The sequence below is a fragment of the Onychostruthus taczanowskii genome, unplaced genomic scaffold, assembly GCF_017590055.1.
Source record: "Onychostruthus taczanowskii isolate IOZ18803 unplaced genomic scaffold, ASM1759005v1 scaffold33, whole genome shotgun sequence".
In the NCBI taxonomy this organism is placed as follows: domain Eukaryota; kingdom Metazoa; phylum Chordata; class Aves; order Passeriformes; family Passeridae; genus Onychostruthus; species Onychostruthus taczanowskii.
The window spans coordinates 2,913,073-3,026,312 of NW_024500683.1; the positions used below are offsets into that span (position 1 = coordinate 2,913,073).

At 39.0% G+C, this 113,240-nt stretch overlaps 2 protein-coding genes across 4 annotated transcripts; one reads left to right on the forward strand and one right to left on the reverse strand.

Annotated features, from left to right (window-relative positions):
• Positions 1–327: 327 nt before the first annotated feature.
• On the forward strand, positions 328–19,533 carry B3GAT2 (beta-1,3-glucuronyltransferase 2). The gene is made up of 4 exons (XM_041410684.1): positions 328–867; positions 11,931–12,075; positions 18,478–18,626; positions 18,706–19,533. Exons 1-4 carry the CDS (start codon positions 328–330, stop codon positions 18,790–18,792), a joined length of 921 nt encoding a protein of 306 aa, XP_041266618.1. The 3' UTR covers positions 18,793–19,533.
• On the reverse strand, positions 19,264–110,313 carry SMAP1 (small ArfGAP 1). Of its 3 annotated transcripts, none has more exons than XM_041410682.1 (11): positions 110,113–110,313; positions 83,435–83,568; positions 82,682–82,767; positions 79,641–79,716; positions 67,731–67,805; positions 63,568–63,648; positions 41,647–41,725; positions 32,158–32,285; positions 23,520–23,688; positions 22,554–22,885; positions 19,264–20,240 (listed from the first exon to the last, which is right to left on the reverse strand). In XM_041410682.1, exons 1-11 carry the CDS (start codon positions 110,228–110,230, stop codon positions 20,106–20,108), a joined length of 1,413 nt encoding a protein of 470 aa, XP_041266616.1. In that variant the 5' UTR covers positions 110,231–110,313; the 3' UTR covers positions 19,264–20,105. The 3 variants fall into 3 exon arrangements, with proteins under 3 accessions (XP_041266616.1, XP_041266615.1, XP_041266617.1); XM_041410681.1 differs by having other exon boundaries at positions 41,647–41,731; XM_041410683.1 differs by lacking the exon at positions 67,731–67,805 and having other exon boundaries at positions 41,647–41,731.
• Between the last annotated feature and the right edge of the window lie 2,927 nt (positions 110,314–113,240).

Below are 113,240 nucleotides of genomic sequence, written 5' to 3' on the forward strand. Positions count from 1 at the left end.
TGAGCCGCCCGGGGAAGCGGAGGAGAAGGAGCGTCTCCCCAGAGCCCCCCGCCGAGCCCCGGTCCGGCGATGCCGAGAGCGAAGCGGGAGGAGGAAGAGGAGGAGGAGGAAGGGCGGCCGCTCGCGGAATAGAGGAGCGGCGGGAGCGGGGCCGGCAGCTGCCCCGAGGGGCTGCCGCAAGCACCGCGGGGCTCCCCGTCCCACCCCGCCGGCGGCCCCCGCGCCCGCGGGAGGGAGGGCGCGGAGCAGCGCGGTGGGGCAGCCCCGCCGCGCCCGTCTATGGGGCGGCGCTGAGCGGCGGCGCGGCGGGAGGGCGCCGGGGGCAGCATGAAGTCCCTGCTCTTCAGCCGCTTCCTCCTGCTGCTGCCCTGGGTGCTCATCGTCATCATCGTGCTGGACATCGACAGCAGCCGGGCGCCGCTGCCCGCGCTGTCCCCCCGCGGCGGGGCCGAGGGCGGTAGCGGCGGGGCGCGGCCGCCCGCCCCGCGACGGCGGCCCGAGGCCGCGCTGCCCACCATCTATGCCATCACGCCCACCTACAGCCGCCCGGTGCAGAAGGCCGAGCTCACCCGCCTGGCCAACACCTTCCGGCAGGTGTCGCGGCTCCACTGGATCCTGGTGGAGGACGCGGCGGCGCGCAGCGAGCTGGTGACCCGCTTCGTGGCGGGCGCCGGGCTGCCCTGCACGCACCTGCACGTCCCCACGCCGCGCCGCTACAAGCGCCCGGGGCTGCCCCGCGCCACCGAGCAGCGCAACGCCGGCCTGGCCTGGCTGCGGCAGCGGCACCAGCACCTGCCGCCCCCGCAGCCCGGGGTGCTCTTCTTCGCCGACGATGACAACACCTACAGCCTGGAGCTGTTCCAGGAGGTGCGTGCGGGACAGGGGGTTGCGCTCGGCAGCCACGCTCCACCGCTCCCCGCAGCCGCCCGCCGCGTCCCCATCCCCGCTCCCCGCCTCTCCCCGCCTCCCCTCTGGCTCCTGCCGTTCCCCCTCCTCAGGCTCCCGCGCCGGGCTGTTCCCATCCCCGCTTTCAGGCGAACTCGGTGTCCCTTAACCAAAAACTCCGGGCACGGGGGAGTCGAGCCCTCTCCCCGCCCGAAGAGCTTGCAGTGCCCGTGCCTCACCCGGGCTCCCCGGGGCTGCCTCTGTGTGACCACCGCTCTCATGATTTTAACTTTCTTGTCCGTCCTCTCCGTACTCCCCCAACTTTTTACTGCTATTTTCTCATTTTGCTGCCGAGCGAGGCAAGTTTAAGGTTTATATAAGGGATCCTGTGTTTTTGTCAAAACTGGGTTGAAAAGTGCTCCTTGGTTTATTTTTTTCAGGCTGCATCCCTCTCCCTGTAGGGCAAACTCACATCAGGACTCGCCATCCTTCAGTTTTTACCTTGGCGCTAATGAATTAAGCCAGAGCCGGCTTCTTCACGTGGAGTTGCCTTTCTGAAGCCTTTCGCTCTTAAGAGCAGCAAATCGCTTGTGTAACGACTGAACGCCCTTTCAGGAGTCTCTTTTGTGAAGGAACCTGTTTTTGTCTTCATTGCCTCCCCTTGGTGAAGGGCTTTGTTTCATTTTGGTGGGAACTGGCAAACGCTCGGGGCAGACGATATCCAGCTTGCTTTCTGGGCTCCCCCTGGCAGGAAGGAGGGTGTTTAATAAGTGGACATAAAACAGTAGAAGAAAGGTCTTCTGTGACAGCTAGGAGAGTAACCTTGGCGGGGAAGTGAGGGAGGGAAGCAGGAAAGTAAGTTGGCAGCAGAGGACTCGAGGCGTGCTGCGGTCTGTGCGCGGTGCCGGGGACAGAGCCGTGGTTCGGGTGAGCCCCCCTCCCCTGCCGCTGGCTGCCGAGCTGCGCCTTCCTCGCGTGATCCACAGTGAGCTAAAGTGAACGTGATGCACAGAGCGCATGCAATCCCGTAGGGAAAGCCGGTTTAGAAATGCTTAGGTTCGCTTGTGTTTAGGTTCATAATGCATCCCTTTCCATTTCCAGTGTGTGGGCAGGTGCAGGCATCCCCATTCAACAGGGATGCCCTATTTCTTTTGCCCACTTGGCATTCAGCATTGAAGCTGCTAATTTAAGGACCTTTGCCTCGAGGCTAAACCTTTGTTGCAATTGATTTTTTTTTAAAATTCTCATAGCTGTGCTCAGTGCAATATAATGCAGAGTAATTTCACATACCCATCTTTGATGTTATGGGAATGCTCACGTGTATTTGTAGAAATAAGGTTAATTTGACTGAATCTTAGGGAGTCTGTTAATAGAAACAGAAAATGCACTTTGGCACAAGGAGAAATGTGAGACAAAAGATATTTGGCAAATATTGACTGTTTGCGGGTTTTTTGGTTTGGTTTTTTTTGGTTTTTTTTTTTTGTTTGTTTTTTTTTGTTTTTTTTGTTGTTGAGTACCAACGTTAGGGACAAGCTGAAGGAACAGTATTAGCTGGTGTTCCTCTTGATTGCTCCATAGCTATTGAAAAGGAGTCTGGTCACATTTATTTTTTTAAAATTTCTATCATTATTCTACTAGTTGCTGTGAATTATGAAACAGAAAGGTACAAATTACCTCTCTAATTTTCTAGGAAATGCAGGAAAATGAAGGGATAAAGCTGTCTGAAGGGTTAACCTTGAGAATTGCAAGCACAACAGGCAACCTGTGTTTCCTCTTGCTAACAAGGATTGTAACCTCCAGCATGAACTTCTGCAACCCTAAGGCTTCCCTTTCCCCTGGGCTGAGCTGCTGGGAAAGAGCTGTTTGTTCTGAGCCTGGTGTTCCCAGGCAGACACACATGCATGAATGAGTTTTCCCTGAGAAATGGGGAGCTGGGAATGCTCAGTTACAGGAGCAGAGAAGGAGCCTTTGCTTCAGCTGCCGCTGTGAGTTCCTGTGACTGTTTTGGGGTCACTGAGGAGCTGCTGGCAGGGTCTCTGGGAGGCCCTGGTGTAACTCGGGGAATGCCTTGCCGACCTGGCAAAGTCCACTGGCAGGCTTTGCCAACGGGATGCGTCTTTACGTGTGGGAGGTTACATTTAGAGTGAGCCAGGAGCCTGATTTTGCAGTCGAGGCACTGCTGGAGGGCTGGTTGCTTCTTGACTTGGTAAAAGAAAATCTATGTATTCATGGATTCTGGCTTGACAGCCCTGTGGTAAATCCTGATCTCCCCTTCAGGAATTGATTGATTTATGAATGTAAATTATACTTGTCTTCTCCAAGCATGAAGAGAACAGCTTCAGAATGCATTGTTTGCAGATGAAATCTGGTAGTAATTGCTGTTATAAAAATGGTGGTAACTATACCTGAGAGGGAGTTTTTTCAGTTTGTTGCCCTGCCAGGAACAATCCTCCAGACCAGCAGTTGCTTTCCCTAAGGAGGTCTGATAAACTGTAGTCTGCTCGCTAGGAGGGAGTAGTTTAAATGTAGACGAGACAGGAGCCCTGAACTCTCATCCAAGCAGCATCCTGTGCTGGCTGTGTCACTTCCAGCAGGTCACTGCTGGGCACAGGGCTGTGCAGCCCCCGGTGCCAGCAGCACATCGCAGGGCTGCCCTCTTTGTGATGGCTTGCTGCTGAGCCAAGGCTGGCTCCAGGGCAGCAGTGGGGCCTCGAGGAGATGGGAAGCAAGGCTGGTGAGGACTGAAAAGCCAGCGTGAGAGGAACATTTGAGTTAGGAAAATGTTTTCTCAGAGGTCAAACAAGCAGGACTGCGGAGCAGAAGGCGAGCAAGGGAACTGCACATTGTCAAGGACTGGGGTTTAAGGAAGCTCTTTTGCTGTGGGTTTCCTTGGTGTCCTTACAGGAGATGGAGCCTTTTAACAAAGCAAGATCAGCAAAGGCTTTCCTGTGAGCTGTAGTGCATAAACCATGAGGCCACGATCAAAAAGGAACATGCTTTGACATGGAATGCCATGGGATACTTCTGAGAGCTTTTGATGAAGAAATTCTAATCTCTGCCCAAAGTGCTTCTGCCTGGTGCTTACAGGAATGAGTACTTTATATTTGATGTGGAGTGAGCTGGGCCCAGTAGACCTAAGCTAAGTGTGTTTAATGGAAATCAGGAAAAAAACCCAGCTTACAGTAGTCTGGAAAAATGTCACCTTCTGTAGTAAATCTGGAACTCTTGGCTGCTGTTTATAATTATCTTTTTTCCTAAGACCTATGATGGCATGTGGGTGGATAGGCCAGTTTTTGACTGGTGAAACTATATCCTCAAAATTGAACTGGGCAGGGTCCAAACAGTTTTAGTTGTCCTTTCTAGAATAAGGTGGAGAGCCTGGTTTGTCCTTCTGCTGCTACAGCATTGGGTCAGTTTAGCATTTCGTTAGGAAAGGTTCACCTTCAATGGAAAGGCTGCAGGGAAGGAACCAACCTGTTCAGTGATTGTGAAATTCTTTAGAGTACTAAAAGGGATGCAGCAATGATGAAGAAATATTTCCAGGAGTAGAGGCGTGGCTTTTAAGTTATTCCCAACTCTTTCTGCTTGAGAGTGTAGTGGTGGTCAAGTGAAAAATCATGCTTTTACTTTAATGCCTGTGGTTGTGGCATATTTTATTTTGTCATTTATTATTTTGGGATTGAAACCTCAGAAATAATTTATGTATTTTCTGTTCAGGTATGATCTGTTCATTTGGAGGTTTTCTTGTGCATCTCTCCATCAAAAACAAGTCTGCTTTCTGAAAATCCTGTTATGTTAAAAGTCAGCCTGCATTCATAAAAAAGCCACTGAGAGGCCTGAAATTCCAACTGTTATATTTAAGATGTTTTACAAATGTTTCTACATGACTCACCATAGCTTCTATTTTTTACCACACGCTGTTCATTTTGGAGTGATTCTTATAGTTTCTGGTGCATTTGTGCTTCATCTTATTCCTGAATGCAAGTTATTGTAATATTGTGACTGATGCCTAGCAACTGCTGATTTCACATTTTAAACTTCCAGAGGAAAAAAACCTTAGATAATACTGGCATTCCACCTTCACAGAGAGATTTTGAAAACAGGATTAACCTAAGCACTGGAAACTGAAGATAGACAGCTGAGTTCCACTTCCCTTAACTCTTCACAGAATTCCTGTGTTTCTATGTCTCAGGCATTTTCTCTGCATTTTCCATATGTTGAGTAGCTGGCCAAAGGCCATCACTTCCATGGTCCATGTTTGGATATGTGTGCAAATTGGAGGAATTAGTGTTGGAGATCCACTCTGCTGTTGATTGTGCAGTCTGCCCTGAACCTTCCAAGGTGAGGGGTGAGCAGCATGAGGAGTACAAGAAGAGGAGTAAAGGTCTTCAGTATCTGTCTGAAAGTGAGCTTGCTGCATTCAAAAACACATTGAGTTTTAGAGATTCCTGCCTAGGCTATTTCTGACACTTTTGCTTGTGTTTTGTTCAGACACCTAAACTGAGGTATATTTGAAATTAAAATGCTCATAGCTAAAGCCATTCCCTGCCACCCCCACCCTCCTGGTCATCAAGGGCCAGAATTTCTTGGCAGTGTTTGCTGGGTGCCCAGAGCAGGCAAGTGTGGCGCGTTCCACTGTCTTGTGTGAGTGCAAGGAGAGGATGTGCAGGCTGGGTCTCCTTAGAGAAATCCTCACTCTAAGGTGTGATGTGGATACAGCCTTGCAGTGTGGAATTCAGAATAGATCACAGCCCTAATTGTTATTTCTAAGGGGTAAAGAAACCCGACCCAAACTTCAGCAGCTCAGCAGTTATTTTAGTCCTATTGCCCACTGAGCTGTGGACCAGAATTCAGTTTGCTGTAGCTGTTGCCTGTACAAGAGTGCCCTGAATGTGATGGCAGAGTTGAAGCTGGAAAGGAGGTATGAGAGGACAGAGCTCATCCTGCTCTCCCCAAGCTGAGGTACTCTTTACAGGTAGCTCAAGATTCAAAGAGCCACAGATTCAGACTGAAAGAACTTTTTTGTGTCCCTGCCCTTCCCTCTCAAAAGGTATGTATGAAGGTGGCAGATATTCTAATGGATTTTAACAGCCATTTCAGTAGCCTAAAAAAATAATTGCTTGTTATTAAAAATAGAACAGAAATACTTGCAGGCATTGCATGTCACACAGGCTTCAGTTTTCCTGTGATCATCTTTATAAAATATTTTGAGGAGAACTGAAAAAAATGCATTACAGAAGAGGTGAATATTTACTATTTATTCCAGCTTTGACTAGGGAAGAGTTAGTGTTCCTTCAATAACACTTACATAACTGTCCTAATTTTTATACACTGTATTAAGCTAACTTCTGTGTATTTTTTAATGGATACATTTGTGCAAAAGATTTAAAAGCAGTATAAGTGAATCTCTTTATCTTTGAAAACATGAAAATCTTTTGTTTTATCTCTTGGAGCTGTTTGGAAAAATCAGATTTTTATAATAGTCTTAAAAATAACATTCAGTAGTCTAGGCAGAATTAAATGTTAGCTGGCAGTCATTAGTTATTTTTTTCAGAATAAAAAGTGATGCAAATATGAATTAGCAGTGCATTAAATACCTTTCTAGTATATAAATGATTTAGGAGTACATGACAGATTTTAAATGCACACTGACATTTTTCTTCCACATAGACATGTAATACCTATGCTAAAGAGGCTGGATTAGAAAAGACTGGCAGAGAATGAAATAGCTTAAAAATGAGAGGAAACGGTGACAAAAAGAAGAAAAAAGGGCTGTTTGAAACAGTTTTTTGCTTGGTTACAAAGTACCAAGTACTCTCTGTTTCTGCACTGGCAGCAGCAGTTTTACCTGTGAAACTGATACTGTCGCTGTGAAATTAATTACACGGGGTCAGCAGCTCTTCAGAGGGGCCGTGAGCACAACCCAGTAGAATGACAGGGAGGATGAATGAGGCAACCAGTAAATAGAAGGGCTCAGAAGTAAAATGAGTAGCAAACGTTTTGGAAGTTGTCCCAGTCCAGAAATTGGCTGCAAACTGCTTTAGTTAAATTTGGTACAGTTTTCTTCTGCAGGGAAGCAATATTGACATTTGTGCCCAAAGATGCTGGTATAATTTAGAAACATTAGTCATGTACCTTATATATAAAATGTTGCTGGAGAAAAGGGGGAATTAAACTATCCTCCCTCTGCAATGTAGATTGTGTACAAAACAGCAGAGGAGGTTTAAAGCTGATGCTTGGAAAAAAGGCTTTCTAGCAGGGAGGATGGTGAAGCAGATCACCTGTGAGAGCTGCAGAGGGGGCTGCATCAAGGAATGACAATTCTTTGATTTGTAGATCCCTTCTACAAATGGAGAATACCTTTCACAGTCAAATTTGCCAACAACAAACTTGCCTTTTGGAGTTGCTAACCCCTAAGCATTGCAGTCCCTGAACCACAAAAGCCTCTGGCACAGGTTTTCTGTGCCTGGGTACCTCCTTTGAAATGATGGTAAATGGGGGCAGGAGCTCTGTCCAAAGCCTCAGTAAACAGGCACAGCATCAGGCTGAGCTGTTTGGCTGAGCCGTAGGGCTCTCACATAAGTTTGGAATGAAGAAGAATTTGTCTTTAAATGGCCTATGGGTAGTGCAGAGAACTCTGTGAGAACTGACAGGGAACCTGGCTGTGCTTATGCTTTCACCCATAACATTTTGTCCTGAGGAATTGTTGTAGTGAAGGAGCTCTAGATCCTGTCTTTGGTAGGAATGAACTGGAATTTTGCATAGAAATCTGTTGGAGTATCACTGGGATGAGCAGGGGTGTGGGGTAGGATGGTGAGCATGGATGTGAAGCTGTAGCCTGACCAGGACAGATCACAAATCACACAGGGGTTGAAATGACAGGCGGAAAAATCTTACGAGGCGTGGCAGCAGGTTTGCCCTTGCAGAGGGCTTTGAATCCCAAACAGAAACACATTGACATCATGCTGCAGAAACAGCAGGATTGCTGTTCCAGTCTGGAAGTATTTTCACTGTAGGAAGTACAGCCATGCTTCCTTTTCTCTGTCATTTGCCTTCATTCCCCTTGGGCTTTTATATTTTGTTACTGGCTTGGTATCTTCCCTATCCATCAGTCCAGCACATCCCATTAAGCAGCTTTTCTTGATTGACTAATGAGATGCTAAATTTAGCAATGCTTTTATCACTGTCTTTTATTGCTCAGCTCCATTTCCTGCATTTCACTGCTATTCTTCAGTGATTATTTTGCTTTTATTGTATTTACTGTTGTATGCCCACCACCTCACTGGCATTTATTTGGTCAGTTGTTACTCATCTCTCCTGTCATTTCCTTGCCCACTCCTTCCCAGTTCTCCTCCCCCTCCTACTTCATTCAGGTTTGCTCTACCATCTTCCCCACCCAGTACATAACTCTACTTCTATGTCCAAGACCCCCTTTCAAAAAGTAAATGGAGGACAAAAGCACTTCTACCTTAAGAGAGCTGTCCAAGCCAGGCAGGATGAATCCTGCCAGTGGGCTCCCATCTCTGCTCGTTAACCACACAAGTCTAACTAGGACAGAGCAGATGCTTGACTTGCAGAGAGTGAAGTGTAAGTAAGATGAATACCATTCATGTAAGCTACCAGGACTTTAAATGCTGAGTGTTAACACAGCTTGTGCTACTGCTGTCATTACAATGACAGATAGAACAGTCATTTAGGAAGCTGTTTGTAAGTCCTAGGATTTTTGGCAGTTGTTTAACCCACGGCACTGAAGTTATTCAGATTTAACACATTTTTGAATCACTTTTTTGTGTCCTGATGATTAGCAGCATAAAATTCCAGGTGGAAGCTGGGCTTTTAATCCAAATAATAGCTTTTTCCCCATCATACATAAATACAGCCTTCACATATCAGTATGTTAACTGCAGTAATGCTATTCTCAGAAGATTAAAAGAAATATTCCTACTTTCATCTGCCTAGCATATCCCAAGGCTGTGAGGTATTTCAGAATTACCATAAGAACTAGTCTAGATGTGCTCTTTCAGTTTTACTTAAAGGAATTGCTGTATTTTTGACACCTGCTTATTTCATTCTTCAAAAACATAACCTGCAAGAATAAAGTCACACAAGGACAGAAGTAGGAACTCTGTAAGGGGTAACTTGCATCTGACATGTGGTGGCTTTACTGACATAACTCATAGACAGGGATTGACCCCAGATTATTAGTTCAAAACTTCTTGGGTCATTTAATGCTGGTTTTACGAGGTCAGTGAGATACTCTCCATTGGCAAGGTTTTCCAAAACACTGTGTATCACAGAGTATTAATGTAAATCCATCTGGTTCTGCCAGCATAGATGCTGAGGCCGCTATTGACCCAATTCAGAAGTGCTGTGTAACCTGGCTCATTTTGCAGTATAGCTGCCCAAACCTTTACTGTGCACACAGGCAGGGCATGGGTGCACTTTGCTCTGGCCACTCTCTTGCAGTCAGAGTATGCCTGCCCTTGTCTTCTGGCATTTTGAGTTTAGGTACAGACAGTGGGCACAGGATGGCCAAAGTACTGCAATTCTGAACACTAATAATTTGTTCAGGCATTCACACCCTCCAGGAAGTATTAATGGCACCATGTGTGTTTATCCTGTGGTATTCACTGGTGTAGCACAGTTGGGTGAATGTAGCTTGATGGTGCTGTGTAGACATGCCCAACAGGATGATTCCTTGTGTCCATGTCTGGTATGTTTGGATGTTAACATAAACATGCTGTTAGCAACATAAGCAAAAGAGACATGTCATTAAAACCAGGGCTAAAAGATCTTCATGAGAAGGTTTGGCCAATGTCCACACCCAAACAGCTAATTGCTAACTCTGCATTTCCTACAGGGAGGAGTGAGAGAGATTGGAAACCTAAACTTAAGCAGGGAGAACAGTTACAGGTAAATACATTTATCAACAACCTTAGATTCATGGCAGCCTCTCACTGGCAATTAAGCAGGCAGTGGCTTGGAGACAATCTTCACCACAAGAATTCCCTATATTGCCAGCTGAATACATACCCTGCTCTTATGCACTATGGGCTGCTGCTACTGAGCGAGGTGTTCCAGCTTGCTGCAACAGTTATTAGGGTGGAAGAGAGGAATTTTTGATAAACAAATTAGAAGATACACAAATAATTGGAGGGAGAGAAGGTGCATGTCTCTCTTCTGTGTGTGCCTGCATTTTTGTGGATTTTTAGATATGTATTTTATACTTTATGTGAAAGTTCTAAGAATCTGCTAATGCTTCTAGCTTAGAAATGTGAACCACGCTGACGTGATGTCTTTGTTTTTTTCTGGTGTGACTCCTGTGAGTCTTGATGATATGCATGATAAATCTTTCACCTTGGCAGAGAGAGAGGGAAGTGTTTAATATTTAACCAAGGTTGTCTTTTACTTCAGCATCCATCGATAGGGGACTGCAGTTACAAATATGTAAAACTGTGTTTGTTTTTGCTGGGAAGAGTGCTTGGAAGGAAAAAGGGATAACCTTTCCCAAAGGAATAAGTTTCAATTACAAAAGACAAAATTTTTTTTTAGAATAGATGAAATGAAACCACATTACACTGAAGGAGTTTAATACTCATTTAAATAGAACCACATTTAAAGCACAGTGTTAAAACAGTGGCTTTTGAACCCGTGTGGTTAAGTTGTGCAAGTCGCTGTGTCGGTGCACTCACTTGCACAAGTTCTCACGCCAGACTGGCTGATTTTCCCATGGGGAGCAGTGTGTCAAGATTTGTGTTTTCTCCTGTTTACTAGAGAAAACGGAGCACTGAACCAGCTACCTGAAGTCACTGCATCAGACTCATAATCTTTACAGTTAGAAAAGACCTCCAAGATGCAGTCCAGCCTTTGCCTGAATACCACATCAATTAAACCATAGCACTAAGTGCCATATCCAGTTTATTGAACACTTCCAGGGATGGTCACATCATCACTTCTCTGGGCAGCCCATTCCAGTGCCTGACAACCCTTCCAGTGAAGAATTTTTTTCCTGATGCCAACCTGAACCTTCTCTTGCACAGCCTGAGGCTTTTCCTAATGTTACCAGGGAGAAGAGGCTGACCCCCAGCTGGCTGCACCCTGCTTTCAGACAGCTGTAGAGTGATAAGGTCCCCCCGAGCCTGCTTTCCTCCAGGCAAGCACCCCCAGCTGCCTCAGCTGCTCCTTATAGGACTCACTTTCTAGACCCTTCCCCAGGTTTGCTGCCCTTCTCTGGACATGCCCCAGCGCTTCAATGCCCTTCTTGAAGTGACTCCCAGTCATGGACACTTCTTGCTACAGTCATTTTTTCATACCTATGGCTTCTTCTATGCTAGATTAGGATCACACTTCCAGTTTTGCATTTAGTTAATTATCATCACTGGGAAAAAGTGTTGCTGGTGATAATAAGCATCCTGCCTGGCCTGCTTTTTGTCCTTCTCAGAAATTTAGCAGAGCTTTTAAAGGGAAAATACAGAAGTTAAAAAGACAGCCTTAGCAATCTTTTTTCATGAATCCTTAATAGATCTGAGCTGCACCTCAGGTCTGCTGCAGGTAGGAAAGAGTTGTGTGTCATAATTTCCTCTATTCAATGCATTTTTAACAAGTCCCAAACTAATTGTACTTGTCCTAGTGAAGAGTGTATTAATCATTATTATTCTATTTTCTCTCACTAGGTTTCTACAGTATCTCAGCTACAGACATAAGCCCACTGGCAGAATGCTGCAGTCTTGCAGATAAAAAAGATCTACTATGCCTTTGAAAACCCAAACAAACAAGAACAAAACCCCCTGTTTTTTTCACAGCTTTAAAAACTCTTGGTATAAAAGATACCATGAATAGGGTATTTAAAGTAGAATTGAGATGCCTATGGCCTAGAGAGCTGGAGATTTCACAGAAAATGAGTGGGCGCACACAGCCCTTGGGCCGCAGTGTGTAAGCTAGAATTGCTTTTGAATTCCCGGTCTCGATGATTGATGCGGGTTTGCAGCAGCAGTGCCAGGAAAGCCGCAGGGAGCCGGCAGTGACGCTGTGCCTGCCTCTTGCAGATGCGGACGACGCGCAAGGTGTCCGTGTGGCCCGTGGGGCTGGTGGGAGGCCGGCGCTACGAGCGGCCCGTGGTGGAGAACGGCAAAGTGGTCGGCTGGTACACGGGCTGGAGAGCTGACAGGCCCTTCGCTATCGACATGGCAGGTGAGGCTCACTTGTGACACACAAATGTTTCCATTTCTTCATTTAAGCAGCTTCTTAAACTTCTGAAGCGCTGGCAGAGTGTGCAGCCCTTTGGCACTAACTGTCCTGGAAGTCTAAGCTTGTACATCTTGTCTAATTAATTTGCTGCTTGGTGGTATCTGAACTTACTTTAATTTGTTTTTATTTTTATGTGACAACTTGGCTTTCATGTTGTATGAATTGTCTGTCTGAAACAAGTTAATTGTAAATTAATTCATCCTAGCAATTCTTGCAAGGAGTCCCTGCCTGTCATTTTGTCATCAATCTAAACCAGGCAGCATAAATGCAGACCTTCTTAGACCTCATGTTGTAAAACGCTACTTTATCATGAAATTATTCATGTTGCATTGAATATTTGGAATGACAGTGATAACTGTAGATGGATAGTTTGAAACACTGGGCTTAGGGGAAAAATCACTGACAGCTGTTGCCTGGTAGATGAAGGCAAAAAAGCTTCAAAATGAATCTAATCAATCATCTGCAGTGAAGTTTGCACACCACACAGCTCTGTCTTGCTGACAGTCCATGCTTAGACAATCTTTTGTATACATTCACAACTGCCACATGAATCACCACTGTGCACAGGTCCAATTTCTGATACAGCAGAAGCTGGTTTCCCAGCAAATGACATGGTATTTGCACTTAGACATCTTCTGTACTCAGGAGGGAAAGGGCAAGAATAGGGTAGAAATAGCCACCTTTTGGTTGTTTTTTTTATTTTTTTTAAACCTGATACCCCAATGTTTTGAGAGAGAGAAAAGGTCAGTGTACAGTTTTTTCTCATCTTAACAGAGTACTGTTATATTAATTTAAATTATTGATAAAAATATGTACAGTATTTACAGCCCAACTGGTTTAAAAGAGTAAATATAGGAGGACTAATGGTTGCTATCACTTCAAAGACAAAAAGGTTATCCCTGAACCTTTTTCTGCAATTCTGGTGAATTTTTCTGCACTGTAGAGGCATTTCAAGTCAATAGTATGATCTGCCATAAAAATAAGTGTTTGGGTGTTCACATAAAGGCATTCCTCAGGGGTGAAGCAGGTATTCAATGCCCAAAACCATGCAGTGCTTCAGGGACTGCAGCTGTGCAGCTGAACAGTCCCTGTGGATTTGCAGATACATACTGACACTGGAGTCCAGAAGGGATTACTGATGGCACTATAAAGGTGAGGCCGTGGTCCGTAATTCATCAGCAGCAGGCAGAAAGCCATTACACAACATTGGCCAAGGGACTCTAACCCAGACATGAAGATGGAAAGTTCTTAAGTTGTTTACCTTGCAGATGCTGGCTAAATCACTGGTATGAGGGAAAAGCAGGTCCATTAGGAGCATTCCCTGCTTGTACTTTGACCGAAGTCATGTAAGGGAGGGTCATATAGACAAAAAAACCCCCAAAACTTACAGGAAGTTATTGCACAACCAGAAACAAAGAGTTACTATTTTGCAACAGAACTTTTCTTCGTCTTCAAAAAATACTGAAGAAATTTAATTTCATTTTTAATTTCAGCAAGGAGAGAAATGGATGCAGTGTAGACTGCTAAAAAATGATGTGAAATTTGCATCTTCATCTTCCCCTCAGGAATACAGTGTCAGGGCACAAACAGAACAGAACTGCAAGTCCAGAACTCCATAGGTGTCTGAGCAGGTGCAGGCTACAGGATGCATTCAACACACAATTTCCTACCCTTGCCCTTCTCTCCTGACTTCCCAACACACCTCCAGGGACTTGCTACCAAACCTAAGTCCAGGCTGGACAGACCATTGTTGGCATTTTTCCATAAACAAGGAACTTAGGTTATACCAAATGCTGCACATAGGGAAGATCAAGGATCTCTGTTAAAATACTGCCATGCAAACAGGATAGGTGCATACAGTAATACTGATATGGAGATGCATCAGCTGCCTACAGTTACACTTCTGTGCTCGTGTCCAAATGCACTGGTAAGGAGGCTCCCTTTGGTTTAGTGAACAATCTTTCACAGTGATTATCAAAAGAATTTGATCATGAGGCTGGGTATGAACAGCCTTAAAAGGTTTGGCATCACCAATTTAACTTGTGGGTGTTCAGAAGAAGCACATCCTTGACTTTAAGCAAATAAAATTCTTATTCTGGACAGCAAAATACAAGGCTAAATTCAGGGCCTGCTGATTTCATTGGGCTCAGCTCAATGACCCTAGCTGGCCAACCTCCTCAGATTCTTTGAAACACACTTGCTCATGGCAATCACATTAGGTCAGTTCATTAAACATTGGTTATTTATTTTGAGAAATTTGTGGCTGACAGTGCTATTCTCCAATGCTAAACTGGATTCAGAAAGCAAAGTAGCTGTTTCCTGTGTTGCTTCTTGCCTGGCAACCAACACACCACACAAATTAGTTCTGGTATTTCCAAAATTCTGCTTCAGTTTTTAATTGAGGTGGGTTCTAGAGTTTGACAGACTTGCTTACCCTTGGGGAAGAAAAGTGAGAGAGAAGGTGGAAAGGAAAAACTGTGTTACTTAGTATGGATCTGAATTCAAGTCTTCTATTTAAATGTTGTTTTACTTCTGGCCTGTTCCTTACTGCCAGATTTTGGATCAGTCAAGAAAAACGTCAGACTGTGATTCTCCTAATGTGAACGTTGTTCAAGAAGGCAGATGCTTGCTTTGCATTAGCATTCCAGGAGCTACTTCAGTCATAGAGATTAACATGTGACTGTAAATCAGTGAGCCAGCAGATTTTGGACTTCAGGTCCAGAGCTCATCCACTGTGCCCTAGGCACCTCTGGCTAGGACCTGAGCAACCACCTTTTTCATTGTATTTTCTTAAAATTTTGCTATAGTCATGAGATCTTCAGTACATCTCATATTTCTTAGGATTCCCTGAGGAAAATGCCAGTCTATTCATGGCACTGCAAACCATGGCATATTTTGACTGAAATAGCTACTGCTGGAAGTCACAAACAAAAAAATTTTAAGTGGTATGGCAGCCAGCACTCAAAACTCCCCACCAAAACACAACACCAATCTTCCTTCCCATCCAAGGATAAATACTGTTTCAAACATTGGGCTTATAATCAAGTGCCTCTTTCATGGTGAATTAATGTCAGCAGATGCCTTTGATCCTAACTACAAAACCTCCTGGTTAGACATTTCTGCCTTATTGCAAGCCAAAAAGTACACCACAGGGAGAACAGAACTTGAAAGCTGCAGAGCCCAAGCCAAAGGTGGAATCTTGATCTATGTGGAAACCAGGACATCTGTTCCAACATCAGCACTGAGCATTAGCATTTATACACTCCAGAAATGATAAACACTCAAGATTCCAGCTTGCCTTTAGCTACTATCCTACCTAGAACATCCAGGAAGCAATGGCATTAACCATGGCAACAAAATTTTTAAACCCTGGCTCAAGTTTAACTGGATGAAGAAAAATAGTTCTGCCTTTTAACAGAAGCCATTGGTTTAACACAAGTCAAGGTGTGAATTAACAGAAACAGCTTACACTGAAAGAAGAACAGATGTAGTATCTGCTATGTCTCCCAGGTATCATGTCCTCCAACAAATTAATTCCTATCTAGGTGGCTCTTCAGCCAATTAGATTTAATTTATAACCTTACATTAAACACCAAAAAAAACCTCCTAAACACCTCTTCACACTCCAGCTATGAAATTGTCTTGTGGCATTTCATGTGAAGTTAAGCCCAGTATGACCTTGCAGGAATAATGATTAAGTAAAATAACTGTATGCATGTAAGCACTGTTCAGTTATGCTACAATGGAGACAGTAATCCGAGATAAATCCCTGTTTAGTGATAGATTTCAAAACAACACTGTCTTTTCATCTATTAGCCCAGGATCATTATCTACTGAGAGAAATAATTAGTGCCAGTCTGGTCAAAACTTGAGCTGTCTCTTTTATTTCTGACACCAAACTCCAAAATGACACATATGATTAAGTCAAAGTTATCACTAGAAAGTGGTTTTCTCTCAAATCCATCTTACAAAATGTCATAAATGTGAAAATAAAGCCATTATAAAGCAGAGCTGAAGAACTAGAGAGCCAGGAGATAAGTCTCCTTGAATTATTTCATCTCTTTAAGATGCTGCTTTTTGCGTTTTTTTCGGATTCTTTTAACAAACAAAGACTGAATGGACCCTGACCAAGGGAACAAACCTCAGGCCAGTCAGTGCAGAGTAGCCCACATTCTTGCCACCTGCAACACTCACTTTATAATTTAACTTTTACTTGATGGCACCAATAGTTTTCACAACACCCTCAAATGACAATTTGCAATAACATCCACCCTCAGAAGGAGGGTGTAGGAGAAATCCACCCTCAGAACTCAATGCAATTTTCTCAATAGAGGAGCAAGCCTTGCAACAAGAGAAATTATGAGAAATTAATGTATGGATAAGTATAGGCTATGGGTCCAGGGAGCCACACTGACACTGCAAAGATAAACAGCAGAAATTTGTGTTTCTTCTGCTTAGAGTGAGATTATTTCTGTGCACTAAAATCTAGGACACTAATTGTGGTGTTTACTTCATTTTCTACTTTATGCATGGGCAGCTTGAATCTTAAATATATTTACAAAGAAAGAGCAGCTCACACAGCTGATCAGGGTTCCAAAAATGCCTTCCCATGCAAAAGAACTTTTTTTTTTTTTTGGTACCCAAAATTATTAAAACCCAGTTGCATCCAAAATTTATAGTTTGTTTTATGCAAGGAAAAAAGGCCAACAAAACCTTACCAAAACCACTAAAGTGAAGCAGACCGTTTTGTTCATCAGGACTAAGTCTCTGCTCCCCTTTCAAGGTGCAGCAAGCTGGCTGTACATACTGTAGCTGAGGGAGTTTAAGCTCTCACCCTCAGCTCTTCCCAGATGATTACATTTGGCTACCAAGAGCCCACCTTGTGCTCCCTCATGGCCAGGCTACAAGGAGTGAGAAGCAAGACTGCACTGCAGGGTGTGGGTAAGCCCTGTCCATGCAGACACCTATTCTGTACCCGAGGCAGGACAGGATGTATAAAGATACATCAAAGATAAGTGTATAAATGTTTTCTGTGTGCATCAGTGAACTGGACCTGTTTACACCCAAGCCATAGACTTCAGGGTTCAAATTCTTACTGAAAACAAAAGAAACTTCCTGGTGTCTTCTTCCTACAAGCAAGACCATGATGAAGTGGTTTCAGTGTGCCTTTCTTTACATGTGATATAGTAATTACCTCCTTACATTTTCCTCTTCAAAAGGCTCCTGTACAAGTCACAGATACTTTCAAGGAAAATACAGCAGCAAGACATTTCTACTAAAAGAGGGTTACATTAAGCTATAGAAAGTTATACTCAATTTTAAACTGATAAAATTTTAATAGTGGCCTTAGAATTAAATGTTCTTAGACTTTTCCAGAACTGATGTCGAAACTGTTACTATTTGTGTCATAAAGGGACAGCTGGAACCACTCTGAACTGATGAAGAAAGGATTTCTTTGGTAGGCTTGGCACTCACACAAAAGGAGTTAGTTACAAATGTAATTTTTCTTTAAAGTCTATCAGTCAAGTTTTTGAGTCATAGTTAAAGAAGCATACATATGACTGAGCACTGCTGAAGGAAAATGGGAGAGTTCTGTAAAATAATGACAAATTAGAGATTCATGGGAGCTTCTTCACAGAGGGTGAGTTTGTTCAAACCAGTGATTTCTCAGCTTGTAGTCTCCCTTCAAGGAACCTGATGCATGTCAGTAGAAAAAAGCATTGCAGAGAGGTGTGTACACTGAATAAATCCTTTGAGCTGTGTTGTGCTAGGCTCAGACCAGCTGAGACTGCCTGGCAGACTTCTGGTGCTGAAGTCATTCCCAAGGCAGAACATTAGTATGACTTGTCTTTCCTCAACAAGGCTGTTAAAAATCTGCAGGCTAAAGCTATCTAAGTATCACAGTTGTAACATGTTTTAACCTTTCTTCTCGACTCTCATCTTGAAGTGTAGAATGGTTTGTACAGTATACATTTCATACATTTTATTTTATTTATAACTGAGTTTTATTTCTTAATTAAAAGTAGAAAGGAAGAATAAACCAAGATTTTAGCAATACCTGACTTTTCAGACAAGAAAGCATGTATTATCTACATGATGGGAAATTAAGATTTAACATGTTGAAGGAGTGGTGCAATTAAAAAAATCTCATAGTACATTAAGGGCAAATCAAAACAAAACAATACATTGTAGGATGTACAACCCTACCAAATACTGTCTATTCACATAATCAAATTTACACACTTAAAAAAAAAAAAACATTGGAGATTTCTAGGCATAACTGCACAAAATGTACAGCCTAAAGGTTTCTCTCAACCTTTTTTCCTGTCTCTCTCTCTCTCCAAGGATTTGCTGTGAGTCTTCAAGTGATCCTGTCGCATCCCAAAGCCGTATTCAAGCGTCGTGGTTCTCAACCAGGAATGCAAGAATCTGATTTTCTGAAACAGATAACAACAGTGGAGGAGCTGGAGCCAAAAGCAAACAACTGCACAAAGGTACCGATTGCCACACTTTGTGAAAAGCCTTCGTGTCATCTCCGTGGATGACTTTACTGACACCCACGGTATTTTCTAGGTTCTCGTATGGCACACCCGAACAGAGAAAGTGAATCTAGCTAACGAGCCAAAGTACCACCTGGACACAGTCAACATTGAGGTATGACAATGAGGGGGGGACAGTCCCACGCAAGAGCAGGACAGTGGACGCACCAGCGTGTGTTCCGGTTCGGACAGCTAAAGTCATCAGCTTCTGCCTGACACCTGACAGACTGCTGTGGAAACAAAAGGAAGCTTTCAGAGACTCTAATAAGCAAATCAAGTGGGTGTGCTTTGTTCTAACTTGTCTGCATGCATTTCTGAACTCTCAGCTTAATAAACTGACACTTACCTTTGTTTTAATGCTGTTTCCACATAGATAAACATGGCTGCAATGGAGTATTTTCAAAATCATTATTTATGTATATATTTTTTGTATTTATCCAGCTTAATGGTGTAATTATAAACTGATTTTAACTCACAAACTGTTGGTCTAAATATCTGTATAAATGGATACTCCAAACTGAACATGTTTTACTTCATTAAAAGTACCAAACAGGTCATACAATAATGAAATAAAAAACCCACAATCATTTACGGATTTATCCTTTTAATATAGGGAAATAACATTTTATCATTACGAGGCACCATAAAATGTAAACACAATCACTGTCATAAACCTGGATCTCTCTGCAAGACAAAATATATCTGTTCACACTGAGTTACCTTGAATGCATGTTGTGCTGTCAGTTCTCTTTTAACACTGTGCGCCTGCCTCCTGAGCCAGGTCAGAGACTTTACCACAGGAAATTCAAATGCATCAAATGCTCATCTTTAGAAGAATAAACTATTGATTTGTAGAATTACAGTAACATCCAGGTTTATCTTTCTTTTAATAACCACATTCCCTGTTATGCACACCATAACAACATCACAGTGAAATGTATGATGAAACAAAATTTGTTTGATACACTAGAAAACATTGCTCAGTGATACATTTACATTCTATTTATATATGATTAAACATTTGTTCATACAGTACCTTCTACAGGATTACTGGGTAATTTTGGGGGGTTGGGGTTCATATTTTTGGATATTACTAACATGATAGCTACATCCCTTATATGCAAACATTTGATCTAGAATTTTGAGGGAAAAAAAAATCAGTATGTGGTTAAGCAGCTTCTTAATACGGTCTATGAAATCATATGCATTGTATGAAAATGCTTCCAATGATGTATAAATATATTTGATCTGCTTTTCACTACATCAAATTTAAATCAATATAGACCACAACACGGTCAGTCAGTTATATTCTTAATCTGAACAGCTGGGGAAAAAAAAAAGAATATATATGTACATGGAAGGAACAGCAAAAGTAAATGTATTTGAACAAGGAATGTTAGGTGGCTGTTCTGGGAAAGATTTCTATTGCAACTTTCATTTCCACAGTTGTGTGCTGAGAGTCTGGCCAGAGGAGCTTCCAGTCCATCCTGCGGCTGTGTTGGGGGGCTGGCCAAAGCCCATCACGTTGCTGGAACTGCTGAGGTTCATTCCAGCCATTTGCTGATTCATCTGCAAAGCACACACACACACATGAGCCTGGTTAGCGCTGGCACTGAAACACAGCATGCTGCTAGCCAAAAGCAGTCCTGCCAACCAGCCACCCAGTTACAAGTACATTTCCTTAAAAATATTTCTCATTAAATAAAAATATTGACTCTATTTAAGTTTCTAAGCTTTTTCTCATAATACCAGCTTTTCTGGAGCCCTTCAACCACCAACATACACCAGTTGATGGGCTGCAGCACTTGGTGTATGTGTCACATGAGAACTGACAGCATGTGAAGGAGGTGGCCAGTGTGGCTGGTTGGTGAAAGTTTGCTTTCACAATTTCAAAGCTAACAAACAAAATTGTAGTAACTGTGATAAAGAAACAGCAAAGCCAGTAATGTAGTCTTGTCTGCACTTGCAGCTCCAGATTTTTTTCCCAGCAACATTTCTTTGGAGACTTCATAATCTTGACTACATCAGTTTTTACAGAAATTGTCTATTTAGGTGACAATCAACAAAGAATGAGGTGAATTTATAAACTTGAGTATTATCCAACCATCCTTGCTAAAGAATCTACCCCAAATGCTGTAATTCCTTAAAAAAAAAAAAAAGTAAAATAATCCATATGAAAGCAAATTCACATGAATTTAACATCTAGCTAAAAGTGGGAAAGAATTCAAAATTCAGCACATTCACTTCAGAGCTGCTGCAAAATGATTTGTAGTCTTTACAAATATCTAGTCACTGTAATTTTAAATGCTCAATGTCAAAATGAGTTTAGGAGCAAAAGAGCATTTGGAGCAATTAATAATCAGAGCCAATGAATAGAGATATTGGATAAGTAACATTTGATTCAAACTAAAGGCAGCACTAGGTAAAAGTCAGAGTTTATTTAAACATGAGTGAACAATACCAGATTGCAAAATGAAACTGAAACACTGGTAAAAAATTCCAGTAAATTGCAAACTAGCATTTCAGGGTAAAATTAAGTTCTGTATGCTTTCACACAGAACTGTGTATCTGCAGAAAACAAGCCACCACTGAACCTGGAAATATAAAAAAAGGCTGATAAAAACATGCTTTACCCAGTGGTTCATCTCTTCTGGAATAGAATTCTTAAGCAGCAGACTATATAAAACATGTTACTCTGGTAAAGCAAGCTCTCCCCCTTTCAATTAGTCAGAGTTTAGATCAGAGTTCTGCAGACTGTGGAATGTCATCATACTGACAACATCTGATGTGCAAGGGGTACAGGAACATGTGAAGAACTTGTTCAAGGAGCCAAGTTTTAACATGTAATTGATAAGAGGCAAGATTTTAATTTCAAAGCTGATATGAGTCTTTTTAAAGCTAGCTACCTATGGAAAGACTGCCACCAGCATATCTGCAGATTTTTTTGATCTGATATTTTGAAATTTTCACCTTTAAGAATTACTTTTCAAAGCAGAATGACAGCATGTATTTTCAAACAGGAGCTGTTTTATCCATGTAGGCAATGCTGTTTACCTTCATTAATGTTCACACCGTAAAATGGAGCAGAACAGTAAAAATTCATATCATCCAATTTAAGTCAGTCACTAAGGTTCTCTTCCTGCATTACTAAGTAAGAAGTATGGATTTATTATATTGTTATCATAATACAAACAATAGTATGAAAAAAATAGTTGCTATCATCCACGCTGAACCCCAAGGGAATAATTTGAGTCTGATCCCTCTGCCTCACCCTGCCCTAATAAATGCTCAAATACTTGATTTCAAGATGTTTCCTTGGAAAATGTACAAATACAGTACTACACGTACATTAAACCTTCTAGAGAATCTTTGAAACATGTTTAAAACATAGGATGGAAATGCTACAGATAAATAACAGATGCACCTAAGCAAATTATCTACAGGAAAACGTTAAGAGCAGAAAGCACTTCGCATTCCACCAAAATTTATCCTGAAATCTGTGAATGAAAGTATTTATTGTTAATGGCTATCCTTGAGAAGTTAAAATTTTGCTTTTAGTTATAAGGCTGTGTTTCATTTCCAAATTTTGTAACTCTATCTGAGATAAGCTTTTTACTTGGCTGGCTCTGATGACAGGATGAGAAGAGCTATGGAAACTGAGAACTGAGTTTGGTCTACCTTGGCAAAATTATTCTGTGCTTTCATAGTAGTTATCTTTCATTGAACTATTCACTGGTTTGTTAACATGTGCCTCTGAGCAGTTCACAGTCCAGTAGTCTTTAACTCGGCTACACTTAACATTCCTCCTACAGCCACACATTTTGTATTTGAAAAGCATCATTCTTCCTAAATCACTCTTGTCTGGGAATGGCCAGTCTTTACCTGAGAGAGGTTCCATTGAGCTTGTTGGTTTTGTTGCAATCCATACTTATTTTGTGGTGGTGTGACCATCTGTCCCACCATTCCCCCTTGAGGTCCAACGACAGTTTGAGGAAGTCCCATCACACCAGTTGGTGCAGTACCAGTAAATCCATTGGGCACTCCCACTCCTACCATCATGCCTGTGCTTTGTCCCATGACTGGTACTGATTGTCCCATCATGTTTCCCATCATCCCAGTTGCTGCTGGCACAGGAACTCCCATGGCTGGAAAGCCTTGAAAGTGAGTTGATGGTTGTGTGGTAAATGGCATAGAAGACGAGCCCATGAACATACCTGTACCAGAGAAGGGAAGATTTCAGCAGAAGTGTCTCGTGATTTTCCACCCCCATCCCACAAGTCAGAAGTGCACCAAAATAATTGTAAGGATAACTCTGTCCATCTATATGTCAGTGTTGCCAACTTAGCTTCTGGTAAAAGCAAAAAATTACTTTGAAACTCTCAAAGGAAAAGCACTCACCGCGAGCTAAATTGCCAGGAAAGTCTGGCATCCCTGCGATGAACCAGAATCTTTCAGTTGCTGTATTGGAGCTCTTTGTGTTCACAAACACAGCTAAACCAAAGCTCTGACAGTTCTGCAGAGATCCTGACAGACTGCTGCCTGCACACTGGAGACTCAGACCCTCACTGATTAATTGCATGGCAGAATCCAACTTCACAAATCTTTCAGTAAATTGTACACTTGATAACTTGAACAGCTATAAATAAATTAAAATCACATATATGTTTTTCTTTAGCATCCATATTACATTTCAGTAGTTTTTCTCAGTTTTATAAAAGCTGAAAATAAAAACCTTCATTTGAATATATTTAGCAGGTACCCAACCTTAGCTTTATACTTGTAGGAGGTAACTTTTCTAGATAAAAGATTAAAATAGGACTGCACAGAAACCTTCACAACATTATTTACCCGGAGCGTTTTGCTGCTGCATTGTTCCTGTGCCATACAGTGATAAAATGGAGTCTTTGGAGAGTTGTTTCTTTGCTGACTCTTCGGATTTTGTTGTTTGCTCAGTAAATAGATCAAGATCCCCGGCTGCTCCAGACAAGGTGGCAGCTGCTGGTTTAGTGGAAGTGCTCTGGGAAATAAAAGACAAGACAGACTACTGAAAGAAACTAGCAAAAGATGATGTTAAATATTTGCTGTACAGCCTTGCCCCTCAACTTAATAAAACCTCATTAACTGACAAAAACTTAATTTAAGTGAATGGGAATTTAAAAATATGTGGTATGACTAAAGACAGAAAAAAGCAGTACAGGCAATATGGAAAGACCTTCAGACCAGATGGAGGTTACAAAACAAAGAAAACTAAATCTTCAGCCAGCTTCAGGGTGTACACATACAGATTATTCATTTCTGTTGCTTCTACATTTTTCATCAGTGAGAAGCATAAATCAAGAGCTGGAGTTAGATTATGAAAAATAATTAGGAAATCAATAAGGAGATTAAAATTCACATCTCATTAATCCTCTCATGCGCAGAATAGATTAGAGAAGAGCTAAAACAAAAGATTAAGTGCTTTGAAATGTATCTTTGGAGAAAAGGCAAAATTTCGGTTATCTACTTCAAGTAATAAAATTTCTAAAATACATTGTTCATAATTGGCTTAGAGCTCTGTAAGCACGTTTCACTTATTGAGAATGCATAATTATCTGAAACTTACTGCAATCTACAAATGAAAACCTAAAATACAGGCAGGCTGTCAGGCTTTGTACTGCTCTTGCAACAGAATGTTTTGTAAGCAAATTACATCCAGTCTCTCAGTGCTGTTATGTTGCTGTTCATACTCATACTCCATATGGGGGCTTTCTAGGGGAACCAGGCAATACATAGGTTCTTGTTATATTTCTTAAAATACACAACTCATCCTGATACCAGTGGGAACTTCTAGTGCAAATCAACTGCATGCACAATGAAAAAGAGCCAGGACTGCAAATAATACTTAAACTATGGCCCTATTTAGTCGAGCTAAGTGATCCCCAACTGCTTAGCATATACCTACTGCACCCACAGCTTGCATGAGTTTCAACTCTTCTCCATACTAAAGGAAAATCTTCCTTGGAATACCACTGTCAATGAACTCAACATGCAACCACATCTGTTTATTGAGATCCCATACCCATGTTTAGCAGACAGACAAAGGGCATAACAAAATACACAGATATAGAACACCCCTATAATCTTCCTTAAAGCAACTATCTCGGATCTGCTGCTTTTGCTGGTGTGCTGCTGACTAAGCCCTGAAAAGTCCACTATGGTCACACTGGATTTGTTACAAACAAAATACAAATATTCAATATGCGGCTTCAAAAAACACATTAAGTTTTTTGACTTCTGAAGTGCTAAAACCTCTAGCATAAGGCAGTGCCATAGATTAGGGAAAAAAAAAATCAAAACAACACAGAACAATTCTGAACAATTCCAGCTAAATTTGCAAGAAACCAGCAAAAGAAAGGACTGCAGATTCACACAGCTGATAGTAAAAAATTTCCAAAACTGCTGTAGAAAGGGAAGAGGAGGAAAAAAAAAGGAGAACTTTCTGGAAAGTGAAAAACCTGCTTATTTATACTACAGCCAATTTGGGCCAAAGTCGATAGGACTAAGTGGGCAACCCAGAGTGGGCTGACAGCACAGCACTACAGAGGGAACCTGTGAAACCTCTCTGGTCAGTGTACAACTAAACAATCCTATTTTTTCTCTATATATTTAAAAAGCTTCTTCCTTCTCACAATAATTTCTGGTTGCAAAGCAAATCAATTTTTATTTAAGTAGGTAGTAGGAAGCCCTATTTGAGACAATTCTTTATCAGTGTGACATAACCAGTCTTTAAAAATACCAGAATCAGATTTAACAACATGTTCAGATAAAAGCCCATCCTGAAGAGCAGTACTTGTTTTCCTGTGCATGTACCCAGGAAGGCCCATTACTGAACTGTTCCCTGGTGACACGCATCTCCTGTGGTGCCTGCCTGGGACAGCCCGTGTGCCACAGCTGTGCCCAGCAGGCTGCAGGGAGGAGGACACAGGAGCACTGCAAATGGGTGAACAGAGGGAGCTTCCCTTTTGCTGCCTGCAGGCAGCAAGGAAGGGATTTGCTTTTCTCTAAAAGGCAGAGCTGGAAGCCTGGAGGTCTGATCATGTTATGTTTACAACCTAAGATTAAATGTTCACTTAATGTCTCTTCATTCGGTTTGGTTTTGGAAGATCCTCAAAGGAGCCAAAGCACCGGACAAGTACTCCCTGAAGTGTTCATCAGCTGAATAAATGGAAGGGAATGCAAAATACATGGCAAGAAAACAGCAGGTGGCATCCAAGGTAAAAAACAACCAACATTGACATGATTTTTGTATCTCTAACATTGTCATGCTGCCCAAGACCTTCATAAAAACACACCTGGCATTCATATAATCATTTTCCTATACACAGTGCTCTTAGAGAGTCATTATGCTAAACCTAAATGCTCATCCGGTGCTTAAGAATCATACTGATAAGCAGTTTCATGATATCAGTGCAACAGAATTTTCCCTACAAATCGAAAGAGAGGTGGCAACAGAGGAAATTAAAGAGGGACAGTGGGACACACGGAGTTGAGAGAAGGACTGCAGGAGAGAAAAAAGCACATGTGCACTTTCCTGCTACTGGCATGTCTCTGGCTCTGGCTGGTATCTAGGAAAGTAGGGATGGCCTGTAGAAAAGCCAGGCCTCTACTCTTTTCTATTTGTATGGTGATAAATAATAGCCCCACACAACATTTTCAATTTCTCCCTGCTGAATGGAAGAGCTATTTGCATAGGGGAAAATACAGCCTAGCACACAATTATTCTTATGTAATCAAGGTACTAAGTACATTATTAAGGTCTTAAATTCTGTATACAATTCTTACCCTTTTTATCTTTGCACTTTAAATGGACTTGATGTTTATTTCAACTCTTCCTGTTTTGATTTTGCATATTTTGTTTTTAGACATCTACCCAGTTCCATTAAAAATAATCAACTCCTATTTCCTGTTAATAACTAATGAGGAAATGAGCACTCAACTATATTCAGTTCACAAAGAAAAACACTAAGAAATCTCATCTGTTCTCTTGCTTTTAGGAATTATCAGCAATATCTGAAAAAGATTAAGATTTCTATCACTTTCTCAGATCATATCCAAGAATATAATTAACCTCACAATAAGATTAAAAATTCAACTTTATTTTTTACTGCATGCCCAGTACTCACAACAAGCAATACATTTCCTTTGCAATCATCCTTGTCTAGGCTTGAAAACATTTATCTTCCCTGCCATCCCATTTCCAACTCCTTCTTCAGATTTCCCTTCTCTAGAACTCAAAATAAATTTTTGTTCCTCTAGACTCTGTTCAGCTGACTCCTTCTGGTTCTGGAGTATGATGTCTGCCCTTTCACTGTGCTCCATCTAAGGCATTTAAAGCACCAAAGAGAGTATAATCACTAATTCATAAATGGTTTGGGTTGGAAGGTATCTTAAAAATCATCAAGTTCCAACCCCTTGACATGAGCAGGTCACCTGTCAGCAGGTCAGGCTACTCAGAGTCCTGTCCAATCTGGCCTTGAACACTGCCAAGGATGGGGGCATCCACAACTTCTCTGGGCAGCCTGTTTCAGAGCCTCACCACCCTAGCAGTGAAGAACTTTTTCCTAATATTTAATGTAAACCTACGCTTTTTCAGTCGGAAGCCATTTTCCCTTGTCCTGTCACTAGAATCCCTAAAAAAGAGTCCCTCCCCATCTTTCCTGTAGTCTACCTTCAAATACTGAAAGGTCACTGTGTCTCCAGAGCCTTCTCCAGGTTGAACAACCCCAACTGTCTCGGCCTCACTTCACAGGACCAGTGCTCTATCCCTCTGAGCATCTTTGTGACGCCCCTCTGCTCCAACAGGTCCATGTCCTTCCTCTGTTGGAGCCCCAGACTGCAAGCAGGGCTCTCATGAGAGTGTAGCAGAGTCAGGGAATCACCTCCCTTGACCTGCTGGTCACGCTTCTCCTGATGCAGCCCAGGATACTGTTGGGTTTTCAAGCTGAAAGTGCTCACTGCCAGCTCAGATCTGCACCCACCAGCCCCCCAAGTCCCTCTGTGCAGGCCTGCTCTCAACTTACTGCCCAGCCTGTAGTCACATTTGGAATTGCTCTAACTCCATTAGAAGAAATGAAACTTTTGCTTTCAGATACCAGAAAATATAGACAGGGGTAAAGCAAACGTAAGCACAAGCTACAAGCATTTCAACTGATTGTATTGGAATAGGACTACACAGCTCTCCAGTCTTGCCTTGTTTAAATAACCCTCATGATAAAGCAAATTTCTGAAACAACACATTTTTTTACATAAAATCTGAGGACTCTGACACATTAATATCACCACAATTCATTAATAAGTTGAAACTTGTCTGCCAATCTATGGCAACCATGCTAGATACACACACTGGACTTCAGGGAAAAATGAGTATTTATGAACATCTCTTTATCTAAAATATGCCACCAAAGTTTTTCAGTTATGAATCATGAAAAACTTACACCATCTCTATGAAAATACACTTTTGTAGCCATTGAACTGATTCTCACCTCCCAATACAGTACAATTCAAATCAGGCCCACACACACACACACACACAAAATCCAAGAAAGTTTAAGCTGACTAGATTTGAGTATCCTGCTTGGAGAAAGACATTTTAAATATTTCACTGAATTAATACTTCCAAACTTAATACCTCACAGTTCTCCCCTTCTCTTCCTCCCTAAAAATTTCACTGAAGAATGAAGATCACACTTTAGCTGGAAGACATACCATACAAAATTTGAAATTAACATCTGGCTAAAACAATTTAGGAGATTGTTTTAAGTACAGCTAAAAATATAGACCTTTGTTGAACCTCAGTTCCTACACAATATTTGGCAACAAACCCTGTTCTAACACCTATAATTTAGCTATGCCCACTTCACATGAAAAAAACTTAATTAAACATATGAAATGTTCTTATTTCCTTTCTGTACCCATAAATAATGTATAATTTATAGCACATGCCTTTTATCTAGTTCTACTGTAGAAGCTGCTTAAGGTAACTCTTCTTAAACCCCCCTGAATTTGCTAATAGACAAAATTCTATAAAGACCCAAATTATTCTGTCACATATTGTTCTTTACCAGTCCTTTACAAATTCAACTGTTTGCATAATAGCACAGAGCTATACAGAATGGTGGAAGAAACATTTTAAATATTTTTGAAAACTGTGATAAAGACACATATCTGAAAGCAGAGTCAAAGTACTCATGATCATCAATGTTCAAGTCACATTTGAAAAAGGAGAAACAAATCCTTTTATTTTCACTTGAAAAACATGTCTTGGCTATGACAATGGACATAAATCCTAAGTTTTGCAGACATCATGAAGTTTCAGTCTCATAATAAAACATTCAAACAGACATTTCTGTGCTCTACAGTGCCATAAAACAGAGTGCATTTAGCATTAAATGCTGCCTTTCAGGTTAAAATGGAGAAGAAAAGCAATCTTGTGAAAACTCAAGGGTCATACAGATCAGTTTGAGGCGCACCAATAAATTCCCTTCTTTTTCAGAAGAAAAGCTCTCAAATCTCACTGTGGCAGCTCAGACACACCTACAATGCAGAACGTAATGGTAACTATCTCAGCGAGAAAGCAAGCCATGCTATTCCATATTTGAACCTCTTCTTCTACTTATTTTTTAAAAATTTCAATAAATTCAGTTAATAGATATTCAAACAAGTTGAAGCTAGGGTTTGATGATGGACTTCTACTTTAAATTTTACAATTTCAACCACAGGAACTGAATGTTAGGGTTACTGAACTGCTGATCTGAGTTCATGCCCGCTTCACGAATAACCACCTCACACAAAATAATTTCACATTATAATCACACCTCTTAATTACTTCAAGAAATTTAAATAGACCAAGTCCTTAAACCCTCCCATAATAAGGCACCCTGCATTCTCCCAACTCTTCTCTGAATCCCATACAACTTTTCTCCATGGTGCAAAGTGAAAGATCTTACAAAATACTTATAGCACTGCCAAATGAGAGGCAACTTCTCCCTAGTCTCAGTTCCCAGACTAGACACCACCATCCTAGTCTTGATAAACCTGAAGAAAAACAGGATAATAATAATAATATTCAGGATAATAAACACCCAGGATAATAATAATATTCTCTTTGCCTCACTTCAGCAAGCAACCCACATAATCACCATCAGAAACCTGTCTTCTGCTACCTACCCGTGTTCCTGTCTCTTATCTGTAGATTACCTGATTACACTACATTTTCTTTGAGATACTGATTAAAAATGGAAGACAAGCAAGAATTAAATCTTGCAATACACCATAAGGATTGTGTGCTTGATAAAAAAATGCTTGCTTAAAGTTCTGTTTGTTCCTCCTGATTACAGCACTCAGAGGAAAGAAAAATGTCACTACAAATCTGGACAGGTTTGTTTACAGCAAGTGAATATATTCATGCTTTCTAGTACATAAACAAGGTGATACTCACCAGATATTGAGAATAGTATAGTCCTTTTTACCACTTTTTAATCAATTTAGTAAGTACCATACTTAGTCTAGAAATTAGCACAAAGATGAACACCATGCTAAAATATTCCTCTCATAAAAAGTCCAGTGACCAAATCTTTATCACAGAAATGCCTTTAAAATGTTATCTATACATACAATTCAGCATGCTTTAGTAGCTACTCCATTATTCAACCCATCACTAGTCATTATCACCTAGGGTATCACCCTTCACTTTGCTTTTTTTCACTCTTAAATATTTAGCCTTCTTTTGGATTTGCAGCATTCTTCAGCTAAGTAATTCTTTAACCAGCAGGTCACATCACATGTCCAAGGAATAGAAACAAAAATAGGCTTTTCTCTTCTTTCTTAGGTTGCTCTTTTCTCCTGGGCACACAGTAACCACATACAGCAGTCATCATTTCCAGCTTCAGAATGGCTGGAAAGGGGGAAAACCAGAATTCAGTGCTACCCATTACATACAATACTACCATTGGCCCATTTATTTTGAGATCTGGTGAAAACTTCACAATTCTAGATTTGAATTTACTCAATCTACACCCAAATGTAATAAATTTAAAACTAAGGGAAGCTAGAAAGGGGTTGCTGCTTCGCACATCTAGCTCTACAGGGATCAGTTTTGACATAAAACATTAGAATAGCAGACAACAAGCACTCAGATATTGCTCTTCCTGGTACTTTGACCAGAGACTTCCATAAGAGAGAAGAAAATCTACACCAACAATTTCCTTTGCAATTTTAGCTAACACATCCAAATGCAAATATACATGTTATTTCCCTCACTGTTTATGGGTAGCTTAACACAGGGCGGGAAGTTTGCGCTATCTGTAGCATTATGTTTAAAAAGAAACATAGTTTCAGTCTCTGAAACTCTCGCTAGCATGTTGTACAAAGTCAGCCCTCAGCAGCAAGCAGGGAAAGGAAGAGTAAAGGATAACAAAATTTGTTGAATAACACGTCTGCTTTAAGGCACACAGAACTCCTTTTCATCATTATCTCTTCCACTGTACATACTATGAAAACTAAAGGATGAAGAGAGTACACATCACACATCCCAGAATCATAAATTCAAGAATACACACAATTCTTTCTGGTTCAGCACAGTGAGACAGAAAGCCCTACACAAAAATAAGCTTCTAAATGACCTTAACAAAATGCCCCAGATGGAGAAGCTACCCCAGCACTACTCCAAAACCTCCCTCTCAGAAGCCAGTCCGGGTACATGTGCATCACCAACACCCTGCTCTTTGAGTCGTATGGCTGCTTTAGGAGAGCTGCAGCTTCAAGCAGTTTCTCTGTGTGTCCCAAAGCCGCCTTTCCAGGCTACAGCAGGCATGGTGATGGTTTGCTGCCAAACCATCATGGTTATAGGAAGGAGCAGGCCAGGTGCAAGAGTTATACTACTCTCAAGTACAAGTTCCAAGACGATACAAAAGACAAATCAGCCCAGGTAGCAATATAAATTTTTCTTGATATCTGTTCTTGATTTTGAGTATGAAACCTCAGACCCCAAATTTTTAGCAGGTCTAAGAGAGAAGCATCTGCTGCAGCCTTTCCTAAATATCAGCGTCACAAAGCAATAAGAGGTCTTAAAAAGGATGACTTGATGCCCAATAACCTGAGAACATAAAGTTATATTCAGCAATACTTATTAAAAAAAGAACAAGACCAAAGAATATAAATGAAAAGAAAACATTACTACCATTACCAGGGTAAGACAGAATCCAATTTAGCTGGATAACCAGAAGGAAAGACCACACCATCTACTTCTATATCCAAGCAGTCTAGAAGCTTGAAGAGGTGAGAAAAATATCAGTGTTACAGTTTAAGCATCTCTCGTCATGAGGTGCTTAAGATGTGTTGAGAAGTGTGCACTCCTTCTGTGAGAATGAACAATTTCTTAAAGGAAAATACCCATGTGCGTGTAAATATTTACACATACATATAACTAAATATGCTTAATAAATTTTACCTGAGCAGGAGGTACTGCAGCTGCTGGTAAAGGATTAGAGATCATTGGGCCAAAGATATCCAGGTCATCATTCAGTGCTGTGACAGCAGCAGTGCCTCCATTTGTAACAGATGCATCAGCTGGACCATCTGAAAAAAGCAACAGAATCACTTTTAAAGTGAAAATTATTAATATCTTAACACCATGAGAATAATTAAAGCTGTTTATTCCCTCCTACCCTGCCTTCATCAAAGATGTGCTCAATTTCTGAGATATTTTTCAGACTGTGGTATTGTTCAGATTTTGTAAAGACCTTTTTCCCAAAGAAGATGGCACATTACTGTCCTTCAGAAAAACACCAAACAAAAAACAACCAATGGCAAAAAACCCACCTAAAACTTCCTTAAGGACAACCACACCAACTTAGCAGTACACACTACTTATTTTTCAGGAGTCTCTGCACACCAACATTTGTAGTAAGAATTCAAATAGATGTCTTACTGAGAAGGTCCAAATTTGGTAGCCATGTATCAGACAAAATGAACTCATCTGTGCTCCAGAATTAAAATTCGCATTTTAGAATCCATGAAGTTATTCTTGATATGCTAATTTACTCAAGGGTACATAAATAAACTTTGCATTAGGTAAAAGGTCAACTCTTCCCCTTCTTCAAAAGTACTTTGCACACCCTTTATTTTATAGCTCCATATAAGCACACCTGCCAGGCACACTGAGCTAATAATCCGTAAGAACCTATGGTTCTCACTCTGAGCCTTGGTGTCTGTAAGCCACTTCAACACATGAACATATTTACTCATCTAGGTGAAAGGGGATGCATGCATGACAAAAAAAGAATTATGCCTTAAAGAGAATTTGCAATAAAATAATTTAAAAGATACAGGGACAAAAATATCACAAAAGTGTTTTTAAGGAACAGAGCAACCATCTTTTCATTTCAAGCTGCTCAAGAAAATGACATAAGAATTGTCTAATAAATTTATAGCTAAGCACATAACAAGTGGGTTGCCATTACACAGAGTTTGACAAATACAAACGTGACTCTAGATTCTGCTGAACTTTATAATGACTGAATAGTCCTAAGAGCAAGTTTAAGAAAGCTTATATAGGCAATAGAAGAAGTTAAGTCTAAAATTAATCAATCTCAGTGCAGAAGTCAGACTTCTCTAGCAGAACAAACTAGCTGAATTAAGTCAAAACTTTCTCTGCAAAAGAAACACTGCCATGACTGGCATAGCTGTTTACACATCACAGGAGGGTCAGTATTCCAAAAACCCTAAAATACAGTATGCTGAAAACAGTACACTGCTACTAACATCATAAGACTGCATTCTGAAACAATCCACTCAGAAGAACATTACCCACGGATGCTGTGCTGGTTTTGGCTGGGATAGAGTTAATGTTTCTTTCAGTAGCCAGTATGGAGCTCTGATTCAGATTTGTGCTGGACACAGTTGATAACACAGGGATGTTTTCATTATTGACAAGGAGTGCTTGCACAGTGTCAAAGACTTTTCTACTCCCCACCCCACCAATGAGGAGGCTGGGAGAGCACAAGGAATTGTGAGGGGACACAGCCAGGACAGTGACACCAATTACCAAAGGGATATTCCATACCCAACACACGATGCCAACACATGCTCAGTAAATAAAGCAGTGGCAAGAAGGAGGTGGAGGAGGAGGAGGAGGAAGACCTTTGGAGTGATAACATTTGTCTTCCCAAGTCACTGTTACACGTGGTGGAGCCCCAATTCCCTGGGGATATCTGAACACCTGCCTGCGCATGAAAGTGGTGGATGAATTCCTAGTTTAGCTTTGCTTACATGCATAGCTTTTACTTTATCTGTTAAATTATTTTTTCTTAACCAGCAGATTTTCTCACTTTTACCCTCCTGATTCTCTTCCCCATCCCATGTGGGGAGTGAGCAAGTGGCTGTGTGGGGCTTAGTTGCCAACTGGGGTCAAACCATGACAGGTGCCTTCTCATGTCTGTCTGCCTTTGATGAAGGTGAAGTGGCCATGGGAATGAACTGACACTACTAGATCTTCTATGCTGAGTAAAAAGTGAGTGGCTTGAGGAATGTGAAGTAGCCACCTCAGTCAGTTTTATTACTCTTCTGTGATTTGACTTTGCTGGAGGACTGGTGTTGCACTGGTTCTGAAAAGCAAAGTTATAAACTCAGCTACGATTATGATAGAGCTATTTACACCTTAATGCAAAGGTCTCTTCTTTCCCTTATTTCTGATGAATGGAAGCCAGCGGACAGCAAAACGACCATACGTAGAATCTGCTGCACCATTTGATGCATATTAGTGCTGTGAGATGTGTGCAAATAAAAGTACTGGTCATTTAAGCATAAGCTTATTTTGAGGTCATTCTGCAGACTGACAGTTCCAAAAACATCTCCCCAAAGGTTCACTGTTTCAGATAAATTTAGGAATGAACAAGTGCATAATTTTCAAGCAAAAGGACTGTCAGGAATTAATAATTTAATGTTCTCATTTTCTCAGTCAGGCACATGTACTACAAAAAAAAAACCAAAAAAACCAAACTTTCTTGTCATATTCCAAAGCAGTTTAGATTTCCTGAATGTAAGGGCATTTAACATAGGAGACTGAAAATTTAAACGCAATCATTTACTGAAACAAGCACTTCACATATTTAGAACAGTCATGACAGAACTCATTTGCAAAAATATAGTATTTTTCAAGTGTTTAACATGCTGCTTATAAACTAATATTATGAAAACTCAGATTTTTGCTAGATTTGTCCGTAAGGATGTTATTTGGTAATGCCTTTCATCTCTTACTGAATAAATACCTCTCTGTCTCTACTGGTGCAGAAACCAGGTATTTTGAATTACTGTTTACAACACTGTTTTAAGCCCGTATGAATAGCATTAATAGATGATCCTGTTTTACTGATTTCTCAAAAGGTAATAGTTTGGAGCATTTATGTCTATTAAAAAGAGACTCCAAAAACCTTACCCCTTCCCTACTGAAAGAACTAAGTTTCAGAATGCAGAAGAAAACCTAACAGTGCTTTTACTCCATTTATTACTTGTAGCAATATTAGTGTTTCCATTTAAATATATTTGCATGCAGGCACATACAGTCTTGTTTTCAACACAGTAGTCACAGTTCTTATACAGAGATTATGGATAGTGTCAACTTCAACACACTAGGTCATGGATTAGGATGTATTTCCTCCTTTTCCTTCTCATTTTAAAATATTTCTGTAATATAAGAAAGATACTTCAGCAGAGTCCTCAGTTTTAATTTATTCTAAGTATATCACTATTCATTCAACATGTGCCACCTATCATTAAAACCCGATCAGAAGAGGTGGTGTGTACATGATAGAAGGAAACACAGCTGTAGCCTTTCCAGGGAACAGGTAAACATCAGACTAAGTTACATGGGCCTGTCTGAGTATTTTGAGACATGTATAGCTTCAGCCATCACAGGATTACTTTGAAGCAATTAGCTTTTGAGAAACAGTTCTTCCATCACTTTTCTGGAGAACACATCCATAGCTAGGAATGAAATGCTAGATGTATTAAAAACCACTGCAATGAGAGCAAATGCAAAGCAGGGCTTCCATGCTCAGTCAGAGAAGGGAATGTGAAGAGTCAATAGATGCTGTTCTTCACCCTTGCGCTTAGGTGTGGTTCCAAAACTTCTCTTCTTACAGTTTATGACAATATTACACATAATATACGACTGCTGTCTGCCACACTGTAACAGCAGATGATGCTTCTGACTTCAGATTAGTAAATCTTGTTTCAGTTTGATAGCAGAGACAGGAACTGTTTACCAGGATGTACTCAATAACACAGTGAAGGGTTCCAGTGAAGTTACCTTTACAGTTCTTTTTCTGTATAGATTTTATTAATCCCTGACATGATAATTTCCAATTCAGTGCTGCCTTCTGTTATTCATATGCATCATAGCTTTCATAAACATCATCAATCCTTGGTATTTTATCTGCACTGATAGTGAGAAAGACCAGCAGAAAGGCTTCAAACGGACAGCAGAAGAGGAAACAGCAAAAAAACAGATCTGGTCTTAAACTCTAGATTTCTGAAACTCATTTTTTATGGACCAAACTGTTTACAAGAACTTTGTTACTACGCAGCCACGTATTTTTATATATACAATCATTTAGGACAGCCATAGCAAGACTTTCAATAAAGAGAATATGCATATGATCATTTTTTACACTAAATTACTAGATAGGCAGAACTGAGAGAAATAGGTCAATAGTTCCAATAAAAATCCAGGGCAAAGATTCAAATAAGGTCTGTCTGGCCAAAATTATTGCAGAATTATTTAATGCATTAGTAAGTAAATTTTATTTACTGCTAAAACCTTTGCAGAAGGGAGAAAGCATTCACAGCATTTCTATATAATACTTCTGTAAATAAAATGTAGAAAGCCAGAAAGTTAGTAATGCCTCAAGTGGTTGTAAATGTTTTCCTTTTGGTAGATATATTGCTTACCTAAGCATAAGCTGAACATTGCAACAATACTATAAATGTTAACATATTTACAAGCTCAAGAAGTGGGTCCATACAAACCTCATGAGGTTCAGCCAGACCAAGTGCAAGGTTCTGCACCAGGTCAGGGCAATCCATGCTATAAATACAGGCCTGAGGATGAATGGATTGAGAACAGCCCTGCAGAGCAGGGCCTATGGATCCTGGAGGATGAAAATCTGGACATGAAGAGGCAATGTGCACTTGCAGCCCAGAAACTCAACTGTATTCTGGGCTGCATCCAAAGCAGCACGGCCAACAGGTTGAGGGAAGGGATTCTACTTCTCCACTCTGGTGAGACCCCACCTGGAGTGCTGCATCCAGCTCAGGGGTCCCTAGCACAGGATAGACATGGACCTGGTGCAGCAGGTCCAGAGAAAGGCCATGAGGGTGATCAGAGGAATTTCTCCTGTAAGGAAAGTCTGAGATAGTTGGGGCTGTTCAGCCTGGATAAGGGAAGGCTCCAGGGAGACCTTACTGCAGCCTTCCAGTACCTGAAGACCTACAGGAAAGATCAGGACAGACTTTTTATTAGAGTTGGTAGTGATACAACAAGGGGTAATGGTTCTAAACTAAAACAGGATACATTCAGACTAGATATAACAAAGAGATTTTTCACAATGAGGATCGTGAAAGGTTGCCCTGAAAGGCAGTAGCTACCTCTTCCCTACAAACATTCAAGGCTGGGTTGGACGGGGCTCTGAGTAACCTGATCTAGTTGAAGATGTCCCTACTTATGGCAGGGGGGTTGGACTAGATGCCCTTTAAAGGTCCCTTCCAACCCAAACTATTCTAGGAGTCTATGATCTATATGTGCATATATGATATTTATGTATTTACAAATCTATCTTTACTATTTCTTAAATGCAACTTTCTGACTTAGGACCAACCATGCTGCTTCGGTACTTACCCAACAGTCCTGACAAAAGTACATTTCTCAGTTATGCAACAGTGAGCTACATTTCATATCACTATTAACTTCTCAAAACTTCAGAGAACTCTTTCAGAGAATATTTCCCATGCAGAAGCAGACAAGCAGCTTTTAGTATATCATATTTTACCTCCAACCATGCCGGATGAATGCTCCACACATCAAATTCAGTAAATGCCATAATAAATCTGTTTTCTTCTAGTTATTCATTGTAACTACAGTGGTTAATCCAGAATATGAAATTGTTTATTTTTTGAAGGGCACATCTAAACATGGCAAACGATGCAGAATACATAAAATGCACTTTTCTTCTTTCTGGTAATTCTGTAAGGTAATATAATTTAAAACCACTATTTTTTCCTTTTTTTTTCCCCTCTATGTCAAAGTAATTTCTATGTGGCATACCTTGGCAAACACAATGATCAAAAACTGCCTGTGTAACATTCGAATATTCCATGGACATTTGTACATAGCTATCATGATATTTTTAACAAAATATTAAGAAATCATTTACATCAATCTGCCAGGAGACATCTACCTTGTAAGTAAAAAATAAGTTAAAAAAAAAAACAAAAACAAAAAAAGAGCACAGAGCACAAGGTTAACACTGGAGAGATGAAAATACAGCACCACCAACCATATAAGTGCTGAAGAACTGTGGTTTACGCACTGTGACTTTCAAACCAAAGACTGTTTGCCATAATTACCCTATTAAAAATTCATTTTATAACGTCCTGTATTATTGATTTTAGTGTCAATTTTAGATCTCCACATTTTCAACAGGGCATTCTTCCAGCATGGGTAACATCCAAATAATTGCAGAGATGACTAAAAAAGCAGCTTCAGGCTTGGTCTACAGAAACAGGCTGTTATTTCCCACTGCTTGGGAAGAGAGGGAAGGAATCTGGGGTTGCACAGCAAAACCACTGACACTGCTGCCCATAGAGAGCATAACAATATTTAGCTTGTTCATGTCCATTTTACCACCTTTCTGTATGAGGAGTTCTGAACTAAAATCTTTTCTGAATCAGAAAGCCAAAACCCATGAATGTTGTTGCATCATCAAAAAGTGAGTATCTAAACAGCATCTTAATACCAAACCCCTGATGAGGAAATCAAGGGAACCACATAGATCTATTTGAAAGGGCTCAGAACAAACACAAATGTGACACTACAGTCACTGAGAATACTGTGCCTCTTCTCCTATTACTAGATTTAAAGGTACAATTCCCCAAGGCATATTTTCTTGAAAATTTTGCAATTCATAAAGAAAAGTGAAAGAGAGTTCCCTTTTAGAAAACTGCCCAGATACAATTTTCATAGGATAAATCCTATCTAAGGAAGTTTACCTTCTGATGAGGTCACTACTGAGTGACCAACCAACTGAGACAATAAGAACAATGACCCAGAGACTAACACCATAGCCAAAGCCAGCAGTGAGGGAGGCAAAGTATTTTCTTGAGTAAGAAAATACTTTGCCAAGAAGCTGGGCTGTTTTGAAAGCCAAAATTATTCTAGCATGAATTCTGATCCATTAAGATTACTTAACCTGCTAATCACAAGTGATTTTGAGCTGCCTTACTAAAAGCTAGTACTATTCTCCACTTGTAGAAATGAAGTCCTAAGAGAATGAATCCTCATTAGAAAAATGTCTGCTCAGTAAGAAGAACAAGCTAAGCAATCACATCCATTTTAATATTATTTGATATGACATATCAAACATTTTAATCAGCAGCACATCACTGCAGCAAAAGAGATGAGTGAAATTTTGGGATGTAACCACAGGGGTGCTACTTCTGAGGCAAAGATGCAATCATCCCATTCGACTCAGCACTTCCCAGGCTTCACCTGGAGTCTGTGTCCAATTCTGGCTCCCAGAATTCAAGACAGACACAGACTGGAAAGTGTCCAAAAGAGAGGCATGAAGATGGCCAAAGGGCTGCAAGACCTGCTCTGTGAGGAAAGACTGAAGGGGCCAGTCTTTTCTCCCTGGAGAAAGGAAGGCTCAGGAAGACTCTCACCCCAGCATGCCAGTACTTGAAGGGCAGCTATGAGGAGGACACAGCTCTCTTTTCTCAACACATGGAGCCACACAGGGAAGACAGGGGGCAACAGGTACAAGTTTTCAATGTAAGAAAGATATTTTTTACCATGAGATCAATTACTAGAACAACTCCACATGTGACAGAGCTCCCATCACTGGAGGTGTGCAGGCTGTGTGCCCAGATAGGATGCTAGATAGACAGGATGCTGGATAATCTCTACACTCCCCTTCCCATGGACTCCTTGGACCAGAAGGCCACTTGAAGTCCCTTCCAACCTAGACTATTCTATGGTTCTATGACATACTGGGTTGATGTGACCTCTCTTTTAATACTATCTGAAGTCTTCTATTGCAGGTGCTAATTAAAAGACAACTCTTCAAATGAAATATGCAGGACTCCTCTCATTAACAAATATCTCATTTGCAGCTCAGTGGATTCGTGGATTCCAAGTGCTACTGGCTTATTACACTGCTTTTCAATTTGTTATTTAAAAGATCTTTAAGCATTCCCTCCTCTAAAATTATGGAGGTTTAACATACATATTATAAACTTTGCCCTTTTTATATCTCACTGAAGAAAGGAAGCTGTTGAACACCAATTATAATACTATTTTCATTGCACATTACATCTCAAGTTAGCCAATGTAATCTGAGTTCATTACTGTATCGTAAAACAGTGTTACCAAGATACTTTTCAAATCATGACCAACAGAATACAGAAGCCTAGCAATCTCAAAACCACATATTGATTAAATTTTAGGTTTTAATTAGGTTGTTGGTCTGCTAAAGGAAAATAAAGGAGAATCAGCTTTCCATCAGGTCTAAATTACTTTTTTTTTTTTTTTTAATAGGCTCATTCTACATTCATTCTACGGTGTTAATTAAGATTTGTATGCCTATAGTAGCAATTACTTGGAATGAGATATGGACAACTTACAGATAACCCATGCAAAAATGGTACTTTACAGTTAGCTCAATGCCAGAGGGAAAAAAACCCACGCATTTTGGATGAGAATGTGATTATTAAAGCAGAGAAAACACTTATGTTTTGCACATTATTCATACCTTGAAACAAAAAATTTTAAGAAAACCAAACCACTTTTCTACAAAGTGAAGTTTTTAGAACTGCATTTAAAAGACATATTAGCCTCTTCCAATATAATGTAGAAATAATGTAGAAAATTAAGAGTAACTATTACATGAATAGAAAGTGAATACTCTTAATATCCATTCACAACTTGTAGATTTTCCTAACATTGAATTTCAAAAGGAAATAAAAATACTGTAATATTTTATTCTTCCATTTACATTTTAAGATTCCATCAAGTGGAAAAAACACTTTTAGAGCAACACGAGATAAATGAAAGACATATTTTATGAGAATGACCTATACACAACAGCATAGGCAGACAGTGTCAATCAAATTATTTTACTGGAAACTACTTTATTTACAGGACAAACCCATAGATACCTGCCAGTCAGAAAACACAAAGGTGGATTAGATAAAAATGAATGATGGTTGTAGTCAGTACAGAACACTGAAATGCCCACTATATTAAGTTTTACAAGGTATTAGTCAGCTGCAGTCTGACAGTTTACCATTCTTTTAACTAATACAGGAAATGTATGATATAATGTCTTTTACAGATACATGAATCAGATGACCTCAGCATTTTCATTAAAAAGTACACTTGTACCATAAACAATGAAATACTACAATCCACAAGGCCTTTGAAGATCACTTTGATAACTTCCCCTTCCCACAGGATCTCATTACTCTCCCTAGCAAAACATAAGTACTGATATACCCACATCCCAATGGCATTTTCTGTTATAGTTTTAAATTCATGCATGCAATCTTATGGTTTTCAAATTAATCTTTCAGTAACCACAGTATAAAAAACAAAAAGTATACCTATGAAAATATAAAATTGCATATCTATGTTTGATTTAAAACCAAGCAATTATGTATTGCTTACCAAGTCCTAAAAGGTCAATAGTGGGTTCTGATGACTTTTTTGGACTTGCTTTAGCTTCTGATTGCTGATCCTCTTTCTTCTGTGGCTTGTAAGGGAAAAAAAAATAAACACAAATAACATGTCTGAAAAGATTCAGTGCTTAAAAAATTTTCATTAAGACACTGCTTCAGTATCAGAAGTAAAAGTCCTTTTCCATATTTGTTTATCATAATGAATTTGATTTGCAATGAAGTATGTGGCAGCTATGGTCAAACTGGCACATGACTGTAAAAAATTATTGTTCACCGGTATATACTAAATTTTAAAATAAATGTAAGTTTGAGGATAGTTTAAAATAAATTGAATTCTTAAATTGAACCACTGCATATCATTCAATAGGCAAAAAGCTGTCTGTAATTTATCAACTCATTTCAACAACCAAATTATACCGTTCTGCAGCATAAAGAGTGAAAAAATAAAGTTTTTAAAAGCTTCAATTTACAAACTAGAATCATACTAATGATATCAGTTCGCCTTTCTGTAAAGAACATCTGCAGAATGTGTAGAATTTTGAGATGCTGAGCACTGATGCACACAACCTGAGTTCATGACCTTTCCCTTTATAAACCTGAATACTAATAACAGCATTCTTCTCCTTCTGAAAAGGGAATTTCTAGTTTTCTCTTGCCCAGAGACTTCAAAATGTATGATGGTATTGATGTGAAATTTGATTATGAAAATTACTTAATAAATCTGTTTATAGTTCTTCTCACACCAGTATCAGGCTGATCCCCTGAATCCATCAAAACATCAATTTCTAAAATGAAGATGAAGTGGTTAATAGTAGTGACATGACAAATGCATTTCTTCATGTGCATTTAATGTGCCTTTCTCCATACTTATCACAAAAACCTGAAGTGGACTGGTTGATCAATGAGTACAGCCTTTAACTAGAAGACACTACCCAATAACAGTGGCAGGACACTGTCAGGCTGGGCACTGGGCAGACACTGACAGAACCTGCTTCACTCACACCTTTATCACATACATAACGTGGCTTTCACAGGGTCACTGAGGCTCCTTAGGTTGCAGAAGTCACTGCATCTTAGTGTTTAGCATTAGGGAAGCTTTAAAGTTCAACACAATTCTATAAAGATCTGTTTTAGGTACTCCTCTACTTTCTCTCCTGCCAAAGAGGGCTAAAGAGTGCAGAGCTTGGTGTTTGTAAAGAGCAGCGAGTAAACTCAAGAGTATTCAAAGGCAGCCCAAGTGGTGAACAGAGAACCCTGTTACACTACAGACACTCCTCTTGCATGAGCAAATCCCCACTGAAAACCCTCAGCAAAGAGCCACAATTAACCAAAGTCCACTCCTGAAGGTGCCACAAACAGGTATCATCACACATAATCTGACCCTTGCTAATCTCTCAGAAATACTTGCTCCCTCTTGCCAAAAATCCTTAGTTTGACTTTACATATCTTGCTCAAGATCCAGCTATTTGGGAAATAGCCTGATAAAAAAACAGTCCATGAATTCCCTGATTCTATTGTGTATTTTAACTTTCAACACCGTGTTTACAATCTGGAGCATAGCACACCAATTCCAAACACAAAAAAAGTATAGTTTTTGAAAGTAAACCATGACAACATATCAAGAATTTTTTAAAAGTGACAATTCAAAATGAAGTTTTCTACAACTGACCATATCTCAGTAAATATGCCATAAACCAACAAAATTATTATTATTATTATAAACACTAATCAGAATTAAGTAAGTACTTCAGAACAGAATGTGCCATAACACCTCGAACATTTGAGTTTTCTCTGTAAGAAATACTATGGGTCACAGAAGTTGTAAAAAGAAGCATTTCTGACATGCTCCTTTATTTCATGAAACTGGAAATAGCTTAAAAGTTATGAATATAGAATGATTTCTTTCAACTGAAAAGAAAACCCGTTAGAATTATATTAAATACGCAAATTTTCATTACACTGTATTAGATTTCTGATAACTACCTAAAACCACAAGTTTGAAATAATGTAAAGCTTGACAGGTCAGTTTGAATGCAAACTTTTCACAGAAGTCAAACACTTGTGCATACATCAATAAGAACTGAATAGAAAGAGTTCAAATAGCACTTTCTTTTATTTGGTACTTGCTACTGTGGCAATATAATCTCATTATCTAAACTAAAATTTTAAAAATATGGGAGGAATAATCTGCTTAGATCCTCTGTTTTGTCAAATAAATGTTTTCAGTACATATTAAATGCATATTTCTGTTTCATCACTCTCCAAATAAGAAAGACAATGGAGATACAAGGTATAAAAATATGAATTTCTACAAAAATATGATCCCTTAAAATGCCCTTTTCCAACATCATAACTATTATTTCTTGATCAAAAGTTTCTGTCCCATTTTGCTCCCCTTGCCAGATTTTAAGGTTAAGATTTTAAGGTTTAGATTTTAAGGTTATTTCATAGTTAATTACCTTAAGAAAAGCTGCAAAAATTATGTTCAAGGTCATCAGTATATCAAATATTTCTAGCCATTAATACTGTATTCATTTCCTTAGTGAAGATTTTCTCCTTAAAACACTATTCAACATCTTTGCAGCTACACAGTTTTCACCAACATTCTAACCTTCAGTCTGAAAAATGAAAAAACACATTAGTCACCTAACATTTACCAATAATTCATCTGTATAACAGCAGACACACAAAGCAATACTCAGCAGCTACCTGGAACAAAAGATCTTCCTCTTTAATTATACCTGCAAAATTATTTTGTTCCCCCATTCTCTCACCATAACAAGCACCATTTCCTGGAATTTCTTATCTTCCTGTCTGAGATTTCAATCAATTCTGTAATTCGGTATGCCTTTATTTCTGTTTAAGATGCTTCATGGCACATAGGAGGGCTCCTGTACAAATTCAGAAGACATTTGTTTGGTGCTTAAGGTCTGCCATGATTCACAGATAGACAGGGACTTCTCTAAAGTCACCTGCACTTAGGCATAAACCAGGCAATGCACCAGCGGGAGGAGTTAGAACAAGAAACTTGCATGCACACAATTATTTTTATGAATACCTCAATGACCCTCACTATCATGCTGCTTTTGAGTCTTGTTCTCTGTTCAGTCCCATAGATTCTGCACTGTGGTCCACCTGAAGTAGATGTAACAAAAAGCAACGGCTTCCTTCAGTGCTCTCTAGCAGAGATCATGCCGTATTTCAGGGTTGAGGAGAGAACCTCAAGAGGTCTCTTCCAGCCCATATAATTCTGGCATAAACAAGGTATTGAAACTTTGGACAAGAACAAAAAGGAAGCCACACTGGAGTCAATAGAAAATTTTACTACAATCATAAAGTGAAATGTGATGTTTAATTTCTTTTTAGCAGTTTTGCCCCAATAGGACTCATTCATGACTAGGCTTTATGTAGAGAGTGGCCTTTCAAGATGTTAAGTACTGCACTCATTGAGCACAGAAGTGTGCAACATGAAAAAAACCTGCATAACGAGGCAGTGACATTTCTTAAACTTACTGTTTAATTTAGTGTTGTAATATCTAAAAAATACCATATTTTGTAGAGATGCAAGGTAGCATGACAAATACTTGGGACTCTTGCTGCACTAAGATTCATCTCAGTTTCTATTACCAGTCTCCTTGAATCCCACAGCAATTATTTTTAAGTATTGACACCAGTACTAGATAACCTATTCCTTGTTGTGCCCTTTGGAATAAGACCACATTAAAAACAGGAGACTAAGCAGCATTAAGTAAACTAAAAATAGCATTAAGAATCTAATATGAAAAAGGCAAGTAGAAGGAACAGGTACACAATTTTGTGCATTTATTTTCAAGTGGAGCCTTCAAGGGTACTGGGGCTACTATTTTTTTATGACATCCAAGATTGTCTTAGTAATATATGAGGATTTAGTGAATGAAGTACATGGTTATAGCAATTTCTAGATATATTTACTTCAGGTCATGAATTAACAGCTTCTCATTCAAAATCATTTTTATGCTGCTAGTACATTTTTCTGAAATACTGTCCTTGCAAACAGCAGAACATCAATACATCTTTGATATGCAGGTCTTACATGGCCATTTTTCAGAGTTGTCACTAATGGCCACTATATTACCCTTCAGAGTTCTTCTCATGTTGGAGACCTACTGAAAGCAAGCAATGTTTACTGCCTTCAATTATTCTGAGATTATTGAAAACCATTTGTTTGCAAATATCACTGAAAGAAGCTGAAGCCAGAACAAGCTTCAAGAGAGTTGATTCTTTTACATCCTCCACATGATCAGCATGACTTGGAATTTTTTACCTAAAAAACTTGAGTCCTTGTTATGAAAATAGCCACAAAAACTAGTTTAAATTGCCCCTTCAGTATATCTAATAGATCAGTAGCTATTAGACACTTTGGCCAAATTAAGAAGGCAAATAAAGAATTAACTTTGCAACCTCTTACAAGTATTTTCACCTATTAAGCATATATTTTCACTTCACGAGCAGGGACACACATTACTCAGATCCAGTATAGGCATATAAATTTTTGTAATCCTGTAGATGACAGGTAACAGGGATACATTAATCTTTCATTGTTTTATTTTCCAATGCAGTCCTTTTAACATTCCACTCTTCTTATGCTCTTCTTGTTTCTTCAGGGGCAAGAAGCAAGACCCAGGAAACAACTGGTTGCTCAGTTGTCTCACCTCAATACCTAGGAAGGCAATGGAACAAATAAACTGGAAACCAATTCCAGGCACATAAAGGACAAGAATGTTAATTGGAGAAATCAGCCAACATACCAAACTAACACTTTTAATAGTGTCGTGACTGGCTTGGCAGACAAGGGTGAAGCATCACAGGGTGATGCTTTTACTTCAATTAGATTTTGTGATGGCATTGATAACTGATTAAGGTGCCATCAAGGAAGCAATTCCCTCTTCAAGCTCCGGCTCTCATTTCTTTCTTAGAATCCAGTGATGAATGACTCTCAATTTTATACCCAAATCAAGTGATGCCTTAAACTAGTCTGCTGTATATCTACAAAACAATAATGTGACAGTATGGTGCTAATACCACATCTGTGTAGTCCTCACACAACAAGATTAGTCATCTTTCAGTATCTAAAAAGCAAATATTTAAAAATATTTATGAACTCCTCATAACTCTACCTCCACCAAAATGAACAACTGAGAAATTATGTTTACACATAAGAAGCAGCATCTCTTTCCTATTTAATTAAAATGGAAATCCAGAAATTAGTATTTGGACCTTCACCTAATTTCTCCGACACCATCACTGTAAATCAACTGGCTTGAAATTACTGGATATCCAGTGAATTATATGCTGGTAATCTCCATATACCCGCACCTTGGCCAACTATGATGCTCTGTGCTAAGAAACCATCACAAACAAAATCTAAAAGCAGACAACAGTGGAGAAGACTAGATCACCTCTAACTTGTCTGATTTTAATGCAACCAAGTGCACAAGCCTACTTGAATCTCACACTGAGATGATGCCTTCATTAGTGGAAGCTGCACCAGCCAGTCTTCTTGTAATTCATAGAGATACTGTCTATGATTTAATTAATCTTGCTCATTTCCCTACCATTAAAGAATTGCAGGCTTAGTCACCTATCAATCTTGTTCATTTATCCAACATCAGCTCTAAGACTTTAAGGTAATTTCCAGCCTATCAGGTGTTGAAAATGTCCAGTTTATCAGGTATGAAAATCTGTACCAAAGTTTTGAGGTTTATTCTGCTGCAGCTCTGGCTTTGTCTTTTAAGATGAAAAGAACACCATTGTCAAAAACATACAATTTACACAGAATGAGAGTCTTCCATTCCATCATGAAAGAGCATCTTTTAACTCAGAAACCTGTATTTAATGAATGTTGCATTATTGGGCAATCCCCCTTTATTTTTCTTTAATAATTTTGAGCAACAACAGAAGTTATATGAGGTTTAATTTTGAAAAAATGGGTAAGAACACAGGTTTTAGAAAAAAAAAAAAAAAAAAAAAGGTCTCTGCCAGGTCTCAAATTAAAAAAGAAAGCTCCATTTTACAGAAATCAATATTGGTCTTTATTGAGCTCTCACAATGTATTGCTCTCAATATACTACTAGTTACACCATTCTAGTTCAATCTAATTTATGTGAAATACTTTTCTTGAGTTAAATGAAACAAAATAAATCAGCAAGTAACAGTGTTAACTACTCTCTTCACATCTTAAGTTCTAGAGTTGATTTTACAGACTTGTTTCTCCCTCTTATATGTTTCTCTAAAGCAAATTATTAGTGAATAAAGATGTTTCTTTGATGAGGACAAGGGAACTGATAGGCACTTTATACTGTATGTTTTTCAAACTAATTGCCTTTATGGGTCTGGCTGGAATGGAGTTCACATTCTTCACAGCAGTCAATACAATGCTATATTTTGGATTTGTGGCTACAATACTGTAGATAACACACTGGTGTTTTGGCTGTTGCTGAGTGGTGACACTTTGATAATCGTATCATTTTAGTTTTGCTCACTTTGCACAATTATATTTCTTGTTTTGCTAATTTAAGCAAGCCAACCTTCAAGCACCTCCTTAAGTACATTCAAGGACTACACACAAAGACAGACACACACATACACTTAAGAGTCAGCAGTACTTCCCTACTGGTAGATTTTCTTCACAACCACCTTCTCTTCCCTTTTTCCGGCACTCTATGGACTTTGTCAAACAGATGCAAGGAGCATGAGTCAAGTGAATCAGCCTATACACAAACCTCATCCAGCAAACTACAGTGAATTCCCAAATTCAGTTTTCCCATTGAGGCTTAGCATACACAAGCCTCAAAGATCTGAGTATTATAGTTTTGCAGTTGACTCATCCAAAGGTAAACTCCAAGTCCCTGGAATGAGCAGTAATGCTTTCTCACAGAAACTTGGGCTGCAAATCTGCAGGAGGTGGGATTGTGAAGAAAATTGAGTAACACCTGAAGTGTAAGTCACAGACTGTAGGAAGTCCAGCGAGTCAGTGGGGTATTTCATCCAATTTTCTTCAGCCAGCTATTTTTGGAGATAACCATTAAATGAGAGATTCATTCTGCCTCAGAAAAAGAGAAAAAGAATGAAAGCATTGCCAAGTCAATTCTCCTCCTTCCTCTGTACAGAGATTATAATACAGCACATAGGATGTTGCCTATAGGGGATATGGTTATATACGGGAAAGACAAAAAGGAGGGTCAGTACCACCATGACTGACTACACCTATTAAACACACACCTGTTAAATTCACATATGTAATTCACGATGCTATGAGGTCTATGGCTCCTGTAACCAAAGCTCCCTTACTGCCAAACAAGCTTGCCCATTCCCAACTTGCAGCACCATGCCAAACACATCTGGCTATCAGGTGCACAAGATGGGCAGGGAAAGACAAGAGGGAAGTAGAAAGCTTTACATGAGCTTGCTTGGTTGACAGAACAGATAACATATGTGAGGTCTTCTGATAAGGGCTACATTTTTAATGATAAAACAGTAAGAATCAGATCTAGCATCAAATACATTGCTCTGCAGTCAAACCCACTGCCTTTTTAAAATTACTATTGTAGTAAAATAGGAAAAGAATACAAGTTTGTTAAATAAGTAAGGGCACTGGTATCCTTTCAGAACATTGTTTAATATGATCATACATTCTAGGGCCTATGGTCTGAATTTATGGGCAACTCTTCTGCACATCCCTGTTCCCCAGAATACTCTCCTCTGACAGGCAGCTGAGGGCATTTTGCACGGGAACTGACAGTTGTGTACAAACCTTTTTGGTAAGGCCAGGTTCAGAAGTGCCAGCACACAGTGAAAATACTGTGATTATTTTTTTTTTATAAACAGGAGATTCAAGTTTCCATTTTCTGTTTCTGTAACCTTATGCAAGTTACCATCATATGTACAGATTTTAAGGGTTTAACAGCTCTAAAAGATATGTCATTCAGTAAAAATGTAAACCACACCAAATACTTTAAAAACAAGCCGAATTTTGCCAAATTCATTACTGCAAGAAGAGAGTGTAAATAATTCAGCAGATTTTAACACCAGCATTTAGGATTATCATTGACCTTATTCTCATTTACATTGTGTGAGAGCATTTAAAGGGGTAGCATACATAGTGCAGGACAGAAGTCACATGATTAATACCTCTAAAGTAGAAAAACACTACAGTCAGAGCAGTCATAAGTTACTAATCTAAAAATCTCTCCTACTCTCAGACAAGATATCAGTCACTGTCAAAAATCTGATTAATCAGCTGTCCAGTCCACTTATCTGCTCCCATTTTCCTTCACAATTTTTTCCTCAATTTTCCACCTTAATGAAAAATTCATATGAATCTAGAACTCAGTCTGTTGAAAATGCATCTGATTACCATTGTATTTCTAACTCATATGCCCTACCTTAACTACAAGAAGCCTTATGAAAGCTGACGATACATCAAATAATTTTGTGAAAAGCACTTCTAACTTACTTAAAAGCAATTTCCAGTTTACTCACTAGAGCTCATATACGCCTCTACGGTTACTGAACAAAAGCTCCCCTTTGCTCTTAATACATAGGAATTGCATGCCCTGTGCATAAAGCAATTGGATTCCTTCCCTCTTCATTACCTGCTTGCAATAAAACTTGCAGGAAAGCATAAACATTTGAGAATTGCCATATGAGAAAATAATGTTAGTAATGTACTATATCTTGCAATAGGTTTGTAGATATTTTTCTGATGCTTATGCTCTAAAAGTTTAGTCTGTATCCATTTACAGCCTTTCTCATGTAGGCACATCCTAGAATTTTTAAAGAATATTTTTACAGCTTTCATATCTGACCTGAAAATAAGTAAAAGTTAGTATTTTCATAATATTTTATTTAAATGGCATTAAAGATGTATCGTGTTATGTTGTTTACCCTCCTATAAAATACCAGCACTTGTTTTTTTCAGACTTGCAACTAAAGATGCAGAAATTTAGAAATCAGATTAACTTTTCAGAACTGAGGATACTTTTAGCAAGCGATGAATTCCTATTTTGCCTAACTAGCAAAAAAGCCAGAAAACTGACACACTATAATGAAACACAAGTAAAACTAGGTTGCTATCATTGTGAAGTAGCATAGACTACAGCAACTCTGCAATCAAACTCTGATGCATTTCTAATCAAGAGGAAAAACCTGCATGTCAACAACAAAAAAGACATCATTCTTATTTATCAAACTGGAATTATCTTGAATCAAAGAGCCAAGCCAAGGGGGAAATATAAATTGATTATTTAAGAGCCTATTGTGATTATTTCAGTTAATCACTCACAGACACTAAACTACTCACACTCACCTGGGTAAGCCTAATTAAGGCATTCACACTAAGCAAACAAAAAACCCCAAAATGCCTTTTGATGTTACAAAATATGATTCTGTACACATTAAGGTCCTTCAGTCAAAATACATACCCAAAGAAAAAATTTTTAAAGTGGTCCTTGATCTACCATCTTCACTTTAAAAACCTGGCTATGTGGATTTCATTAGATTTTCACAGTTAGAGCAAGATACTTGGGCAAGATTATGTAAAATGCATTATATCTTTAGTAATTTGAATTAAAAGCTTCATGGCAGAAATAACAGACCTTGCACCATAATCTCATTCCATTAATATGATTTCAGCTGGGTCTAGGCTAATACACTAATCATTTCTGTGAAAATGGATTAAGACTATTCTTTGTTCTTACTTATTGAACAAGCAGTACTAACATTGTATTTTAACTGAATTTAAAATGTTAGCTCAGATCTCATTTAGTCAATATATTTCAAGAAGGCTTAAAACCTTTTATGTCTTGTACTCAGCAGAATTGGTTTAGCTCCTTTCTAATGCATCACACAATTTTAGAGGCCCTTTTACCTTGCTCGAAACGACGTATGAACCATGTAGAAGTACAATTTCCTACAATTAAGTTGCCTTTCTTTTTATACTTACTTCTGAGACTACAGAAAAGTATAAGAGATAAATCCTTATTCTTATATTCATGCATTAAATCTATATAGCAACAACCACATTGGAAACAATAGTTCTATGCATTCAGATTCAAATATATTAGGTTCTTAAAGTGTAAAAGTTAAGAACAGGATCTGAAAAAAAGAGGAAAAGCTCTTTTTCCTAAGTCTGATACTTGAAAAAACCATCAAAAGATAGCAAAATGATTCCTAGGTAAAGGTCACAAAATGTAGCAGCTTGAAGCTGAGCTAGGGATGGCAAGACTGAGGAATAGGAGAGGAACACAGTTTGAGTGCAGAGGTATTCAAGTTTTCCAGAGATTCTGGGGGCAAAGATTTGAGCAGTTTCCTGCAGCTGTAGATCTTTGGAAGTACTGCATTTGAGCCCAAAAGCAAGGACCTGTTTACAAGGACACAAAAGGCAGAGAAAAAGCTGTTTACCAGCCCTCTTCCTACTTTGTATTATCTTGTCACAGAACTTGATTTACATAAAATGGAAGAATTCTGCTTTTAATCCAATAAAAGCTGGGGTTTGCATCTTATAGAAGAAATCACTATAAAGCAGAAAACCTCAAAAGATCCATTTTACAGCTAATCCAGTGTCCCCTTATGAGATCTATAAACTGGATTAGGGTCAAAGTGTTTTAATGTATCTCAGTTTGCAAACTGTGAAACGCAATAAACACAGTTTATAATTTTGTAAGCTATTTTAAATTCACCTTCAGTTTTCAAATCACATATTATGGTTATATCAACTCAGCTTACACATTTCTACTTGATTTCTATTGCATTCATTAGCCTCAGCAAGATTACAATAATGCAGCTATATTAGTTCCAGTTCCACATTAAACTATTTTCTTTTATAACTTTCCTTTCAAAAACCTTACAAGTAATACATAATACAACATCACTGTACCCAATCAGAGCTAAAGGGCATTTATTTGTAATTCCTTCTTCATATACTTCCAGACAAGAACAAGCTGTTTTAGGCATGGTAACTGATTGAGCTCACAGTAAAAAAAATTTTAAAAAATGCTTACCATCCCTATTCAGTATTCAGCTTCTCAGTATTTTCGTTAATTGTAACAGAAGTGCTTTCTACGTGAAACTTCATTCAGTATCAGGATCCTACACCCTTAGCCAGCAATCACCTCATACCTTAGAACTTTCCAGGTGCTTGTATCATACTCACTGGTTAGTCCAGTGCGAAATGTGCTGTTAACACACATCAGATGTGATCACTGTTTGTCTCGTAAGTGAAGGCTCAGACAATCCTACTGCCCAGCAACCTGCCCAACTACCAGCACATATGTGACTGCCTCTTTTTATCCACTTCCCCCTGCTTCCTCAAGCTTGCTAGACCCCAATCCACCTTGATTTTTGTATTCTCCTGGTTTGGTCTGTGTCACCTAAACATCCCATAATAAGCTGTGTACAATATTGTGTCCCATTCCGCAGCTCTTTTCTCTCCGCATCCCACATCCTACACCCTATTATGCAATCACCCCTTACTTGCCTGGTATTCCTGGGAAAGAATCTTTTTCCTTGACCCACCTTACTACTTTTCTTTGATGTACTAGAAGCAGATCACTGGCTCTCTTTTTACTGATTAGATTACTCCACCCCCTGTTGTTGTTCATCTGATTCTTACAGACTTTATGTTTATGTTCTTACACGACTTTATGTTACAACATCACACTGAATAGTGTTTCATAGAAACAACCTCTGAGTTAGGACATTTTACTCAGAGTGCTGGACTCTGTACTGGTATAATTTCTGTCATTATCACAAACAGTATACTACAAACACTTTATGAAGTCGAAGCATACTATTTCTCTAGAGATGCATTTGAAAAAGCCTCTCAATTAGCTCCACAGAAAATCAACCCCCTCCATGACAGCTAACAAGACTGAAATAGCCCCACAGGTTTATTTTTCTTACTTCTGTATCAGCTTGTTGCTTTCTTGAACTACTAGGGAAGTTAGGAGAGAGCTGATGAGTACTTTATCATCCTCATGTACATATACATAATTCTGTTTCACAAATGCAGAACTTAGTGATAGGGAGAAATGTTTAATAAATACTTATGCATCATCAGCTGCATTAATTTCTTCTGCCAGTCAGGGTATTTTTCCTCAATTTTGCTCTCATTTCAAAGTTAATCACTTTGAAACAATTACTTTAAAAGCTAAGTAATTTTAACCAATCATATGCAATACCAAAATGGATTTCTCTTTACTTAGGCAAGCACCATTTTCTTTGTCTTCATTCTCCATACCATCATGATCTTTAACATGAACTATCAATAAGCACTGCACCCGCCATCTCAACTGGAAATAAGTCAAGCTTCTTCCTGCTTCCAATCCTCCAGTTTAAATAAATGTGAACCTATATGAAATTTCTGTATATTCTGAAATAGCATACTTAAATAATCCTTACAAACTGTAAAAGCCTTTTACAGTTTTTATCTTCACAGCTTCAAAAATGCCGAAGTTTTTAAACTGGCCCTTCAGAGCAATATTACAAGGCCTCTGATTTGTTTATTCTGTCATCCATTTCTACATTTATGCTAAGATTCAGCCCAACCTGCTTCATTTAAACGAAAATAATCCACTTTTAAACCAAAGAAAAAGATACACTCATATCTATTTACAGTGTAAACTGAGGGTTAAGTAAGTAAGACAAAAAATCTGTATTTTCTCTTGAACAGAAGTCACCCTTGTTACTACGCTGTGTAAAATACACTTTCTGCCCAGCCCACAAGCCTGCAGTACCTTACTCTGATATGAAGTACAATATTCTCAAGTTGAGAGAGAGTTGCTGAGCAGAGAGGCAGGATAGACTTATTTTACAACAGTACAGTGCCATGCCTGGGGTCCAACTTCAGCACTGCCCCATTTTCATCTAACTTCAGGTACCTATTTCATGAAAGAAAAATTTCAAGTAAAACTGAAACACAAGCTCATCCAGTTGCAATTCTTTTTTCAAGACAGCCAAGACGCAATTCACTGCAGATGGGTTAACTTTACTGAATGATATATGTAAGCAATTTAGCATTAAAGAGCCGCTAGCTATTTGAACAACTAGGCAACTGGCAACTTTTCATCTGACAAAATTATCTAGCGTGAGAAACGTGTCAATTTCCTTCAAATTGTGCTGGAAGACCCTGCTTCTATCTTCTCTTGCTTCTACCACTACCACAACTACAGCACTATTTTTCAACTACCTTTGAGTTAACTTTGTGAAGACATAATTATGCAACAGTACGAATGCTAGAGTCATAAAAGGTTCCACACAACTGTTCTAGTGCCAAAAGCAACTATCAAAATGCAATAAATTCAACAGTCCAAAGAAATATTCTTTTTAGCAAAAAAAGGCATACAATTAATACCTATGTCAATTACAAATTTAAGCTGGAAAACACACAGAGTTGTTGCATGGCACTGGAACATTGCTGAAACATCTTATGGCATATTATTATCATCATCATCCATTTAAAGCTTAAGCTCATGTTGGAGATTTAATATTGGCAGTGACATCTAAAATAATTTTTTATGAAAAATAAGTCAGTATCTTTACTCTTCAGTGAGAGTTGCACTTCTGACAGGATTTCCCACTATGCCATTGCCCTATCTTGTTGGTCACACACAGGAGTGAGATTAAGCACGTTCTAGCTTAAGCATGGTAAAATGAAACAGAACACACAAAAGCATTTGATTGCTTTGCCCATGCTCCAGTACTTGCATTATTTTAGGAAAACAAAGGAAGCCTATTATTCAAAACAAGATAAGATTGTTATTTTGATCGACATTATTTAAATTAAAGTCTTTTTCCTCTTATCAGCTTCATCTTATCCAATCCTTATCCTTCTTTACATTCAGTTCCATGTATCAGTACTACTGAGATAAATGCATTTACCTAAGTGCTACTGATACATGGAACTGAGTGTAAATAACAAAATAAATGCTTTGTTCCTGAACATTTGATTGACTGTACACAATCTTCTAACTAGTACTGTAATTTTTGTAAAACTTTTTACATGAGATTGTATATTTGCAGTTTTAATCATGCATGGTCCTGTGGTCTCAAATATCTCAGAACATCTTTTTCCTGAAGACAGCATCCAATCATGACTAAGGCTGATTTAGTACATGCTTGTATTAAATGTGTCCACGTAATTTTGTTCAATATACAAATAAGCATATGTAATGTTGTCTTAATTGTCTCAAAGTCACCAGGAAAAATGATGAAGCTTATCACAAGCTGAAAATGCCATCTGTTAATAAGTCTTAACAACTGAAACCTAAAGCAGTATTATGTTTTGAACCTGCATGGAGCAAAAGTGTAACAGAGGTTCAAATAAAACCAACAAACTTAAACCAGCTTTCTGGTAAAAACAGTTTGGCAAGTTAAACAAAAGCAAATTTAACCAAAGCAGCCCCTACTCAAGCTTTTTCTCATTGTTTTTAGATTCTACTTGCATAGAATTTTTTAAAATTGCGATAAAATACCGTTCTGCTGCAAGAGTGGAGAGGATCAAGCTGATACAGCAAACACACACATGGCTGAAGAAAAAAAAGTGATACCCTTCCTGAATGCTGACTCCTTTTCCAACATCAGAAAGATAAAAACATCTTTTTTTTTTTTTCCTGACAAAAAAGGGGTTTCTTTCATTGCTTCCACCTGCAATACCTGTTTCTTAATTTCTTTGTCTACAACAGCAAATACGTAATAAGAGCCATGCCAGATTAATTCCATTAAGTAGGACTATTTTTCGTGGCAATCCTCAAACAGAAGAAGTCCTTTATTACCTGCAAAAGGAATGAATAGCACCGTTTTGGGAAGAATCTAATTTGATTTGCTTTCCTCCAGATTAGCATTCAAAACAACCAAAGAACCCAAAATAATCTGATCTCTTCCGTAAGACTGAGAAGGTATGATTAGAAACATAAAACCAGGCTGGGAGAGGTCCACAGACTATAAAATGCAGACTGAGAAGCCTTAAACTCTTCACCTGTTGTGGGGGCAGAAGGCAGGGAAACAGGTTGCCCTATGTCTTATCACATACTCCTAAATCCCGAGCTTTAATTCTTATCTGCTTAGTCTGAATTTATGAAAACAAGGACTAAGAGCATAAATAAGACTATGTATTCAATCAGAGAACAAAACAGGTTTCTATTTTTCTGTTCCCATGATATATATGATTTTTTTATTACAATTTAAAGTAATATATCATTTTATATAAAAATCAGAAGGAAAAGATATTTTAAAAATAAATCACTCAGGCAAATAATGCTAAGATGTCTAGGGAAACGTTATTATCAACTGTTCAAGTGATTTAGCGAATTATCAACAATACAGTATCAGAACAAAGAAAACATTTAGACTATTTATAACGTGATTCTGTATTTAAATTATCATTCAGGTCAATATTTGTGAATCCATTTATTCTTACAAGTTAAAAGTAAACACTTAAAGAGATCACTTTCACCCAACTGGTGTTTAGGTAGACACTAACTGTTCTGCAGGCTTTCATTTCTTCCATGCATTGTTACAGTGCTACTCAGCTCTAAAGAAGTGAAGAACACTACAGCACTATTTGCTCCAACTCATTTCTCCTTGTACAAAATTATTAGGATGATAACTCGTAATACTTTGGATAAGAAAATTACATCCCAGAGAAATAAGAGGGACTGATAGTTTCTTTTGCCTCAGTAGTCCAAGCAGGTTGATTTTTGTGGGGGTTTTAGGCTGTATTTGGGGGAAAACAAACACACCATCCTGACAAGCTATGTTAAGCTCTTCCTATTTGGTTAAATAAGTATTTGACATATTGGTTTTCCTATATGAAGGAGAAAAGCTGCTAGTGTGACTTGCTCCCACTTTTGAGGGGTTCTCCAGTACATTTTAAAGGCAAATAAACCAATGTCTGTACCTCTAATACAGGCCATCTGGTGCTGCCTGGTACCAGCTGACTGAGAGGCAGCAGCTCACTGTTACTGCCAAGTTTAATCTGCCAATTTAGTCTTCATTTTGGGGAAGAAAAACAGCATTTGATATACTACCATTGAAAAATAACCTCCAACTGACCCATTCCTGTCACTTGAAATAACTTTATACAAAAACAAGAGCCAGTTTCAAATTAAAAATGCAATATAATAAAACACACTAACTCACAGTGTCATTTTGAACTTCAGTTAATCAAGTGTAACTGCTGCAGTCCTTCAGAACCATTAATCATCCTGGTATGTTCAGCAAAATGAAAAAATCTTTAACTTTGAGTGTTGATATTAATCAAAAATCTTTGAGTGTTGAGTTTGCAAATGCACAAGTACTTAGTGAAAAAAAAAAGTAGTTTATAGTTCTTTATGAAGTTCTTTATATCCTAAAAATTTAACTTTACTGTTCCAGTACAGCACAATCGTGTCCTAAAGGGATTTACTTCCATAACTTAGATGGTCCTCAACATTCAGTATTTTACAGAGAAAATATCACAATATTTTCACGACAGTACTCAACTCTTGTGAAACCTCTAAACTAAACAGCAGAGAAAGCTAACAGTGCTGAATCCAAACACTTCCAAAGCATTCAGTGTCATGGACTTAGCTGAACTTTCTAATTTTGGATATTAGAAATACTTACCAAGTTTTTCATGGACAGTTTTCCAAATAACTTCTGTCTTAATTCTGGGTTGTTAACACTGTAGTACACCACATTTTCTTTATTTAAAAAAAAAAAATTAGACTTCATAAATAGTTGAAGCCTACAAAAATCTGAACATTTAGGCACACCAATTTTCTTCTTCTTTACTGTGGGTGCACTCCAGGACCTCACAGCATCATACCTAGTGATTCCTTTTTTAATTTGAATTTGCACTGCAGAAGTACATAATCAGATATGTCTTGAAAAACTAAACAGTCCTGGTTGCTCTGAAATTCAAGAAGTCATTCATACAGATCAGTCTAACTTCCCTGTTCTAAATGAATAGTGCAAAGCACATGCCTTTACTAAACGAAATATTATTCCTTACATTCTTTGATTGCTTGTGAACAAGATTCCACAGTTCACTCTGCAGCTTCTGTCTATCCTTGGGACACACAGTCTCCCCAGCTCACACACTGGCCATGTCCCAGCCATGCCCCTGATCGCTCAGCCCAAATGTCCTAAATGCACCTCATCTCCCAATTTCTGTGCTTCCTTTCAGTGGAAAACAGGTACAAGGCAGATGGAGTGCACATAGAGCCTGCTCCAACCTGCTGCATGAAGAATAGCATGGAGCTTACCTAAAGTGCTCCTCTGTACTCCAAGAAGAATCTTTAGCTTAACCATCTACACAGGTTAGATTTTATTTATTTATGAGGCTTTGAGAGTTCTCTCATGCACAAGCAGAATACTTATGCTACATATTCTTTTTTTAAATCATCAAACAACTGTAAATTGAACACATCAAATTACTCAAGGATAAACAAGTCTACTCACGCTAGAAATAAAAAAGGAGTTCAGTGGTTTACTCTGTTCCTGAACAGAGAACTTGTTCAGTCAGCTTAAGCAGAAAAGAAAGGAAAAAAAAAAAAAAAGAAAAAGAAAATCATGGCTGATTTGCAAAATTTCACTACCTTCAGCTGTGCAGAAGAGTAATTAATAAGGAGGGAAAGATCCTCAGCAGCTGATGAAAGGGCAGGCAGAATGATGAAGTTTAAAATTGGCTAGTGAAAGTCTAACTTTTTTTCCTGCTTACAATTTAAAGGTTTTCTTATGTAACTACCAACAAAACATGTACGATTGGTGGCCAAACTACAGACTTTCTTCCCCTCTCCACTAATAAAATGCATTGCACTCTTGAAATGTGAGACTTTACTTTTTTAGTCAGTTTAAAATCTCTTAATCTTAATTAACTGCACCGAACATGTAAAACTTGCTTTCACTATATGACAGTCTGCCTTATGCTATTATCCTGCTGTTGGCCCATAGAAAACATTAAGAAGCATTCAATTAGCTCGGTTTGATTATTTATTTCTGCAATTCAACACATTTTTAATATTGCTAAAATTTGCCCTTTGTTGTTTGCCAACAAGCTGGGCTTGGAGTGAACATTCAGCTTCAAATAACCTAGCCCCAGTTTTCATGTCATGAAAAATTACATAATAATTGTTACAACAGTTTTCTTGCAGTATTTTTCCTGTTTCTTCAAAGTAACTGTAAGGATAAGGTTCTTTTAGGCAGAAGCACTAAGGAAACTTGAGATCTGCAATTGTGGAAATAGCATAGAGAGAGAGTGAGGAACAACCCTAGGTAACTTACGCAAGTTTCTTAACTTTCTTCAGTTAGACTGAAAAAAACCTTACAGCTGCCACTAGCTTGGCAATGTCATGTGTTTTATTAAGAGTTCTGCAGATCTGATGTGGAACATCTTGTTGTTGGCTGCTTCTAATAAAATGCTAACCACTGAACTAGATTCAATCAGTAGCTGACATAGTAAGTATTGCATTTGCGGGGTGCCTCGATGAAGGAAGGAATGATGAATCTGACTCCATGTTCTCAGAAAGCTAATTTATTATTTTATAATAGTATATTATATTAAAGAATACTATACTAAACTATACTGAAGAATACAGAAAGGATACTTACAGAATGCTAAAAAGATAATAATGAAAACTCTTGACTCTTTCCAGAGTCTCGATACAGCTTGGTACTGATTGGCCAATGAGACAAAACAACTCACAACAGAATCCAAAGAAACAATCACCTGTTGATAACCAATCTCCAAACACATTCCACATGGGCAAAACAAAAGATAAGCAAATGAGACAAGAATTGTTTTCCTTTTTCTCTGAGCCTTCTGAGCTTCCCAGGAGAAAAATCCTGGGTGAAGGGATTTTTCAGAAAACGTGAATGCCAGAAGTATGAGCTTGTTATATTACAAATTACCTAGTATTCTCATCAAAGTGAATAGCCCACAAAAACAGAGTCAAGCAAGTATCCTTGCTACTCACTATTCTGCAGTAGAAACCCCAGACACCCTCTTCAAGCACATGACGATTCTTTACTCAAAAGCAATTTCAGTAAGAAAACTCACTATTATTAAATAAGTTAAAAGATTATGGTCTTTGTTTATCAAAGCATGATAATCAACAAAGTATCTTTTATGCCATAATTGCCTGACACATTAATGTAATATTGGGATCATAAGCTTACTACATCAATGCTAGAAGCTTTCAGTAATATTTGAAAATGCAAAAGAAATCATGCTAGACATTTAGCTTGCTAAAGGCTAAGGATCAGTCAGTGACAGGATCTAGTTATTGACAAGAGAAAGACTCTTAAATGGATGAAGGAGCAAATTAGCTCTATGAAGCAGAGGTAAGAACATGAGAAATGAATGTGAACATTTTAAATTTTTAGGACGCATATTCTTGTTTTAAGAGCTAAGAAATTTTATCTCAACAAAAGATAAAATCGAAGTCACTAGGAACTGAAGACTTGTAGGAGTACATGACACATGAGAATAGATCTGAAGTTTTCTCTAGTAAAAAGATTAATTCTTTTTACCAGTTTAAGACCTCTAATGTTTTCCATCTTTATTGATTCTTCTATAGGATAGCTAAAACACTGCCTGAATTACCTCAATCTAAAAGAAGTCTCAAAATTGTGACAGAACGGCAAACTGCTTGCTCCCATATGTTTAATTAACTTCCCAAGCCTGGAATAACTAGACTGGAGCTCAACCAAGCCTGTACTAAAGGCCACCAGTGACTTTAAATATGAAGTGTGCAGACTTCTCATATTGTTTCCTTCTCCAGGAACTGGGAAAAATAACCATCTACTGTTTGATGTAATTGTTGAAAACATGGTAACTACCATGGTCAAGATGCCTGCACTCCCCTGCTGATTCAGGAGGCAATATTTAAAAGATCCTACAGCCAGTTTGTACCTGGATGAGAAGTGTATCATTGTGACTGAAATAGTAATGTTTATCAGCTCCCTAAAGCAGAATCACACCACAAAAGCAGCAATGTATTATTCCATGTATGAAAAGAAAACCTTTGTTTTCTACCTCACCAACACTGTCCAGCAGAAGTAAACATATGATACAGCTCTCCTTCATTTGGATTACAGAAAGCAGCTAGACTTTTAAAATATATACAATTTACAGTGTGAAAGCCGTTTATTTTGAATGAATGATCCTTTAAAAGCCCAAGCTTGAAGAATGTCTTAAATTAAAAAGATGACACAGAGATGAGTTCCATTTGAGCAGTCAATGCTGACACCTTAATAAAATAAAATATGCTGCAGTACTTCAAACATTTTGCAGCTGTTACAACAGCATGATTATCTAATACAGATATATTTACCAAATTTCACATTCTGTAGTACAAGCATTTAAAATCAAAATACTTCTTTTTATTTGTCTAATCATTAACTGGCAACTTAATGACTTTTCAAATGTAAATCTAATCAGTGACATTAGAATTGTTTTTTTATTTCAAGTGGTAGCATAATCCCTCAGCTGCAACTATGCTCTGCTCTCACATCCCCTCACTTAACCAAATATTCCCAGCCACATAACAAAGTTCACACATCCTTACAAAGTGAAACTTTCTCTCCCAGTCCAAAAGTAGATCTTTGGGCTCTAGAAAGATAATGTTTCCAAACCACAGCAATGTTTTCAGCCTTTATAACTAAACTATATTATTATAAGGACCAAAATAAAACATTTAACTTGGCTGGACACCCCTATAAAGTTTCAGTAATCAACAATTCTAATATTTTTATTGTCATCCATAAACATACTTTAACCTCGTACCATATCAATAACAATAGCTCAGTGAAGCTTCATGCATTGCCGTAAGAAAATCTGCTTCTGCATTAACTCATTTCAAACTTGCTTTCTAATTTAAGAAAAATTATATTTGTATTGGGGAGGGGCTTTTTTTCCCCCTCCAAGTATGCATATATCTATTTTTTATCTTGTTTTATTATGTAAAAATTTGAAAACTGAATTAGAAATACATCTGCAATCATAGTCTGTGAACACACAACATTTTTCACAATTGAAACACAGCACTATGTGGGAATAAACTGACAGCAGGAGACTCCAATGCATTCTGCAGGCTACACTACAGACCTGAACATATTAATGGATTCACAAGATCAGAAAGACAACATCTCTATTAAAAGAAATGAATATATTTAATACTAAAATTACCCATTTCATTTTTATTTAATATTACCTCTGCAGAAGCGCACATGAAATTTTAATCGCACCTACATTGCTAAGGCTGCTCATTACGCTTTAACATAGCTGTGGAAAGAACCACCTTAAGTTCTTTGCTTGTCATGTTTTGTGACATGATCTTAGTGGCAAATTTTTAAGTTACTTACAGCTACTAATTAAATTCTACAGATTTTACATTTACGTTTAAAATGGATTCATTTATCAAAGACAGCATTAGATGATAATACAGGACTCAATACAATTTTCTGTGCAAGAATAGCAGTGGTCCATGACCCTGAGGCTTTAGCTCAGCTGGTCAGAGCATGGTGCCACCAAAACCAAGGTTGGGGGCTCAATCCCCATACAAGCTGTGCATTTAATAGCTGGACTTCATGATCCCTGTGTGTCCCTTCTAACTCAGGCCTATTCTGTGATCTTAAAAACCTCAATTAGATTTATGGTCTAAGCCTAAACTTTAACAAAGTTTAACCCATTTCCCTCTTCTCCTAAACACATTCCTCATCATATGGTCAACCAACCTTTGTATGCAAGCAACAGTGCAAGCAAACAATTCATGTGGATTAACCAGATTACAAATCATATACATATACACATTAATTTTTTCCCCAAATCTCTGAACTTATCTAATACTATGTGCCATTTTTAAATACCTGGAAAAAAAGAAACTCTTATTACCTTTTCAGCTGTTAACTGTTTTGATGGTTTTTCTGATTCTTTCTCTCTCTTCTTCTCTTCTTTCTTTTTTTCTTTTTCCTTCTGCAAAAAGAAAAAGCATTTTGCTAGTACCCAATTTGCAAACATATTGAATGTCTACAGCCATACAGACTATAAATAGAGATCTTCAGTTACTCCCGTTTAAATCATAGTTTATGCTTTTATCTGCTCTCCTTCTAGAAGTGACTAATTTTGCTCAAATACTAATACTAAAAATACTGTGACTTTTAGATTAAATTCAAGAAATTGACTTTTTTACCTGTTCATCTGCTTTTCTGCTTAATAAGCAGAAGGAAAAAAGAACCAGTACTGATTCTTCTAAGCTAAGCAGAGCTGAAGAGAAAAAATAATCTACAAGTATAAGTATCTCCATTAACTCTGACAGCCTCTGTCACTGAGGGTGGATGTCAGAGTTTGACCAAAGAACTAGGCGAAGGTAAATTGCATGCTGCTTTCTGCAGAAAGGTACTAATTTTTAAAAGCCAATGTAGTAGTCCTAAAAAATACTCCTGAATGTAAAAAAAGTTGCCTTGGGCCATATGACAGACCAGCTGAGTCATGAGACATTATGTTGTTCCAGAAAGTGAAAATATAAAGATCCCTTTACTTTGAATGCACCATAATGACATTACAGATATTTCTTCACTTCAGTTTTTAATGAATGAATGTGCCAAAATTACTGACCCATCTGACTGAAGCAAAGCATAAAATATGCCTTAAGGAAGTATACAGACTTTCTAGGTTTGCAACTGCTTAGACACAGTGTTAATCTGCCTGCATTTACCTTGTACACCTGCAGCGTAGTACTAGTGAGTATATTTGAACACTAAATGGATGAAACAAGGATTTACCATTTGTAATAAAGACAATGAAACTGTAGCCAAAATAGCCTTGTTTCAGAAAACACTACTGTTTACAAGTTTCCCAGTATTAGGAGGAAGGTTGAGAGGCTAGACCTGTCCATGCAGCTCCAGCATAAAAACAAAACAGTTAACAGTTTGTGTCAGTAAGGAATATTTGTGAGTTTTTCCTTTTCTTTTTTTTTTTAACATCCAGTATATACAATTTAAAAATTTTTACAGCATGCTATTTACTTAATATAGTTTTAACACTCAGATGAAGGTTTTGGTTTTTGTTGTTTTGGGGGTTCTGTTTGTTTGTTTGTGGTTATTTTTTAGAGGTGACTGGGCACAGGAGAATCCAAGTAACACATTCTTCAAAACTTCCAGTAATCCATTTTCAAACCTTTCACCATATTTACCAGATGGATTTGAGCTACTCAAGTCCCAACTAACCCATGTGAATTATTTCATCAGGCATTAAACTGAACACTCCTGGCAAATCAGACTATCACACCAAGCACCTGCTTACAAGCAACAGAAAGCAATGACCACAGTTATGAAACCCCAATAGGGAAATTTGGAACATCTGTTTTGATGAAAAGAAACAAACACCAACATAATTTTCACTGAATAAAAGAACACAAAATTGAACACAGTGGTCCAAACTAGAGGCCTTGCCAATGCTGTATCTCACCTGTGGTAATGCAAGGTGTTAAAAAAATGCCTGTATGACTGGGACAAGTATAAAGAAGTATTTTACTTTGAGGTCACATAATAACCTGAGAGTTGCAGTCTTATTGAACTAGGATTACAAATGCATAGCCACGCCTCTCAATCAAGCTCAGCCTTTCTTCCACTACCATTTCACTGACCCTAGTACCAACCTGCATTCTAGTATACACACAAATTACACTGTCAGAGCAAAAACTTTTTGAAGTCTTTCATTTTCTGTTCCCACATCCCACTCCAACCTTCTCAAGTTGAATAATTTAAATAAACATAATCTCTTCTTCCGTAGAAACTTAAGACAACTGCATCAGAGGAAGTGTGACCAGCAGGTCAAGGGACCTCATGATTCTCCTCCTCTGCTCTGCTCTCACAGACCCTTCCTCTGCAGCTGGAGTCCCCAACATCAGAAGGTCATGGACCCACTGCAGCCCAGAGAAGGGCCACAAAAATGCCTGGGGCTGGAGCACCTCTCTCTAAAGACAAGCTGAGAAAATTGGGGTTGTCTGAGCCTGAGAAGAAAGAAGACTCCAGGGACACTTCATAACAGTCTTCCTGTAGTAGTACCTAAAGGGGACTTCAGTAACAATGGGTTAGCAGGACAGTGACAGGAGAAGGAGATATGGCTTTAAACTGAAAGAGAGCAGGTTTAGATTAGATACTAGGAAGAATTTTTTTACTGTGAGGATGGTGAGGCACTGGAACAGATTGCCCAGGGAGGATGTGGAAACCCCTATCCCTGGAAGTGCTCAAGGCCAGGCTGGATGGGGTTTTGAGCAACCTGTTCATAGCAGGGGGTTGGAACTAGATGATCTTTAATGGCCCTTCCAGCTCAAACCATTCTATGACTCTACAATTCTATGATTTGATTCCTCTCCTCCCAGGAAAGGTTGTTTGAAGTGTCATGTAAATACTCTTACTTTTCAATCACAGTACCCTAAATTTCCTTGAATATGTTTAAGGGAAAGCAGAGTTAAAGTTTTTGCATTTTTTCAGTATGTCCTGATTTCCAGTTTAACTTCAACATTTTTAAAAATATGTTTTGTCAAAGAAACCTCACTTTTGGAGTAAAAAGTATCTGGAAACATTTATTTTTCAAGACTTCAAGAACAAGGAGGATTTGTAGCAAGTTTCAAATGGCAATCACTTCATAAAGGTGACAAAATATAAATATATGCCTCTTTTTGCCCTTAACAAATCTCTGAAAGCTTAATAATGAATATATTAAAACTTAAAATAAACTGTTCTCAGATGTTTCTACCTCCAAACCTCACAGAGTCTACAGAAACAGTCTTGATTCCCAGCAACTTAATTTTCACTGTGGACTTGAAAACCCACAAGGTCTTTCATCTTCACACTTCCTGATTTCAATATTCAAGCTTTCTGCCTCAGCTCCATTAGATAAAAATGAATTCAGACTAAATAGAAACATTTCTCAGATGGTGCATTCATGCCAGAACTTCAACTCAAGTGCTTCATTATTTGCAAAAGCAGTCAAAAAGCACTATGAAGATAATAAAATTAAATTGACTTTATACTGATCTTAAATTCTAAGCAAAGATTATTAATTCTTTTTCCAAGTTTCATTTCTAATAACATGGTATACTAGTGACAAATAAGAAATTTCAAATGTGAATGCAGCGATAGAGGTGGATAAGAAAATAAAGGCAAGTTTTATTCTTAGTGGCTTCTGCTATTCCGGTACAACTTATAACACATGACAAATTCAACAAGGCTTGTGGTCTTAGTCTATGACACTGACATTTAAATTTTAAATAATTTTTAAATACAGCTGAACTAAAATAATTAATAACTTCTGTCAATTTTTTTGTATTCAGAAGAAAAAAGCTTGATTTATGTTCACATCATAAATTATTTCACATATTGTATAGTCTCAGTTTAGAGTGAAGTATCTAAAGAACCTCACACTGGACATTCACATTCTAAAAATGCATTTTATTATTGTTGCAAATTGTGACATTTACTGAAAGTTGACATAAATGATGCCTTATGTACTACTTGCTTGTGTGTTATGCTTTTCAAAGACCATCTAAACAGTAAATGTGTTAGCACACACACATATCTCAGCCAGAAGAGATATTAAAACCAGAATTAGTCAAATTAATTATATATTTATCTCCAAGGAGAATGAACTAAATGTCTGGAACAATACTGATAATTTTGAGTCTGGAACAAGCAAGTAATACAAAATAAGATACCAGAAGCTATTTCTGATGAGACAGGACAGTATCACTCATGCCCATTAGCTGGGAATTAAGTGGGTTTTGTGACACTAAATCAGAAGTTTTGTGACATTAATCAGAAGAGAACCAGAATTTTGACATATAAACGCCAAGAAATAACAACCACACAACATACTTTGCAGTTGTATTGGGTCTTTTCATTTAGCTAGTCCAAGAAAAAAGGAGAGATGTATCTCAAATGTGTGAATAGCAATTCAAACTCTCAAGTTACCTCAGTGAAATGACTCTATAGAGATGTAAACATTTGCGCAAAGCAGTAACCTGATAAGAGTTACACCCAAAACCAATATACCTCTGCTTTGCTCTTCTCAGCAGCAGCTTGCAGAGAAGGAGAAGATGCCAAAGGCTGAGCAGCATCAGATGATATCTGTACAAAACAGAGGAAAGAAATGAGAAAGAAAATAAGCAAGAACAGCTGGGAAGGGAGGCAGTAGAGGCCACTAAGAGACACGATTTTAATTCTTTTTTTTTTTTTTTTCAATAATATTGATGGTAGTGGTTACACGACATAGAAGAAACATAAAGAGGAGACAAAGGTTTGGTTTTTTTCCTGAGTGCAATATTTAAAGGAAACGTTTCAGGTAGGAAAGTGTGACTTATAATGAAAATCACTAGGACAGAATATAAGAAAATGAACCTGGATAAGATCATATCAAAGGCCTAAGAAAAATAATTAGGTTTCATTCATTGTTCAATTCTTATCCAGTGTAACTACTGAAATATTAATGTCCTGAAGCATGAAGGCAGACTGTCCCAGAGGAGGGGGAGAGAAGAGAGCACCTTTGTTCTTGTTCAATGCAACAGAATATTTTTATTAAGAGGAATGCAAAATAACTCTGCAAGTTATACATTAAGTAAAGTACTAATTAACTCTTCTCTAAGAACACTCCAAGTACATAAAGAGCTTAGGGTTAATATAAAGCCACATCTTAGCAGCAGGTTGAAGGATTTCAGAAAGTGACACTTATTTTCTAGGAATTGGTATGTAAAATTGCTATTAGCACCACAAGACTTCCAGAATTCTCCAAAAGGTGTAACTTAAATATGCAACAAATACAGTTTGCTCAAAAAATAGGATTTCTCTAAAGGCATTTTCATACATCTTCCTATCCAATTTTTTTATGCATAGCTGATTACTTTAATGGAAACATTATATTTCTATTTCCCTTATTATAAAAACAAAACTGAAATACATTTTCCAAATATGTAGATCTTCAGAGCTATAAAACTGACACTTCTACACTATTTTGTATCACCTCTATTATCTAGAAGGAAAATTTAGAAAGAAATGAAGCTATAACAGAGTAGGTCGTTATGTTGGACCAAAATGAGCAATTTAAATGACATGTTTTTACTTAGTTTAAAAACAGCAGCTCGCACTAAATGGAAACTGAAAGCTGATAAAAAACACCATCACATCTCATGTCTAAATACCCCATATTTCTTACATAAAATCCTACTGTTGCTTTACTTATACAGCTGGAATATTAATAGAATTTACATATTTAGTATTTTTACAAAAAAACCTATGTCTATGCTGGAAGGTGGTGCAGAGCTGGAGGAAAGATATTTATGAAATTAAATATTAAAACCAAATTCTACCTTCAGAAATAGAAACAGAATTCTCATTTTTACATCTACTGTTTTAAAATCCTCGGGTTATTAGCAGAGTTATGGATACACCTGCTGCAATGATGCAGTTTCACAAACAGTAGCATTCTGTTGCTATAGGAACATTGGCATCCTGTTTATTCCGGCAGCACCGCACAGTAACCAAATAACGCCGGAAAAATTATTAGGTAACTACACTATATACTGAACTATGTACTCTAATATCATGCTTCTGAGTTTTTAATTAGATAAAAATGTGTAAAATTCTGATAATGAATCCTCATCTTTCAAGTGGCTAACAAGTGGGATTTTTTATTTGGGTTTGGAGTTTTTTCATTCTTTTGTATAATTCAGATTTTAGGAGAACTTATGCTTGAAGCTTGATTGCCCCCACAGGTGAACAGCAGGTAACAGTTACAGAAGGCAGAATTTCATTTGGGGGTTAGGAAGAAAATCAGCACTGTAGGTGTTTGTCAATTTCCATCCTCCCATAATAGTTCTTAATCTCCAAATCCTCTTCATAATATAAAGGATTATCTAACCTAGAAGAAGGTAATTCTACGAAGGCCTGAAAGCAATTATTATAGTTTTGCCAATCAAGTAATGGAATCACAGAACTAATGAAGAAGTGTCATGCAAGCTGTCAGACAGAGTTGTGAGACAGAGTGAAAAGCAGTTGCTGTCTAGCCTGGGATATGGAACAGGATGTACAGGTTGAGAAATGCCCAAGCATAATGTTTAAAGACAACCAGCATCACTACAATCACTTCAGGCAAAAAAGAGCACTTGAAAGCACACTTCACACACGCAAATATTCAACTAAGCCAGAGAACAAAAGACATATGAATGAAGCTAATCTTTAAGAAAAAACACATTACAATGTATAAAGAACAGATTAAGTTTACAAAATGAAAGCAACAGTACAAGGCAGAGCTGCTGAACAGCTTTATCACCACTGCATCGTGTTGAATTTGTTATCTACCAGGCTGCACCAGATAAGGAAAGCTGAATGAAAAAATAAAATCAAACCGAGTGGCTAGACAAAGCTAAACACATAAATACTGTCTACCTAGAATTTTGTAAAGACTTTGACATCATTTTCCAGAGCATTCTCCTGGAGGAACTTGCTGCTCATGGCTTAGACAGGTGCACTATTCTCTGGGTACACAGGGGCTGCGTGGCCAGGCCCAGAGAGCAGTGGTGGAGTCACAACCAAAGAGTGGCCTGTCACTAGTGGGGTTCCCCAGGGTTCAGTACTGGGGCCAGACCTGCTTAACATCTTTCTTTATGCAGGATCTGGATGAGGGGATGGAGTGCACCATCATTCAGTTTACAGATGTTACCAAGCTGGGTAGGAATGTTGAAGGACAGGAAGGCTTCACAGAGGGATCTGGATAGGCTGGATCAATGGCCTGAGACCAACAGTACAAGTTTCAACACGATTTCAACACATTTCAACATTCCTTTTCCTGGGGGAAAAGGATCTGGCAATACTGGTTGACAGCCAGCTAAATTTCTCCATGAACATCCAAAAAGCAATTTCCAACCCTCTTCCAGAATCCAAGTGAAAAAGCACACACTGATCTACTCTGACAACATGTTTGCACTATGCTCTGAAAAGCAGTCAACTAAAGACATCTTTGATTATTGGCACCTTAAAGTATCAAATGGTGACCACTGTAACTAATCATACATACTGCCAGCAAAAGAGTAAAGTTGGGTGTGCATTACCAATGTACTGCAGAATGACAACTAGCATATAAATACGTAATTTAAACTTTTAACTTTGGAGCAGTTACATCTTTTGATTAAGAAATTCGGAGTTGCCTAAAACAAAGAATGATGGCAAGGAGCTCTCTCAAGTTTTCACATTTCTCCACAAGATTTTGATCACATTTCAGACCAGAAGACTTGCAGTCATTTATTTTTTAGCAATTCTTGAATCTTCTTCCATTGTTTGTGTTTTGTGACTCCTTCTTAGAAAGAGGTTACAGCAAAAATAACCATTATGCACAATGAAATTCAATACTCTCTTTAAAGCATCTGGGACCTTTAGTGCTGAGCAAGAAATTACTTACGCATGCAACAGTACTCTAAGATTTCAGTTTCACCTGTGCTCACTGAGAAACCCTTTGGTGCATAAAAAACGTAAGATCAGAAAAGAAAGAATCTGCAGATTTACAGCATTAGTCCAGTTCCCAGCCCCTTTTACATGTGAATGTGTTACCTGTCCCCATTTTCCTCCCTAAAACACTTCTGCATTACCTGTTATTACTTAGTGGTGGGACTACCCAAATACATGCTAAGTACAAACAGCAGTTGGCCCAATGTCTTGATGTAGTCTGTTGACCAGACTACTATTCCAAGTAAAAAAAAGTAAGCTTTAAACAAGAACTAAATGAAGTTATCAGAAAACATGACATACAAAAACTAAGAATGATTTTACTTTAGTTTAATTTGTACTGACATGTTTGTGATGCTATGTAACAGTCACACAAACTATGTGTGACTATCAGTCATAAGGTGCAAGTACTTCATAAAGTTTTCACCTGCTTTTATTTGTAGTTTTTCCAAAATCCAGCATTGTTGTAATACATGCCATTATTCAGCTTTTTATTAAAGAGGATTCAAGTTGAAGCCTACAAGTTATAAGCCTACACTAAGCTTCCATTTAAATATGAAATGCAGGCTGCTATCACGCAGAAGATTCAAGACATTAAAGAATGAATGTGTTATCAAACAACTCAGGAAGTCTGCAGCTGAACCAAATACAAAAGTGCCCTCGAGTGGCCAGTTTATACACACACAATATGCAGGGAATTAGCCTAAATGAAGAGGACTATTCTGTTTCATTAGACAGGTCGTAAGTTTAGCTGCTACATATGTTTTTCGTTTTTCAGCAGACTTTTGACTTTATTACTATGTATCTCCAACAAATGACAATACTAAAATCAGTAATTTATCTTAAAGTAGTAGCAATTATAGACTGCTAGTAGATGGATATAATCACACAAATCAATTGCTTGACATTTTTTTAAGAGGTCTATTCTTGGAATACTGCAAGGAGTATAAGAATATTAATGTACTATTAATAACACTTACCTATGAATTTTTGGGAGTTCTTAAGGCTAACTGGCAAGGCATTTTTCTAAATGCTTATGCTGGTTTTGGTTGGGGTAGAATTAATTTTTTTCACAGTGGCTAATACAGGGCTGTGTTTTGGATCTGTGCTGAACACAGGGCTGACTAATTATAGATATTTTTGTTATTGCTGAGCAGGGCTTACACAGAGCCAAGGCCTTTTCTGCTTTTCGTACTGCCAGCCTGGTGAGGAAGCTGGGGCTGCATGGGAGGTTGGGAGGAGACACAGCCTGGACAGGTGACCCAGACTGACCCAAGGGATATTCCAGACCATGTGACATCATGCTCAGTATATCAAGTGTGGGGAAGAAGGAGAAAGGGGGACATTTAGAGTGATGCCATTTGTCTTCCCAAGTCACCATTACACAAGACGGCTGAACATCTGCCAGCCCATGGGAAGCAGTGAATTAATTCCTTGTTCTGCTTTGCTTGTGTGTATGTGCCTATTTAGCTGTCTTTATCTCAACCCACAAGTCTTCTGTTTTTTACCCTTTTCAATTCTCTTCCCAATCCTACTGGTGGCAGAGTGAATGAGCAGCTGTGTAGCCCTTGGTGCTGACAGGGGTGAAACCACAACATTCCCCTATTCCATGCTGTAACACTGGACATCCCTAAGAGAGATCCAGAGCCCCGTATTTCACAAAACAGAGCAGTGGTTGGCTATGAAAGAAGTCACTCTTCTGTCAATATTGTGAACACTCAGCACTCCTCCATCTCTTCAGTTACCATCTAATTACAGGAATAGATGAAGCTTATGCATGAGCCAGTTGTAGTTCGTGCAGAGCTATAGATGTTTGTAACACTTACATTAAACATAGACACAACTATACACTGTTCTGGGAAATACAGATATGTTTAATAGACTCAAGAACAAAATATTTTTTCACAACACTAACCCAGAACATCCATACCTATTGTTGCCCACTTTTTTTTTAGATTATTTATTTTCTCCTTTCGACAACCACCTCTGTGAGATATTACAGAGAGTCACCACGGCTTAGATAAATGTTGACACTGGATAAACAAAACAGATGCTTTTAATCTCTTACTGAATTGCCTTCCATTTCTCCTGTCCAGCCTAACCAGTGTTTTCTTCATTTGTTCCAGGGAAAATTGTCTTTAGCGAGAATTTCCCTGCACTTCAGAACAACACCTTCTTTTCCCCTAAGTGGCTTGCTCTGCTGCATGCAAGATCATTTACATTTTCATGATCCATGTTAACTTGGCAAGGTAGTCACTAGAGATTTCATCTTTGGCAAAGTTTTGTTTACTTGGACATAGCAACTTGTAGCTATGTGATCCAGCTGTGTGAAGTACTTATGGAAGTGGGGAAAACAAGACCCTACATGTGGGAGCTACTCGGAATGCAGTTGGCTTACTGAAAATCCAGTCTGGCTTCTCCAACTCCTTAATTTATTCCACTTAAGTGCTGCTGAAGGGCTGTCACTTGTGGTACACCCAGGCACTGATACTGGGGCAAATACTATTTAACTTCTTCAGTAATGAGCCACGCAGTGGTGCAGAGTGCAGGTTTGCAAAGGGTACAAACAGGAAGAATGGTTCATGCACTAATACAGCTGCACTGCCATTCAGAGCGGCACTGACAGGATGGGCCATCAGGAGTCACCTGACGCTCAAAGGAAAGCTCCAAGCCTTGCACCATACGGCGGGGCAGTAACTTCATGTGCCAGTATGGGTTCAGTATCAAGTGGATGGAAAGCAGATTTGCAGAAAAGGACCTGGAGGTCCTGGTGGACAAGCTGGACAAGAGCTTCCACTATGGGCAATTCTGGACTCACAAATACAGGAGAACCAAGGGCACACTGAAGCAAGTCCAGCAAAGACAAACTAAGATGATCAAAGGACTGGAGCACCTTTCAGGCAAGGACAGGCTTAGAGAATTCAGATTGTTTCGTCTGGAGGAAAGAAAACTGGGGGGTGGGGAATGAGCAGGGAACAAAGACTAAGGCAGACAGACAGTTGCCCGTGACACCCAGAAACAGGACCAAGAGGCACTGAACATAAACTGAAACACAGGAAACTGTATTGAAACATAAGAATAAATTTATTTCGTTCTTTTATTGTGGAGGTGGTTGAATACTGGAATGGACTGCCCAGAGACATCTTGGAGTCTCCAGCCCTGAAGACATTCAAAATTCAATTGTATATGAGACTCAACAACCTGTTCTAGCTGACCCTTACTTGGAGCAGAATGAAGTCCAAGGATTGCTTCCAATCCTAGCTATTCCGCAAATCTCTTAGTTTAACCCATTCTAACAAAATTATCTTGAAAATAATTTACCCTGCTTTCCCTACCCCTGCCTTCCAGTCACAATTCTTGTAGTCTATTTCAGTGCTCCCTATCGATACCTATCTTGACTAGCATATTTTAAAAATACTTCCTATCAGTTGATTCCAAAGTTTTTCATAGACCACAAAAACCCCAGTAGGTTTACTGCACTTTTGGGAGGGGTAACTGGTAACCACTCCCTCCACAATAATGACTGAATGCTTCTGAATGCTGGCTACTATAAACTGAAATGTTCATGTGCCCTTTCATATCCCAATTTATTTATCTTAAGATACCTACCTAACATATTTTAGTGCAGTAAATGTATTATAGGTTTCATCTCCTTTAAGATAACTTTCTGGAAAGTGTGCCATCACAATCTTTAAATGCACATCACATTTTAGCCAGTTGCCTAAGTTCATACTTCTTAAATTATACACAATGTCTTAAGAAAACATGAAAAATGTAGACCCATAATTCTTTTCCTTCAGTGAACTTAAGAGTTACATGAAATTTCTGCTCCATACATAATTCACATCCTTTCTTAAATACAGAAACTTCATTTCCTATTCTCTAAACATTGTCAGGATGCGATAACATATTCCCACTTCATGTAGTGGAATAGATTGTACCAGTTCATAATTTTTGAGACTGAAAGTATTTGAAATCTACTTCAGCTGAATCATCATCCAACTTGAATAAGCTGATTCCTACATGCATTCTCCTATATACTTATTTTTATTAAAAGCTGTAGAGATTGTTTATGATGATACCTACATAGCTAACCATTATCCTCTCAACACAGTGACCTCACTGCTTTTCCTTATTACCTGTAAGGCATAAGGGTCATTGTATTAGATAAAAAATAACCAATAGCTGAAGAAATATTGTCTTTTTACAGGTTTTATATTGCATGAAAGAGGAGGTGCTAATTTTTTTTTTTTAATTGAGAAAGTATGACTGTTTCAAACTTGATTTCCTGAATCTCTGTGCAGCTTTAGTAAGCTTTTAACTTCGCAGCATATAGATAGTGTCAAATTCAATTATTAGGGTTGTGAACCAGAAAAAAACTTCTTTAGTGAGGTCCTGTGTCTCAAGGAATAACCCCAGCAGTTCTTACTATATATGCTAGAACAGCACATTCTAGACAGATTTTACTCTTTCTGGAAGCTTGGTTCTAAAAATTACAAATTTCCTCTTTATTTATTGAAAAACTGTAATCATCTACTTCAAAGCTGAAGCCCTCTAGGCCAGTAATTTTGGAAGATCCTTAGTAACTCCACAAAACCTAAAACAAGGATTTGCCACTTCTCTTGGCCACTAAGATGATAAGCCTCATTAACAACTATTCCTCCACATTACCAGTTGCATAGCTGTGGTAAATATTTGGGACTCAATACAGAGATTGTCAGTCAAGACGAATATTCTGTTCAGACATTACTTTCATAAAACACCACATTCCAGAGCAGTTCTCCATGGCTCATTTGTGCCTCACTTATATTTATTGCTACCATTCTGAAAAAGTCCATCAAGTCATTTATTTAAGCACACAAGTTCAGATTCTTGGGGAAAGGTGTTTGTGTAATTGCAAGCTGTGCTCTTTTAAGAGTGTTCCAGGAGGCAAACTAAAGGAGCATAAGCAGTTTAATGAGAGTCCAAAGCAAACAAAAGGTTTAACAGTCTTCAGGACTAAGGTGGTTACAGATGAAACTGTTCTGCATCCTTTACCCTTTAGTTCTAGGATTGCTGGGTACAAAAAAAACCTTATGACAAATATAAAAGGATTTGAGGGTGCTGCAAAGTGATGATCAAGTACAATTCTGAAATGGAACGATATTCCCAGTTTCATGTCTGTACTACCTGGATGATAGTTTTATCATCCAAAATCACCTCTTGTGACTTGACCTATGGCAACTGTCTGTTGCTAAATACAGAAGCAATGCAAGCTCCCACTTGCATTTCAGAAGCTTTCAAGAATAAATGAAGTCAAAAAGCACAGCATATTGCACAGGAAACTGTTCTTGTTACTGTGACTTAGATGCACCATTTATAAAGATGCCCTAATTGTTTCACTGCTATTTGAAGTTCAATTTATTGGATTCTATGCGATACTTTACACCATTCATAGCTTATGAATGCCTAAAAATAGAGAATGAGGTCTGGCAGAAAATTAATTCCAGGACAATAGCATTATGTTGAAGATATTTAAAATACATTTACTTGCCAACAGCTGTTGCTGCTCCTAAGCTGATTATTCAAAGAACAAAACCAGTTCTTTCCAATAAACAATATCACATCCCATGTGTTATTCACAGGACAAACATACATACATTGTTCCAGGGTATTAGCCTCTGAGGTCTTTCTGTAAATTAGCCATAAGCCTGCACTGGGTCTAAGCAAGAAAATGAGAGTAACTATTTACTGATAACCTACTTAAAACAGCTGAGTAAATTACACCACACATTTAGTCCTGAACAGTGATACAGAACAAGCATCTCACATTTTCCCAAAAATGACAGATCAGAAAACTGAGATAATATACATTTTAGTAGATTTAGAAGATTTTTCAAGTCCAGTTGCTTTCAGTCAGCATTAGATTATTCTAATGTATATTTGATTTCTACTTAAATGCACTATTCTATTTAAAATGTAACTAGCCAATAAAATCACAGTTTTTGCCCACACCTTTATTCTTCTTCACTTTTTAGTGAACAATGAAAAAAAAATTCATTTTTGCATATTTATAGTCTGCATGTTTGATGGCAATACTGGCCTCTGCACTACCTAATTTCTTTGTTATACTGTGCAACTCGAAAAAACAAACTTAGTAATACAACAGTCTTGTCAGAGAACAAAAGATCTTCTATACTTAAGAATAATAAAATAGAAGATTTGCAAAAAAAGACATTTGTAACTCATTGTAACAAATGAATCCTGACAGTCAAAAACTGAACCTTGATATATACTCCTGGGCTTCAACACACAGAACACATTCACAGAGATGTACTGGTAGACAAACTTGAAAAGCTTATGAACCCACCAAAATAAAACTAAGAGAAATATTGTACTGCATGTTTTAAAATCATCTATTCAAAAACAACTGCTATGCTATGGGAAGCTTTTACCATGAGCAACTTACAACCATGGATGAAACCTGGGAAAACCCTTTAAATTTTCATATGCCATTCTCAGTGAAATTACCACATTAAGGAAAGTGACCCTTAGGCATTGCAACCCTCTTTTTGCACTTCTGTATCACCTGCTTATACCTAGAAGGGATTAATTTTAAGAAAAGACATGATATGTATGCACCTCTAACTTAAATTAGTCCTAATCCAAGCTGAAGGCATTTCCATTTCAAACGAGATAATAAAAAGTGTGCTAAAAAGCTCACGTGTCCCACCATGAATACTAATTTTGATAAAAAATAGGGTACAAGATGCTCTTAGCAAATGTAAGTACAGTAAAGAAATTTTCCAGAAGAGCAGAAATGCAGAGTACCAGACAAGCAGAATGGAGGCTCAGCTTCACCTTTTCTTCTTCTTCCTTGTCCAGGCACAGGCCCAGTAGAAACACAATCATTGAACACCAGCTGCAGCACTACAGGCACACATGAGCTGGGCCAGGGCCAGAGCCAGGGAAGATAACCCAGCACAAGCATCAGACAACAACTGTAGGTGCTACACTAGTGCAGCTCATTTACTATCATGTACTTTTAGGATCTGCCATAACTGTGACTAGAGATTGTCCACCTCAAACCTGATGCCTTGTGGTCTTCAAGAAACACAGGTGACTCTGAATGTGTATGACTCATCTATTGGTAAAATGTTGTATGATCATATTTTGTTCCCAGAAAGATTATGCCATTTACACTAGTCAATGAAAGAAAAGCACAAGTAGGAACAAAGTACTCAGCAGTAACATGTATGTATCTCTTCAGCTCGTCTGGAGTCTATCCTTGCTATGGCAGGTGAGTCATCTTACTCTGCAACATGATAAAGCAAAATCTCCTTCTGATTACTCCTTCAAACATATTAAGGCAGGAGTCAACTGCCACATTAGACACCAAGGTTCTCTGTTTAGAAAGATCTTGAGTGTCTTTAGAACTTTTTTTAAGAAGTATAATTTTAAACTCTTCTTCCTACTTTCTATTTTGGAATAAAAGTAAAGAAGGGTAAGTGATTTGTAATTCAAACCACAATAGTATTTTATGTCTTAACAGAAGCAATTTTCCCCCACTTCAACAGTACTTAATGAAATACTCTTCTGTACTTCCCAGGTTTGATTTTTTTTTACCCTTCTAAAATGAAACCATCATTCAAAGATCCATTTTCTCAAATGGGAAATGAAGCATCAACTCTCATGCTTTACACCTACACTTGTCCCTGTAAAAGTTCACTGCCTATTAAGGCAGAGTAGAAAAGCTAAGTACTAGGCCTTAACAGTTAAAGCAGGTACATAGCTGTGTATGTTTATGCATAAATACAATTATATAATGAAAAATGTATGAACTAGATGATGTATCCCAGAAATAGATGTATCAAAAAACAAACAAACCTAAGAAGACTCTGAACGTCAGTAAAGGTTCAAATTCTCCAAGCTCCTTTGCTGGAGAAGCACTCGCCAGCTCACTGTAGTGAACACACAGCTACAGGATTTAACAGCATCGTTAAATGCTCATCGTGCTGCCTGTGTTTGGCACCACAGTGCACCTCACCACAAGCAACAGCCTGGAATTCAGCAGAAGAAGGGCTCAAAACACCCTAGGATTCCTCATCAAGGTTTACAGAGAATAAGGGAAGACCATGTCACCATAAATAGTAATCCTATCTTACCCCTGTAACATGGAAAAAGATAAATAAAAAAGACTCAAACTGTACTGTTAAAGAAACACCCATGAGTGAAAACCACAAAATAAAGGATCATAAATAAGCTACCTGTTGGATCATAATGCTTTGCTGATATAAATGTAATAGACAACAGAGGTAAAACTTATGGAACCTAGGAATAGTCTTCAAAAGATAGAGAAAAAAAGCACATAGCCCTGAGTCAAAAGGTTTTCAAATGTAAAAGACATTTTAACATGCATAATGTTTGCTACATTTCTCTTACATAGCTTTCAAAAAAAGGTGACAATTCTTGGTTAAAGTGTTTACTTACATTGAAGGCATTAACTGCATTTTTATCATAATACTTCTTCTTTTCATACTTATCCCTGATGAAAAATTCCACAGCTCTGGAAGTAGCTAGTTTAAGGAAAAAAAGCATTCATATAAATAGTAACATCAACCACTCTACACAGAACAACTGCTGCTGCAATGCCCAAAGTGAGCTTCTTTGTACTACACAAAATTAATCAGTTTAATCTCTGAAGAAAACAATATGACAGAGTATAAGTAACTCAGTGTTTCATATATAGGACATTTTCACCTGGTATTTATAACCTACATGGCTGTAGGACTGAAAATACCTGAACAATGGTACTCATATATGGTAAATAATTATAGTTCACCATCTTAACTTGGGAAAAAATACTTTCCCTTCATAAAAGAGGTGAAATGTATGTACCTGTTCTCTGATTTGCATGTTATACCATTTATCAAATGCTGATCATAAACATTTCTCCGACATCACTAAGTCCTCCATGAGAGTCTCCTGTTAAAACAAACATCCCTGTGGAAGGAGAAAAAAAGCCAAAACAACTAATGATAAAGATGGAAATAGCAGCAAGCATATTTCTGTAGAAAACCACAACTGACAACTCAGTAGCTCAAATGCAAAAAAGACAGCCAGTTGTTTTCCTTAATTATTCTCTCAGCTTCATAAAGCAGCTCATCCAAAGCAGTGTGAATACTTTACATTTAGTAAAGCTGGCTCTCTAGGATCTGAAGAATAAATTTTAACTACTTTGTCCAGCAATGTGATTATCCATTCAAAAACTGATACTGCAACTGTGGAAGCTCAGACTCATTGCGTCAAAAACTTCCAAAGCATTTTTCCTCAATCGATGGAAAGATATCCTTAGCTCCACATACTGTGTCCTAAGATTAACACTGAATTCAGAGCACTCAGTCCCTTCATTCTGTGCATCAAATTCTATTGTCAAAAATCATAGTTTCAAACTGTATGCCAATGTCACCTGAAGACATAAAAGTTACAAAAGTTTCATAAAAGTTACAAAAATCAAAACACTGCTTTGTACCTCTTTCCAAATACATATAAATTGCAAAGGGCATCCTGAGCCCTTTGAAGGTACAACTGCTTAGTGTTAGTGATAGTGTGAAAAAATTATTTACTTGGAAATAATTTGTTATTAGAAAAAACATTTTTCAACAGAAAACTAAAGCTGCCATACAAAAAAAAAAAAAAAATCACAATGATCCTAAAAGTTAGTTTTTACACTACTACAGCATCCCTGCCAAGTACCAGGGAAAGGGAAAAAATGCTTAGAAAGGTCACTCTTGTAATTATGAAGCAGAAATGAGGAGGGATCTTTAGCAATAGATTTTGGGCAGCTCCCACAAACACATTCCTCCTGTGTCTCCACTTTACTACCTTACAACTAGAAGTATATTCTAGTGCTACAGGAAGTTAAACACTAATATAGATGAACATATACAAAATTGATTACATGCAAAATATTTTCACATTTATCCAAAAGAATGTTCAGAATATAAGAATATTCACAAGCAGAACATTGATTACATACTAAGCACCACTACTATTTTGTATTGATACAATGGGCAAATAAAAAAGGCAAAAAACATCCATAACACAACAGCTTGTCATGAATACCAAGTAGGTAAGTAGCTGCCAAAATTATGCAAAAATTGAGCAATAAATCAGAAATTGTTGCAATCACCTCTCACGGCAATACAGTGTTAATAAAGAAAACACAGGCAATGAAGTATATTCAGTTGACTAAGTTCACCTGTTAGCCTACAACTATTCAACAGCAATTAATTCAAGGCATACAGTGTGAAAAAAAAAGAATTATTTCAAAAGTCTAAAAATTAGACTTTTGGTCTGATCTGACAAGAAAACCTTAAAGCATTATTACTTCTGTAGTAGCACCAATGAATTAAAGTTAGCTGCAGCAAAAAAAAAATACACATCTTCAAGATCCATTTTTGAGTACGTTTTAGTCAAAATATTTCGATCATATGGCTAAAATAAAGTTACAGAATATTGCAGCTGGAATACTATGGTGCTATGTGATTCTTTTCTTATGAGGATGTATGTTTAATGCAAAAGCTACTAGAATATGAAAAAAAGTATCTGTTCTGCTCCAGTGCATTTTTTAATGAGGAGTCTAACTTGCCCCAAAAAAAAAATAATCTTCTGTTATAACATATCGAGTGTAGTATCTAATAAACAGAAGAACCAGAATCATCTTTGCATATAGCAAATTTAGATCAAGTTACAACTAAGTCTGTTTATCAGCTCCTGTAGCTGGGGAAAGACGCAGCCCACTTACGAGTAGGTGTTTAGGATCTCATTATAACCAAAGAGTTACAATAAGATCAGGTGAAGCAAATCCTACCTAAGGAGTAACTTCATTAAATCAAGAAAAAAAACCCCCAGATCTAAATTAATGCCATTATGTATTATCCTAGTGATTCATTAAAGATATTTAATGAGAAAAGTTATTTATTGCCAGCAGACGTTTTTTCTTCCAACCCTTCCCATCCAGGTACACAGTGACAACCACACACAAACACAACTGGTAGCCCTGAGAGAGCTTGGGTTTATTTATGTATTCCCATACTAGTCACTTAGAGAAAGAAATCCATGCTTTACTCGAGTAAGTTGCAATGGTTTATTTTACTGTACCATTCAGCTCATTATTTCCTGATCAAATGCTTCTAAACTTCAGATGGCAGTTACTCAAGACAAAGAAAATATTCAAGAGCTTTCCAGTATCATTCTAACTTCCTACATATAGGGAATTTATGAAGTCACCTCCTCTGAAAGCAAAAATAAATGGTGCTTGCCAAATCTCATTACGAAGTAGATTTGCTATGACTGAAGTAATTTAAATCTTTTCTGAACTGTTCTCAACTTCCACTGTCATTTCTCATACAACAATATCAATGAAATAAATAACATAAGCTGACAAATGTAGCAGTTCCTTGAAACAGTCATAACATCTCAATTGCATTAGAAGTCATTTCAATGTGAAAGCCAAAACAAAAGGATACTGATCTGTTTGAGGTCTCCGGAAGTTCTCTGGCAGATTAGCTTCATAGAGTAGTCTTGCTTTAGTATTTCCCATTTCCTGCATGCACTAGGGAAAAGTGGTAGAAAACAGTTAGTTCATGTCTGTGTACAGTTAAACTCTGAAACAGTCAGAATGCTACTGTGGAGTGCTTAAATGCCATTACAAGTTTTTAACTTGGAGACTGCCCTGTTGCCATAGGTACAGGAAGGCTGCCAGCCCAGACTTGATGGACAGAGCTAGCAACATGGATCCTGTTTGCAGTGTAAACTAACCCATCCGAGGAAAGACAAGCTTTGATCTCTCAGAATGGCTCTTCAGACCAGGAAGACAAGGAGTAATGGCAGGAAGAGGCTTCAGAGTGGAGCATATCTGGAAGAGTCAGCGCTTGATACACCAAAAGAACACAAACATGCATCACACAGATATGTGAGTGCTACTGTCCTGTTCCTTACAACACTTTTTCTAGATACAACCAAGAAGTAGCTTTCAGAGTCCCTGGGGTAAGGTAGAATATCTCTAAAATTATACAGAGAGGTACAACAACTTCGGAAGAGGTACAACTCTTCTGAAGAGAGTTTTATGAACTTAGGCTCACTACAGCAGAAGTATGATAGATGCAAAAGCTAATAGGATTGCTAAAACATGTAAGCAGGGCATAATGATAAATGCAAATCCTTTCACAAGTATTCCTGACATCCCTTCCAAACTGGAAACATATTTGAAGATATCTTACCTGTATTTGCTCTGGCGTCCATTGATCCAAGTTGACAGACTTGACCCTTGATATATGAACCCCAAGATTTCGATGTATTCCAGCACATCTGATGCAGATAAAAACACCAGTGTTCCAAGAAGCCCATCTTGGTCCTAAAAGGAATGGCGAAATAAATCAATTATTTTCAAAATTCCATATACTATGAGGATTTTCTCTGGCCTAATTCTATACCGACAAAACAAACAGGCTTGAATAAAGGTTCACCTCTGCCTCTAGAATATCTATCACTTTTAACAATTTCCAGTGTTAATAATTTTATTCACAGATTTCTGCTTCTAAATAATGTCACAAAACATTAACTAGTCAGATTTATCTACAAAGTTCTATGTTGTGTCCACCTCCCCACCTCCAAAACAATACAACAAACAAACTTTCTAAAGCTGACTTACTAGCAACAAGATTTTTCCTTGCATCTTGAATAATCTTTATGGCTATGTCTCAGATGAAGCATCAACAGAAGAAGTAGAAGTTGCTCCTTTTTTTCCATTTAAAAGCTCCTTAAGACATGCATCAGTACTTAAATTAACTGCAGAGCAATCTTGTATTAATGCAACAAATACCTCATATAGCACAGGCTCTACAACAGTAGCATGCAAGCTCTTAGGAAATGCTTATACAGAGATTTGCAAAACCAACTGCATAAAAATATGCATCTGAGAATGATGGAAAACTGATTATGTTCAGTATCCTTGATTTCTAAACTACCATTTACAGCCAAATGTATTTTCTAACAGAATCAGGTTGATTTAATCATTGTTTCTCAACTGTGCTGGCATGTTGAGATAGTTAAAGTATGCTGGCCTGAATTACCACGGTGACACTTAATATTCATTCTCTAATTAAACACATGTACATAATTTTATTCCAGCCCTGTACATCACTGTTGTTAAAAGTACTACTTTGAAGTCCATCTAGTTCTGAGCTCTAAGGAGTTAAAAGATTAAATCATTACCATCAAAATCAAGCAGGCATACTGAAGAGTTGGAAAACATTTCAAGCAGTTATTTTCTGCTTTTGTATGACAAATGTGCCCGATCACTTCTGCAACAGCAGTTGTTTGCATTTCAAAATCAATATATTGTATGAACAGTTTCCCGGGACCTACAGAAGAGCTTTATGCTTCCCTCTCCTGATCTTTTGCTTAGGACTGTGTTGGTGTGACCTGGCAAACATCCACAGAGCTGCTCATTCACTCTCCTCTTCTACAGGACAGGGAGAAAAAAGCAAGAAGGTGACAAGTCTTGCAGACTGAGATAACAGTTTTATGAGTGAAGCAAAACTGCAGACAAAGGGAGGAGAAAAAGAAAAGGAAGGATTTCTTCATTACTTCCCACAGCCAGGCAGCTGTCCAGTTACTTCCTAGAAAGCTGTGCTTCAGTACCCACAACATTTGTTCTGGACACCACTATAAGCAAGATTGTCCTTTCTTCCTTTCCTTAAGCATTTGTTGCTTGAGCACTTTATCGCATGGCATAGAATGATCAATTCCAGTGAGCAGACATCTCAGCTGTGCTTCCTGCCCACCCACCACTCAGCCTTCCCCTTCTCTGGGGAACAGAACAAGAAAAGTTCTGATAGTGTTTAAGCACTGTTCAAGCAACAGCCAAAACAAGGAAGCAGGAGAAATCCTTTCAGTTAGACTCCATTCCTTAGAATTATTATTTGAAAATCCCAAGACACATTCACAGATCCCCACATTTGCTGCAAGAAGCACTACTCTTACTAGTGGAAATACTAGCAATATTTTGGGTAATCACTTGCTTTTAATTTATCTTGCTCAATATTTGAAAAAGTCAGAGCACTTGATGTCCACTGCTTGACCTTTAAGACAAATTTCATAATCATTAAAATGACTGGCAGCTTTCAAAGTAAGTACTATTATGACAAAATTAGATTTCAAGGGTGAAAAGACCTAGGAATTACTCATCAAAACTAATACATCTTTTCCCACATGGCAATTTTATGTTACAACTACTACTAGTCAGGTTAGAATGGTGAGACTGTTTGCACTGTCTTAAACACTTCAACAACTAGCAACCTATTGATCTGCCTTTTTATTTCCCCCTATAAAACACTACAGACACAAAATACTCACTCTTACACTTGGTAGACCTATATTATGGGAAGGCCTCACTTAAAATTTATACCACTTTTAGTTTTAGCACTCCAGGATAGAGTTTTACAGGTCATTTACCTCAACCTATTAATCAAGTTTCAGCTAAAATAGTGCACCAGAAGAAACTTAATAAAAAAACCCTCATAGCCATTCCACTAAGGTAGATAGAGTATCTCAGTTTATACAAAAGTTTCATCTAGCCATGACAGTTTAGAAACAAGTAAGAAAGTCTTGTGCACCCAACAGCTTCTCCAGTTTTCCCCTTGAAGTATAACCCATGTGTCTTCTAAAAACTGGAGCCAGTTTTGATCAGGTTACTACAGAGACACAAGGTGTTTAACTATAGTACCTGTGTGCTGCCCAAGTTTTTATCCCTATAGGGTGTTTACACAACCACTATGAACTTTTTACCATGGATGAGTTTGTACAACTACACATCACATGAATTTCCTATTATCCAGGTACTGCTTCAGCTATGAGATCCCAGACAGGCAAATTCTACATTAATGAGACAAGACCAGAAGGAGGACTTGACATGACTCAAGTCTAAACAAATTAAGAGAGATATTATTAATTGTAGTTAAAATATTGAAACTTTGTTAACAAAACTTTGTTAACAAACACTTGAAACTTTGTTAACAAGAAGCAAGACAACTTTTGAAGTAGATGGCTTTCTACTGGAAAAGAGCAGTTTTATATTTTCCAAAAACCTCAAATTTCATTAATTAGTACTTATTTATGAAATAAATTTTGGAAATCAAATATATTTAAGCAATGAAGGAGCAAATTAAACAGTGAAATAACGGGCAAACCTGAGGCCAGACAAAAATATTCATGTGTAACCCCTGAATTTAATTCCGAGTAATGACAATATGCAATATTAAACATTTCAAATGAAAAATGTTTTCATTAATCCAAATCAATCATAACCACAGTTAAGCACTAGGCAAGAGAAGTCAGAAAATATGTTCTGTGTGTTCATCATATACCAACTATGCTTGACTTAACCGAACAGTCAACTAAGGCCTAGGCTGCAAACCTTTCTGTGTGAAAAATGTTCAACAGTAATTTGGAGTGATTCAACAGACAATTTACAGTTTTTGCACATGAAATCAGGATTCTTATTTCTGTACACAGTAAATATTTTGCACTAATAGAAATATTTACAGGTTTCTTTTTGTTGGGTCCTTAAAGGTACATTTGGTTTCCTTTAAAAAAAAAAATTCAAGAGCAATGTGATTTAAGTGATGCACATATTTTGCCTAGCCATTGCTACCCAATTAAGAAGATGAATATTTGGCTTCAGAAATGAAGACTGGACATCAAGAATTTTGGTGACTGCTATTTTATACTATTTAAAACGCCTTTACATGTCATTAGTAACACTATCTTACCTACTGAGAACTGCAGTCAGCCAACAATAACATGAAATACTTGTCATGTGTGATGTAAGTTTTAATAGAATTGGAATTTTGTTCTTCTGAAAGCCATCTGAATTTTACTAGAAGTGCCAATGTGCACTTCAGCAGCTTGCTCCACCATTCTAACATAAAAATATACTTGAAGTTACTTCTTCAGTCATCTAAGATACAGACAACTGCTTGAAAATATTTTCAGTCTCTTTCATCCTTTAATAAAGTTAATTTTAGGAAAAAAGCCATAGGACTGAAAATGACCAATATTTATACTAGACTATGTACTAGAATACTGTGAAGTCTCTGGAACACTGCCCAGCTGAACAAAGGAATAAACTTCAGCAACCCAAAGACAGATTGCTGCTTCCAACAAAAGAATAATTTTATTTTTTTTTTCTTCACGCTAAACTTTCTTTGCCATATTTCTATACATCATCTACTGGTTAGACCTAAATTCCTATTTCAGTTCTTAGCAGGTGGCTGTGAAGGTGTGTGCTGTCTTCCAGAGAAATCATTACAAGATTCTGAATGCATTAGGTCACATACAATTTAAAGAATCCTTAAAATAACGAGGTTAATTTTTTAGGCACACAAGGTTTATTGTGTGTATTTAGTCTTACTGACAACTGCAATTCAGTTGCCTTCATAAAAAGGAGTGATGAATTTTGACTGGAAATTTAAACACAGCACAAATGCAAGTTTCTTGTAAGAGCTAAACAGAAAGGTGGATTTGAGCCATCATACAGCTTCACAAAAATTAATTTGGAGTCTTAGCTATTACATGTTACATCAAAAACACCAAGCAACATTCCCCAATATTGGGCTTAGCTGGGATGGAGTTAACTTGCTGCATTGCAGCTCCTATGGAGTCCTGGTAACAGTAATGCTTTGGCTACAGCTGGACAGTGCTTGCACAGTCAAGGATTGCTTTTCCATCCCTACCCAGCAGGCAGGGAGTGGTGGGCAAGAGGCCAGGAAGGAAGAGTCAGGGACATAAGACTCCAACTGACCAAAGGGACATCACAAATATATATTAGAATTCAATCAGGTGCATAGAAACAGCACTAACTGTGACATATTCGTGGTATTTAAGGAGTCCTTTGCTAGAAACTATTTGGGCCCTAAAAATGAAATAAATACTTAGCCACCAAGAAACAATGTAGCCTGTTACATCTTTAAGTTTTCAGAGGTTTTAGATAACACATGAATTTAAGAAAAATCCTGGAGAGTTTATTTCTAGTTACAGTAGACTTCTATGCCAGTATAGTTATCGTATAGAACCAACATTCTCCCCACTCACAGAAATATCTACAGCTATTAAAAAACTGTGAACATTTTAAAAAACCAACTTCAGCTGTTTAAAAATTAAGCAATAAAGAGCTTGAAGAAATGTACATAATTTTAGATAAAACTCTTCAGATAAGTTGATTTCAAGCCAATTTTTAAATTGCTGAAAAAGTTATCCAATCTCACATGCCATTCTTTCATTCTAAAGTGCACATCAAAGTGTGAATTTTCTGAAAAAGGCATCATTTTTACATACTCTCTGGTGAGGCTAAAGCTTTTCTCTCAGCATATTTCAAAATCTTTCCAACTTTTCCCTCACACTTTCCTTTTTTCAGGATACAATTTTTTGATGACAGATTTCTCCTTCATATTATTTAAGCTGCACTCATATCTTGTACGTGCTTTAAAAAAGCCATACATACGTTCGTGCACACACTCCCATACACCACTTTCTTCTCTGACCCCATTAACTCACTCAGAAAGGACCACATGTTCTGCTCCAGTATTTTAGAAATAAGCTGATTGAAGAAGCCACAATAAAAATTCACACATTGCTGACAAACCCTCCTAATGCACTTCTGCACAATACAACCATCTATTTGTGAGTACAGCTGACAAACATCTTTGGGCAAGAATAATGATGGGAATTGTAATGCTGAAGCTGGTATAGTGCATTTTCAAAGGAAAAAAACCCCACAAAATACATTAGTGTTTGTATGTCCATGATTTAAGTTTTACTCCAACTGCTTAAGTTTTATTTTGCAAAGCACATGCATGGTACTGCATCAGGTACAAAACAAGGCTTACATAGTACAGCTCATTTAAAATGCTGAGGAAAAAGTACTTTTATCAGCATTACAAAAAATGTGAAAGCCTCATATACTAACAGTATATGAATCCAAGCAGCAAATACAGTGTGAAATATTGCTTTAGCTCTCCATTTGATTAGTTAAAAAAATCTTTTAACTGTTTTAAACATCTCAGTCAACACTCCATCCTTTACTCAGCTTCTACCTGCAGTAAGAAATTAGTGAAAAATATTATACACTATCAGGCAAGACTGGGCCAGAGTAGGAGAACCTGTCACATAAACATGCTAGAAAAAAGAAAAAAAAAAGGAAAAAGGAAATTTTAAAAAAGCAAGCGGTGGAGACCAGAGCAAACTAAAAAGAGGCAAAAGAAAATGAAAAGTATTTGAACATGACGTAACTGGGAGACCTCCACAAAAGAGCAAGAATAGGATCACTGCAGATTTGACTGTGAAGTCGAATGATGATTGTTGCTTTCCTTATGACATCAATTCAGATTCCCCTTCCCTCCATCAGTCCCTCACCACCTGTTCAGCCTTCTGTAACTGCAGTTAATACTGAAACACTCCTTTTGCTCAATACAGGTGCTGACCCCTCTCACAAAACATCTTAAGTTATAGAGAACACAGAGGTCTGAATTGGGGTGAAAAAAGCAATCATGAAGCCTTTCAATTTTACACATGTTGTTAAGGGAAGGACAACCATTTTACATCTCAGCAAATAATTCTGAATCCTTTACAATATGTGCATAAAACCAGCTCACCAGGAAACTAGTAAGTTTTGAGACAAAGCTTTAAATGAAAAAAGCTTGTCAAAAGTAGCTTTAAGTACGGTTTGTATGATAGAAGCACATAAACACAAAGCTAGTTTTCACTTAACATTCTTGCAGTTACCAGTTAGAAATTCTATAAAGAAGGAAGCCAAGAATTACACTTAACAGAGTACTAACTTTGCATCTGTAATACTGTCTGTAGCAAACTTATCTTGGACCAACATCTTAAAAAACTTCTGACAGAGTACAATTCCTTTTTTCTCTCAACAACACCCTGCCTGTCCTTTACCCAAAAGTGCAGTGAATTTACTTTAACTCTCATTTGTTTCCTCAAATCCTGCTGCTGTTTGACAGACTTGATTTCCCAAAGAACTAGCTCCATCTTGTGGAACAGAGAATAAACTACAAGAAATTCTACACCTGACTCATCCCGAGTGGTTGTTAGTCAGTTCCCAAAAACTATCACTTTTGGCCAAAGAAAGCCTCAGTCGTTGCATCCATCCAAGCACACCCATGCAGTGCTCTCTCTCTTTGCATTACTCTCACACCCAATTCATACTGCTCAAGTGTTCTGCTACTCGAAATTTCAAACAAGTTAGGAAAGAATATATTTCAAAAATATCTGTAACTTCTCCAAGCTGAGATACAAATAAAGATTGTGAACAGGAGAAAGCACCCTCTCATAGCAGGTAGAGAGAAAAGAAGGAAAAACAAGTAAGCAGCAGTTGTATTTTATGTAATTCAATTCAATACAAGATCAGAATCAACACAAAACAGTCCCTTCTCCAGTGGCTCCTCAGGGAAGAAAAAAAGAACAAGGCAGAGCTTACAGAGATTCCTCCAAGTTACTCTGCTCAAAATATAACACATTAGAGACAGAGATTAAATCAAAATAATACTGAAATGCTCCAAACAAATAATTTGCTATCATGCTTTTTCAGTCTAATCCCGTTGGTTCAAAGACCATCTCTTACTAATTTCATTGGCGGTTGCTTAGCTTTTCACACAAAAGGGAGATCCACCATCTCCATTTCTGATTCACAGACTCCCGGGCTTGATGGGGTGGGGGGACTGAAACAAATCCTTCAAGAAAACAGCACCCACCCACCCCCAAGATGAAAAGCTTAATTGCAATGTTAATGTCCACTGAAAGAGACTTTGTGAATTAAGCAAACCTCTGAAAGAATAAAAGATCTCGCATAAAGATCTTGAAGCAAAGGAAATCATTCAAGAACCACAAGAATCTTTATTCTAGGAAATGTTCTTCAAGGCCCTTGAACCTTAAGTCTTTTGAGACTACTGAGAAAGGACTATTCACTCATCACTTGATCCAGTGAATTAGTTTCTGATTAAACAGAACAAATAGCCTGAAGCATGTTCTCACGTCAGTCACATCTACTCTAACATTAAGCTTAACTTCCTTTACAGTAGAAGAGGCTTCCTTATTTTATTTCCATACCCACACTGGGAAAACTACACAAGCTCAGTCTTGATGTGCTTTTAAGGTGTCAAAATATGCAGCAAAATACTTTTTTATATAAACAAAAGCAACAAAAGGCATAAATGGTAATTAGCAGTCTCTCACAGCTGGCTTAGTACACCTGCGTTCAAAGAGTCAAGACCAGAATTTGAGAACTTAAATTTTACCACATTTAGAAAAGCATGACAGGAACTCAAACAAAAACTGTTTCTAACAGTCTGTTTTCATATTTTTAAATTAAGTCAAACTCAACAGCATGAAATTGCTCTGATGGCAGAAAACTCAAGTACACTGTTCCAGAGCCCAGCTTAATAGCAGCTAGATTCATGTGGTTCAAGGTATACTGCAGGAACAGTGGGAAGACAAGCCTTAGAAGCATTGCTTAGCTATTTTTAACCAGTGTCTCGTAGGTGGTAAAGAGTTTCATGGACAGAATTCCTCAAAGTTTGTCTTTTGGTTTGGATAACCATTTTTCATGAAAGCCATCCAAAAATCCATTAAGTGCAGACCTATTCATATCTCCAAATAGGCTCTGTAGAAGTATCATGAATGAAACTCTTCCCCTGCACAACTATGTCCCACCTCCATAAGAGAGAGAGAGAAATACATATCAGTTATTCCTTCAGCTCACTTATTCACTTCCTTCTGTAGCACCAAAAATTGCTAAAAGCATTTCAAAATTTCAAGGGCTGTATCAAACCTTACCTAGAAAATAAGTACAGTGACATGAATGTTCCTTCAGTTCTATGTTTAAGCCACAAAATCAGGTGGCTGGCTTCATAGCAACTTTATTCTGGGATGCATCCAAGTAATTTCAAACAGCAAAAGCTTTATACAGAAAATTAAGTGTGGAATATGCAAGTGCAGCTTGTAAATCAGAAGACTGACTGGTTACATTAGCTATCAGAGATACACAGGTAATGTCAGTTTATTCTTGAAATGAACAGGTCTTTCTTTTGTCTAACAGCCATTTGGCACAAGCAATCTAGTAAGATGACAAGGTGAAAGCATTTTGTTTTGCCTTATTAATAAATTCCTTTTCCAAAATAAAGTAATTTTATCAAATATTAGGTCATTACAGGACATAAAAGCTAAGTTGTGAAATAAAATACAATATTTATAGTTCATCGTAAAGTTATATACACAAATACACAGTTGATCCCTCCTCATGTAAATTACAAGAAAAAGGAGATTTTTTTTTGGGGAATTGTTCCCCAAAGACCTCCTATTTATCTTAGAAATCACATGACAGAACTTAAAAAGAACAGCTATTTCATTAAAACACCTATTTTTAATGAAAATATCAGCATAACTGACTGTTTTGCAATGAAATTTGCTTTGAAACCATCTCCCAAAGTTTGCATTCCTGACTTGGAAGTACTTCACACCTCAGATTTCACCCATCCCCACACTAGCCAGGTAAGCAGAATCATAAGCAACTTCTGAACTGCCAAGAGAGCAGCTCCTGACCCTTGGCTGGCAACCACGCCTGGACAGCCTGAGCACATGTTGGTGACTGTACAGGGAGAACAGATGCACAGCACACAGCACACAGCCACAGCACTCCTACCAGCCTTGTGCATGCTACAGCACCCTTTGGAAAGTAAAGCCGGTGCCCAAGTATCAGAGATGACAGGGGTGCCAACCCTGGTACATTCAATAACCTAACAGCCTCAGAAATAAAATTTCAATTTGGCTAAGGGGTAGCACTCCAATTTTATCCTGCCTGCTCACTCATGAAGAGAAAGACTGCTTGTGTCAGAGTTCAGGCTGCAAGAATAAGGTGTGCAAGCTGTCATTTCCTGTTAGCAGCATTTGGTGCTTTCTAAAAAAGACAAGGTTATGTAGCATATTACAGTATTAGTAGGAAGCTTCTGGAGCAGGTCTTGACTGCAATTTTTCCCTTGTCAGCAAGGAAATGCTAAACCACTTACTGTTTTAAGTTTACAATTTATATTCCTTTTATATGCAGAAATAAATGGAAAATGGGCAACAGTGAGCTCTTACAAAACGTTTTCATAAGCTGATAGCTAAGCATTAAGTAAAAGCATTGCTGAAAAGAAAAAGAAATTTATAAACCTACACTACTCTGTTAGGATATAACAACCCCTCTGCACACCCAGGCAAAGGATAAAGATTATATAAGCACCTGCTTCAAAAAAAAACCTATTCGGTCAGTAATTGAAGTCCTTCCTTTAACTATGACAAAAACCTCAGAGATAAGATTTGTTTGCAAGACAGGCTTATCATGTAGCCTGTTTGACATAAACAAGAATGAACCTTTCTCTACCAGACATTATCTAGCAATTGCATTAATCAGCTTTCCTTTACCTTTTCCCCCCAAATATAACTGAAGTGATCCTTAAGTCAGCACTCCACAAACTGTACAAGCTCTGTGCAGTCCTCAGTGACTCCAGAGATGTGCTTTCTCAAACATAACAAAGAAGGTAAATGGACTCCCATAACCCCTCCAACAAGAACCCACATTTGATAAAAGATGCAGAGAAATGAGAGATTGAAAGTTCTTTATCCAAGAGCCATAGAATCAGAGTCTTTAAGGTTGGAAAAGACATCTTAAAGGTCCACCATTAACCAAACATGGCCAAGTACCACATCTACCTGAATCTTTAACTCTTCTAGGGATGATGATTCAGCACTTCAGGCAGTGGAGCTGGGCAGCCTGTTCCAATGCCTGACTGACTTTTCAGATAAGAAATCTTCCTCAATACCTAATCTATACCTTCCCTGGCACAATTTGAGGCCACTTTCTCCTGTCCTGTCACTGGCTGCCTGGGAGCAAGGGCCAACCTTTACTTTGCTACCTCCTTTCAGAGAATTGCAAAATTATTAGGGCTCCCCTGAGCATCCTCCTCTCCACACTAAACACCCCCAGCTCCCTCAGCTTCTCCTCACAGGACTTGCACTCCAGACCCTTCACCAGCTCCACTGCCCTTCTCTGGACTCACTCCAGCACCTCAGTGTCCTTCTCACAGTGAAGGGCACAGAACTGGACACAGGATTTGAGGTACAGCCCCACCAGTGCCAAGCAAAGAGGGACAATCACTGGTCCTACTGGCCACACTATTGCTGATATGGGCCAGGCTGCCATTGGCCTTCTTGGGCACACCCTGGCTCACGTTCAGCTGCTGTCAACCAACACCTCCAGGTCCTCTTCCATCAGGCAACTTTTCAACCACTCTGCCCTCAGCTTGTAGCACTGCAGGGCATTGTTGTGACCCAAGGGCAGGACCCAGCACTTGGCCTTGTTGAACCTTCATACAACTGACCTCAGCCCATGGATAGAGCTTGTTGAGATTCCTCTGTGGAGCCTTCCTGCCTCCTTCCAGCAAATCAACAGCCCCATCCAATCTGATATCATCTGTAAACTGACTGAGGGTGCACTCAAGACACTCATCCAGATCATTGATAGAGATATTAAACAGGACTGGACCAAAGACTGAGCCCTGGGGAACCCCACGAGTGACCAGATGGATGTGACTCCATTCGCCACTCTCTAGGCCTGGCCACCGAGTCAGTTTATACTGAACAAAAAGTACACCTGTTCAAGCAGCCATGAGCAGGCAAAGTAAAGCCAAATTCAACCTCTAGACAGCAGAAATATACTGAAATCATCTATAATGACCAGCAGATTGCTTCATGTACCAATCCTCTCTGCTATATTCATTTGTGTGGGGATGGAGTTTATTTTCTTCATAGAAAGCTCTATAATCTGTGCTCTTTGGAATCTGTGTCCAAAACAGTGTCAATAACACACCAATGTTTTAGCTATTGCTGAACACTGCTTACATACCACTGAGGCCTTTTCTGCTCCTCAGACTGTCCTGCCAGTGAGGAGGTTGGGGTGGACAAGAGGCCAGAAGGGGACACAGCTGAGACATCTGACCCCATCTGACCAAAGGGACATGGCATACAACACTGCGCTCAACAATAAAACTGGAGTAAGAAGGAGAAAGAGACATTTGGAGCGAGTAACTACATAACTGTTACATGTGACAGAACTGCTTTCCTGGAGAAGGCTGAACACCCACCTGCTGATGCTTAATTCCTTATTTTGCCTCGCTTGTGGGCACAGCTTTTGCTTTACCTGTCTTTATCTCAACCCATGAGTTTTCTCAGTCTAATTCTTCTGAGTCTCTCTGCCATCCCACTGGCATCCACATCCACAAAATCCATATCCACTGCAGACATTCATCTACAATCCTCCTCTACATACTGTCTCACTTCCTCTTCAGGTTATGCAGAACAGATCAAGTAGATTTTTAGGCTGCACCGTTCATCTGTCTTAACTACAGAGAGCTCATTAGCCCATGCTCAAACACTAATATACCACAGTTGTCAGGCACAGGAACAGCGTACCTCACAAACGCAACTCTGGTTTTAACCCCTGAGTTTACTGTAATGGTATTATCAATCTTCAGAGCAAAACTTCCAGTGGAGCTCAGGGTACTAAATTAACAAAAGACTGGGGAAAAAGTATAGGCTGAAGAGGACAGGCAGAATCACACCTTCTCTCCACTTAAAGCTCCAGTGTCATAGACACAAACCTTTCCCACAAATACCCAGGACCTGCATGTCAGGGTAGTTACACCCTAATACTGCACTCTGCCCAAGTCTCGGAAAATGGATCACAACTTGGAGTGCTTCAATACCGCTCCCTGAATCTAGGTTTGAGCCAATCCACACAACTGAAGGCATCTATGCTCTGGGAGATCTATCTCTCAAAGAGCAGGTGTTAACGTCTGTATTTCCTCAGTCAGTGAACAAAAGAACTATAATCTAGGCATAAATGGACTTCCTGAGGTCACTTAGATTAACTTCATATCTCGATCAGATCTAATTAGATCATTTTGCTTAGGGCTTTGCTCAGCTGTTCTGAACAATTCTAAGGCCTATTTCACCTTTCAACTCTTTGAGGAAAAACTCAGTCCAGTATCTGAAAATTTTGTCATTTGTAACCACAAAGTAACTTATTTATATGCAATTCAAATGCATCATGCTACACATTCAAGGCTTAAATGTGCTTTGAAGTTTTCTAAGGGCATCTTCTTGCTTCCTAAAACTATGCTGGGTCTCCTCCATGATGATACTAAATTAAATGTAATTCAAACTAACACAGTTAAACATTCCAGCATGACAGACAATCATCAATACTCAGACATCATTATATCAGCTACATGTGACTGAGAAAGGAAAGAACAGATTTACTTTCAAGTAATGCTCTTCACAGCTGATTTAACTAGATTTGCATTTTAAAAAATTGAGAGAAAGTTGGGAGGGTTTTTTGTGCAAGTTATTTTTCCAAAGTGATCTTCTGTATTTTGTGTAGAAAATAAGTTGTAGCTGTACAGTATTTTTCCTCTAAGTATCATTTTCTTCACATGTCAGAAGAGAAACGGAATACCAAAGCAGTAGCTGCATTCAGTCTGGAATACAGACTTGTGAGTATGAGTTCAAAGCAGGATTAAGGTTGCTTGAGAAGTTATCGATTGTCTAAATTTGCTCTCAAAACTCTGCAAGCCTCTCAGGCATGAGATCTTGGATCTGTAGAATTTGAAAAATACTGGTTCTGGTGCATAAACTTTGTCTGGTCATCATGCACCCACCAAAGAGGAGAAAAGAAGATAAAAACCCCCATGGGTCAAGATATAGGCAGTTTAATAAAGAAAAGCAAAGACCATATGCATAAGTAAGAAGAAAAATATTTATTCTCCTATCAGCAGGTAATATCCACTTCCTAGGAAGCGAGGTCTCAGTACACAGTTGGTTGCTCTGGAAGACAAACACCCCGACAACAAAACCTCTCCATTCCCCTGCTTCCTCATAGATTTTACTTTGTCACTTGTTACAGCCTGTCCCTTAGGTTTGTTTGGATCAGCTGCCCTGGCTACAATCTCCTCACAAACTTTCACCCACCTCCAGTCCTGTGGCCTTTGGGGGGGAGGCTGAAGAGACAGCCTTGGTGCAGCACTTGTACTGCTCAGCACCAGCTGAAACACTGGTGTGCCATCAACACCCTTCTAGAGCTGCAAAGCACAGCACCATGAGTGCTGCTATGGAAAGTTACCCCGCTCTCAGAGAACCCCAGTACAGCAGCTCAGTGCATTTGACGTTGAGGATAAGCCAGGTATCACTTGACAATGAGAACAAAGACCAAAAAGCCTGCACTCAGTGTCTTACTGACATGCCTATTTGGTTTCACTCCTGCTTAAGTGCTCAAGCACACTTCCCCTGAAGATCTAAAGGGTGCACATAAAGTGTGGCATCTGCCATGTTTAAAGGGATATTTCTGTCATTCTACAGATAACTGGCAACTGAACAAATACCCCATATATATATATATATACACCTTAATGGGATAATCAGCCCCTATATTATAAAAGCATCATTATTTATCAATACATTGGTTGCTTCTATTAATTGCTATGAATGACAAATTTAAACCCTAATGACTTCAGCACACATTGCCAGGAGCTTACTTCAAATGATCATCCATTCCAGATTGTCCCTTACTGCCATGTTTTGAATCCATCTGCAAGCTCAGCTGCATTCAGAAATACCAGGTTACATGATAAATTACTTCCATTGTCTTTTGCACAATTTTTATATGACTACTGTGGCCTTTAATCATACCAATGAAGTCCTGTACTGTAAAACTTTACTCATTTCCATTCAAAGACTTCAGTAAAAATGCATTAGATTCTTGTACAGCAATCAATAGCTGAATGTGGAATTTTGCATTCCTTTTCACATCCATGCAAGAGAGAAAGTTACCTACTCCATTTTTTTTTTCTTCTTTTTTAAACAAAAAAATCATAGCCTGACACAGCTTTTAGAGAAAGAACTGCTCCTTCACCAAACCACACCTGCAAAATCAGTTGCTTGGCAACATTGCCTCCAACTCACACATGGCTGTCCACAGCTCCACTCTGGCAAGCACTGAGCTACAGTCTCTTTTTCTTCCACCATCTACCAGAAACAAACACTTTTCCTGAAGAGAGGAAAGGGGCAATTGACAGTTTAAGACTACTGAGACAGGCAGAACACAAAAACCACAGAGACCAGCTTCCCCCATAAAACTCGTCACAAACTCCATAAGCTACAACATCAGCACTCCCTATATCCACATCTGCCACAGACTTGCAGCACAAGGATGTTCTCTCTTCCTCCAAGTTCTTCCTCCTCTTCAGATCATTACCTCAGAGCATAAAAGCATCTGGCTTCCTGGTCAGAGGAAGACAAAGCTCATCAGTATTTTGGATAAACAGGAAACAAAACAGGAACTCAGGTTCTCGTGATTGGGTTGTTCCATAGCACTGGGCAGGAGTTCCTTGAGAATATGTACTCAGACATGCAAGTCAATCATGTAATGGAAAGCAATACATGATCAAGACAAGATAAGCAGAAGTTAGCAGTATATCACATAATCAGAGTCTACTGTAAACAAAGATGAATATATATAGGTATCCATTCAAATTTTAAATTTGCCAAGTTATCACTAAGACAAAGCAGTTTTGTTTGAATAGATTTTTGTGAAGCCATTCAAGACAAAAATGTTAAGAGAACCAGTATTGCATAAGCTCTCAGCAAACATGAATCAAGTAAGAGGGCAGAATGGAAGAAAACCGGTAATCCATAGTATCTTTTGTAGATCTGTAGAATCTTTTTTGCCCCAGTCTTCCAGAGGAAATTGTTGTTAGTCATAACATGGAGTTCAAACCAGTAGTTTTAAGATCCAGGGGAATTTCTGACACAAGGGACACTAGCTCTAAGCAACTTTCTACCAGCTCTACAGAGCAGTTAAAGTTGTGAAGTTGTTCTCCCAGCTAGATTTAAACATTTCAGGCAAACACAATATATGAGTAACCCTTTTACCACAGCATCACAATTTGCTTTAAATGGCTAGATTTGGTCCTTTTTGTCTCTGGAAGCACACAAGACAGCAAGATTTCTGTATTTCTTGAAAACTCAAAGCTCTACTACAGTCTGTACTTACTAATCACTTTCTCAAAAAGGACTTCAACTTTAAACAAAGAATCTGCTTTGAACTGACCTAGACTGATATTTGCTCAGTGGGGAGAAAGAGAAAAAAAATTACATGGTATCTGCAGTGGGACTCCATATCAGTTTGTAAGTGATTCAACAACTGAAATGGATCTGAAGTGGCAGAGATGGAAGGGACCCTAGAAGATGAGCTAGTCCAAGCCCTGGTGCTCAGAGCACAGAGAGCACAGCAGGTTGCTTAGGGCTGTTCCCAGTCAGATTTTTGGGGCTTCCACATTGCATGCTCCACAGCCTCTCCAGGTAACCTGATCCTGTTCAGCCTTTTCTGAAGAAAAAAAAACAAAGCCAGAAACACACACACAAAAACCCCCGAAAAACAAACAAAACCAAAACGAACAAAAAACCCCAACCAACCAACCAAAAACCCCCAAAACAAAACAAAAAACACCAGAAAACCAAGCAAAACAACAATAATAAAACCTTCTTATCTTTCAGTGGAACTTCCTGTGTTTTAATTTGCATTCATTGCCTTTTGGTCCTATCACTAGATATCACAGACAAATCTGCCTCCATCATCTTTACTTTCTGTCACCAGGTATTTATTTATACACATGCATAAGAACCCCCCAGCAGTCTTCTCTCCTCCAGGTTAAAGAATCTCAGTGCTCTCAGCCTCTACTTGACTGTAAGGCACACTGACCTTCCCCTTCATGCCACTTTGCTAGACTTGCTCCAGTCTGTCCCTGCTTCTTTCTGGAGCCCAGAACAGGACAGCAGTACAGATGCAGTATCACCAGTGCTGAGGAAAGGATCTCCTGCTCCCACACACTGCTCACTCTCTTCTGGAAATTCAGTCCGAGATGTAGTTTGCCTTCTTTGTGGCAAGGGTGCATTACTGATTCATGACCAATTTTTGATCCACAGCATCTCTTCTGCACTGCCAACATCCCCTCCCCTAGGGACAGAGCTTTGCATTTCACTTTGTTGAATTTCATAATATTCCTGTTGGCTCATTTCTTCCACTTGTTCACTTGCCTGCTCGCAAGCAGCAGCACATCTATCTGGTTTATCAACCACTCCTCCCAGCTTTGCATCCCATCAAGTTTGCCAAGGGAGGGGTCTATCCGGTCACACAGGTTATTAATGAAGATGTTAAACAGTGCTGGCCTGATAACAAACCCTGAGCTACACCAAAAGGGACTGGCCTCCCATTGAACTTTAGGATGTTGATCACCACCCTGAGCTTGGCATTTTAGCCTCTAAGCTATTTTGAATCAACCTCACTGTGTCTTTATGCAGAAAGCATTTCATCAACTTATCAAAGAAGCGGTTACAAGACAGTTTCCAAAGCCTCATGAAAGGTCAAGGTAAGAAAGCACCCATCGTTCTCATCCACCAAGCTAGTCATCTTGCTTGGTTCAGAGTGGAAGGCTGTTATCAGGTTGGTCACACATTACAACCCCTTGATTAATCCATACCAACTACGGCCCACCATTTTTCTCTATGTGTTTCAGAATTATTTGGTCTGTCACTTTTCTAAGAACAGAGGTAAAGCTGACTGGCCTGAGGTTCCCTAGACGTTCCTTCTGGCCCTCTTCAGAGATAGTAAGGACATCTGCTTGAGTTCAGCCCCTCAAACCCATCCCCCAGTCACCACGACCTTAGTGAATGACAGTCACCACAAAATTACCTTGGCCACCCCATCTCACTCCTGGCTGCATTCTATTAGAGCCCACAAACTTGTGTACAGTGATCCCAAACCTGATCCTTCTCTACTAACTGAGAGTATGCTTTCCTTGCCTAGAATTGCTGAAAGCAAGTCTAACTAGTAAAGAACAAAGTGAAGAAGACATTGAATGTCTCGGTTGTCTCCACATCCCTTATGAGCAGTTCCCCTCCCATTCAGCAGCAGGCCTACATTTTCTCCATTCTTTTTTCTGCCAGTTATCTGTAAATGCCTCCCTTGTTGCCATTCACATATACCTTGTAAGATTAAACTCCACAAGGACACTGGCTTTCTGACCTAGACAGATTTGCATGCTTGGATGATGTCTCCAGGCTCTCCCTGGGCCAACATGTTTCTGCTTCCACCTGTTATATGCTTCCTTTTTGTGTCTCAGCTTTTTCAGAAGCTCCTCATTCATTCAAGCAGGACCCCTGGTGCCTTTGTACCATCTACTCATTGCAATATGCCACACCAGAGTTTAAAGAAGTAGTCAACCAGCTTTCCTGGCTCTCTCTGCTCAGAACTATCTTCCAAACAATTCTTCCAAGATCCTTGAACAGAAGAAAATCTTCCTTTCTGAAGATTATGCTGTAATCCTAATTTTGGTTTGAAGTCTCCAATTCAGATCCTGAACTCTTCTATCTCATGACCACTGCAGCCAAGACTACTCCTAACCTTTACATTCTCAACTTGTCATTGCTTATTTGCAAGAACTTGTATTGAGATATGGGCACCAGTGCATGCCAGAAGCTTCCTTGATTACTTAGTCCCTGCTGTGCTTTCTCCCCAGGAAATACTAAGGGTGGTCCAAGCACCCTATTAGCAAGAAAGCCTCTTAACATTAGGCTTGAGTTGTCTGAGGAAATCCTCATTACTGCTCCTGATCCATAAGCTCTCAACTGGCTCACCCATCTCCAGGTAAAGCTACAGGCAATCCCACACCTCTCACAGCAACTCCCCTTCACCACCATCCGAGCCTGCCCTTCCCAAGCACCTGTACTTACCCATTGCAGTCCTCCAGCTGTGAGCTATGCTACTCAGCAATGCCAATAAAAAGCATAGCTCACTCCTAACTCATTCTACTCTGCCATAGTATCTGAAAACAACTTGCTGACAGTACAGTGAAGATAGATTTAACTAATCACGGGTTCATCAGCCTAACTCTTCAGAACCACCTCAACATGAAAATAAGGTATCACTGAACAACTTTGCCTGTTCGCAAGGCAAAATCATTATGTCTAGGAGAATTTAGCTGCGGCCACAAGAGACACTGTGAAGCACCAGAGTTCTTAAACTAAAGCTGAATCATGCTCAAATGAACCTTATAAGCCAGTCCAAGACAATGTGACACCTGAGCTAAATCAACTGCTGACTACTCCCTGAGTAATATCTGATAATTGACTCTCCTAAATGCTATAGGATGCATGCATTAAACAGGGAGTCACCTTTCCAGGAAAGGGTACCTCCCTAAAAGTCTGCTTCTCACATAGATATATCTAATTACTTCTTCATGTACAAGACGTGATACAAGCTGCATCACAGTTGCTCTTTCTTCTTTATAGCATTCAGACCAAAGATGGAAGACAGCATTATTCCATTACGCAAAAGGAAATTCAGGAACAAAGCAAAGACCAAGTGGTACCAACAGCATCCCACAGCAGCAGCTTTTTCACATCACTGAAGGGTGGCAGAACTACAGCTTCAGGGCCACTTGAAGACACACACCTGTAGACCTCACCAAAAGAACTGGGGTGTTTTGCACTTTAAAAAGGCAAGAGCATGGTCTCATCAATAGCAATAATCAGTTTTCAGGAACTGTCCCATCCTTATGGTCCGCACAACAGAAACAGCTTAGACTGCCAATAACTTCTAAACATAGGGCAGCAAACTAAGCATATAAGGATTTCTCCATCTGTATAATATGCCTCAGAGAATCTAAAGATTTGCAACATAATAAAACTTAAAAATAAGAAGGCCCACAAATATTTCTATTAGTAGTCACAGAAATAATTGGGTTGAAAGGGACCTCTGGAGGTCACCTAGTCCAGCCTCTTGTCAAAGCAATGCTAAGTTCTAAGTTACATCATTGCCACATTGGGTCTCACATAGTCAAGTTCATTTAAGTTGTGAAGAATGGAGATTGCATCCACTGGGGTAAAAAGCCTTCAATTTTGCAAATAACCCTGTTCTATTACAAGCTAGACTTATTTCCTGTGACTTACTTGAAAATATTTTTCTGCACTGTAAGAGTCAGGAGATGGAAATAATACCCTTCCTTACAGGGCCCACTAGTGTCACCCAACACTGCAACACCCCATTCAGAAGTCCTAAGCCAAGGCTGCCATACTTTTTTCCCCACCAAATGAGGAGTCTTAAGGGCTCTTTTCTTGGGGGAGATACTTATCTTTCTCAGGGCTGCAACAGCAACTAATTCCTAAGTTTCAGTCTCATCCAACCAGTGTCAGCAACAGGTAAGAGCACACGGAATGAGAGCATTGAGGTAGTTTTATTTTGTAGCAGGAAATCAGGAAAAAAAATCCTGGTTATACAGCCCCAAGAGAGACTAAAGTGATTCTGGCGCTTAAGGGTCTCTGAAGGTACTGTCTTTGACAAAAAGGTCAGAAAACTAGCAGCTAAGTACCAGATTATCACTAGGACTTCCAGTGATACAGTTCCTTAATATTATTAGAGCTCAATATATATAATTTCATTTGCTAAGCTTAAGTAAGAACAGCCCTGGATCAAAATGCTTTGCTTTCATTATTCCTTATGGAAGGATATTGCAAAGCCCCACTGGAGAGCCAGAGGCCTCCAGTTGTATCTGTCAATTCATATTCCAGTCTGTTACACTGACATGATCTTTCCCAAGCTTATCTTGCAGAAGCAATGCGAACCCTGAAAAAGAAACACAAAGAAACACCAGCAATTTCTTGCTCCAAGTGACCTGCAGTAACACCTGCTATTTGCAACAACTGGTACAGAATATCCATACAGCACAATCAGCGTCTAGCAAACTAGTACTTTGTGTTTGAACTTTAGCACCAGAGATGACATGTGAAACTGACCTCCAGCATAATACAGCTGTGTTCTACTCCCCATAGTGTACTCTCAAGGGTTTCTCCACCTGAGAGGAAGACAGGAAAGATTTTCACCTGAGGAGGTACAGCAGCCAGTGCCTTGCCCTAGTGTGAGCTCTGTCAATGAGCTGTCACAAAGCTTTCTTACGCTGACAGTGAGGCAAAAGCTGATGCCTTGCACAGGCTGAGGGCAGTGAGCTGTAAGAGTTATCCATCTGCTTGAGAAAGAAGTACACTATCTACTAAAGCATACAGGCAAGATTAAGACACTTAAAAGACCAGACATCAAACAAGCAAACAGCAAGGCAGCTTCACAAAAAGTGATGATCATACACAAATATTTAAGTTGGTCTCCCAGCCATAGAAGAGTTAATATGCAAGACTCGAATGTCTACACAAAGGAGTCTGAACATCTGTAAACATATCTGGGATATTCCAGACTCCTTTCCATAGCTAGCTTGCCCACTTACTTATACTGTATTTCTTTTCTCCCCCATGCTAAGAGACACCATGTTGGGATTGGTTAGTTGTTAGGGAAGTTAAAGTTCTAGCTGCACACACGTCCGTACCACAATCTTTCCTGTTGAGTCTCTCTCCACACTCCCAAGGGCCCGTACCTGCCACTCTTAAGACAGAAGGCCAAGTTTTCAGTCACATACAGATATTCAATGACTGTACAGTACAACTACAAATACTGAAAAGTATTCTCATTAATATTATAACCTAAGGAAACCAATTTTAATCTCGTTGAACAAGCAACAGTGTCAGTGTGCTGCTTTCTACTGTGACTTTGGTAACAGATCATTTAAACGGGCTTCAAGCACTATCAGGCATGAAGTAAACATTAAAAAAAACCCCACCAAAAAAAAAAAAAACCAAAAAAAAAAAAACACCACAAAAAAAAAAAGTAAACATTAAAAAAAAAAACCCACCAAAAAAAACAAAACAAAAACAAAACCAAAAAAAAAAAAAAAAAGAAAGAAAAACCAACCAAAAAAAAACACCTCAGAACACTTCCTCTGATACAGAAATTTATTCACCTTTTCTGAAGGCCCAAAACATCTACAGTTGTTTACACCAAGGTCTGCAAGTTTCCAATTATCTTATTTTAACTTGATTACAGTTTTAAAAAAATCTAAAGCACTTGACAGCTCAGGTAATTGCTTTCTTGATAGGGAGATGAATTTACAAACTTCAGTAGTCAGTCCTTTGGTATTAGAGACAGCATCCAAATACAAGCACAGCAGACAGAAAAGGTATGTCAGAGAACATTCACATTGTTTTTTATTAGAAGGGGACAAGATATTCAGCAGAATCAAAGGACTGTCCATCTAAGCAAGCAAGCCTGTAAAGTGAAGGCCATCATCAGTCTTGGTCTAGTGCGACTGCCTCTGTAAATGGGGACCACAAGACTGATTACTGTTCCTAATCATGTTTGAAACTAATCTCTTTTTGTGCTCCATCACACACTTCAACTTCTAAGTACTTGATTCAGTATTTAATATCAGCATCCTAACAATACCAGCCTTGCTGTCAAGCAATAAGAACACAAGTCTAGAAGACTTCTAGCATGTTATAAGCAGGTACCAACAACACAAAAATGGCAAATTATAGCCCCTATAGTCAAAGGGTCCCTGACTGATGTTAACAGTTTGAGGTTTTTTATTTTGGCTTCAATTTACAGATTCTAAGAGGTGTTATTCCTTAAGGGATTCAAATATCAGGATTGAAACAACAATTTTAAAAATGCATTACCCTCCTTCTACAATGAAAAGAAAAATTCAAATGCTTTACAATAGCTTTCCACATAGTCTACATACCTGATACAGCTTCTCCTACATCCTTCCAATTCCTGCCAGCTTTACTTAGTTATACAAACAAAAGGATCACAAAGGAATTTCAGTTGCCTCTCTTTCAAAACTTCAGGGTGGCTTAAGTGACGATTGTCAACATACCCTACTATTTCCTACAATTATCAGAAACAGTAGTGTAACTTCTTCCTAGTAACATAACACTGGGAAGACATCAACTGCCTTATGCAGACAGCTGTTCAGATAGGGATGTAAAGAACAGACAGTACACAGACAAGAACTGCCTTGTCAAATGTCATCCCAGCCTCCTCACTCGTTCAAAAGTCTCAGTGATTGCAAAGACAGTTCCAGAACCTTTAATTTTCGGCTTCTTCCCCACAGAAGTATCATCTCATCTTTCTGACGGCTGCAAGATTTACAATTTGAAGGTGACATATGGCAACTACCGTATGGCCCTACAACAGGGAGTTTCCAACACAATTTAGCAGCAACAGTTAGATTCATAGCAGCTATTTAAACAGGCCAAAGTTAAATAAGAATAAAAATCACTTCCAGAAAACTGTTGCCAGGGTCAGCAATCCTAATTGTTATCTCATACTACTCTGGCAGATGTGTCCTCAGCTGCATTCTTCACCTACAAAGCCACCCAATGTATCTGCATGCCTCACATTTGAAGAAGCAGACCACAAATCAAAGGATAGGTTTGTTCTTGATACAAGACCACTGCTAATGACAGAAAGATTATTTTGAGGATGACCAAGAAATACCTTTTCTAATTCTTACACAGAGCAAGCATGCAATAAATACTGAAAAGGTGCATGCTTAACTTCTTTGCAGGCAATGAATATGGCAGTCCTATACGTGGGCAAGGAAAGCTAAGTCAGTAACTTAGGAGTGATAGGCTGGTAGTGAGATCCTGTACCACCTTTTTGAAGCAAGAAGTAAAAGCCAGCAGAAAAGCCTTACTGGTATGTAGGAAGAGTTCAACAGTAGCATTACAGTAGATGCAATGAAAGTAATGAGTGGTAAATATGCTAATAGGACCACACATACAGTTTTTAGGGTCAAAAGGGTATTTGTAAGATTTTAAATTATGTCTAGCTACTTAAGAATTCCCAGAACCTCAAAGAATAGCAGTTAGATATACAAGTATAACCTGCAAGACTTCCACAACCTTTGGATGTGACTATCTGAAAAGAAGCCCAGGGTACATATAATCAAGTTTAAGAGATACTATAATATCTAGGGAAAGAGAAAGGAATTCGTTTCAGTTAAGTGCACGTGCTGAACTGACAGCTATCTGAAAGACCATACTGAAACAACGTTTTTAAGTACTGCCAGAATAAGATCCAAGACAACTGCAACTCAGTTAAAACAACTGGAGTTAACCATGAAGATGTTACCCCACAATTAGGTGCACAGAAAAGAAAACACAGAACTTGGAGGGTCCTACTGAGCAACAGAAAAGAGAAGGACAGACAAAGGAGCAAAGTTCACACAAGAGAGGAAAGTAACAGAAACTAAAGCAGACAACATTGCAAAGAAAAAAAGAATACATTACATTAAAAAAACTAAAGACATGCTGAACTAGGACCGACGAAAGAGAAGTCCTTAACATTTTGTCATATTAATGACAAATGGCTTCACGTTAATTTCTGGAGAATCCAGGATCAACAGGCTCTCCAGTGGAACTGACCACAGGGAACTCCAGCCTAATAACAAACACGACTAGAGATGAAAGGGATGCTGTTAGTGTTGCAAGAGGTGAAGGAGACCTCAGAGGCTGGAGAATGCCAGACAGCTGGCAGGCTCCGGTCAGCTAACAGAGCCACGTTAATAGCTGCTGCCTCTGACAGCTCTGCGTTCCAGGACTAGCAAAACTACAGCTTTGCCAGACAGCAGCAAGTCATGAGCACTCATACACCACGGATTAAACATGAAACACATTAGGAAAAAACAGCTGGCTGCAGCCTTTAAGCAAGAGTTCAACAGTGGCATTGCATGCTCATGATAGGCTTGATTTTCAACTTAACAACTGATAATGTTTCCTTTTTTTCTGAACTGTCCTCTGGAAGTATACAGAAATCCAGACTTTAGCATATAGTGGAAGCATCTCAACATTATTCACACAACCCCCCTTCCCAGAAGGAAACTTCCTAAGCTTCAAGCAAGAAATCTCCACAAACTGCGTATATATGGCCACATCTCAGTCAAGTGTCTTCAGAAGAGCTGCAACTAAAGCAAGTTTATCATTCCACACTCTTCCTTCCAGCAAAAAAAAACCCCCAAACATACACAGTACAGGCAAAGTCAGATAGCACTACAAAGCTAATATGATACAAGATTTAAAATAAAAATTGCCACAACGGGATGAAGCAAACGCAGCTTAAACTTGAAGGGAAGAATAGAATACATAAAAGAGAAACCGCCAAACCACAAGTCGCTCACATTGCATCACCCAGTCCTTTCATGCCAGCTTTCCTGGAGACAGAGTGAAAGCAAGCCATGCTTCTGGCATACAGAGAGACAGCAAAAGAGAAAAGCAAGAAGCTTTCAAAAGTGCCATCAGATTTTAGTAGGTACCTAAGTAAAACAGTCTACTAGAAATTTGAAAATGAAATTAATATGCACTAGCAGAAGACAGCCTGGTCAAGATATTGGTAGGTTCTCCAGAGCCTGAACAGGGAAAAAACCAAATTCAAGATACACCAAAGCTTGATCTTATGAAAGAAGGCACCAAAGAAAAGAACAGTGAATAAAACCACTCATTAACACAAATATAAGGAAAAGGAAGCTGAAAGCGTCAGCACTGCTGAACTGAAAGGGCAAAAGATACCAAGCACTGAGGGCTACAGAGACTTACAAATATTTTGACTAAGCAAGAGTTAGAAAGAGAAAACTCAGAAGACAGGACAAGTAATTGGAGAATTCTGGACTCCAATCTTGAGCAACACAGCCCTCAGGTTGATGCTATAGAACAACTTACATGTGGAATTCCATCAGCAAGCAACACCAAGCAGCATTCAGCACGGAAATACAAAGCACTAATAAAACATAGAAATGTGCTTCTTCCAGAAAGCCACTGGCTACAAAGAGTCATTTACATGGTAACCAGCTGCCAGGGAGCAAGAGGAGCTCTGTTAGGAAATGTTATTTACAAAATATATAAAGACCCATTATCTTGGGTGTAATCCATATAACGTACTGCTAAGAGTTTATATTAGGACAATACAGTCTCCTCTCTGATTGTGCACAGCATGACTTGAGTGCACAGTGAAAACCAGTAGCACACACAGATGGGAAGAGAATTTACAAACACAGCGCCATTTCTGGTTGCTCAAACGAAGCTCACTCACACTTCACCTCCACTTTATGTGGAGAAGGACTGAACAAGGCAGCTCTGGCATTAATCATACACTGTGAACTCCCAATTGTTATTCAGGAAGCACTAGACTTAATAACTTAGTATGTAGCCACCTTACCTAGAACAAGATCATAATAAATTGACTCTAGATGAAAGGGGGATGTGCTACAATTTTCCATTTGAAAGCCACAGAATCCAAGGTAAATACAAATGCAAATACATGTCTACTTTTGTGCAGGAAAAAAAAAAAAATTATATATATATATACTAAAGCAGTGTAAGATTAGCCAGTGATATAATCTTTAAAATTCCATTCATGGCCAAAGCCACATCTGTGACACATTTAACCAGACTCAGACACCCAGATTCACAGAGCCTGGCATTCTGACTGAGTCGGCAAGGCTGGGTATATTGTTTTGGACACCCCACATTCAACTCATCTGGCATCTGCCCCTAGCATCGGCCAGTCCCTTCCCGAAGGCCACGGCCCGCTCCAGATCGATACCTGGCAGCGCAGGAAGCGGACGCGGCCGTGAAACTTCAGGAAAGGGCTGGGCCGGTCATTGCATAAAGCCCGGCTGGGGCTTCCTCGCTGGAGGACGAGGCGGCTGCAGCCGAGCCCATGGGAGAGCGGAGCGCGGCTCGCACGTTAATGCCAGGCTGTCTGTCTGTCTGGGGCCCCGCAGCCGCCCCGAGCCGGGACCCGCCGGGGCAGCGCCGCGCCCGGGCCGGGCCCCGCGCCCCCCGCCCCGCGTACCCTTGGCCTCGCAGTCCGCGCAGTACTTGTTGTCCTCCTCCCGCAGCAGCTTGGCCAGGATGGCCTGGTGCTGCTCGTTCTGCTTCTGCGCCTTCTCCCGGCAGGAGCGGGTGGCCATGGCGGGGCTGGAGCGGGGCTGGAGCGGGGCCGGGATCGCTCCTGCCCTGGCGCGGCCACGGGAACCGGCGGCCGCGAGCGCCGACTTCCTCAACCGGAACTACTTGCGGACGCCTCCGCCTCCCTCCCTCCCCGCCCGCTACCGGGATGGCGCGCGCGCACACGCCCACCCTGGACACGACAGTCCCTTATCCGGGGGTGACAAATAGTCCGCAGCGTCCCTAAGGCCGCGCCGCGATGTCGCCCCTGCGCGGAGCTTCCCAAGGAGCAAAAAACGCCGCCCTGGCTTTAGAAGGGCACGGAGCGGTGCCCGGGCATAAGGGGTCAGCCGTCTACAGTAAGCGGTGTATCCATCCGCCGGAGCTTGACCCCGCCCCCCAGGTGGTGCCCGGGGCAAGGGCGGGGCCCGGCGCGAGACGCCGCACCTGTGCGCGCCCCGCCCCGCCCCGGAGGGGGTGCGGGGTGCCGGGTATGGAGTGCCGGGTATGGAGTGCCGGGTGCCCCGGAGCCCGCGGCTCTCCAGCTGTGTCAACACCCCGAAGCGCACAGCCCAGCCATTGGGCACCCCTGCCCTTGTATTCACCGACCCGCCGCTGGCAAGTACCACAAAGCCAGCCAAGGGATCTGCCAGCCTCCAGGAGACTGGGACCTGTGTCCTTGGGACAGTTGTCTCTCTCTCCAGGCCGCTGCTGGTGGGGGGGATAAAATGCTCTTACAGCCTTTTGATTGAATGGACACTGCCATAGCCGGAACTCACCTCGGAACTTTCTCCAAGAGTACGTGTTTCTGTCTGAAATAAAGCTTTACAGGCGGCAGAGACCTCACAGTGAGAAATCTGCTGCTTTTCCACTCTTGTGTAGGTGGTGAGATGCTCTGGGGAAGTCAGAGTTGGATCCAAAGTACCTGCAGAAAAGCACAGCCCGGGCTGATTTTCTGGGACCAAGACTGCACCTCTTCACTTTGCCCCTCAAAATGCCAGGTCTCTGCTGTCCCCTTCCTCCATTTTGTATCAGGTCCCTTTGCTGCTGCCGAGTACTCTCTTACAGAGTCTGTTCACCAGTAACATCCTTTTTGTCAGATCAGTTCTAGCTTGCTGCATTTTTTTGCCTCTAATCCAACCCTTCTGGAAAGAGCTGAAGCCTATATATAGCCTATAAAATGCTTATGTGAGGCAGATGGAAATGCAGGTCTTTTCCCTCTCAGCCACTAAATTACTGAATCATTCTCTGTATCTTTCTTTTTCTCAGAGACAACAGTGAATTGAATATCCCCTATGTGTAGAAGAGTTGCAACAGCACAAAAATGAAAATACTACACATTAAGTTAATTAGTAGTTAAACTAGCACCTAACATGGGAAAATGTGTTTAGTTCTCCCTTAAATAGGGAGTTAAGGTTTGCCTGTACACTGGGAGTCTCCTGGCCAGTGAGTTACTGGGTATGAGGTTGCAAAGTGAGGATATAGTATAAATACATAATTCTAATAGAGTGTTGAGCATCCTGCTCAGAGCAGGCATTAAGGGTTAAAACCAGAAGTATAGAATGGCACAGCAAAGTTGAGCTCCAGCTGCCTTACAGTGTCAAAATACAAAGATTGCTGCAGCAGAAGGCGTGTAACACAAATGTTACTGTACCCTGATATTTGCCATCAGCCCTTGCCTAGAGACTTGATTATTGAAGCACATTAAACATGACATTAAGCAAGACTGACTTCTTCTAGCTGAATACTTTATCTACAAGCATGTAAACTGTTTTCTAGCCCAAAGTGGCTACTTACTCCATTTTTTTTACTGCTTTTTTAATTTTTTTTTTTTTCAGAGAAAACCAGCTTCAGTTAGAAAGGAAGATTCTGCTCCTTGCTGTTATCCCAGGACTCTGAGAACCAGGATGCTTGTCAGGAAGGCAAGAGCTGTGGGTAGAGAGAGAAAAGGACATGAACTTGCTTCTCGTGCTAGATAAGCAGCAGCATTGCCATTTTAGAAGAAAATAGTAGTTGCTTTTCTGTGTGACAGACTTGACCTGTAGGTTACACATAGTCTGAAACTCTCTGCCATATTGCCAGAAGGTATCAAATACCTTTAAGCAATTGGTTTAATGTGCATCAGTTCCTCTGATTCTAAAACAAATACAGTGATGCTTGCCATGTGAAGTGACTATTGATCAAGCTGCTGTGCTTGAAAAAACCTACACAACTGTGCAGACTGCCTTGTTTAGTATGTGCTTTTGCCCTTAGTGCCTTAAAACTAGATGTTATTTATTGATTGATGTGGGATAGCATCTTCTGACTGTTGAGCATGATGATGTGCTTCTTGTGTTCAGCTCTGAAAATTATCCTTCTAAGTACTTCTGCTTCTGTAATGTAGTAGAAATATGAAATCACCTGCTTCACCATGGGGTGAGATGAATAGGTTATTAATATTTTAATAGATAGTGCTTTGAAAACAGCATGCTGTAAATACATCATTAGGTGTTTCCCTCAGAGCACAAATGAATTGAAGGAGGACAAAAATGCATCCCTTCTGTGTCTTTGCTGCTTTTTCTAGATCCTAAAGAGTAGCAGCATGTTGTAGATGTGAAGTCATTGCCAAAAGCATACTTCAGAGGGGGAAAAAAGAAGAAAATATGTTTTTCAGGACACAGTATGATATATAGAATGAGATCAGGTCTGCCCATACCATGTCATGCCGTGTAGTGCAGAGAGGCCAGAGATGTTGCTCCTTCAGAAGAAGATACACAGTTGTCATGCTGAGCCTGGGCTCGGAGTCCTGTGCTTCACCTTTCATTAAGCCCTGTAGTGCACAGCCTATGCAATCCAGTTTTGGAATTGTTTAAAGTACATGCCTTGTGTTTCCAGACCTGTGTCTTGAGTTTCATGAGGCTAACTGAATTTTCCATGAAGTAACTTTAACATTGGAATTTTCAATACTAGAGATTGTCTTGTGTTTAGTAAAAGCAAATTTACCCAGCATGAGAAAAATCTCTCCCTAATTGTCACTACTTGTCAGGCTATTCC

Excerpts from the sequence above, each read along its gene's own strand:
- B3GAT2 (XM_041410684.1), top strand. The coding sequence starts at position 328 with ATGAAGTCCCTGCTCTTCAGCCGCTTCCTCCTGCTGCTGCCCTGGGTG. Across the intron at positions 868-11,930 it reads GCCTGGAGCTGTTCCAGGAG|ATGCGGACGACGCGCAAGGT; the intron begins GTGCGTGCGGGA and ends TGCCTCTTGCAG. Across the intron at positions 18,627-18,705 it reads AAGCAAACAACTGCACAAAG|GTTCTCGTATGGCACACCCG; the intron begins GTACCGATTGCC and ends GGTATTTTCTAG.
- SMAP1 (XM_041410681.1), bottom strand. The coding sequence starts at position 110,230 with ATGGCCACCCGCTCCTGCCGGGAGAAGGCGCAGAAGCAGAACGAGCAG. Across the intron at positions 23,689-32,157 it reads CTGCAGTACCTCCTGCTCAG|AGCACTTCCACTAAACCAGC; the intron begins GTAAAATTTATT and ends TTTATTTCCCAG. Across the intron at positions 22,886-23,519 it reads GCAGCAGCAAAACGCTCCGG|GTATGTTCATGGGCTCGTCT; the intron begins GTAAATAATGTT and ends TCTCTGGTACAG.